General features: G+C 38.8%; 15 protein-coding genes and 1 non-coding gene across 29 annotated transcripts in view; 10 read left to right on the top strand and 6 right to left on the bottom strand.

The window, feature by feature from the left end:
* Nucleotides 1-8729, top strand: part of LOC135678065 (serine/threonine-protein kinase 1-like) — an 18831-nt gene extending 10102 nt beyond the window's left edge. Inside the window, exons 9-18 of one of the 3 annotated variants that reach the window (XM_065190394.1) lie at nucleotides 1-19; nucleotides 2745-2800; nucleotides 3031-3112; nucleotides 3358-3480; nucleotides 3562-3688; nucleotides 4753-4906; nucleotides 7510-7744; nucleotides 7884-8084; nucleotides 8179-8264; nucleotides 8378-8729. The exon at nucleotides 1-19 is cut by the window's left edge and continues 17 nt beyond it. In XM_065190394.1, the coding sequence (XP_065046466.1) occupies nucleotides 1-19; nucleotides 2745-2800; nucleotides 3031-3112; nucleotides 3358-3480; nucleotides 3562-3688; nucleotides 4753-4906; nucleotides 7510-7744; nucleotides 7884-8084; nucleotides 8179-8264; nucleotides 8378-8477 (1183 nt within the window). In that variant the 3' untranslated portion in view covers nucleotides 8478-8729. Of the gene's footprint in view, nucleotides 20-2744; nucleotides 2801-3030; nucleotides 3113-3357; nucleotides 3481-3549; nucleotides 3689-4752; nucleotides 4907-7509; nucleotides 7745-7883; nucleotides 8085-8178; nucleotides 8265-8377 lie in introns of all 3 variants that reach the window. The other 2 variants (XM_065190393.1, XM_065190392.1) reach the window with 2 other exon arrangements.
* A 5703-nt stretch (nucleotides 8730-14432) lies between these two features.
* LOC135679801 (probable UDP-arabinopyranose mutase 1) lies at nucleotides 14433-15847 on the top strand. The gene is made up of 4 exons (XM_065193782.1): nucleotides 14433-14732; nucleotides 14807-15057; nucleotides 15136-15304; nucleotides 15533-15847. The coding sequence occupies exons 1-4, from the start codon at nucleotides 14433-14435 to the stop codon at nucleotides 15845-15847; spliced, it is 1035 nt and encodes a 344-aa protein (XP_065049854.1).
* A 3360-nt stretch (nucleotides 15848-19207) lies between these two features.
* Nucleotides 19208-31621, top strand: LOC135679800 (truncated transcription factor CAULIFLOWER A-like). Its single transcript, XM_065193781.1, has 8 exons — nucleotides 19208-19516; nucleotides 26990-27068; nucleotides 29072-29136; nucleotides 29240-29339; nucleotides 29436-29477; nucleotides 30728-30769; nucleotides 30845-30969; nucleotides 31270-31621. Exons 1-8 carry the CDS (start codon nucleotides 19332-19334, stop codon nucleotides 31382-31384), a joined length of 753 nt encoding a protein of 250 aa, XP_065049853.1. The 5' UTR covers nucleotides 19208-19331; the 3' UTR covers nucleotides 31385-31621.
* A 1390-nt stretch (nucleotides 31622-33011) lies between these two features.
* LOC135585932 (uncharacterized) lies at nucleotides 33012-37221 on the top strand. Of its 3 annotated transcripts, none has more exons than XM_065190389.1 (9): nucleotides 33012-33191; nucleotides 34167-34293; nucleotides 35120-35267; nucleotides 35376-35498; nucleotides 35582-35625; nucleotides 35700-35825; nucleotides 36511-36595; nucleotides 36698-36754; nucleotides 36847-37221. In XM_065190389.1, exons 1-9 carry the CDS (start codon nucleotides 33056-33058, stop codon nucleotides 36934-36936), a joined length of 936 nt encoding a protein of 311 aa, XP_065046461.1. In that variant the 5' UTR covers nucleotides 33012-33055; the 3' UTR covers nucleotides 36937-37221. The 3 variants fall into 3 exon arrangements, with proteins under 3 accessions (XP_065046461.1, XP_065046462.1, XP_065046463.1); XM_065190391.1 differs by having other exon boundaries at nucleotides 33137-33191; nucleotides 34167-34246; XM_065190390.1 differs by lacking the exon at nucleotides 34167-34293 and having other exon boundaries at nucleotides 33056-33191.
* A 738-nt stretch (nucleotides 37222-37959) lies between these two features.
* On the top strand, nucleotides 37960-49449 carry LOC135678064 (DNA (cytosine-5)-methyltransferase 1B-like). The gene is made up of 13 exons (XM_065190388.1): nucleotides 37960-38378; nucleotides 40045-40098; nucleotides 43059-44535; nucleotides 44793-46287; nucleotides 46490-46654; nucleotides 46747-46948; nucleotides 47050-47161; nucleotides 47270-47417; nucleotides 47536-47733; nucleotides 47888-48166; nucleotides 48360-48521; nucleotides 48667-48885; nucleotides 49036-49449. Exons 2-13 carry the CDS (start codon nucleotides 40065-40067, stop codon nucleotides 49168-49170), a joined length of 4626 nt encoding a protein of 1541 aa, XP_065046460.1. The 5' UTR covers nucleotides 37960-38378; nucleotides 40045-40064; the 3' UTR covers nucleotides 49171-49449.
* Nucleotides 49450-54894: 5445 nt separating this feature from the next.
* Nucleotides 54895-60126, top strand: LOC135679799 (transcriptional regulator STERILE APETALA-like). Its single transcript, XM_065193780.1, has 2 exons — nucleotides 54895-55238; nucleotides 58824-60126. The coding sequence occupies exons 1-2, from the start codon at nucleotides 54984-54986 to the stop codon at nucleotides 59961-59963; spliced, it is 1395 nt and encodes a 464-aa protein (XP_065049852.1). The 5' UTR covers nucleotides 54895-54983; the 3' UTR covers nucleotides 59964-60126.
* A 1818-nt stretch (nucleotides 60127-61944) lies between these two features.
* On the bottom strand, nucleotides 61945-62046 carry LOC135680175 (U6 spliceosomal RNA). Its single transcript, XR_010515419.1, has one exon. It is a non-coding gene; the product is annotated as a U6 spliceosomal RNA (small nuclear RNA).
* Nucleotides 62047-62892: 846 nt separating this feature from the next.
* Nucleotides 62893-69567, top strand: LOC103991014 (WAT1-related protein At5g07050). 3 transcript variants are annotated; one of them, XM_009410365.3, is made up of 7 exons: nucleotides 62893-63163; nucleotides 63270-63335; nucleotides 63444-63560; nucleotides 63645-63900; nucleotides 64787-64942; nucleotides 65097-65248; nucleotides 69198-69567. In XM_009410365.3, the coding sequence occupies exons 1-7, from the start codon at nucleotides 62982-62984 to the stop codon at nucleotides 69370-69372; spliced, it is 1104 nt and encodes a 367-aa protein (XP_009408640.2). In that variant the 5' UTR covers nucleotides 62893-62981; the 3' UTR covers nucleotides 69373-69567. The 3 variants fall into 3 exon arrangements, with proteins under 3 accessions (XP_009408640.2, XP_065046458.1, XP_065046459.1); XM_065190386.1 differs by lacking the exon at nucleotides 69198-69567 and adding an exon at nucleotides 66060-66391; XM_065190387.1 differs by lacking the exon at nucleotides 64787-64942.
* Nucleotides 69568-73142: 3575 nt separating this feature from the next.
* On the top strand, nucleotides 73143-79067 carry LOC103991015 (protein trichome birefringence-like 13). Its single transcript, XM_009410366.3, has 6 exons — nucleotides 73143-73564; nucleotides 73661-73838; nucleotides 75264-75404; nucleotides 76262-76382; nucleotides 77941-78075; nucleotides 78632-79067. The coding sequence occupies exons 1-6, from the start codon at nucleotides 73144-73146 to the stop codon at nucleotides 78887-78889; spliced, it is 1254 nt and encodes a 417-aa protein (XP_009408641.3). The 5' UTR covers nucleotide 73143; the 3' UTR covers nucleotides 78890-79067.
* Nucleotides 79068-79306: 239 nt separating this feature from the next.
* Nucleotides 79307-83849, bottom strand: LOC103991016 (uncharacterized). The gene is made up of 7 exons (XM_065193779.1): nucleotides 82260-83849; nucleotides 81893-82011; nucleotides 81186-81710; nucleotides 80592-80868; nucleotides 80353-80506; nucleotides 80114-80213; nucleotides 79307-79709 (listed from the first exon to the last, which is right to left on the bottom strand). The coding sequence occupies exons 1-7, from the start codon at nucleotides 83289-83291 to the stop codon at nucleotides 79589-79591; spliced, it is 2328 nt and encodes a 775-aa protein (XP_065049851.1). The 5' UTR covers nucleotides 83292-83849; the 3' UTR covers nucleotides 79307-79588.
* A 773-nt stretch (nucleotides 83850-84622) lies between these two features.
* Nucleotides 84623-86349, top strand: LOC135678063 (metacaspase-5-like). Its single transcript, XM_065190385.1, has 2 exons — nucleotides 84623-85074; nucleotides 85302-86349. Exons 1-2 carry the CDS (start codon nucleotides 84726-84728, stop codon nucleotides 86195-86197), a joined length of 1245 nt encoding a protein of 414 aa, XP_065046457.1. The 5' UTR covers nucleotides 84623-84725; the 3' UTR covers nucleotides 86198-86349.
* Nucleotides 86350-88685: 2336 nt separating this feature from the next.
* On the bottom strand, nucleotides 88686-100965 carry LOC103991018 (uncharacterized). Of its 7 annotated transcripts, none has more exons than XM_018829485.2 (14): nucleotides 100598-100965; nucleotides 99438-99586; nucleotides 99209-99309; nucleotides 95699-95737; nucleotides 95509-95601; nucleotides 95293-95409; nucleotides 93776-93871; nucleotides 93387-93500; nucleotides 92895-92948; nucleotides 92422-92469; nucleotides 91553-91703; nucleotides 89444-89609; nucleotides 89286-89355; nucleotides 88686-89218 (listed from the first exon to the last, which is right to left on the bottom strand). In XM_018829485.2, the coding sequence occupies exons 2-14, from the start codon at nucleotides 99514-99516 to the stop codon at nucleotides 88958-88960; spliced, it is 1389 nt and encodes a 462-aa protein (XP_018685030.2). In that variant the 5' UTR covers nucleotides 99517-99586; nucleotides 100598-100965; the 3' UTR covers nucleotides 88686-88957. The 7 variants fall into 7 exon arrangements, with proteins under 7 accessions (XP_018685030.2, XP_018685031.2, XP_009408644.2 ...); XM_018829486.2 differs by having other exon boundaries at nucleotides 99438-99524; XM_009410369.3 differs by having other exon boundaries at nucleotides 99438-99570; nucleotides 100598-100964.
* A 2111-nt stretch (nucleotides 100966-103076) lies between these two features.
* On the bottom strand, nucleotides 103077-104234 carry LOC135679798 (ethylene-responsive transcription factor 4-like). The gene has a single exon (XM_065193778.1). It carries the CDS (start codon nucleotides 104155-104157, stop codon nucleotides 103462-103464), a length of 696 nt encoding a protein of 231 aa, XP_065049850.1. The 5' UTR covers nucleotides 104158-104234; the 3' UTR covers nucleotides 103077-103461.
* A 2851-nt stretch (nucleotides 104235-107085) lies between these two features.
* Nucleotides 107086-120068, bottom strand: LOC135678062 (transmembrane E3 ubiquitin-protein ligase FLY2-like). Its single transcript, XM_065190382.1, has 14 exons — nucleotides 119506-120068; nucleotides 118683-118755; nucleotides 118341-118468; nucleotides 117253-117368; nucleotides 115771-115831; nucleotides 114335-114398; nucleotides 114180-114254; nucleotides 112830-112990; nucleotides 112685-112744; nucleotides 112466-112559; nucleotides 110512-110679; nucleotides 108092-108420; nucleotides 107618-107740; nucleotides 107086-107534 (listed from the first exon to the last, which is right to left on the bottom strand). Exons 1-14 carry the CDS (start codon nucleotides 119656-119658, stop codon nucleotides 107433-107435), a joined length of 1707 nt encoding a protein of 568 aa, XP_065046454.1. The 5' UTR covers nucleotides 119659-120068; the 3' UTR covers nucleotides 107086-107432.
* Nucleotides 120069-121600: 1532 nt separating this feature from the next.
* On the bottom strand, nucleotides 121601-130158 carry LOC103991021 (switch 2). The gene is made up of 8 exons (XM_009410373.3): nucleotides 129701-130158; nucleotides 128211-128317; nucleotides 126577-127495; nucleotides 126252-126499; nucleotides 123852-123978; nucleotides 123504-123779; nucleotides 123156-123405; nucleotides 121601-122160 (listed from the first exon to the last, which is right to left on the bottom strand). The coding sequence occupies exons 1-8, from the start codon at nucleotides 130103-130105 to the stop codon at nucleotides 121823-121825; spliced, it is 2670 nt and encodes an 889-aa protein (XP_009408648.2). The 5' UTR covers nucleotides 130106-130158; the 3' UTR covers nucleotides 121601-121822.
* Nucleotides 130159-132099: 1941 nt separating this feature from the next.
* Nucleotides 132100-139286, top strand: LOC103991022 (putative E3 ubiquitin-protein ligase RING1b). Of its 2 annotated transcripts, none has more exons than XM_009410376.3 (10): nucleotides 132100-132582; nucleotides 132692-132767; nucleotides 135249-135307; nucleotides 137098-137179; nucleotides 137316-137436; nucleotides 137555-137596; nucleotides 137684-138226; nucleotides 138322-138429; nucleotides 138529-138729; nucleotides 138824-139286. In XM_009410376.3, exons 1-10 carry the CDS (start codon nucleotides 132360-132362, stop codon nucleotides 138881-138883), a joined length of 1515 nt encoding a protein of 504 aa, XP_009408651.2. In that variant the 5' UTR covers nucleotides 132100-132359; the 3' UTR covers nucleotides 138884-139286. The 2 variants fall into 2 exon arrangements, with proteins under 2 accessions (XP_009408651.2, XP_009408650.2); XM_009410375.3 differs by having other exon boundaries at nucleotides 132689-132767.
* The last annotated feature ends 735 nt before the right edge of the window (nucleotides 139287-140021 follow it).

Raw genomic sequence — 140021 nt, 5'->3', positions numbered from 1 at the left:
TGCGGTGCATCCAATGAGAGTTAGTACATATCTGTGATACATTTTGAAGAATTAGTTCTTGTATTTTTGTCATAATTTGTTGCATTCCATTTTTTTCTTCCATGTCCTTGCATAAGTTCTACTCTCACTGAGTTTAGTGGATATGCCTTTTCTCTAGTTGAAACTTGCGATTTCTGTTGATACATGATTTTTTTACCTTTCATGCACCCATAAATATGCATCTATATAACTGGAGAGAACAAATGCACGTAAAACTTTTGCTTATAATGTGTGTATATAGTAGTTCTCATCCCTAAATATATGGTAGTGAAGAGATTGAAATAGATATCGTGCTTAGTTAACCAAATGAGTTGCTTTTCATGTGTATCAAGGATGAATTTTTGGATCCTACCTCTTAGCCAGACTCTTAGTTTGGTTAGTATTCTGGTATTGTAGTTTTTCATGTTGGCTGTTTGTTTGGCTTTAATACATTATAATGTCATGAAATGTCTTAATACACAAGAAGCACATAGAAAAACAAGAAATAGCCTGAGATGTTCTTTTGACATGCTAACATCTTTTTTATTTGGACTATTAATTATTTATTTCTCTGATAAGGAAAATGCCATTATTCAATAAAGACTTTTGATTCACATGATAGTTGCTTGTTCAGAGCCACAAATATCATTGCCCTCTCCAATTTTCTTCGTGTTGACAACAACAAAAATGATGACATGATAACTTCATATGTATTGAGTATAGGCCAGGGAGTCTCAGATGCGATGGCTAAGGAATCATCAATCTTTCCACAAAATCAGCCTCATGCTTAAACAATATATCGTTTATCTGCTATCATCACGATGAGAAGAAAGTTTGTGTAGATATTGGTGTTCTAAGAATGGATAAATTTTTTTTATGTATCCCTTATCTCACTTATAATATCATAGAAATCCTTATGAAGTTAAAAATACATTAACATTACTCTAAATTTAATAAATTTCATAACTATCGTACTTCCAGAGTACCCTTCTAGCCGATAGATGTTTTAATGTTAGATTAAGCTGCTATAATGAAAATTTTGTCCCTTACGCATCACATATATTCCTGTGGATTGGAGGCTCTTGCTGGGAAGAGAGTGGACCTCAGGATATGGGAAGTTGAGGTATGAGAGGAGACTAAGATTGCATTTGGTGATAAGATCAGGGATACTTTTATGCTCCCATGTGGAATTATGGATATATCTGTAGAACAGTGACCAGTGTTGGCTGTTAGGATAGATATGTCGATTTGCATGAGGACATGTTAAACTCTAACCTCAACCAAACCTTACCTTAGTAATAGGACATCTATGGACAAGCATCGACTATTGTGCACTTATGAAAGAATATGATATTTATAGGGATGTGTTGGATATTTGCAAGTTTTGAAGCATTATACAGGATATATTAAACATTCATAAGGGCTCGGATGTGATTGCCCCATTGGAACAATACTTTTTCCTTTGAGTGGAAGCATGAAACTTTAACCAAAAATACTCGAGGTGGCTTTATACAATGGCAAATTGGTTTCTAGTGAGTAGATCTAAATAATAAATACAAATCACCAATTTCCTGTAAATCATTGAGTTGGCTCAACTGTGTTTAGATTCAGCTAATCAACGGAATAGATTGATCAGCCATAGCATTTTGGAAGGTCATTTCAAGCTATGTCCATATTAGTAAAAGTAGACATGAAATCTAATCGAAATGAAAATGCCAGTAGGGACCAAGAAAACACCTAGAAAGCCAACAAGGGAGTATCATGTTGCTACAGAGAAACATAAACAAGTTTGTTGGATGGATGAGCCATAAGTGATGGAGGGCTAGCCTCTTATACGATCAAAGGAAAACTTGGAAATTGTTGTCCCACCTTTTAGCAAGAAAAAGCTCCTTTTCTTTTTGCTATAGTATAAAAAAAGGGCTAAGGACCTCTACCCAAGAGATCTAAGTGAAAAGTCACAACCAAGGTCCTACTCTATTGCTCATGTTGTGTGTTTTTTTTTTAAATCAGAAACTTGAAATTTGACCAAATAATTATATTTTAGTTGCTTTATTCTTCTTTTAATATTACAATATATAATACTTAATGTTTCTATAAATTTGTGGAAGTGGAGGAACAACTTTCTAAGTTGATCTGCCTTCTCACCATCTGAATGGCTTTGCCAAACTCATGATCCTTCAACAGTCCCACTTTCTTTTTTATCTTCTGTTGAGTTCCCCCTTTAATAGTTGAACGTGACAATATTCTGATCAGCAAATGTTTTTCGGAAAGGAAAATAACAATATTATAGGGCATCCCCATAAAAAGAAGTAATGTCAAACATTTTTAATTATTTTAAGAAAACAAAAGAGCTATGGAAAAACGTAAAAGATAACCATCAATTTGGACTTGCTTGGAGATCATACAAAAAGATAACCTTTTTGACAGAGTTGTAATTTCAATATTTGTCTAACAGGAGAAGTTAGTAAAATAATAAATTGTATATGATATGCGAGTATCTTGCACATGCACTGGTTCTGCTTTAAATTAAATTATAGACAGCAGCAGGAATAATCTTCATCCAATTATGTAAAATGCAACTATCTGCTGTCTTTTCATAAAAAGGCATGCATAACTTTAGTAATCTTGCACTTGATCTTTACTGGGCTGTTTCATTCTAATTCTTCTTCATATTCTTCTCTTTCAAATTAATAAGTTGAGTGTTCTGATTTACCCTTTCTGGATAGGTGCTATTTATGATTTCCGGTGAACCTGCTCCAATGCTTGAGGACAAAGAAAAATGGTATGTTTTTTTAATAGAAATAACTTCTATTTATGTACCTGTCCATTTAAAAGAACATTTGCAAGTAGTTTGCTGCATGCATACAAACAGTAGGTAGTTTGAATTGATTGGCAAAGTAGGAACTGATGGTATTCACAATAAAGGGTTACATCCTGCTTATTACGGTTGATTCTGTAGCTAGTAGTTTTATTAATATGAGAGTTCTTTATGTGACCGTTCTTTTCTTGTAGGTCACTTCTTTTCCATGATTTTATTGCCAAGTGCTTGACAAAAGATCCCCGGTTACGCCCTACTGCAACTGAGATGTTGAAGGTATCCAATATTATCAAGACAAACAAGAAAGTATATTTATTTTCATGATAAATGCCTGGCGCATATAAACTTAAGTAGTTTTCTGATCTGGAGAATATGGGTTAACTGGCACACCATGCTTAACCATGTTCTTTGAGATTTGGCTTCTTGTTTTACAATAAACGGGATTTGATCTAAGAATTTATTGTTCAGTTCATATGATTAATTTGAGGTCCCACTATATTTTTTATTATTGTTATCTACAGCACAAGTTCATTGAAAAATGTAATTGGGGAGCTTCAAAGATGTTGCCTAAGATAAAAAAATCAAGGCAAATTAGGGCAGCAATGGCTGCACAGACACAGAATCAGCAATCCGGAAGTGAAAGTGTATGATCACTTAACCTGAAATTGGTTTCAATTTCTTTTCTTGCTTTTGTTCAAACTTCATGATTATAGCAGGTAGCGCAGGGAATAACTACACAGATTAATGAAAACTATGGAGATACTGTTCCTTCAAGGCCTAAGAGTTACCCACTTAATGAGGATGGTGTTTTAGGGAAGTCTGAAATAGGCCGTAGCACCGAACCTGATACAGGTAATTAATCATTTCGTTGCCAGAGAAATTTTTTGGTCATATTAAAGAACAAATTTCCATATGCCATCTATTTGCAACTTGTGGCGGCTTAAATTCTTCCCATGCAACAATGGTGACATCTGTCTTCTAAGTACTGTGCAGTTTTTTTTGTTTTTGTGGCAACTGAACCTGCAGTTAGAGTTGAAACCAAAACGCACGATTGTTTTAACAGGGTTTACTCAGGTAATTTAAGAAAATGGTCCTGAAATATTAAGGTTTTACTAATAGTAAGTATTCAGCTTTGGCTATATGATACACACTGTCATTAGGTACTCCTGAATCCTGATCATTATATGCCAAAGTTAATCTTGTCGGTCAAATTGGATAAAATTATAGTTCTCCCATATGATTGTGTCAAATCTTAGATTTTTCCCTAGAAGAAAATAAGGTTAAGATTGGTTAAGGTTTGGGTGGGAGGGACTCTTCCAGATCTCACATTAAAATCCAATGCCAGTGATGCACCCTCATTTATTCGACTGCCTATCGTTATATCTTTCTTGTGTATGACTAATCAATCACATCTGATGATTTGTTGAGCAAGCAATCTCCTAAACCTCCTAAACCTAATCACGTTCAGTCAACAACCTCATATCTTCTAAAGCTCATCAACTGTGTACCATGATTTTTTCTTTTTTCAACTTTATTATCCGAAAAATAAACATGCAATACTAGTTAATGTTCTTTTTCATGGTATGGTTTGAATAGTATTGTTTAATCTCAGCATTTACTTCTCTTGATTAACCAATCATTGAACAGTTTGCACCCAAGTGGATACTTGATCTATGTTGGCAGGTTATGCTTCAAAGGCTAATTCTGATTAAGATGTACTTAAACTACAGTGTTATTTCAGTAATCTTTGAAGTTAGTTTAAAATTTCAAGTTCTGGTGTTTTATCTTTGATCTAATCTGCACCGTTAGGCATACATTAGACATGTCCTTCAAACTTTTGGAATTTTCTTTCTTCAAGATAAACATGTTCATATGAGACTCTTATTCTTCTGCACTGACATCTCTTCTCTATGTAGGTGAATTTGGTACCATCATAGTCCATCATGAAGTTGGAGTCAGTGATGAAATTATTGAATCCCCTATCTCTACGAAACCAGAATTCATTTCTGGACTTGGTGACATCAGTTCTTTTACTCATGATCCAAGGAGAGACAGACCCATAGATTTCTGGTATGTTGCAGATATGTAAATTTAACTATTCACTTATTTCTTTTACTGTATAAGTTGCAGAGACATACCAAGTTTTATGTTTTTCATGCACGTGAGGCTGTTATGTTATGTTCCTTCACTTTTGCTCCAATTGTACACTTATGACATCATACTCAACGGTGAATGTGAATGCTCACATGTTAACAAATAAATGATGAATTGGTGTGATGTTAATTAGATAAATGCACTGATATAAGGATAGTTTTGTCAAAGAACTTTGTTGGGTATGATTACAGATCATGAACAACGGGCAAGGATAATAGAGCAGTGAAGAAATAAGCCTGCAAAATGTTACATGTCCATTGTTCATGGGAAGAGTTAATTGCGTTTCTACATTATTGAACAAAAATTAAACTTGAAATCAATGTGACAACTTAATAAACACAATATGATGGATACATATTTTAGTTCTTGCTGGGGCAAGAGATCAGGGAAAATTACGAGAAATTTTACATATAATAATGTAAGGATTTTTAAGCATAAGTTGAAAAATGAGACGGTTTCAAAATCAGATGTGATAATATTAATATTATTTGGACTATGATGACCAAAAGATTAGGGGCTTAACAAAGTAGATTCTTAGAGAAACTAAAGTAGAATTTGTAGCCTTGAAGAGAGAGTTGGTGGTATGAGGAAGATCAAAAAGCAATTACTATTGAAGGATCATGCTTTAGAGATTAGCAAAATTATAAAAAAAGCAAAAATGTGAAAGTATATACAATCCAAAAACAAGGCTAAAGTACGACAAGATATAAGGCTTATGATAATTTCATAACAAGGTAGGTACGAAGGATGGGGAAGAAGATATACATCAAATTGTTAAAACCAGGGAAAGAAAGTACAAAGAGTTAGGTAATATTAGATGTATTAAAGATGAAGATCAACAAATCCTTATTAATGATAATGAATTTAGATAATGAAACTAAGGAAAGATGTGGAACTTATGCTTATTAATTATTTAATGAACATTCTAAAAATGAATTAGTTTTAAAGATAGATCATGGTGCTTGGTTTAGTAATCATAGATTTTTTCATAAAATAAGCCTTAAAAAATAAAAATATGTAAGAGTGTGGGACCTGATAGTATCATTATTGTGGTTTGGAAGAGTTTAGGAGCAAAAAAAAAAAAATTTTGGTTAACTAGTTTATTCAATAAAATTCTAAGATTTAAAATGATGCCTGATAATGGAGTAATTTTTTTAATACTAATTAACAAGAATAAGAGTGATATTCAAAACTATTCTAATTATAGGGGAATTAAAATTATGAGCCACACTGTGAAACCTTAGGAAAAACTTTGGGAAACGATAAATGAAAGTAGGATAAAATATAAATTAAATATCTTTAAAATAAATTTGGTTTTATGCTTGGTAGATCAATAATAGAAGTTATTTATTTATTAAGATGATTAATTGAAAAAATATAGCAAGAAAAAAATTTATGTATGATTTATATTGATTTAGAGAATTCTATGGTACAGTTTGTAAAGTTTATTATGGTGGTTCTAGAAAAGAAAGTTGTATCCACTAATTATATTGATATTATGTGTATGATAGCGTAGCCACTAGCATAGAAATACAGGAGATTTTTAGTGGGTTTCCAATTAGTATATGACTAGATCAATGCTTAACCCTTACATTTTTAAATATTGATATTAGATGAACTTATTAGTTATTTATAAAATAGACCAAGGTTCGCTGTACCGTGGTGTACCGCCTAGCATACACGTTACATATCGGTCTGATGGGGGATTGGTATAGGTGGTACATACCGATTTGTCGGTATGTCTCACCATACCGTGTCAATGCATGTGTGTGTGTGTGTATGTGTGTGTGTGTGTGTGTGTGTGTGTTCCATGTCCATGCTATGTGTTGTCCTACGACTCTAAGATTAGCCATGTCACCATACTTGTATTTGTTGCTTCAGAGGTAGGTTTTTGACTGTTGTCAATCCATTTATGTGCATTTAGTGTAGTTCGCAGTTTGCTTAGTGTATATGTATTTTGAGCATTTAATGTATTTTGGCTCCAGCGGTTCTGAATGTTTCATGGAAAACAAGTTTCTGCTTGAGACAAGTCTAAAGTTCTCCCTTTGGTTGGCATTTGTTCTTGTCTCCTTGACAAATGTGCAAGATCCATGACCATCTTCTTTCTTTCAAGGAAATAATTTACATATACCATTGCCAATCTAAAAAAATTGCCTACAATTCTCTGTTCATTATGATGCGGCGTTTGTGTTCTTTTCTTAATGGTGAAGTTGCAATTTCGTGGTTGAATTTGGAAATTGAAATCATGATACTGTCTCAGTAATTATCAGAGGTAAGAATTAAGAGTGTTCTTCAGTGTACCTGCTTCAACTGCTGCAGGCTGCATTTAATTGAGAGCTGCATTTTTCGTATTCCTTTTGTTTTTGGTCAAATTGTGATCAAGTCCTATTACCTTTTATATGCACTTTATGTTATACTACTTTGAAAGCTTCTTTTGTCATTTATATTTTTTAGAATATTCTGGATTATGGATATTGCTGATACCATCAGAAATCAAAATATCTTGGGTCATCCCTCAGGGTGGAAAACTTGAGTGGGACGCTTGTTGCCAAAAAGACTGATACGGAGGAGAAGCCTGATTCCCAGGCAATACAGGAACAGTTGGCGCCGTCATTTGGCTTTCCTGAGGAGATAGCACATTCAGATGAGCAACACAGCTTAGTCAACAATGCTGCAATTCCTGCCAGTAAAGCTAAGCGCAGCACCTTGAAAAGTGCAAGTATTAGCCGTAAAGCCTTTTCAGTACAAGATAAGGTACTTTAGCTCGAGTGATAGTTTGTACTCTTCCTAATACTGTTTTTTGTTCTCAAGTAAACATGCATTAAAGTATCTCTGTCTTTTCACTACTAATGGAGCAATTCCTTCACCACTTATTTGTTTGCTCACTTCCCAGATCCGGTCTATCTATGCTGCTGGCAACACAGTACCCATTCCTTTTCTTAAGGCAACCGACATATCTCCTCTTGCACTTGTTTCGGAGAATGTAGTGGGGGATAGCGTGCAGGAATCAAGTGGCCATGCTGCCTTGGAGGCAGTGAAAGAACTTTTCAGTGGTGATGGACAATCTAAAAAAGGACGCAAAGGGCAAAATGAGGTAACACCAGCATATTTTGTACTATGTTGTATTAAACTATTAGTCTACCTTTGTGATGTTTGGGAATTCACAATCGGCTGCTCTGTTGGTGTAGATCCAGCTTCCTCCAGGGGTACATCAGAGATTGACTACAAGTCCAACATTGATGAATCTAGCTCAGGCTTTAGCTTATCATAAAAGGTAAGACTATATTTAATTTTGAAAAACTATTTCTTTTGTTGTCCACAATTTTGCCATCGTTGACATTCTTTATCCTTTTTTTGTGCCTCATGTTATTAATACATTGTTTCCAGGTGCTATGAGGATATGCCTCTCCAAGAGCTTCAAGCAGCACAAGAAAAGCAGACTATTCAAAACCTTTGTGAGACGCTCCGTACAATTCTGAGGCTATAGACAGTGACCTCAGGATCGAGTCAGCAAAGAGGAGGAAAAAGCAAGTTAAAAAGCAGGAAGGGGTGAGTGCAGTGGTCGATAGTCGTTACTGGTAAATAACTGCTTATGTTAGGAAAGGTGCATTCTTTGGAAGTAACTTTTGGAAATGAGCTGCACCTTAACGAGAATAGTATAAATTATGTCAACATGTCATGTTTGCCCATCCATTTTTCCCTCCGAATTGTCTTTGTTAATCATATTTATTGCTAAAAATCATCTCCCCTCATCTCTTATTTCTTTTTTGTTATAGTGACAACATGTCATGTGTCAAGGTGCTCGATCAAAAAATGAGCATGCAAATCTTGACAGCTAAAGCAATGCTGTCAAGATTTCTTTTATTCTGCTTGTACACTATAACCCTTTTGTCATTTAACTTCAACTACCTGATCAGTTATGTAAAGGATGGATGTGCACACAGTAACAGTGTGATCAAAAGTACTTGTCATCTTTATTTGCCATTTCATCTTGGTTTTACTTGCCATTTTTGTTGGTTTTCTTGCTCGTTTCTAGAGGCGCCCCATAGATATTTTAAGCTTTCTTCAGGACCCAAGTCTTGATGGCCTTATTATTTAATGATGATTTAATAAATAATTTAAATTTTATTGATCAATCAAAAAGATCAATCTGATTTGAATTGTTATATCCATTAATGATAAATGATATGTTTCTTGGATGGTTGTGTTTTGGTGTATAGATTTTGAGATTGAGTTGAGCACTAAAACGAATCGTCCTCTGAAGCAATCCGTCGAACAGATTCCAGGCGACGCTCAATATTCTTCTCCTCCTACTTACCTACTACGTACAGGGTATTCTTCTGCACCGGAGTTCATGCCGCTGCTCTTCCCCTCCGCTTCGCCTTTCGATCGAGAGGGAGGTCACGTGAAGTGCGATGAAATCATTAGGCGACCCAACTCACGTGCACGACACGCGACAAGAAGAAGATCTAGATCACGTGCAAGACACGTGATAATTACACGATGGTTAGCCTCGATAGTATTATCGAACAAAAACAAAATGCTATAAAATCTAATTAAGTCAACAGTTTGAGCTGATAATGCTTTAGACCGCTGGCAAATCAAAGATTTTGCATATGTTCTGCATGCTATGTATTTCAAATATAGATTTTTTTTTTCAAAAAAGATCTAAATGAATTCGTGTCTAACATCTAAAAAGCAAGTCAGCATGCCATTTGTATAGTTAACCAATTTGCAATCCAATTCCCCGAGGTGCCCCGAGGTCGGGCTAGAGAGGTCGCCCAGAGGTGCTGACGGTAAGCAATAGCATATGAGTAAGTGTAATAAGTAATTAAATTAAATAATAAAATGAATGAGCATAAAATGAAATGCACAAAGGATTTATAAAGGTTCGCAACTTACGTTCACTCCTAATTCTTCCTTCGTCGAGTTCATCGACTTTCACTAACGATTTTCTTTTCAACGGATGAATATCGATTATCATTGTTACAACTCTTTTCTCATTTTTCTAGGCTAAGGAGAGAACCTTTTTAACTCTCTTTTACAAGTAATTCTCACACCTCTCTTAGAATGACTTAGAAGTCAAAGGAGGAAGAAACTCAATACTTTCAATAGAGTTTACAAACTTAGAATCACAAGTTTTTTATGTTCTTTTCTTACTATCTCAACCAACAACGAATGAGATATTTATAAGCCTCAAATAACTTTAAAAATAAAGCCAAAAAATTTCATCTCCGGGTTTTTGGGATACTGACGGTACTATCACTAGTGTTGGGCGGTACCACTGCCAACCAAACTGAGCATTGGTGGTACCACTAGCTACCTTAGCAGTACTATCGTTAGTCTGGGTGGTATTATCACTTGATCCAACTTTAGGTTACTGAATTCGCCTTCTAATAAGTTCAATTCAGCCCTAATTCAAACCTAATGAGCCTCTAATTAAGTTAGCGGTTACACCAAAAACTAACTCAATTAGACTTCTAAACTACTTCAATCAAAATGCAAATAATTATAAATATGAATCATATATTGTCCGACATATCATTAGTTCATCTGATACTTCATTCAAACTCCCAGCGTATTGTGATTTCCTTTGGCGTATTACCTTATTCATCGACATGTTGACCTCCCGCAACATCCGACCTTAGCACAAATCCCGATACTTCCGGCTCGATGCCAGATCTTTGACTTGATCCACTCCGGCCCAACATATGATTCTCCTACTTCAGTCGATTTGCCTTTCTATGATCGAAGTTAGTCTTGTATCACTTTTCTTAAATATTCATTAGTTTATAACATTGTCAATTGATTTCATCATCAAAATCTAGGATTCAATAAGATATCCAGTTAGCTAATGAATTATTGAATCTTTTAGATAAGACCCAATAATAATAAATAAAGATTATTGGATGGAGATTTATTAATCTAAGAGACTTAGGTAATTGGATAGAGATGTAGTGCCCAATATGGTAGGATCTATTATGGTTAAATGACAGGAAACTCTATAAATAGGAGGGGCCAAAAGATGACATAGGCTAATCTCCTCTTAGCTGCCCCTCATATTCTCCTCCCTCTCCTCTCTCTCTCTCTCTCTCTCTCTCTCTCTCTCTCAATTGATAGCCCCAATTTGGACCATGTGGACAGTAAGAAGGGTCGGCCTCTTCTTGGACATGGTGCAGCCTTTACGGTATGCTTGAAGAGGAAGATTATGTTGTGATTTGAGGAGCGTCAACGCCATCTGCCATGTGGATCGCTACTAGAGAAGAGGACAATTGACATTTTTTATCCCTTTTCTACATATCTAAGATTTATCAGGGATATATGATCTCCTTAGGTAACACATTTCACATAATATATATAGTTTTTCGGTTTTATATTTTTTGTGCATCAATCGTTGCACGACGATAAAATATTTTTCTTTGAGAAATTTAGATTTTTATTTTCTATTTTTTCGTTGTGCATCTGATGCTCTAATCAGATTTTCCAACACAAACTAAGAATCTCAATCGAAGGAGCGGCTCACGGTGACATGTAAAGGAAACGAAGATTCCTCTTCCTCCCCCCCCCCCCCCCCCCCGGCCCGAAGAGGGACCATGACAGGAGAACCCATGCACCTAGTGGGATTACTGGCCCAACCAGAGAAAGTGTCCAGCCGTGCCTCAAGCACCTCCATGAGGAACCCGACACATGCCCCTTTCGGAGGGGAAAGAATGATAAGACATATTTTGGTATCATCCCCACAACTACAATCAACCGCCATGTCGGAGCCAACATGGTGCTTCGGTGCTGACGTGATGCACCGCTTTGATGAAACACCTCAGACCCGTATGAGATAGTCACCTGCATCTGCATTGCCTATCGATTGGGCCCATACCACCCGAGGTTGTATAAGATGACATCGAACGGTACAGAGTAGCTCGGGAAGCGTGAAGTGATGCCACACGATATAAGATCGGGCAAGTCAATCAGTGCCTACGCTGGGCGTATGAGCCAACCGCTTGAGACGTCGGTAGCCATTAACCAACGCGTACGACGACCTCCGATTGTGGGTATAAAAGCCGACCTATGTGCTAGTGCTAGAGGTCGAACTTTGAACACCCAATATTGTCATCACTTCTCCCTATTGACTTCCTTCGGATGGATTGAGTCAGGAAATCCACTCCTAACCTCGACTTGTGTGCAGGAGGCTGGAACTCGATGCAGAAGGAAAGAGCGTTGCAAAATGCACCGCGACCCAACCTCCCACGGATCGAACTGATCTCCCTCGGACCGACCCGATCAGGTACCAACTCGCTCCGGCCAGGAAGCCACGTTTGACGATCTCACATATCCGCTCTAGACCAAATCATACAGACTCCACTTCCACGACATGAAGTTTCGCTACAGATCTCAACATAAGATTCAACGATAATGTTATGGATCCCCTCTCGTAAAGTGGAGTTTCGGTCCATCTTTGATCGCAAGCATTTCAACTCTTAGACAATTGACATCAGGAAGGAACACCCAGCCAAGCCCCTAAATGCTACTCAGCTTTATTATGAAATGTGACATCAAGCTTCCTTTCAATGCACTCTCAAATTCTGATAGCAAAAGGATAGCCAAAAATAAATAAAAAAAAGGGTCTAACTCATCCGAGAACTCTCCACACAGGTAGCAGACATGGGTTTTACAAATGCTAAATCTTGCAAGTCTCTCCGTATAAGATGGTTTCCTAGGAAGGAGATTCCAACAGAATACATACACCCTGGGAATCAATGGAAGTCACCAGAGGTTAGTCCATGACTTCTGCTGTTGGATTCAGAGCTCAACAAAAACCTATGGGCTGTGTTAGTTGATGATTGCCCCTTGAGGTCGGTTGTCCATACAAGTCTATCGTCATCACAAGGAGTAGTATAATGGGAGATCAATCCTGATTACCTAATTACAGTTCACTTGGTCTAAGATTTGTGCTAAAGCTATAGTATCCCGATGACCATTAATAAAATAAGAAATAAAAGTATCACTGTAATTCATTGAGATACCTGGTGGTGTTGAGAGGATTTACCATCGATGATTGAGTTAGTCCGATTCGGTTTGGACTCGAAAATATAGAGGAGGAACCCTCGTGAGAGCCTTAATACGGGTGAGGTGGTCTTCATGTAATCCCGACCTACCCGAGGTGGTTTTGAGATCTGGTTGAGCTGGTGTTCAATCTCTTTAGTGGGTTTCCATAAGAAGGTCAACGTCGAGGGGAGTTTCCCGACTCGATCACTCTAACGTTCAAGTTAGTTTTTGGAGATTGTCAAGAGTATGAGAGGTTTTAGAAAAGAGGTCTGACCCTTAGACTAACATCGGGGGTCAGCTTTTATACTTGACCAGTTGAGGGAATCATCGGTAATAGCATCAATGCCCTACCCTTTGATGTTTTATCCATGGGGGCGACAAGCCTAAACGATCTCCTGTGAACTGTTGTCTACGGAGGCCGACAAATGGAGGATAGGCCCGAATGATCTCTCATGAATTGCAGTCCATAGGATAGGATCGGTCCGAATAACCTCTCATGGACTATTGTCCATGAGAGCCAATAGATCATAACCTCCCCCACATCATCGCCTAGTGGGAGGGGATGACTTGGCCCTTTTATTCATGTCATCACCCTTGTGGTGTTCAATTGACAGACGAGGATTGATTGTCAAAATATTTTATATCATCTAAATTTTAATTTATTAATATATTATTTCGTGAATACGTCGCATGCAAAGCATTTTATTTCTTTTATGTCTAGATAGAAACTCGATCAAGAAAAATTTAAATTAAATTTTTAAGAATATATTGGATTCTGAACTCACTGGGATTTCTGATGGTAAACAATATATCTTATAAATATGGCAACACCGAACTCAGAATTAATAGGCAATGAGTCTGAAAATTTTGATTGATTGGAAAATTAAGAGATTAATGTGATTATTTTGAATTCCTTTGACTCAAGGCGTTTGGACACGTTTGCGTCAAATCATTTCCATTCATATGGTAATCTAGACATTTGGGGTTATGGGATCCGATCCGCATGTCATAATTGTGGAATGCAAATCCATATTTGGATCCTGTGTTTGTATATTGGATTTAGGTTCAGCCTCCTGAGTGGATGTGATCCGAAAACACCCGTCGCCTCATGCATCGATTCAGAAGATGAGGTAAAAGATTTGTTCCCTTGGGTTCCTACTACCTGATGTATGTATGTATGTTAAATTGGAAGTTGGGAACGTCGAGGAATCCGAAAGGGGGATGATAGAATATCTCACGTACTCCACAATCAAAAGTCTTCCTGAAATCAACTTCCTCCTGAATCGAGAGAAGTTGTTGTTGTTTGGGGGGGCGGTATTCAAATCTGCATGACTAAATTACAAAGTCTGTCTATTTATAGACAACGGATGGCGGTGGCGAGGGAAGAAGAGTGGGAGAAATGGCATTGATGAAGGATGAGGTGGACATCGTGATCCCGACGATACGGACCTTGGATTTCCTGGAGTCATGGCGGCCCTTCTTCCAGCCGTACCACCTCATCATCGTTCAGGACGGGGACCCGAGCAAGACGATCAAGGTGCCGGAGGGGTTCGACTACGATCTCTACAACCGGGACGACATCAACCGCATCCTCGGCCCCAAGGCCTCCTGCATCTCCTACAAGGAGTCCGCCTGCCGCTGCTTCGGCTTCTTGATCTCCAAGAAGAAGTACATCTACACCATCGACGACGACTGCTTCGTGAGCCCCTTCTCCCCCACCCTCTCGTGGGGTCGCAATGGTTCTAAGCAGGAGTCTTGGATGTTCTCAAACAGGTTGCTAAGGATCCCTCCGGGAAGGAGATCGACGCGGTGGAACAGCACATCCAGAATCTCATCACCCCATCCACTCCCTTCTTCTTCAACACCCTATACGACCCCTACCGCGAAGGAGCAGACTTCGTTCGTGGGTACCCTTTCAGCATGCGCAGTGGTGTTCCGACGGCGGTTTCGCATGGCCTGTGGCTCAACATTCCCGACTACGACGCTCCCACGCAGCTCGTCAAGCCTCGTGAGAGGAGCACCAGGTAAACTCGCTCGCCGGGCGGGGGCGGTCTCAGAGGAGGAGTACCGGAGTGGCTAAATCCTCTGGCTTTTCATGTCAGGTACGTGGATGCGGTGATCACGATTCCCAAGGGGACGTTGTACCCCATGTGCGGCATGAACCTGGCGTTCGACCGTGAACTCATCGGCGCTGCGATGTACTTTGGACTTTTGGGTGACGGCCAGCCCTTCAAGCGTTACGACGACATGTTGGCTGGATGGTTGAGCAAGGTCGGCATTTCTATTCAATATATATATGTATATATGATCAATCTTTAATTTTTGTTTAAACAATAAGTTTACATACAACAAAGATTTTTGAATTAAAAAAATATTAAAAGCATTACATGAATCTCTATTTATCCAGAGATAAATTCGACTAGTTTGATGTTTTGTTATTCCGATCACATCGATCGGTCCCGTCTAAGTGGAATGACTTGCACCGACTTTGACGTGCAGGTAGTGTGCGATCACTTGGGATTGGGGGTCAAGACGGGACTGCCCTACATCTGGCACAGTAAGGCCAGCGACCCATTCGTGAACCTGAAAAAGGAGTTCAACGGCCTCTTCTGGCAAGAGGAGCTCATTCCCTTCTTCCAGTCGGTGGTCCTTCCCAAGGAGTGCACCACAGCACAGCAGTGCTACCTTGAACTGGCCAAGCTCGTCAAGGAAAACCTCGCCAGCATCGACCCTTACTTCATCAGGCTTGCAGACGCGATGGTCACATGGATCGAGGCTTGGGACGAGTTCAACCCCCCGAAACCAGCTGCCTAAGTGCCCAATGGCCCCGCCAAGAACAACCGATCGATGTCCGCAATTATATCTACCATTTGTTTTCTTGAATCTCATTACCTTAATCTTTACAATAATAATAATAATAATGAGTTCATCGTCTTCGTGGCACCCTGGTTTTGTGTCCTGCATTTGTTGATCCTGGGCATGGTGTCTGTGTTCTTCCATCATCGTGAAGACCCATCTGCTAAACTATTTTACTGATCAAAAGGAACCGTTTCGAGTCAAGACGTGCATCGTTGTGTGGCGTCTGAAGCTGCACGCATGCTGATGGGTGACAGAAAAAAATGACCGATGATCTTCTCGGTCCTCCGAGGGATCTAACGAGGGAGTTGTTTCGTCCTGAACCGACAGGATGGATTGTCTGTCGGGGGGAATCAACTCACGACGACCGCACAACGTGCATGGCATCAGTACTTTTGCATGAGCATATTGGTGTCTTATCTAAGTTATCCAATCTCAGACAGAACCATGAAATTATCAACTTGCTCCATCGACCATGGTGTCTGCATATTGTAGGGAGAAGAGTCCTTTTTTTTTTTGTTTTGGTTTCTTTCTTGAAGTTGACATGTGGCTTTCCAAGTCATCCTCCTATCCTACGACTTGATCCTGACTCATCATGAACTTATCTTAATATTCACTGTCTTTTTGTCTTATCAAAAGTAGAAAAAAGGAGAACACCCGAAGCTGGAACTGTCATTGAAGTTCTCAACCATTAGACCTTCTTTATCCAATGGTTCACAAACCTTGAGGCCATGATGCAAGATGAGATCGAAAGGGTCCAAGATGAATGAAAGGTAAGTCACCTACCTTCCCATGGATTCAGTACTACTCCCCGGCTCCTGTCTTCGAGAACTTCATCGACGCCCGCCAACTCCACTAACATTGCTGGAGAAGGCCAGAAGCCCTCCATCTGCATGCGTGCCATAGCACGGATTCGAAAGATGCAATGAACTTCTAGCACGCATCTCAAGAGGGCCTGAATGATTAAAGGGGTGACAAGTGTCGAGTGCCAACTTGGAATAGGGCGGCCTCCAGCGGTCAGCAGAGCATCGTCGAGCTCTTTCTGCATCGCTCCCTATTATCACAGACACAATTAGTTGGTCATGCAGTGCATAAGTCCTACTTCCCACTGCTGGGGGGTGGGGTCATGAGAATCTGACATGTAAATGTGTCTTGTTTGGTGTGGCCAAGTTACTCCAATGATTCACACACCTCCGATACAATAATGTTGAAGGTACACTCCAAAGAAGATGTTGCAGGTTTTTTGCTAACATGTTGCAGTTTTCTATATTATCCTAAGCAGCAACACTAACTCTTAGGGTACTGACTGAGCCTTGGGTTTCCTTCACCCACATGCAAGGTTTAGAAATCAGTATTTGGGAATATACTTATCCACAAATAAAAATTGTTGTGGGTTCTGTTTCTGCTAACATGTTGCAGTTTTCAATATTATCCTACGAAGCAACACTAAAAAATCACAAGGCACTTAAAACTTTCCATTTGTTTACTTACCATCCGCCTGGCCATATGGATCAACTGTTATTAACTTAGGTCGTAAGTGTGTGTAACTTTGGCACTCGAGTTTAGAGCTGAATTTATATATAAGATCAAAGGAATCAATTATTATTATTATTATTATTAACTTAGGTTCAAGCATTTTGGATTATGTAATAAAAGAACTTTGAGCTCTAAAACGTTTAATTCTCTTTCTTATGATGAGAGACAAGATTATGCATCGAATTTGTTTCATCTCATCTTAATCAAAATCTAGCTGCACAACTTTGCTTTTAGGTTGCTACTCACACAAACTTACCTTCATGAATAATGTTTAGAATATATCTTCATGCACACGTCCCTCCATCTCTAAGATATTTCATGGTCAGACCTATCCACCAATCCAACAATATTAAAGTGCTCTCTTTCTTCTTCTTCTTCTTCTTCTTCTTCTTCTCTACGTCTTTATTCTTGAATTAAATGGATTTGAGAATGAATTTATCTTTCTTTTTATTGGCAAGAAATATTCAAAATTTCACTTGCTTTAATCTGGAGGTATGAATTATTGTCCTTTACCACTAAAGACAAGTATAAATTGTCCATTGGTGCTTAGGACCACAACAATAACATTTTATAATATTCTAAATATTGGGATTTGTTGTCCTTTTTTCTATTGTTACCGGTCTATTTAGAAGGCAATGCCTTTGATTGATTGATTTTTTTTTAATGAAATGAACAGTATTTAAATCTACCTTCATTGTTTCTAATAACAAAGTTGTCTTTGATTTTCCTATCTGGTCTCTCTCCTCCCTCCTTTGACAAATCAATTCACCTCATCTAATAATTTTTTTTATGCCCTTAACTTACAAAATAGTTAAACTGGTAATGTCAGTTCGAGCATTGTTTATAGTAATAATTTTGCATGATCATCTACTAAACCTCTATTTCTTCGACACAGGGTTGGTTTGCAACAAACAAGAATATGAAAAGCACAGACAATCAAAATCTAAGATAGCAAAACTATTTAAGAGATCTGTTTTTCTCTTGTTGAGCTCCGTAAGAGATAATATCTCTAATTAAACCAAAATTACATTTATAATTTATAGCTACTAACCCCAGTCATCTCCTCATAACATGTTAATATTGATTTTTTTTTCTCATTATATTTTTTGATGGGAGCTATGTTTAGGTTGAGGCTGTGGTCTGAGTCATCTCCCGAAGAGAGAATGGCGACACCCGAGAGAGTCATAACCACAAGAAGAAGATTCCCGTGTGTTTGGTATGCATGTGTTTTGTTCACATTCATCATTTTATAGGTCTCCATCCATCTCGTCCTTTATAGAAAATTAAGTGGCACTTGTGATTTCTCTGTGGGTTGACGACGACTATATAACACTCTTCTTATGGGGGTATGCAGCAGCATATATGCAGTTCGACTGTACGTGTTTGAGGAGTTAGTCTTAATATATAAACTGCTGTTTCAGTTAACAGTTATATAAGTTATTATATCTTTGGAGAAATAGTATATATTTATTTAAATTTAAAAAAGACAAATACAAAAATCTCACTACGTTGGGATAGGAGTAAAAAAGAACAGGTAACGAAAAATAAAACAAAAACAAAGAGGGAGAGGATTATTATTATTATTATTATTATTATTATTATTATTTGGAATGTATCAAAAACGATGGCTTCGATCCGTACGATGATAGGCGGGCTGCCACTTGACAAACACCCTCGCTAGCCAATTACTGACCAATCACCGCTCGACAACGTGTTTGCCAGGATACCACCCTGGTTTCTACAAAACTGCTCTTGACTCCCCCGCCCCGCCCCGCCCCGCCCCACCCAAACCAACCGCCTTCTCTCTCCCTCTCTCCCTTCTCTTAAATTGCTACTGCTCCCGTGTTTTTTGTTTCACTACCCAGAATCCTTCTTCGAATAGGTCCTGAGAAGGAGATCGATCGAGATGGGGAGGGGGAGGGTGCAGCTCAAACGGATCGAGAACAAGATCAATCGGCAGGTGACCTTCTCCAAGCGCCGATCGGGGCTGCTCAAGAAAGCCCACGAGATCTCCGTCCTCTGTGACGCCGACGTCGCCCTCATCATCTTCTCCACCAAGGGCAAGCTCTACGAGTACTCCACCGACGCCAGGTGCGTCCGCGCTTCCCTCGTTTTCTGCTTTTTAATCTCGAACCCTAGGGTAGATCTTCAGTTCGTAGTCTTTTCGAATGTAACTTCATGCTTGATGGACTGTGATTTAAATCATGCTTTCGTTACATCGTTTGATAAAGTTCCTTGTCTCGAATGTAACATCCATCGGATTTCATTTCGTTGCTTTGTGTTCTTTTTTGTACTCCCGACAAGAGATTAGGGTTTTTGTTTTTTTGGCCTCCTATACGGCTTTCTCAGATTTGAGTCTCGACCTGTTTGAGTCGAGTGGAATGTCTCTCCCGATCGAACAAGTTTGTCTCTTAGCTTAAAGGAGCCGCTACATTTCGGGTTATCTTAAAGAAGGGAGCCATCGCTATCGTGCACTGGGCGTGCACGTTTGAGAGGAAACCGTTCTTTCCTCTTTACTATTTCCGCCACGAAATGCCATTTCTTATTCTTTTCGATCTCCATCCTCTCATATTTGTAGCTTGGAGTAGATCTAGAGTTTTCTTTTCTCGGGTTTCCCTTCTGTACCTTCTCCGCTCCGTGATATGACCGCTGAGCATTTCCGAGGGCAGTCAACCGTGACTGTTGATGTTTTTCTAAGTTTTGAGATTAATTCTTTTTATGACGGATTTAGTCTTCCGTGCGATTCTTCTCAATGCTCTCATCGTGTTCAGCGGTTCATGTTCTCCAGAGGGAGTGCGTTGCTAGAAGCAATTCTATGGTTTGATTATTTACTGTTCCAAGCACCTATTCGTTTATCAATCACTTGGTAGCGATTCAAAACTTCTTCGTGTTCTCTCTCCACTCAACCTATATTCAAATTACATCTACTTTTCTGATGATCAGCCACTTGTTTCGATCTGTTTCTTTGTTGTTCTTTGCTTTAGCATAACCTCAGTTTCAAAAACAATTAGTTGCTAGGTTTAAGTTCGAGATCCTAATGATGCTGCAAGATTTAGTTCCGGTTCCAGCCATTCCATCCTTTTGTTGAAATGGATATCAAAGGCTTCGACTAGCAAAAACTCACGTCAATTACATGCTTTATCTCAATCATATTTATGGCACTTCGTTTGTAAATCTACTCCAAAAGAATGGACTTCTCTGCACCATTTCGATCCTGTAGTTCCTATTCGTTATCTATCATGATGGATGTAGATCTAGCCTTCTTCTTTTAGCATCTTCTATCCTTGTGATCGACCATTTAGAATATTAAGTTTGATATTTTCGTTTTCATTCACATGTCTACGTTGGTGTCTTTATTTCCCTGAACATAATTCTGGAAAATGTTGTCTTTACCTTCTGCATGTTCTCCTATAACTTCTAATCATTGGTTTTGAACCCAGACTTGCATTCTTCTTGAAGAAATTTTATTCGTCATTTAATTACTAGGCTCCAATAAATCTGTACATAGGGACATATAAAGTGAGTAAATTTTTACATGAGGAGCTGCTAGGATCTCAACTAATAGGTGTGTTATTTTGTCCATGAGATCCTAATGGGAAAAATGCAACATTGTGATTTTTCTATTGACCTATATTTTTTTGAAGAATTTGTTCACATGCTGACCTTTATGTGGGAGAATTTACGATATTCTGAACATGCATTATCTGTATATTAGGTTAAAGGACTACACTAAAAAGGAAAGATGTCACTAATAGATGACAGCTTATCACTTGTTTTCTCGTCATGACTTGTACCAACACTGCAATTAAATATTATATTAGCGAAGTAGGAAGTGCGTACAGGAAGAAGAATAAGAGAAACACAGAGTTATGCTAGTTCTTTAACAAAACAAGAATCGTCCCTCAAAAGATGCCAAGGAAGGGCAATTCTGGCGTTCTTCTTAAGAACCTGAGAATTCATGGGATGTGAGACGGGTAACGAAATTTCTTTTACCAAAATGATCATGCTCACAACGAAGCAACTGATACAAAATACAGTGGACCTTTTGTTACAATTTATATTTGTCCATTAGCTGCAGATTCAGTGGTGAAGCTATTGAGGTACGAAATAAACACTTTGAAGGAGCTAAAAGCAGAACTTAGTTTCTTGGTTATAGACGTGAATTAGAACTCCACTTTTGGGCTTAGCCTTGAAACTAATATAGGGGCTACGCTCAAGACTGCACATAAACCCAGAAAGTTGGCTGGGCATTAGATATATCCAGTCTATATTAATCAAACCCTAAAACATGCTGCAAGAATTTGTTAGATTGCGACTGCAGTAAATTGAGGTATCTATGCAATGGTATGTGGTGGTTTAAGTTAATTGAAAATATTGAAAAATTTCATGACACTGACGGCTGAATGTCTACGATCTCGTAGGTATCTAGAGAACTACAATATTTAGATATATTTTCTAGAATTTAATAGCTAATTCATATTAGACTATTTTTGCCTGGTCTAATTCTTATTATCCATATTGCTATGATTGTTTAAACAAAGTGTTATTAAGATAAATGAGGTTGATCGAAATCTCACAAGAAGGAAAAAGTTATCTGTGGGAGTCCTCATGTTTGGACTTGGAGCATATATGCTTGTACGACTCTCACAGCGAAAATGAGAGTGAAGTCTTGCTATTCTGGCTTCCACATTTAACGACATTGTATGGCTGTGATTAGGAGATTGCTTAACTTCACTATCTCAGCATTGATTGCAATAGTATATTAATTTACTTATGTCCCTGCTAGAATCTTGGTCTTCACTATCACAGCATTGATTACACTGGTGAATTATTTTCCTCTTTTCCTCTGATCTGGTCTTCATTAGTATATTCTTTAGTGGCATAAGATGGCTTAAAAGACTATTCAATGAGAGATAGAAGAAAATACATAAGACATATTTGGTGTTTGTCACATCTTTTTGAACCTCACATCAAATAATAACATTCATAATATTCTCAGATGTTTGAAGTTCTATAGCGATTTTGATATATATTTCTTCTTTCAATAGTTGCTACTATATAAGTGCATGATGATAAACTAAAGGTTACGATCATAATTGGCCCACAACAATTACAACTTTGTTTGATTGGCATAAGCAACCTAGTAATCTTATTGAAGATGACAAGCAGAAAGCTAAAGGAGCCAATCAAATATACCGCTAAAAAAGATTGAGATAATAAATGCAATATAGATTTATTTTTTTATTTTTCTAATCATCTTTCCTTTAAGAATGTAATTTGTTGACCCACAATTGTGCCCACGTAAAAGAACTGATTGTCTGTTATTTCCTAATTTTATTATGATCCCTAGATGGACTAGTTGGGGACAGATATTAGTAAAAAAAAAAAGAAAGAAGGGTCTTGTGGTCAATTCTTAAGAATAGATAACTCACTGTTCATGTTATTAAATATAACTTATATAATTAAGTTACGTGGTTAGATATGGTGGCATTAACAACATTGCAGACCCAGAACGTTTTCATTTATGGCAACAGAGATGTACGTTCCAATGAGGTTAGTCATAATTAGGACTAAATTACATGCATGATTTTGTTCGACATGGTTTAGCTGAGGAAGGGAACAAAATGATACATAAAACTCTCCTGAATCAGTGTTCTTTTGTTTCTCTCTCCATTAAGTCATATCCAATAGGAAAGAAACATACCCATTTCCTTAAATAAACTACGAACTTTATTTGTTGATCGTCGTCTTGAGTAGAATACTCTGACTTCTAACTCCTTTAATCCGTCCCTCTCAATGTTCTAGAGCTTGGTGCCCTATAAACCTTAGTGACATTCACTTGGTGTCCTTTCTTTCTCCTAAAGCGTAGATTATTAGAGCATGATCTCTCTGCAAATTTAATTGGAAATTCTCTTTTTGTTTTTGCTTCGTAGTTAGACAACTACCGATTTGAAAATTTTAATCGTAAATACATTTAACTTCAAATGTGTGCAAGAATGAGCAATTAAATTATTTAGTAAGAACTAGAAAAATTATTTAGTAAGATTTATACTGGTTCGATTGTTCTGACCTATATCTACTCCCGATTCCTTTTTTCATGAGGTTATCAGTTTTCACTACCAATCTTCTCAAATAGATGAAGATTAACTATTTTTGTTATAACTCTTTTTCTTTTTCATTCGCTTAGAACAAAACCTTCACACATCTCTTTTATAAGAAAATCTTATACCTTCCTTGGAAAGACTTCTAAACTCAAGGAGGAAGAGACTCAACACTTTACTAGAGAGTTTGCATACTTTCGATTATAAGTTTTCATTCTTTTTTCTTCTACATCAAGCAAGCATGAGTGAGATATTTATATGCCCCAAATGACTTCAAAAATATTGTCAAAAATTTAAATTCTCAGATTTTCAGGATATTGGCGATACCACCGCCTGATAGAGCCTAAGAACCAGGGCACTAGCAATATCATTGCCTGACACAACTTGGGAGACTGTGTTCTGACAATACCACCGCTTGATTGGGTGGTATTATCACTAACTCTGGTGGTACTATAGTCGGGTTTCTTAAAAAAGTACAATCCGTATTTTTCAGCTTATAGGCGATATCACTGTCTGGCCTGACGGTGCCACTGCTTGGCCCAACCTTAGGTCACTGAATTAATCTTCTACCAGGCCAAATTCAATCATAATTCAGGCCTAATGAGCTCTTAATCAAGTTGAAATGATTATACCCAAAACCAACTCAATTAGACTCTAAACTACTTCGATCAAAACTCAACAACTACAATCATGAAGCCTACGTTGTCCGATATGTCATCAGTTCATTCGGCATTTCATCCAAACTTCCAACGCATCATCCTTTTTTTCGGTATATTGCGCGATCCATTGACATATTGACCTCCCGCAATATCTGATCTTCTTGACGTAATGCTCGAACCTTCTGGCCCGATGCCCGATCTCTAACATGATACTCCGACCTAATGTCTAATTCTCCTGCTTCAATGATTTACCTTTTCATGATCGAAGTTTCTCCTACGTCACTTATATTAAACACTTATTTATTCATAAATTCATCGTCAAAATCCGATATTCAACGACCCCAAATACTAATACTCAAAAAGATATCGTGAATTGCATCATAGATTCTTCACTAAATTTTAATGCATAGTCAAACGCTAGTCCAATTAGAAGGTGACCAACATTGATTGCACATCTAACGCGTCATTTGGAATCCTCTGTTTTGATTCGCAGATCTTTGTACCGTTGGAATCAATACAATCGATTCAGGAGATATATTGAAGATGCCATATGAAGATTAACTTGAATCTCCTGTTCGCATAAGATATTGGTGGAATATTATAATACCACAATAATGATCAATCATGTTGGGCCAGTGTCCATTTTTCTATTTTATATTCAATGTCGGGTCTTTGTTACACTTTTTATTATAATTAATCTGATTGCATGCGATACATTGAGGAACTTTTTTCTGATTAGGTTTCCTAACCATTTTTTCTGGTTATAAAGGGTCTACAAGAATTCAGCTTGATAAAGGAGCTTCTTTGTACTGACCCAAAATAATCCCAGTACAATTGAAACTCTTTTCTTTTAGAGGAGTATGATTTCTTGCCCTTATTTAACTATACCTGAGCAACCCAATTATTAAAGAAATGGAAAGAAATATCACTTGTGATTTAAAATATCCTTAAAGGCCTCTCGCATATTTGTTCTAGAGAAATATACATAAAACATGTTTAATTTCCATTTAAATAGTAGAAGGACTTCACAATCCATAATGTTCTGCATTTTGGGATCAGCTTGCATTCATCATTTTCTTCTATTGAATTTTGTGCAGGAGACATCCTTATTTAGTATTTTTTTTTTTGTCTCTATCCCTTCTTATTCTAATTCATATATCTCATCTAATCACCATATCTATAAGTCACATCTGAACATATTTATATTTTCTATAAAATTCTGCTTTATCTGATCTTCTACTAGGGGGTTATAATTAATTGTTTTTATATGAATATACCTCTTATTCTATCTTCTACAGTAATCTCACATCTAGTTTAATATAATCATTTCATCTGTACTAACTTTTCCTATATGTTATTTTTCAATTGTCTAACACTTTAGTTGATAAGCATGAGTGATATTTATACATTGTATTCTTGTCATATAAAAGAATAATACGATCACATCTCACATTGATGCCACTATTAAATTTAATCATATGACTTATTGTCCGAATAATATTTGTTACCAATTTGTAATTCCTTTTCGATGGTAAATGAAAGCAATCTAAAGCTTCAACTCTCATCAAGAAATCTGATATTATTCATAAAGAACATATACCATAGGATTTCCATTGAGTATGAATAAATTTGTCCATCATCAATGTTTAATGATAAGAAATTCAAATTTATCTTTGGAATAAACTTATGGCTATAAAGAATTCATTAAATGCATTTTTCTATATCCTTAACACTAACTATTGTATCATAGTCATATTGTAATACAGTAGTATAATTATTAAATGTTATTTATCATTTCCAGATTGGTCATTATAAATCTCTAAGAACTTAGTCATATTTTTTTCTAAATTAACAAAAAATCATATGAGAATCTTAATTTTCTTTTTATACAATTACACTAACTTAATGAATAAATAGCTTATATGGTAGTTCTTCCAACTATGCACTAAAGTAATTCTTCAAAGTTCTCATCTTATAGCTTGTCTTCCTTAAGATGTCATTAAGTTCATAGAACAAGTAGCAATAAGTTTATATTACATTTAAATTCAATTTCATAATGATACATTTAATCATTTTTATGTTTAATCCACCATGCATAAATAAATATCTCCTGTTCCCATTCATATGCCATGTTAAGGTAATTCAATTTCAAATTACTGAGTTCTCAAGGAACCTGATGCTTGGAGAATTGCGACAATTGTCACGATTTGGTTGCACATTTTGATATTTCAATTAGGTCCTGTTGTTTATCTGACTTAAAGATTTGAAACTACAAAAAATAGATACTTCAAATACTTATTTGCTTATACCATGTATGTGCCGGAACATGTTCTTTCTGGATATCTTCCAGTATTATTGGGATTTTTCGGAAAAAAATGTTTGAATACATATGTATCATAAATTTTGTTTATGATAGAGGATGTTATATGCACGAATGGTACCTATGTCAATTGCCAAATGCTGTTTGTTTATTAAGACTGCTAGAATGGATACGCTTTTGACTTATTATGGATATGAGAAATCACCTTAACTTATTTTATATATGTGAATACCTTTAGTGCATGGTTTTTATGCAGTTTAAAAATGTTGTATATATGCAATAACACAATATCTAAGTGTGTGCGTTTGTGTGTACAAATGATGATCCTAAATTGTTTAAACTATGCAAGATCTTACTATAAATTTGTGATAATATCAAATATATTGATTAATTTTGAAAAGTGACTGATGTATATTGGACATCATTCTCTTTCATAAGTTGTAATTAATCATGACTATTTGCTAAGAAAGTTATATTTCTGCAGTATGGAAAAAATTCTTGAACGATATGAACAGTACTCTTATGCTGAAAAAGCACTCGTCTCATCAGATCTTGAATCTCAGGTCAGTGAAGTCATTGCTCATTTATGCATCATATGTAACTCATGCACCTCTAAACCATTTATTGTTACGTGTTCCTATCTGTGTTTCATTACCTCTTTCACATATTTGTAGGGATATCTAATTGTGTTTTAACAGTAATGGGGGTCCACTAATAATGTGAAAGAGGTCATGTTTGGTATTATTCCAACGAGTTCAAATGATGCTATACTAAAATTCTTTATCATTTCTTGCTACTACCACCTTTGAAAAAACAGTTGAATTCAGTCATCCCACAGGTCTAGATAACTTAGGCTTTGGTGCATACTTGGCAAACTTAGTTATCTTGACAAGGAAATGAAATTAATAATTAAAGAAAATTAAATCCCTGAGTTTGGTTTGCATTCAGCTATTTGGTCAATCTAGACAATAAAAGGTATTGATGTTGACTGTGGGAGATTCAATAATAATATTCTAGGGAGTAATTATGCTAAGCTCGATGAAGCCTGCCCATGCTCAAACTTAGCTTGAAAGTAATTATGAGTCCAAAATAAGACAGTTTGGATGATTGAACCTCGTTAGAGTCAATTTAAACAAATTAGGGTACGTTAATATCAAGAGGCCGGAAGAGTCAAATCAATTATGTCTATTTCATGCCTAATTGAGACTCATTGTAACTATCAACTGAACTCACTATTCGAAGCTTCTATATACATAAATACATTGTTGGAAAGTATACAAGATAGATTGTTTTCCAAGACTAGAAAAACATTTGTTGAAACCAGTATAGTGATGCTGTTCAAACTCAGATTTTTTAAATTTCAACTGAGCTTAATCGAGCTTGAAACTGCATCCGGCTAGAGACATGAATAGCCTGGTACAATCACCATCCTTATAGCATACTGATGATTCATCATATAGAAGCAAGTCCTATTAGAGGGAAAGGACTGTCCAAATCAGTCCAGTCTATTAAAATTGGATTGACTGACTTTATTGGATTAGAAGATGAGGCAGAAACATGGATGTAGAAATGAAGAACTAGATTCATCAAATTGAAGGCCTCCATCAAAATCAGTAAACAGCAAAGCATTCAGGCTCCAATGTACTTACCATGTAAAAGGCACACAAAATTATATTGCCTAAGATGTTCAAAATGACAGCATCAACAGCTCATGGAGAGATGAGTATAATATGGTATGGTTTTATGTAAAGAATGAAGATGTTGTATTCTTAAACAAAATGAGCTCACAAAATGTCTACCTAGAAAACTTTCAAGATACATTATCAGGTATAATATGTTGAGAAAAAAATTGAATTGGAGGAGACATGATACGATTTAATCCTTTTGTTTAATATGTGGAGCAAAACAAGATAATGGAAGGGAACAATGGACAGACAAAATGAATGTGAACTCTCTAGTGGAGTCCTTGATATCTTATTATTGAGAAGAATCCTTTCATGAGTATGCGATTTGCATTCTTGTTCACTTGATCAACTGTAGTGTGTTTTTTGTGCCTGGAGTGCTGCTCCAATCAAAGACTTTTTTTTTTCTCAGGACACCAAAACATTTTTGTAGTTAACCTGTATTATCTAGAAAGCATTCTTCCTTTTATCCTTTAGAGTATATGCAAGAGTGTAAATTGCATTTTATTTTTCTTACACATTTGCATCATCAACTTGCATAATCATTTGTTTCTGATACAGCTAAGGACTTAGATGTCTTCTGATATTAGTGTGAATACAAAAGGCTTTTAGACTAGTTATATGAAGTATTTCGGTGCCTAGGACTTGATACACAATTCCGTTAAATTGCTGCATCATTCTGTGGTATCTACTCTGTGAGTGTCTTGGTAGAACAGTTATATGAAGTATTTGGGTGAATAGGACTTGATACACAATTCGGTTAAATTGCTGCATCATTTTGTGGTATCTACTCTGTGAGTGTCTTGGTAGAACAGATTAAGAACAATAAATCTCAAGCAACAAGCAAATTGTAAACCACTAACATTTTGTTGGACACTGCACAGGGCAACTGGTGTCAAGAGTACAGCAAGCTTAAGGCTAAGGTTGAGGTTTTAAGCAAAAGTCAAAGGTGATTGATAATGATTAAAAACAAGAGTTCTAATCAGAAAATGATCACAATTAAAGAGCTGCATACCATGTGATATACCAATGACTTATTACAATTCCTTCAGGTATCTAATGGGAGAACAACTGGACTCCTTGAATCTTAAAGAATTGCAACAACTGGAGAATCAGCTTGAAAATTCTCTGAAGCTTATTAGGTCAAGAAAGGTAAAACCTCATAATTTTTGCTAATCTCAGGTATATTTATTAGATAAGATATATGCTCTACGAATGATGTATTAATGCCTTTTATTCATGGTACAGAACCAAGTGTTATCTGACTCCATTGCTGAGCTTGAAAGAAAGGTAAAAGAACTGCAACCATGCTTGATTTTGTCCATAATTATTACCTTGTTGTCGTCCTTATGCATATAAGCTTATCTAGTGGCCTAAAAGCTAATCATATTTGATACATTGTGGTCTGATTCTGGTGATGAGCATCATTAGCATTGTTTCTGACCAAATAGTTATCCTGCTTGTAGTTTCAATTTATCGCCAATAATTACCGTGTTTAAGAAGATGAAGCACAGGGCAACAACTAAACATGTAAATCTGAGTATTCAGTTGTTAAAATTAGATATATGGTAAAGTATAAAACATTTAGCTTTTAGTCCATAATGCATGTCTAATATGGATTGATGTGACATGATACGAATGATCCAATACAGTAAGTTCTTTCAGCAAACCTTGACATTCATTTAAAGGGTAACATATATAGTCATAAACAATAACAAATATTTACAGCCTAGATTACCTAGAATTTCTTGTTTTTTCAATTTGATGAAATGATTAAGCATGACGTGAGGCTCTATAATCTATACGAACGATAATAAGTTATTGGCCAAATCAAGCTCTTCTTCATCTGCATTAAGGGTGACATCTTCTGGTAGCCTTGCAGGAGCTACTTGATAACTAGCTTAGGATATCTTCAGAGAACAAATTGATCTTGTCCAGTAAAAATCGACAGAGGCACCTATTTCCATCTTTCTAAAACAGAATGATTGCAGAGTAAGTTCAAACGATCTCATAGGTGGTCCAGCTTACATGCACAAATAAATATACTTCATTCTAAATTATATACTCGTATCCTTTCTTTTAAGAAAGGGATCTATAGTTCTATTACCCAATTTTCCTTTTGAAGTTTTACAGACAAGTGATTAATAATTACAGCATATGGTCACCGGAAGCATATTATTTCTGTGCTCAATTTACCTGTTAGAATATTAGCATGCTAGAGTTGCATTTGGCTATGAATTGTCAACTTAATTTGTTAATCCTACGAATCAAAGCTTCTTTTTACTAAACATGATGAGACCATTTGTCTCATAGTCTAGTGAAGCAAACTAAAGAACCTTGCCTGAATGCAAACAGATAAAAGTTGGTTTTGCCTATAGATGATACCAACATTTGAAGTTCTCTTTGGTGCTTTCATTTACCGTGCATGATGATTTAGTATATTCCTTTTTTTTTTTTTCTTTTTCCCCTCTTTTTCAAGCTAACTCCCATAGAATTTCCATGCTTTAAATCCATGACATCATTCCTTTTCTTACGTATAGGAGAAGACACTGCAAGAGGAAAACAAGAATTTGGAGAAGCAGGTAAGTGTATTGTCTGTTGCCCAAGTAAATTCATCTCCTCTACACTGTAATCACCTATATCGTGATCCGAAACAGATAATGGAGAAGCAGAAGGCCAAGGTTCTCACGCAAAATGCACTCTGGGAACAAGCCCAAACAAAGTCCTTGTCACCGCTCTTGTTAATAACCGATGCTCCTCCTCCTCCTCCTCCAAATATCGGGTATTGACTGACAACTACACAAGCTTGCCATCCTATATATATCGGAAATAGTGGTTTAGGCATTGCTGCCAATGGTTTACCATATTCATCAGATTCGTCCAAGTAAAACAAAGACATGCATAATTTGTGTAATTGATTTTACACTTGTGATATCATTATATTTATTAATCATTTGAAATCACGTCGATTGGCATGTCAGCTATAGCTGTCTTCTGCTAAAATGAGTAAATTATGATGAAGTCATCTGGTATTGAGATCATCACCCCCATATTTCTAAGACAGTTTGATCCTGTGACGCAGATGTTACCAAGGAAGGGCAGCCGTGGGCGCCGAAGAAGCTGCTGCACAACAACCTCAGGTACGGATCAGCAACAGCTTGTTGCCGCCATGGATGCTCAGCCATTTGAACGGCTAAGTGTGGCATGTCGTCCGCCCACGCATCCGCCGATTAAGACAATGCTGCTATGATGCGAGACGCGGTGTTCCAGCAGTGCGAGTCTCGTCCTGGTATGTCTGTCGAGGTACTTTTGCGTCGGCATCCGTTAGTATCTCCAATTAAGTCATTGGGACCTTAAAAAACCTACCTACCTACCATCATCTGTAAATTATTCTTTGTGCCAGTCTATTTATGATACAACAACAAGCTCTTTAATTTATTGCCACTCAACAACAAGCTCTAGTTAAATTTATTTGTTTTAACATAGTAAAGCAATTCATCATACACAACTGGCTTTCACCAATATAAACCTCATTACATCACATGCCTGGTTCAACAATTCTAACAAATCTGAAGGCAGCAGCAAGTCTCTATAATACTATTTTAGACTACTATGCAAACAGCAAACCTTGTTACTTGCCGTCTCCGTTTTGATTCCAGTAGGATCGATGGTGTTGTGGCATCAGCAGCTTCTATCTTAATTTAAAGTTTTCGATTCTTTTAGGAGGGAAAAAAAGAAGAAGGGAAAACTAAGTGAAGAAAATAAACGACAAATAACATTTTATTATAAGGCTAATATAATTATAGATATTATCTTACAGTCATCAATGCTAAATAAGATACAGGAGCCACTTTGAAGGGATTTATAAGAGAAGGAGAAATAGGTCCTACTGGAAGCATATTCGAGAAGATATTTTCTTGTAAATTTACCTTACCAGTAAATTGACAAGAAGAAAAAGAGCTTCATATTATGTATGCAGTTTCATGGAAACATAATATGGATTTGCCCTCGATATTATGCGGAAAGAAGGCATAATATAATAGAGAGCAAATCCAAGCGCTTGGATTTCAGTTTGATGGAAGCAGCAACTCATGACAAGCGCTACCACCAGTTTCGTTTCATGTGCCATGCGAGGCTGCGTGACCCTACCAGTATACCTCTTTGGTGATCTGTGTCGTGCAACCCACAGCTAAACTAAACTAGCCGTATTCTAAGTTAAATCGATATTAATAAAATGATTAATTATAATATTTATTTTAAAAATTCAACATAATTTTTTTCATAGGTCTACTAGTTTGGATACTCTAAGAAATGAATTCGATCAATATCTTTACTAACTAACTAAACTAACATTATTAAATAAAAATATTAAACTATGGATCTTTGATAAGTGAGGGAGATTGGTACACCATCTTACTAATATTTTACATGTAAAATGTTTAACTCTTGATAAATGAGTTTAATATATATATATATATATATATATATATATATATATATATATTATTTTTTAAGATTTAAATTTTTATTTGATAAAATTTTTGAGGATGTCTAAAGGATTTCGATGTTTATTAAGTAAGATGTCGAGTTTCCATCTTATCTACATCACTTATCATTTATGAAAAAAAAAATACTATCCCTAAATTATTGATCCGGTAATCCCAAGATTGGTGGTACTCAAAATCAACCTTCACAGATTAATTTATGGTCAACCGCTTGAAGATTCCTGTTGTCACGTGCTCCTCATGATTCGCGTTGCTTCCACCACGCGTCTCAGTCTCGGAACCCTTATTTCCGAGATCATCTCAGACGAGCAGTGGAGATCGCACGCGAGCGGTTGTCGAGTCGGCGGCTACGTTGACCGATTCATGGCGACCGCAACATCCGCCACCTACCGCCGTTTACCGCTTTCCGACACCGCGTGGCTTCAAGTAGAGACGACGACACGACCAAACACCATCGTCGACCCTCTCTCTTTTGTTGCAGGCATATTTCCAACCACAGGTTCATTTCTTCCCCCTCTTTTTTCTATTGAATTTATTAGTAGGATTTCGGGAGACCTTTTTTTTTTCTTTTTGAATCTATCTGCGCTGGTATTAGTTTCCACTGGGCAATCTGTTCGATAAAAAAATTAATAGCCAAACAGCCATATCTGTTGATGCAATCTCAGTGAAAACAGGGCGATCGTGTTTTCCCTTTCCTTGTTAGGGTTTCTTAATTAGCCTTGGTGCAAATTGTTCTTTGATATGCAAAATCATATATCACAGGAGAGAAAACATTATACTTCGTTATCTATAAAAGAGAATTTAGGTTGTAGTTGGGATACTTGGTTAAAAATTGAAATCTGTATAAAATAGGAATTTGCTCTGATCCAAGTGTTAAACTGTTCGGTTTACCCTTTTAAGGGGAATAAAAAAAAATCGATTTTTTTTTTAAATTTATGTGCGTAATTTGTTAGATAAAATCGATTCACTAGAGTTCCTCCTTTTGGCGTAAGCTCTGAGGAAACAGGGATCTTGTATTCCTTTACCTACTTAGGATTTCCAAACAGATCTTTCTAAAGAATTCTTCTTTGAAATGCAAACTTTAATTTCAGAGGACTGAATTTATTGACGATATTGGTTAATTTTATTTTCTATTGTTTCAACGTTTTTCTTGTTTCTGATTAAAAGAAAAACAAGGTTAAAGACCTATGGTTCATAGAAGAATAGGAAAGAGAAGAAATTATAGGAACATATAAAAATAGAACTATTCACTTCAATCGAATTTGGACTTGTCTAGTTTATTTTTCCTAAACTCAGTCGAGAAAGCATATAAACTAGAGTACTCTTTGTCTAGGTAGCAACACATCTAGTATGAATCAACCCACTCGGATCATGTTGGACACAAAAGCATGTCTCCAATTTAAACATTTATCACCATCCTTGATTATAGTGTTTGAATATCAAGTGACAATACTGGACTTTTTTTGGTTCTCAGGAATCTTGTGGGTTTGCTGCAAGCACCTTACAAACTGTGACCTTAAGGAGTCAGATTTATCAGCCCTGTTTAAGGATCAGGTTCTGGTTTTGAGATTTGATTTCTTAATATGGAGCATAATTAACATGTAAGATAGGTTAAAATCTCTTGTCAACTTTCTCCTTGCGTCCCTTAATGTCTCCTTGTTGCATCTGACACTTCAACATGTGTTGATATCTGATTCCTATGACCATAACCATATGGTAAGACACTAGGTACAAATGGGAAACACCTAATTTTTTTTTATGAAATAGAGATTTTACTAAATGATATAATATTGAAATATGGAGATCTGTTAGAGCTATAGTAGTTTGTGGATAATTTGCTAATCCATTATTGACCTCTGATACCTCTTGCCCATTCCTATTGGGAAATGAAATATTTTTCCAATTAAGTGCAAGGACCACTATTAGAGAGAAAAGAGAGAACACTGTTGTCTGACATCTATTGCAGATTTCAAATAGTTTCTTCACTAGCGTAATTGGTTGAGTTAGTGCTAGAAACCTACTTTGAGAACTAATTTTGATAATTCAGACGTTGTTTTGTTTTATAAAATTTGACATTTATTGTATTTAAAAGTTGCTAGGCTGACTTGCTTGAAAGAGCAAAAAAATTCCTTCCCTTAATTTTAACTGGAAGAGCAAGTTGATCTGGTTTTGCCATGTAAGCTGCTGTTATTTATAGGACTTAGATTAGATCAATGTTCAAGTAGAAGATGTTGCTTTTGAATGGGTTGTTTTAACACTGTTAGTCAGGAATTAGACTCAGTTGAGGGGGCATCTTGCAATTTTTTCAGTTTAACTTTCAATAATAAAAAATTAGGTTGTTTTATACTATGTTGGTTATAGCGATATGATTGTTTTATCTAATCTTAGGTGAAGATGAAAATTGATATTTCTTTGTCAAACATGCAGCTATATCGGATCCATGACAAACTCAATAGGTGAAAAGAAGGTAATCAAGATTGATGTTAGTTCAGACACAGTGTGCCCTTGGTGTTTTGTGGGTAAGCAGAACCTTCAAAAGGCTATGGATTCAGCAAAGGATCAATTTGATTTTGAGGTTTTTTTTATCCTTCCAAGTTGAATCCATGTATCCTTTCTTCAGTTACCTACTTTTGATTATTTTTGATGTTTCCTTTCAATGTTTCATGTTTTTTCTCACCATCAGGTAAGGTGGCATCCATTCTTTCTCAACCCCAATGCACCAAAAGAAGGAGTGAGAAAGACTGACTTTTATAAACAGAAGTTTGGGCCTGCACAATATGAGGGAATCATCTCACGGATGACAAAGGTTATATTGCAGTTGTTGTGTTTGGATTTTAGTTGCTTATATGACCAGTCAATATGTATGGCCTTAGAGTTTTTGTGTTGCAGGTATTTCAAAGCCTTGGATTTCAGTATGATACTTCTGGGTTGACGTAAGTGGATCAGACAGTTTTGAACTTGCTAAGTATAAGCATTAAGATGGTTATATTAACACAAGTTGATTCAGGGGAAATACAATGGATAGCCACAGGCTTATAACATATGCTTCAACTCAAGGCTATGACAAACAAAATGCTCTTGTAGAGGAGCTGTTTCTCAATTACTTCTGTCAGGGAAAGTATATCGGAGATAGGTATGAAAATATCTAAACAATGAGAAAGGAATTATGCAATGGGCCATTTGGAGTTCTTTTTATTGGTTGCAATGTAAATAGTTTGTTCGAGCTTTTTAATTTTCCTTTTGCAAAAAAAAAAGTTTATTCTTATATAAGAGTTTAATATGTTTTTCCTTGATATGTAATTTAATGTAAATAATAGCCGTTATTTAAACAACCACCTATATGCTTTCTTATTGTTTGGTGCATGCTTGTGCCAAGCTGAGTGTTTATTTGAAGGTGATCATGTTACTGTTGGAAAAAGCATCTTGCTTGCAAGGTGGGGTCAATGATGACTTCTTTGAAACCTTGATTTCCATCAACTAAAAAATAAATTGTTATTGTATTTATGATAAAATTTGATGGTTTTCTATTGATTTCTCCCCTAATATGTACTCTGAAAGAAGTTGCCTTATTCATGTTAAATAGAAAAAAATTTATTGCCTTTGTTTTTTGCCCTAATATTACAGTGACACCAACAAACAAATTATTTAGTGCTCTTTCCTTGGAAAAAGAAAGAGAAGGGGGTGCTTGATGCTTCCCATACTCTTTTCTTGGATCTCATGACAAACAGTTATTGTAGAGTACTTGGTGTTTATGAACAGTAATGATTAGATGTTCTTTTTTTTTTGTGAATATGGTTATCTTAAGCAATAACATACAGGCAAGTTCTTTTGGATGCTGCACAAAAAGTCGGCATAGGAGGAGCAGCAGAACTGCTTGAAGATCCTACAAAGGGGATCGAGGAGGTGTGATGCTAATAACAATTTGTTCTCAATTTCTTTTAAACTTCTGACTTCATTTTTGTGGTTAAACTATTTGTCAAAATTATTTGCTTTGCTATTCAAAAGGTCCAGGAAGAATTTGAAAAGTATTCCTCAGGTATCAACGGAGTCCCGCACTATGTGGTAAGAGATTCTCACTGAACATTTCATTTGTCCTATTTCTGGATCTTTTGTGACTCCTTTATACTTACCCCATGATCTGTTTCTTCCATCAGATAAATGGGAAGTACAAGCTCAGTGGTGGCCAACCTCCTGAGGTGTTCCTGAAAGCATTCGAAGCAGCCGCAAATGATGCGTCTTTCTAATTCTACAACAGCCCGCTCAATGTCGCTACAAGCAACTTGTTTGCTATACAAATTTCCAGCAATGATTGAAGTATAATAAGCTGATGAACTCTATTAAACACTACTGTCAGTTCCCTTTGTAGATCTGTGAATGCTTAGGGATACATGTTGTACCTACAGGTCTCAATGCCTCTTGAATGTTGGGTTTCTCTTCTAATGATGTATGGTTGGGAATTTCTTTTTGCTTTACTCTGGTCGTCTTATGTATACAGTCTTGATGATACTAATAAGTTCCAAACTTGGTCACGAACTTATCGCTTGCCATGATTCAGAGCATCGGCTTTTACAGCATAAACGAAATCCTATAGCACAAAATTTATTTCAACTCAATTTTCGATTCGCTATCTCATGCTTCAAAATTTTATTGGATAAAATTTGAAAGATGTTAATTGATGTAAAAGTGTTGATCGTTGTTATTGATGTCTTGGTATTTATTTCATCTTCATCACTTTATATATATATATCAATCAATCAATCAAAAAACATTCAGTCAGCTTTATATCTTTGTTTTTGTGTATACTGATAAGCCTATGACAATAATAATTCACAAAAATAACAAATTTTTTTATGACATATAATTCGTTCAAGTGGGAGAATATGTAAAATACCAAAACTGTTTTGAATAATATATCCATTTTTTTTAAATGTGGAGAATCTTAAAAAAAGAATCATTTCGATTGATAGCAACTTCTGATAATAATGGAGCATAAATTAATCTAAATGTCATATATATATATATATATATATATATATATATATATATATATATATATATATATATATATATAAAGTTTTTAGGTTTCGGATCAGAGGGATGTGTACAAAAAATCATTAGTTTTCTGATTACATGTATAACCTTTCTAAGGTATATTTATTTATAGTTGAATAATACTTTGGAAGGTTTCATATGCAAAGATCCCACTATTTGATTCCTTGCGTCAGGTAATGCCGCCGCGGGAGGTTTTCCCGCTCTTAACACTCGCAAGTGAAGGAGGACGCGAAGCCAATCCCGCCTCTACACCTGTAATGAGGCAACGGGAATAATTAGCAGCCGCCGTCCCAATCTCCATTCACACCCCTTTCGCTCCGCTCCGATACAGCTCCCCCGCCCTCTCCCGACCGTCTCCTCTGCCCAACCATCGCTTCCTCGCCAACCCCCCATCTACTTCTTGAGGTACCTCTTCGATTCTTCCTCACATCGATTACTTGCTGTGGATCACATCACCGGACAAGCACCAGACGCTCCGCTGTCGATCTACGGTTCAATTCCTCTGTCTAGGGGGGCAATTGCTGTACCTTTCGCATCACCGTTTTTCGATTCGCGGTTATCATATCCACATCTTCTCGCTCGATTCTTCATCCAGAAGACAGAAGCATATCTTTTACAGTCTGAGGCTTTGAAGGTACATCAATTTTCCCTTGATTTATGTATCCGATGTTCGGTCTTCCGATTACTGTTCCATCTAGCTGCTCTCTCATGATTTTGCTACAAGTTGCATCTTGAATCCATAGTCGACAGGAATGCATCAGATATGCATGTGATAAATGCGAAAATTGTAGCCTTTTCTCGCTTTTACAGAAAGATATGGTTCAAGGATTTGTAAATGAAAAATCTGGAATCCATTCATCTTTTTCTTCTTTCACCATGTTTTGTAAACAGAAACCTTATCGTGTTAGACATCCCTGTTGAATGCTACATAAAAGGTCGTGCTAGGATAACTTTATCTCTTTGTCTTGGATCTGGATTTGCAAGATATGTGCGAGGCCCATTATGCAGTAATATGTTCGGATATATGAAAGTACTTGGAAATTGTTTGTTTGTTTGGAATGATTTTGTGATGTCAATAGCTTGCACAGTTCTTCTTTTTCGGAGTTTAACTCTCTGCTGAAGTTTTCAAAGGATAACAAGCTTATTTCTGGCTGGTTTCCTTATAAGAGTATATTCATCTTCATTTTTGTTATATGATAATTAAATTATGTAACTTTTGCACCAATTCATAGGATTTTTGCATATAGTGAATTTGCATGTACAGCATAACATATTCCTCCTATGTCTAATGTACCAGGTTCAAAAACTTCAAGTTTGAAGTTTGAAGTCAGCAAGATTCTTTTTGCCAATAAGGTCATCATGTTGCCTGTTTTACTGATTAATGACTGTGGAACAGTTCTGCTACCGAAAACATATGCCAAGGAGCAATGCTTTGAATTCTTCATTTGTGAAACCTTGCAAATGCTCTGAACTTTTCAAAATTTTGATAAATACATAATGCACAAATTTGGAAGGAAGTAGACATCATTTAGCTAGATATAAGTTCTGATATGTTAGATGTAAGGTAGATCTTAAACTAGTATATGCTTAGAGCATTTATTTAATCTAACAAGACTTCTAAATATATTGATATACAATATGTATGAATTTGGAGTTTCTGCTTAATATTTCGCATGTGTGTTCAAAAAGAAATTGTGACCTATTATAAATTATATTTCTGATCATGAGCCATATTAATTAAATTATACATGCTCATTATGTAAAGATTACAGCAATAAACACAAAGCATGTACTTATTAATTGTGTGTTCATGCTGTTTAGTGCCATGCTTTCTGAAAAATTGCCATGTTAGATTGTTAATACTCTGGTGTGTACATGTCCATGCTTCAGTCAATGTCAAATTCATTGACAAGCCTAACATGAATTTAAAGACAAGTACTGATATAGGGTGTGCTTTAAGGTCACAATGAACTTGTCTCACTTATCTCAGAAGACAGTTCTATCCACCTATCTCATATTTTAATATCAGTGCTCTTTTTGGTTTTATGAGATAAATTTTCGTTTTTTAATTGACATAACCAGCCAAGCAGTCACTTGAAATTAAAGTTGAAAGCTATAGTGCAATTTTTTTCACCTTTTGTTGCAACATGATCCTTTCAAGATAAGTCATCTTTTGCAGCTTATTGATACATTTCATACAAACAAATGGAACTGTAGTGTCCTATTTTTTCACATGTAAAGCCTTTTCTTGTTAATGATCATTTTGAATTTTTCTTGACATGTGCTATTTTTATGTACAGGCTTAGAGAACAAGGATATTATGGCTAGAAATGCTGATGGTGTTGATTCTACAGGTTGACTCTAAATCATTTGTTGAGTTAACGATGTTCAATGCTAACTTTACTAGACCTTTGTGTTCACAAGAGAATGCTCAAAATATTATAATTTTCACATTCATATGAAATGGAGCTCATCCTTGATCTCTGTAGGATGGACCGTTTCTAATTTGGTGAAGTTTTTTCATTTCAGTCCCATTGGTTGTTCAATGATGATGGTTCTGCATATTGATGCATAAATAAAATAGGCATGTGGCCTCTTATTTATGTTATTATAACATTATACTAAGAATACTACATAAGGTATCCCAAATTTAATCAAGATTTATGCATCTGTTTCAATTAGTTAATTATATTAATTGAGTGTAAGTTGAGAGCTTGCTAAATATGTTGAGCAATATCTTCATTTTTTGCTAACTTTAAAGGAATCTAGTAAAACTGATGTAAGGTGCTTAAGATTTATAATTTGGCAGCACTTCCATAATTTAACATACCAATACAAGCCATCATGGACTTTCTGTTTGTCTGTGAGTGCATAGGATTAACTCCTTGATTTTTTGGCATGCTGTTTGATGAAATTATGCAGTGGCATTGCTTATGTTGCCTGATAGGAGCTGGTACAGTTAACATGCCCAACTTTTGTGTGGAAGATTAATTTGCATATGTTAAATCATCAAAGGTTGCAACATTGCAGTAAGTTTGTTAGAGAAAGATACCCTTAATTATAAGCCATCCTAGAAATGGATTGAATTGTGCTGTCATTTGAAAATCAGCTTTTTGTGTCTCCACATCCTCCAGTGACTCTGACCACATGACTTTTGGTATCAAGCATTACCCTAGTCAAATTTATAAATGGTGTGTGATGGTCATCTAACAAATTAGCAATTAAGGGTATTTGTGATTATTTGAAGAGTGAAGACTGCAGGCACCATTGCGGGTGCAACAAGCTCAAAGCGCACCACTGACATAAAATTACATTATAAAAAAAAATTGATTTCTTAATGAGATTTCAAATACTAAATATACATATATAGAATTAAGTTAGCACATAAGTTCCATGTGAAATGATGACTTGCAATTTCAAATATAAAAAAGAAATTTAGTCATGCTTGACCTATACAATATAAAAATATTTAAAATAACAAAAACTGACAGGATCATCCATCATCAACAATATTATTAATAAAAAGTTGGGATACTAAGGATATTCACAGAAAAAAATTGGGTCAAAAAGTTTTATTAAGATTGATTTAAGTTAATTTGATTCATTAACTTGGGTGTTAAATTATGTCAATTGCTAAAAAAGACTCTTTATTGTAAATCAACCACTCAAGACCTTTGCTAAGCAACTGCAGTAGCGGCCAAAAGCTTACCGCAATTGCCACGGGCCAAAAAGGCAATTAGCATCCGCTATGCTTGTAGGCCACCACCTTTTGTCATTACGATGGTTATTGTTAGCCATTCAACCATCTCTTAACTATTAACAAAACATTCGCTTCACATTCCTGATTTAACTATTTACACCAAAATTTAAGTGAAATTGAGAAATCACAATATAAAAACGTTTTTAGCAGTTTTTATGACCAATTTATTTCTATGTTCATGATTTTGCAATTTTTTAATAGTTCCCATTATGAAATCTTTCTGCATCCATCACTTCTATGGGTGTCTATTTATGGTAATAATTACTTTGTCCCATAGACTGAATTTTGGAGCCTTGGGTCGTAATCTCTGGATTCATTATATCAAAGCTCTCTTCGTAGTAGTCTCTAGTTAAACTCTTCCTCACCCTTTGGTTATGCAATCATCAAACTCTCTTGCCTCGTTTTGTCATAATTTCCTCCACATGGATTATGTCGTTGCTAATCAACATATGCCACACACTGTATGAAATCCTAATGATCTATGCAATAGTTTCTTATGTAAGGCTCAAGCACCACTCTGTCAACTTTAATATTCCTTTGTCCCACAGACTGCCTTATCACCTTGTTGTACCTGAAATCCAATTATGATTGATTATTTGACTGCCATTGTTCACCTAATGTCTTTCATGGCCTCCATCAGAATGCTTTTCTCTTTCATTTTGACATACTCATTTCCAGTGGCCGATCAATTTTTTCCATCTTCTTAGCCACCCTCGAGACATTTTATTTTGATCTTGTCAAGCTGTTGATTCCAAGTTTCTCAAGTTTAATCATGGATGTGATTCATTTTCACGTTCAGGTCTCATCCACTTATTCACATGAATGGCGATGGCATCTTCTTCGTTGTTTGTTTGATGGTATACATAGAAGGCTTGACCAAACTTGTGTTTAAAGCTTTTATAATTCCCTTTAGAGCTTGTGTTGGAGGAAAAATTATAATAGTTAAATTAGGTCAAATATAGTCTGTACTTCTGTAACTAGACCTAGTCAATGAGCTTTCCTTGTCTAGTGCATACAATCATTGTGCTAAGCAAATTCCATTTATCTGCCCACATCAGTATTAGGGAACTTTGGATTTTGCTTATTAATAGGCAATATAGCTTTAAAGGTACTTGTTTATGGGTTTGTATGAGGCCCTAGCTGGGCATGCACTAAAGACAATGAGGTAAGATCATGTACTAATAAATAGAACATTAGTAGTCATCTTCTTTGAGTGATCACAATGGGTCTTTCGTTGTGATTTTTTTGGAAATTATTTTGCTCTTGTATGTGGAAGTTGTTTTCTCCAAGCTATAGATGAGAATATCCATGTTTTAGTTGTGATTCTTATTTTGTTTTCACATACTTTCTTTTTAAGAATATTCACCTAAACATTTTCTTCTATTTGTTTGTTACTCTTTCTGTATGCTTCTGTTTTTCTTTTCCTTTGACGAAACTTCAACTAAACATTTCCTTAGCAACTAAACTTCAACAAATTATTCTAATTTAGGAATATTTGTTCTGCTTCTAGTCCTTGGCATATTGTCATGACTAAAGATTTAACTGGCTTTTCAGGTATAAAGAGGAAGGTCAGAGGGAGACCTTCCAAAAAGAAAGAGAAAATAACAAATGACTCATCTACGGAACAAGAAGCAGTGGCAAGTTTTATTGAGGATCTTGGTAACAACCTTGAGAATGGTGAAGAGGTTGTCACTCGCAAGAGGCCAAAGCGAGCAGCTGCCTGTTCAAATTTCAAAGAGAAACACATAAAGTTATCTGATGGATCTTTGTTAGTTGAGATAAAGAAAAATCAAGTAGAGAAAGATGAGATTGTTGCAGTTCAGATGACCAAACTTGGACCAGATGATATCCCACCATGTAGAAAGCTTGTGGATTTTATCTTGCATGATGCTGATGGAAACATGCAACCATTTGAAATGTCTGAAATAGATGATATTTTCATAACTGCTGTTGTTATGCCCTTGGATGATAATTTGGAAAAAGTGAAAGAAAGAGGAATAAAATGTGAAGGATTTGGGCGGATAGAATCTTGGTCAATTTCTGGTTATGATGATGGATCACCAGTAATTTGGCTCTCAACTAACTCTGCTGACTATGAATGTGTGAAGCCTGCAAGCATTTATAGGAAATTTTATGATCTTTTTCATGAGAAGGCCAGCATATGTGTGGAAATTTACAGAAAACTCGCCAGATCGGTTGGTGGAAATCCAGACTTGAGTCTGGAAGAGTTGATTGCTGCAGTACTCCGTTCAGTTGGTGGAACCAAGAGCTTTTCTAGTGGATTAACTAGTAGAGATTTTGTTATCTCTCTTGGTGATTTTGTATACAACCAACTAGTTGGATTAGATGAGACTTCAGGAAACAATGATGTCCAGTTGGCTACACTACCAACTCTTGTTGCTTTGAGAGATAAATGCAGAAGAAGAACAGCATTTAACAAATCATCAAATATCCCTAATGGGAGTTTGAAGATCAAGGAAGGAGACAAAATGGAGGTCATTGAAGATGAGGATGTGAAATTAGCACGCCTTTTGCAGGAAGAAGAGGATTGGAAATCAATGAGGCAGCGAAGGGGTCGTCATGCTATGACTTCTCAAAAGAACATCTACATAAAGATCAGTGAGGCAGAAATAGCTAATGATTATCCCTTGCCTTCATATTACATACCTTCTGTCCAAGAAACGGATGAATATATCTTTTTTGACAGTGATAGTGTGTCCTATCTTGATCTTCCGAAAAGAGTTCTTAACAATTGGGCTTTGTATAACTCTGACTCGAGACTCATTTCTTTGGAACTTCTCCCAATGAAACCTTGTGCAGAGGTCGATGTGATGATTTTTGGATCTGGGATAATGAGAGAAGATGATGGTAGTGGGTACTTTTTCGAGACTGGCTCAGGCCAGTCTTCTTTGAGTGTATCTGAATGTGTGGATAATGAAGGGATTCCAGTCTATCTGAGTGCAATAAAGGAATGGATGATTGAGTTTGGCTCTTCAATGATTTTCATCTCAATTCGGACAGATATGGCCTGGTATTACTTATCAATGATTCAATGATCTTTCTTGATCCCATAATACATGCTATTTTCCTTATTCTTGAACAAAGTAGAATTGATTTACTCTTATGAGCTGTCTAATGTTCCATACCGCGTACACTATAAGTAATATAATATAAGCAAGGTCTTGAGCATTACAGGGTCATGTTTATCCTACCTTGCAGTACCATTTTAGTTGAATATATTCTTAGTTTAATGACATTCTTGGTACTATGTATGTCTTTTGATCACAGGTACAGGCTAGGGAAACCATCCAAGAAATATGCTCCGTGGTATGAACCAGTCCTTAAAACTGCAAGACTTGCCATTAGTATAATCACTTTGTTGAAAGAACAAAGCAGGGCTTCAAAGCTTTCTTTCATCGATGTGATCAAGAAAGTGGCGGAGTTTGACAAAAGCCATCCTGCTTATGTATCATCGAATATGGCACTGGTTGAGAGATATGTTGTTGTACATGGGCAGATTATTCTTCAACAATTTGCTGAATACCCAGATGAGACAATTCGGAAGTGTGCTTTTGTAATGCGCCTTTCAGAGAAGATGGAAGAGAGACATCATACCAAACTTGTCATGAAGAAAAGAGTTACAATGCAGAAAGAAGCAAACTTAAACCCAAATGCGGTAGTAAAACCTCTTTTGTCTAAGAGAAAGGTGATGAGAGCTACTACAACAAGGCTCATCAATAAGATTTGGGGAGATTACTATTCTATTCATTTTCCTGAGGATTCAAAGGATAGCGAAGCTCATGATTCTAAAGAAGTTGAGGAGCAGCAAGATACCGAAGAGGAAGAAGCAGACGATGACAGCATATTGGTTGATGAGGAAAAGGCTTCAACATCATGCTCATTTATGCACTCTGGTAAGTTTAAACCTGCATCTAAGGAAACAAAGTGGGAAGGGGAGCCAACTGGCAAAATGGACTCTGGGGAAGCTCTTTACAAATGTGCATTTGTTCATGGGCATTGGGTTGCTGTTGGTAGAGCAGCAATTGTTGAAGCTAATGAATTATCAGAAGTGCCAGCTATATTGTTTCTGGAGTATATGTTTGAAAAGCATGATGGTACAAAAATGTTACATGGAAGGGTGATGCAGAAGGGGTTAGAGACTATTCTTGGAAATGCAGCAGATGAGAGGGAGGTCTTCCTTACCAATAACTGTATGGAAATTGAATTAGGATATATTAGGGAACCTGTAAGTGTGGAAATCCAGTCACGACAATGGGGACACAAGTTCAGGAAGGAGTATGCAAATGCTGATAAGATCGATAGGGGAAAGGCAGAAGAGAGAAAAAAGAAAGGACTACCAGTGGAATTCTACTGTAAAAGCTTATATTGGCCAGAGAGGGGTGGGTTCTTTACTCTTCCTTATAAAAGTTTGGGCCTTGGAACCGGTGTTTGTGACTCATGTGAACAAAAGGTTTCCCAGCAAGATGAATTTCTAATAAGCTCCAAGACTTGTTTTATCTATAAAAAGTCTGAGTACAATGTGCATGACTTTCTGTACATCAGACCTCAATTTTTTGCCAAGGAAAAGGAGGAGGATGGTGGAACACACAAGGCTGGTAGAAATGTGGGACTAAAAGCATTTGTAGTGTGCCATTTGTTGGAAATTCAGACATCTCTAGGATGTAAGGAACCTACCCCAAAATCAACCCAGGTTAGAGTAGGGAGATTTTACAGGCCAGAAGATGTTTCTACAACAAAAGGCTATAGTTCTGATATTAGAGAAGTAAGCCTCTCTCTCTCTCTCTCTCTCTCTCTCTCTCTCTCTCATAATTTTCACTTTCTTATTCTATTGGATTATAGATGTAACGTTATGTAGAAGTACATTGTTGGACAGTAGAAAATAATCAAGCGTCTTAGTTAACCATTCTTTGCAATTTGGTTCCACCAAAACTCATTGTAGAACTCTTTGAATGAATGAAATCCAGGTCTATTACAGTGAAGAGGTTCTGATGGTACCTGTAGAAATGATAGAAGGTAAATGTGTCGTCCGAAGGAAAATTGATTTTCCAAATATGGAGCCTCCTTTTATAATGGATCATGTATTCTTCTGTGAGTATGCTTATGATCCTGTTAAAGGATCCCTTAAGCAGGTATTCCATTTAATCTTAAGTTGATTAGCCTCACTCTGAAACTTTTCTGGCCATCGTTTATTTGACTGGATAACATCATGCTTGACATGCAGTTGTCTGCGAATGTAAAGCTTATCTCATTGAGAAAGCACACAGCTTCTTCTGCTTCAAAAAGGTTAAAGGGTAAGGAGAAGTGTAAAGAAAATATGCAAGATGACTCTGATCAACAGAAAGGTCTGCACAAAGAAAATTGCTTGGCTACTTTAGATATTTTTGCTGGTTGCGGAGGCTTGTCAGAGGGATTGCAGAAATCCGGTAAGCCCTTAATTCTATATACTTATTTAAGTTTGAAGATTAAGGAGGTGGTATTTTGACATTCATGGAAGAGATAAATCATTCAAGTTTCAAAACCTCAGGTGTTTCATTTACAAAATGGGCAATCGAATATGAACAACCAGCTGGTGAAGCGTTTAGTGTTAATCATCCGGAAGCATTGGTGTTTATAGACAATTGCAATGTTATCTTGAGGTGAGTTGTTTTGTAAATAATCTGTGTATTCACCTCCTCGGCAACTACCAAATTGGATCCACATATTTGTTTACTTGTTATCAATAACTTGCATGGATTTAAATGCAGGGCGATAATGGAAAGGTGTGGGGATGCAGACGATTGCAACTCGACACCTGAGGCTGCAGAGTTGGCAGCTGCATTCGACGATGAGAAGATTAAGAATCTGCCAGTGCCTGGTGAAGTAGATTTTATAAACGGAGGCCCTCCATGTCAGGTCAGCTTTTTATGTATCTGCCAAATGCCATCTTATCGGCTGTTAGAAGTTGTTAAAAGTCTTCTTGAAGTCTAGAACGTAAAGTTGCCTTTACACTCGTGTCTTTTTCGTTTGTCAGGGATTTTCTGGCATGAATAGATTTAATCAGAGCACTTGGAGTAAAGTTCAGTGTGAGATGATTTTGGCATTTCTTTCTTTTGCCGAATATTTTCGGCCAAGGTACTTCCTTTTGGAGAATGTCAGGAACTTTGTATCTTTCAACAAAGGACAAACATTCAGATTGACTCTAGCTTCACTTCTAGCTATGGGTTATCAGGTATGGATCACCTTCTATTTTCTTGGTAAAATGCCAAATCATACTATCATATCGATTCTTGGATGTCTTGATCTGTTTAGTCAAGCCTGAACTTTGGTTTGGAATTCTACTACCGACTTGTGTCCATTCTCTGGACAATTTCATGGCTTTTTAGGTGCGCTTTGGTATTCTAGAAGCCGGAGCCTATGGTGTTTCACAGTCGAGGAAAAGGGCACTTATTTGGGCCGCTTCTCCAGATGAGACTCTTCCAGAGTGGCCAGAACCCATGCACGTCTTTGCTGGCTCTGAGCTTAGGATATCCATGCCTTGTGGTGTGCATTATGCTGCTGTCAAGAGCACTGCTGGAGGAGCACCATTCCGATCGATAACTGTTCGTGATACAATTGGGGATCTCCCACCGGTGCAGAATGGAGCTTCCAAATCTCCTATTGACGTAATCATTCTCCCTCCCTTTTAATTCGTATAACTGATGCCCAAAATTGCTTTGCATCTCTCTATTATTATTATTATTTTTTGTCAGTTCGTGAAAATTTAGTCAAGTCTAGTTTCACTCATGGAATGTGCTTAAGTAGCCCGCTGTAGTTCCTTGATGCATCTCAATTTGCTCTCGTCTATTTTCATTGTAGTATGGAAGTGAGCCTACTTCTTGGTTCCAAAAGCAAATAAGAGGGAACACGATGGTTCTAAATGATCACATATCAAAAGAGATGAATGAGTTAAATCTCGTAAGATGTCAGCATATCCCAAAGCGTGCAGGTGCTGACTGGCATGATCTCCCAGATGAAAAGGTGATCCCTTCTTTTATGTCCATGTCTCCATAAAGTTCACTCTATGATTTTACTGCAACTATTTCTAGCACAACTGGACTGTTACTTCATCATGATCAATGTCAACTCGATGATTGATAATTCAGCTATTCTTGGCCCACATCAGGTTAAATTATCAAGTGGTCAGACAGTTGATCTGATACCTTGGTGCCTACCAAACACAGCAAAAAGGCATAACCAGTGGAAAGGTCTGTTTGGAAGGTTGGATTGGGAAGGGAACTTTCCTACTTCAATCACAGATCCCCAACCGATGGGTAAGGTGGGAATGTGCTTTCATCCTGAACAAGATAGGATTATTACGGTCCGTGAGTGTGCACGATCTCAGGTACGCTCTTCCTCATATTTGGTTGCATATAATTTGATCGATATGACACTCAAATGACATATGATTTGGGTCATATGGTGGTGTTAACATTGGAGGGCATACTGGATCCTTTCTTGTTCTCTCTGACAGCAGCCATGGTAATGGTTGCAGGGTTTTCCCGATGGCTATCGGTTTTCTGGGAGCATACAGAACAAGCACAGACAAATTGGGAATGCTGTGCCGCCGCCACTCGCGTACGCACTCGGGAGAAAGCTCAAGGAAGCTGTGGAATCAAAGCGACCGTGAGCGTCTATCGAGCATTGCCATTGCACCAAATTTTGGTTCTGACTGCTCCCTGCAAGTATACAGTATACGCAGCCCGAATCTTGGTGTCTTCGCTACAGGTTCTACAGCTGATGATGTTAGCTTCTATTCATCTGATGCCTCACCTTATTAGGGTCGGCTTTCTACAAGTTCTATATGTGAGGAACTATGCTGATCATTATTATTCAAGTGTGGCATAAGGGATTCTTTTCCATGTCATGCAGATAGTTTGTCATAAACAAAAAATAAATAAGATTTATATGTGAGGAACTTGGATTGGTGTTTTATGCAGGTTATATGGACACCAAAAAAATGCAAATATCTTAATTATTTTAATGAATTATGTATTAGAAAAAATTATGATAAAATTATCATGATATATTATTATGATTTTAAATTATAAAAATTATGATAATATATTATCATGATTCTATCAATAATAAAGATCATCATCTCAATGTCATTTTTAAATTATGAAATAATTTAGTGAATATTTTATATTTATTATTGATTAAAAAATTATGTAATTATTATATTTTGTAATATCTCTTTTGTGTATATAAATTCATATTTATTATCAATTAAAATTCAACTAGTCATTTTTTCTCATAGTATCAAAGCTATCGTTACTTTAAGAAGTTTTTTCTTTCTCTTTGATCCACTCTTTGCTATGGTTGAAAATAGCATTACAACTTCTATTGAGCTTTATGCTCTTACAAGTCTCTCTTTCTTATAAGTTATTTCATATCTTTTTCTTCTTCGCTTAATATCTCTTCAACTAGTTATTCATCTTATATTACCCTAACTTCTTTATTCTTAAAAATACTATTGTCTCCGTTGTCGTCTAAGATTTTCTTAAACTCATATCCACAAACTATATCTTTTGGTATACTTAATTTTATTTTTTTTTAATTAATTATGATTTTATGGGTTATGTAGATGACATCATCACTTGCCCTCTACAAATGATTAAAGCGAATAATTTTAAAATTATTAATCCAAAAGATACTTTTTGATCCATCAAGATCATCTTCTTAGAAGTGTTATCATTGTCTTTCTCTATTTTTAAATCATTCTCTATGTAGTCTCTACAAAATCCTCTTATGAAGTGTGGTCCAAGTTTGCAATAATACCTGCTAACCAATCTCGTGGTCGCCTCATGTAACTTCGAGAAACTCTTTTCAAACTTTTTAAAGGTACAAAATATATTTCTAACTATATGTGGGCTATAGTCGATGCACTTGTTATGGTTGATGCACCTCTTGATGATTAAGAGATCATTTTTTATACATTAAATAGTCTTAGTTCATATTATAAGGAGATATCAATTGCAATTCGTACTTGTGATAGTCCTATATCTTTTGAAAAACTTCATAATAAGCTTTTTGACTATGAAGCTTATCTTAAGTGAGAGTCACTACCTTTTGCTTTTATTATTGTTAATTTTGCTAGTAAAACTTATTCTAACAACAAAGGTAAGATTCACAACCAGTAAAACAATCGTTCAAACAATTATTCTGGAGGCAACATGTAACAATGTCACAACAAAAGTGATAACAAATCTAATCAACAATTCAACAACAAAGTCACATGTCAAATATGTGACTTGCAAGGCCATGTTGCTAAGAAACGTCGTCGCTTGCAAGCTACTATGTCATAGATGTTTCAGCCTTCATACCTATCTTATTTTTCATATTCTACTACACCACATACTTGGTTTTTATTACCACTACCACGTGCTCACTTTGTTGCTTAATCTTTTCAACATTCATCAAATTAACTTATTGATTCTAGGGCTTCTCATCATGTCATGTCTGACTTTAATAATTTATCTCTTCATTCAAATTATCATGGTTCAAATGATATTACAATGGGTGATGGTAAATGTCTCAAAAGAACTTATACCGGTTCTACAAACCTTCACTATTCTTCAAAATTCTTTTTACTTTCTGATGTTCTACGCGTTCCTGATATGAAGAAGAATATAATATCTATCTCTAAAATATGTTCTTCTAATAATATTTCTATTGAATTCTAACCCTCTTCATTTATTATGAAGGATCTTAATAGGGGAGCACATCTCATGGAGGGGCTCAATATAGATGAAGTTTGTGAGTGGCTAATTGTTGCACTATCCAAATCGATCTTTGTTTTAGTCACCATCGAGGCTCCATTTCAAAAATGGCATAACCGCTTAGGGTATTTTTTTTTAAGGTTCTAAATCATATTATTCATTCTTACAATTTATCTTTATCATCATCATCTTACCATTCATTTTCGTGTAACTCGTGCAAATTACAATAAAATGCATAAGCTTCCATCTTCTAAATCCTCTCTCATAAATAATTCACCTCTTGAACTTATATATTCTGATATTTGGGGTTTTTCATCAATATAATCTCATAATGGATTTAACTACTGTCTTATTTTTGTTAACAATTTCATAAAATACATATGGTTATTTCTCATGAAGTAAAAATATGAAGTATTCATCATTTTTCCAAAGTTAAAATTTACTGTTGAAAAGTTCTTTGAATGACCTATTATTTCATTTTACTCTTATAATAATAGTGAATTTCAAAAGCTTGGTAACTTTTTTAAAACTAATGAAATCTCTCACCCCTCCATATACTCTGAACATAATGGGACCATGGATTATCGTCATTAGCATATCGTCCAAACTAGCCTCACACTCTTTACTCAAACTTTCTTATTTCCTCAATTTTAGTCTAATGTATTTTTCATATTAACTTATCTTATTAATTGCATGCCCACTCCTAAACATAATTTCTAAACATTTAAAAAACTATTCGAATTGACTCTTAACTATAGTAAATTATGCGTTATTAGGTGTCTATGTTATCCATGTTTAAAACTTTATATGCATAATAAACTAGAAGCTTGATCAAAACCATATATTTTTTTTATATTCCACTAATCAAAGTGCCTTTAAATGTTTTGATCTATCAATCAAAAAAAAAAATTATTTCTCATCATGTTGATTATGTGGAATATGGTTTTTCTTATAAATGACTTGACTCTATTTCATTTAGGCTAACTTCCAACAACTTTGTTAATTGGGTTCTCTAAATTCATGAGTCATCTTATATTATCATTTCCGTTCAAGTTGAAACATCAATCTTACCCATCAATCCAAATACTTTATCCACTCAGATCCCACCAAGTCCTTCCTCAATGGTGTATAATGAATAATATATTTTCTTATCCATCTAACTGCTCATAAGAGTGTTACACAATAAGAGAATATACAGTAAGGTTTAGTTTCAGTATCTCCTACTTTAAATTTTACTCGTTCAATACATCGTAGAGATGTTATTGACTCTATGCCAATTCATTTGATGGTTACTAGATTAAAAAAATCAAGTCTTTAAACTAAATATTTTTTTTTTATTTTTGTAAAACAATCTCAAAATTTTATTTTAAGTCTTCCACTATTAACCAAGCCTTAAATATTCTCGAATAACGAGCAACAATATACGAAGAATATAATGCTTTGTTATGGAATGATACATAAGACTTAGTCTTATCACATCTAGTCTTAGTTGGATTTCATAATTTTCAATCTAATAATTTATTATTTATTTATTCTCATGAAGGCATAATCATGTTTTTACTAGTTTATGCAGATAACTTAATTATTACTATTAATAAATCAATAATAATTGATTAGTTTATTCGGTAGTATTTTCTTAGTGTTCAAGTAGTCCACACGATAAATGATATATTTATTTCTTAACAGAAGTATATTCATAATCTTCGTACAAAAATACTGAAAGTCAATATTATTACTATGCCAATCTTCGTAAGTGTTTCTCTTTACCCTATTTGATAATGATAATCTAAACGATGCTTTCCATAAAGACGAAGGGATGAAACACTGCACCGTCGTTCGAGCGTACCAAAAGAGTTGGAAAACTCGAATGAAAAAGGATATATCGAAATGGGCCACAGATCGAGACGAGAAGGAAAATAAGCGATGGGGAAACTGGACTTCTCAATCATTCATTACCTTCAAGGGATTGGAGTGATCGAATCCGAAGCTCAGAAGGCGAAAAGTCGACCAACGATTTCCCCGTCTGTTCCCCTTTTTCTTCCATGCTTCCGATGAGACGGACTTCGCGTAGGGTAGGGAGGAGGCGGACGGTGGGTTTTTGTAACATCATGATTCGAATTTAAAGATGCAGATAGCGAATCAGTTCATAAATCAGAAAAGTCCGAGGAGCTAATTGCAAATTTTGATTTTTCTTTCGGCTTCAGCTAAACCCGAACCCCTGGAGAGCTCAGTCTCGTTGGGCCAAGTTGGCTTCGGCCTTTCTACTTCGGCCCAACCCAAACTGAACCCGAGTCGAACTCACGATTGCGGTTGGCAATAAAAAATTGAGTCTTCGTTATCTTTTATTCTCCTTTTCGTCGTCATCCCGCTGCACGTTTGAGTGGCTTAATTGAGTCATAGTATCCATATACTAACAATCGAAATTGGAAAAATATTCCTCAAATAAGGTAATATTTCTTTAAATATAAGGGTTAGGATGCAATAGCATTTCAGATTTTCTAACTTGAATGTTGCAGAAACCTTATTCTTTCACCGATGTTAAGAAGAAGTTCGTTCGGAAGGAAGAAGAGTCGGAAGGGTGCTATATATCAAGAGACGAGCTGCATTGGTTTTGCATGTGCAGTTTGCACGCATGCATGAAAACCACACGTAAGGCAGAATCATCAAAGATGCGATTCGCAATTGCCGTATGAGCATCGGGTTTCATCGCACCATTTCTCAGATGGGTGATCGAGTTACGTGCTCGTGACATAGGGTGGGCGTTGACTTGTTGCTGCAACTTCGACGGCCATCAAAACCTACGTCCTCCCTCTCTTATATACACATCTCTCATGATCGGGGACCAACCACATAGACATAGTGAGAGTAAACAGGACCTGAGACCTGAGAGAAGACGAGGGCACAGTGCTTCCGGCGACCAAGACCTAAGCCAAAGAGAAGGACTAAACAGAGACAGAAGCCAGCAATACGGCGCTTCTGGCAATTATCTCAGAGAGAGAGAGAGAGAGAGAGAGAGAGGGGGGTCAAACTCGATTGGAAGGCGATCTAATGTGTCGCTTCCTGGTACGTACATCACCTTCTCCCCTGGCTGCGAAATGCTCACCCTCACCGGATTCACGTTCCATGGCTGTCTCCCACGATGAACTCGTGAAAACAGCCTCACCAATTTCACTCTGTGCTGATCCGGTTCTGTATGCATACAGAACCATACTGTTACTGTTACTGCTCCGAAGCGCAGAGAGAGAGAGAGAGATGTCGTCCTTAGCTCCAGTCTCCAGACTTCAGTGACATTATACTACCAAATAAGCTACTCACGTTGCTAATCTCTTGAGAGAAGCCCTTTTATGGATCTCAGGATCAAGTTTTTATAAATTAATCGTAATTTAATATATATTTATGAAAGAACAACAATTGAAGAAAAGGACAGCAGTATCCTTTCAATGATATGGGAAACAAAATTTTAATACGAGGCAGACATGCAATTCCATTTTATTGGTTATATCGAATTATATATATATATATATATAATAAGGTACAAGCAGTAGCACTGGAATAAATAAATAAAACCGAAACCAATCCATAAATAACGGAAGCTGAGAAAACGATGCAACGACGCCTATAAAACACCGGGTTTTGTAAACTACACGTCCGGCAAATCTCCGCCTTCTCCTTCTCCTTCTCCCTCTCCCTCAATTCTCCCTTTCCGTCTGCTCGTGTGCTGATGTCGAGGTCGCCGCAGGAACGTCGCGAACGCGACAGCGAGGGAGAGGGCGAAGAGGAGGCCGTCGCCTCCGTAAGACACGCCGTGGGCCTCGGCCGCGGCACCGGTGGTCCCTCGTCGTCGCGGCCGAGGCTGTCCGCGGAGGCGGTCTGGCCGGAGCACTTCGTCGAGGCGGTCGCTGCGCGGGTCGCCATCGACGCCGCGCGCAACGGCGGGCGGCTCGCTGCCGCTCCTGCCATCGTCGCCGTGTTCCAGGTTCTCTCTTCTCCTGCTATATATCTCCACCGTGACATCCAAGTAGAAGAATGCATCGGTTTCTATCTTTCTCATCTCGCCTTGCTAGATAGATCAGTTCCTGTTTGTTATCGGGATATCAGGAACGCAAACTAGGTTTTTGTTCTTGTTGCATTAAATATGGTTTGGAACAACGAAACCACGAAGAACACACTAACCGCTATGATTTTGGAATGACGGAACATGGAAGAATCGGCTACGAAAAATGACAATGTTGGAATAATAGATAGCACTGAGAGCAGAGCCGCTATTCCATAACGAAAGCTCCAGTAGCTTATTTCCACATATAGATTATCTCCGTAGAAGGGTTTTCTTTGGGTTATATTTGTTGTTGTCTACAGGAACACCCTTTGGAATTAGAATGGTTCCTTCTGCTGCTACTCTCTGACCGCCACTATTCTCCATATCCATGCTTCGCCTTTGCCTTCCATTTTCTTCGCTCTCGATAATGGGTGGCTGGCTTTAGCTGTACCCTTTGCTCTTTGCAGTGAAAATCTATTGCGACTCAACGTGCTCCTGCTGCCTCTCCTCACCCTGTCAGCGTTCATTATTTCTCTCTGCCCTTTTTTCTTGCACTCTGCCGTCCGATTCTGACCAGAGGTCTGCGCATAGAGCCAGTCGTGGGTGGTGGCGTGTGGTACTCTGTTCTTTTGACCCTCGCGTCGGCACCGCTTCCCGTTCGATTAACTCTACTCGACCCATCCCTGTCTCTGCTTTATTTACATTAGCGGAAAGGAACGAAATGAAAGAGAAAGCTCGGGGTTGGCGTCATGCGGCTGAGACGGTGGAAAGCAAAGGGGGGCGGGGAAAAGAAGCCAGCCAGCCAGCCACCATTTCCCTCGCGCATCCCTTTCGTTTCCGTTTTGGGTTTTCTTTTATCGGGGTGGGAGAAGGATACAACCGCACAGCCTCTTTTCTTCCTGCTTTCAGTTCACACTATAATGGGGGTTGTGCTAATAAGTTAATATACCACAGGGAAGAAAGAGAGGAGAGTTATTAGGGACCGTCCCAGAATTGTCACATGGGTTGACTGACTTCAAAAGAACGGCCTCTTGCTGTTTTCTTTTGTTTTGTTTATTCGTGGGTGGGTTGTTCTTTTATGACGTTCCTTGGAAATGAAAGTGCGGGGGAAAACAAGCTGCACGGTCTAATGTTTTTTGTTGTATGGGCGGACGAAAGCTTCGCTGCTTCCGACGATTTGGTTTGGCTCCTTCACGCCGCACCATGCATTGACCCGTCTGCCTCTCTCTCTCTCTCTCTCTCTCTCTCTCTCTCTCTCTCTCTCATTGTCCTTGAGATAAGAGGGACGCATTGGCCCCAGCTGCTGGGGCCCTCTGTGGAATTCCTAATTTTTGTCCTCGACAATAAACAATCTCGCAAGGGACGTCTAACACAGTCCCTATATATCCAAATCCATCCATCCGCTGCTTTCTGCCGCTGACACATCTTTTCCATCACATGTGCACCTCATTCTTAGAACCCATATCATATTATCTCCTGCGTGATTGATATGTATGATCTATATAAATCTGAAGAATAGGTGGACATTGTTCCAACTTATGGTGAGTCCTTGTGTGCCCATTTTATGTTTGTGTTTTTGATGAAAAGCCTCGAGTCGTATGATGTTTTATGTTGAGGTCAAATGTCTGGGAACAATCTCGGAGTTCCATACTGCCAAAGCTTGTTCTAAGTCCCACCACCTTCCGACGCACATGGTCTCCCTGCAGAGTCCAACGCCGAGGAGACTTGTCGTTTAGTCGCCTTTGCTTTTTGATGATGGGATGTGAGGACCAAGCATTGGACGGAATCAGACTCGGGACTCTTTCACGGAGAAAGGAGGGTTTAGAGAGAGAGAGAGAGAGAGAGAGAGAGAGAGAGACACACACACACACACACACGCATGGGTGGCTCGTGAGTGGTTATAGGGCTTAGGCATGCATGCGAAGGGACGTCGACGTCTAGCAGAGGATGGACTTGAGCAAACATCAAACGTCATATGTCATGGTCGCTTTACACCACCGTCACGGTTCACATCTCTCTCATCAGGCGCTGATATCAGCCGCCTCGATCGGACTGGATTTTACGACGTACGAAAAAGTACGTCGTCGAGATCGCGGTTCGGATTAGGGGGAACAGCGAGCCTGGCAGCAGTACCTGTGATGTTTTGAGGTAACGCAAGGAACCGCGAAGGCTGCTCCCTTCGTTTAGGGTTCATGGGACCACCCCATAATCTAGTGGGATCGTTGGGATTAAGATGATTCTTCTCCAAATTGAATCCCTATACTTATCTTTCTTTATCCTCTCGTGTCGTTTTGCAGCTCCCCCTCCTGTTTTAGTGGCCGTCGGTCCTTGAAACACGCGAGGAGACCATCCGCTGGTTCAATGGGTGTGAAGGTGTTTCGTAATCGAAAAGCCATGATATTATATTGGAAATAATAGTCATTAAAAGAAAAAATACATACAAGATAAACAATAGAGGAGACATTATGAAATTAAAAACTTACTTGTCTATATCTTCAATCCCAGGGGAATATGTTATATCTAATGAGATTTCTTTTTTTTATTATTATTATGAGAAATCTTCACTTTCTTTTAGTGTTTATGTGATGAATTTTTTTTTATTTATCTTCTAACAATCAAAATAAGTGAAAACATTGTACCTTTTCTACTTGGAGTAAGTGGAAACAAACATTGATGAAAGGGAATGTATAACTCAAAGGAGTGATCGGATTTATCGAATTAAATTTGAGGAGAGTTAGAATCGAGTGAACGAACTGTGAGAGGTCATCATATGCACCTCGTACAGAGAAACGTACTATTGGATGCATAATAAGGTTAAGATAAAATAAAAAAAAAATCATAAATAATCCATCGCGCGAGCAGCACGACAATAACGATCGAGTTGAGATGATCGAGCTCATCGTGTGGCTCCACATGATCAACCTAATGTAGCATAGCACTATGTTAATGTGAGCACTTTACAAGGGAAAATTAAGCTCGAGGGAAATGTTAGAAAATAAACTTAATTTACTATCTTATATAATCATATTAGGAATAGATATTGAAATGAAAGATTATATGGAACAAGGTCACCATGAAAAAGGTGCAAGCATTCTGAATGAATAGGTATATGACCTCTGATTCCGATATATGGATGTAGATAGAAGGGTTTATGGCATAAATTGTATAGATTGTAAATAAAAAGATATAATCGTGTGAGGATCACTAAAATCCTGCCGTCATTGCTTGTGTTGAGAGCTTTTCGTTGCATGATTGGTTTCACAGCACCTCTTGCAGGTTCACCACAAGTCCAGTGTTTCCAACTTCTGCAGTCCCCCATGTATGCAATATTATGTAGCGATTCATGCATGTTTGCTATGAAATTGTACATAAAATGTTAATCCTGCTGCATGTTTCTTTTCACGTTCTGCATAATCTTTGCACATAAAATGTCAAGGATACTTAATCGTCTACATTCTTATTCAGTGATCATTTCTAAGTTATGCTTATAGATATTATGAGACTCAATTTCATGGGAAATAGCAGGTGTGCGCCACGTGGAGGGCTGTTTCCCGTTCTGAGCTCCTGTGGAAGGACCTGGCCGGCCGCATCTGGTCCCGTCCACTCTCCTCGCTCCCGTCGTGGCGCGATGAGTTCGTCCGTCTCCACCGCACTGCCGCCAACTTCCGGGTTCGCCGCTCTGCTTACTCTCGTCTGCTGCCTCCCTCCGCTGCGCTCTCTTGCCGCCGTCTTACCCTGTCGGACCGCCACCTCGCCGCTGGCTACCGCGACGGCTCGGTCTGCTTGTTTGATCTCCCCGCCGGTCGGCCGGTCGCCACTTATCGGGCCGATCCGCACCGCGACCGACTCGGACGCTTCTCTCAGGCTGTCTCGGGCGTCGTCTTTCTCGCTGAGCCCGATGAACGGCTTGCGTTCGCTTCCCAGGACGGAGATATCCACGTGGTGAGCCTCGACGTGTCCGGAACCGTCCGGCGGGCTCACGCCGGCAACCTCGTGGAGGACGGAACGCTGGTCGACTTCACCGGAGACGATCGCCGGTGGGTGGGCTTGTTCGCGGGGGTTCCCGGCCGGTCATGGCACGTCTGGGACGCCGCCACGGAGCAGCTGGTTTATGTTGGTGGAACCTTGACGGATCCCGACGCCGTATTGGGTTGGCACATGCTCACCGACTTGTCCGGGCCGGTGGTCGGCCGCGTGAGGGTTGCCGAGCCAGGAGTTGCGGTAGGGTGCACTACTTCGAGCATGGAGGTGGTAGACCTTGATGATACCGTGACGACGCTAAACCGGCTCGATCTCCAACACGGAGCCGCCGTGGACTCGGTGGACGCGTGCGAGGGCCGGGTGATGGTGGTGGACGCGCGAGGTCTGTCGAAGGTGCACGACGTGCTGACGCTGCAGGAGATTTGCAGGTTTAGCACGTTGAGGAGGGCGGAGGAGCAGCAGCAGCAGCAGAGAGCCGTGGGCGTGGTAGGGTGCATGAACTGGGGTTACGCGTTAGTGTTCGCTGCTCGCGGGTTTCGGGTGTGGGACGCGACGACAGGTGAGTACTTGTACAGCTTTAGAGAGACGATAGGCGAGGCCGCCGCCGTGGCCGCCAGTGACCGATACGTCGTTGCTTGGGCAGACGACACGGGATTGCACCTGTGGGATTTTGGAGCCATGTAAATGGAGAAACGCAAGCACGATCGGGTTCGAAAACTAGACAGAAGTTGCCGTCGCTGTTCCTTGCATCGTAAAACATATATGAGTTGGGTTGGTAAATCAAGATCTAGAATTTGTATCCTTGTGTTTGACTTTGACCAATCCAGTCAATGATGAAAGCCACGATTCCAACAAGATCTAGAATCTGTATTCTTGTGTTTGACTTTGACCAATCCAGTCAATGATGAAAGCCACCGTTCCAACAAGATCTCCCCGAGGTTTCTTGAGATTGGCATATAATGGAATGGAGACCGCATGCGTTGGTGGAAAAGCGTAGCTGTTTTGGGTCTCCCAACTCCACCAAGCCGACATAGAAGTTCTGCAGATTAAGCATGCCACTTCCTTCCAATCGCTCGAGACAAAATGAAGCAGGAGAAAAGGCGTGCGTAGATTTAGAAGAGCAGCAGTCCGATTCCTTTTCACCAGAATCAAGATACTTCCCTGGCAATTTTCACCTATCAAAGAAGGGTATGACGCCGGCCTAGGGATGAGAAACAACCTGAAACGATCGCAGGATCGACCGGTTTGCGTTTGCTGCATCGGAGCCACTCGAATTCAAACGCGTGGAAGCCGGAGGGCATAAATAACTATTTCTGGATCTCGGTGTTCGCCTTTTTGGTGCTTGCGAAAGCACGCCTAGAAAGCCACAAATCTCCTCCGTGGATGTTCGCTGTAAGTACGGAGCGAGCCCTTCAAACACCCGTTGAACCCCAAAAATACACCCCACCATAAGTTTTGGGAGATCCATGGTAAGCCAGAATGCTGATGCCATAGTCGTATGCTCATCTGCTGCAGCGAATCAAAGAGATGAGGGAGGAGACTGCTTGCTGAAGCTGAACGTCCACCCACATGGTTCTTCCACCATGACTTGATGCATTGTTCCAGCCCTCTACGTGGCTCTTCATCCCCTCGGATTGAATGCCATGTCCACTGCGTCGACTGCAGCTCGTTTGAGACCTCGTTATCGTTAGGCTTCTGGTCCAATGACGTGCAATTCGCTTGACTCTAGGACCCTATGACGTTCTATTGGAACAGATGTTGACGCTTCTCTGCATCTGTATAGTTCTACTAGCTGCGTTCCTCTCTCTTTTGGATGCTTCTTCCTTCTTTCAAGAACAGGAAGCATTGGAGACGCAGTGTAATCATGGTTAGCTGCTTTCTCCCTCAAGTTGTGGTTTTGTCTCGTGAGAAGATGCACCATTTTCTAATCTATCTTCAGCCTACTTGTCACACTTGGCTGGTTCACTGACAGTCTGCTGCTTCTGCTTAACCAGCACTTCTTTGAGACCACTCATTTCATACCTTTGTTATCTAATGTGTTTTTTTTTTTGTCACGTTCGTCGTCGTGTATACAGAAATCGATCCCCACCAATTTTTTCTTTCATTAGCTTCAAGCATCTGCATGGAGAGAGAGAGAGAGAGAGAGAGAGAGAGAGAAAGCATAAGATGCAGCAAAAGTTTTAAGGAATCAGCTTCTTAAAGAACTTTTCCTCCGATGATCCATACATCAGATTCCATCCTTCGTAAAGAATCCGGTTTGCAAGGACTCTCTTCATATTTGAATTCTCAATCCTCCAAATAATTTAAATCTGAGTAGAAACTCAAAAATATATATGAATAGTAAAATATAAGGGACCATTTGGTCGGGCGACTATTGCTGTAGCCTGTAGGTTCACGAAGAATTCTCCGCTTTAGGTGATGGGTATACTCGTACGGTTTTATCATTTTGGAGCATGTGAACTCCAAAAGGTACCTATGAGGGTAAGAAAGACCTGGTGGACTTATGAGCCCTTAGTTCTCATACTCTTCAACCTATGTGGGCCTAAATAGTTTTATTAATGCTCCCTCCTATAGGGGAGACAAAGGCTCATAGTCAAGGTGCACAGCTCAGGAGCAAGTTTGCTCAGTCGAGGTGTAGGCCTTAGGCCCTCCTTCTAGCACCAATATAATAAGGGATCATTTCTCGATTTGTGCGTGTCATCCTTACGCAGGAGCATACTAATCTTCTTTATATCGTTTTAATTTTATCGGATGTCTCCGAAGAGAGGGAGAGAGCACTGATAAGGCCATGAGTCGTGCACTTTGGCTATGAGCTTTTGGCTCCCCTATGGGAGGGAGCATTGATAAGGTCATTTAATCCCATATTAGTTGAGGAGTATGGGAACCAAGGGCTCATAAGTCCGTTAGATCTCCTTTACCTTTAGAGGTATTTTTTGGAGCTCACATGCTTCGCAAAACACCAATGGTCGACCGACTAAATAGATTGGACTAATGGGCCGCACATAATTGCGATGGTTGTGCGTGAGGGGGGAAAGAAAAAAAAAAGAGAAAATTAGACGAATCGAGGGATGAAACAAAAGATAAAATTAAAATTTTTATTTCTTACATATAAGTCTTTATATATATATATTTTCTCGTGATAAAACTCATCTATTTATAGGGCCATAGATGAGAAAACTCAATTATTTACATGAGATTACTCACATGGCAATTTGTTTATTTTATTTGATCAAGTTGAATAGGGTGGGGAATGGACTCTCCAAAGAAAAGAAATATATTTTGAAGACATCAGTTTGTGCTTCTAAATTTGACTCTGTTGAGAAAAAAAAAAGATAATTTCGTTAGTCCTAACTCATATATGCTTATAGTCACTTATTGGAAATTAATAAGTCGATTATGACCCCAGTGTGATATGACCCCAAAAAGACGCAAAAAAAAAAAAGAAAAGGACATGGGTTGTTCTAGCGTTCGGTGTAACATTGACATTTCTAAGCTGGTGACAATTCTGTATTTATGTGATGACAACGACCGTCTACCGAAACATAACAAGGGCTTATGAAGCTTGTAGAAGTAGACTCAAATATGAGTTGACATTTCATCATGGCTAAAATACTTTTCTTAAAGTGCCAGTCACACACACAAACACACACACACACACAGGCGGAGGAGACGCAGAAAGGGGAGATCTGATCATCAGCAGGCATGGCGTTCATGGGAAAGCGCGGCCCGCTGCTCGGCATGATCTACGTGCAAGTGGCCTACGCCGCCATGTTCCTCATCACCCGCCTCGCCTTCACCCGCGGCATGAGCCACTACGGCTTCGTATTGTATCGCCAGATCATTGCGGCAGTGGCGATCTGCCCCCTCGCTTGCTTCCTTGACAGGTACGTCCACACCGACAAAGTCTTCTACTGCATGCATAGTAACGTAGCGTCTTCTTTCTTTCTCTGGTTTTCATCACTTCCTGCTGCATGCCCTCGTTGACTGCAGGGAGATTGGGAGGCTTACAGTTAGATGGAAGAACGCGGGACAGATATTTCTCTTGGCACTGATGGGGTAAGCGAACACGCAAGAACCAATCTGTCGCTGCTGATGAATCAATCTTGTTTACGACATAGAATTCGGGGTAGATGACTAGTATGCTGCCGTAAATGCGTCGTGTAGGATAAGCATAAGTCAGAACTTCTACTATGCTGGTCTGGCTTACACTTCCTCCACCTTCGTCAGCACCATGACCAATCTCCAACCCGCGATTACTTTTTTGCTGGCGTATCTCCTCAGGTACGGTAAGGTGGTAAAAATTCCCTCGGTCTGGTCTTTCTTTACTGCTGTACGCTTGTTGGTGCTGATCACTTGGGTAATCAGACTGGAGGAAGTGAGCATAAAGAACAGGACGGGACAGGCTAAGATTCTCGGCACGTTTCTGTGCGTGGGAGGTGCCATGGTGATGACCTTGTTCAAGGATCATAACGGAGGCGAGGGGCTACAAGCGCAGATGGATCCAATTTTCTCACCTCACGTCCGACGACTCCATGGCCTCGGCGGCGGCACCTCCTTCGTCCTCGGGGCCTTGTTCACAATCGTGGGAACTACGGCGTGGTCAGCTTTCCTACTCTACCAGGTCATATCTCTCTCTCTCTCTCTCTCTCTCTCTCTCCTCATTTTGGACCCACAAGTTCAACTGAAAGAAATCAATTATTTTAGTGTCATGGAATATACTTGTTAGCAGCTTAATTCATTTTTTATATGAGACTAAATAGGCACAAAAATTAATCTTATGCACCGACCTTTCATTGAATTGGAGATGAATAATTTTGCAATGTTAAATAAGCCTCGCCATTAACTTCAACCATGTTGTTTCTTTTGCATAGGGAAGAGGTGACAACACTTGGTATTAGGTCGGTACGAATCATAAACCCTTAGAGGATATTATTGGCTACAGGTAATTAACTCACACGATGCACGCATGAATTAAAAATTATGGAAATTAGATACCAGAAAGCAGCATTCTATTTGTAAATAAAGAATAAAAAACAAATCTGTTTATTGATTAAGGACAGCACCTGCATGATTCATCCTCACCTCCACCCTTACTCCTTGGTGGATACGATATGACCGAGAGAGAGAGAGAGAGAGAGATTCGACGTTGCTTGTCTTGTTCTTTGTCTTCAAACCCAACTCCAAATGTCTATTAACTAATAGCATTTCATGGGAACTATTCCGCATGCAACTATTGCATGTTTGGACGGTGATACATCTAACACGTTGGTAATCGTGGAGCCCATCGTATTGCATGCAGCAAGGAAGCAGAAAGGACGATAAGCTCTGATTTGGTCTCTGCGAAAAGTCTTCTTCCTCGGATGCATGCGTACATTTACTTGTATTAAGAAGCCGTATTTATACGTATAATTAAAGGTTATGTTAGAACCTGCACGTGCACCCTTTCGGTTTGCTTTCGGTAACAACTCGAAGCTTGACTTGATGTTTACTATCACTCCCGATCACAGGCATGTGTCGTGGCCCAATACCCTTCTCAGCTCACCCTTTCGGGGCTTGTCAACTTGGTGGGCGGCCTCCAATGCGTTGTTATCTCACTCATTTTTGAAAAGCCTGCAGCTCTGAAGCTCGGGTGGGACTTGCAGCTACTGGCCATAGCTTACAGTGTATCTCTCTCTCTCTCTCTCTCTCTCTTCTTTCCTTCTTCTTCTTCTTCTTCTTCTTCCTTCTCCATGCTAAATCAATCCGTCAATGTATATGGTGGCGTTAGGTGGACGTGATCTAGGTACTGAGAATGCCATGTTCCTCATCACATTGCAGGGAATATTCTGTGCAGGGTTTGGGGTGTTCGCCATGATGTGGTGTGTGAAGGAAACGGGCCCAGTTTACGTTACCGCTTTCAGTCCCGTGTCGACGGTCATGGTGGCCATACTGGAGCCATTGCTGCTTCGTGTGCAACTCACTTGGAGCAGGTAACCACTTGGATCCTCCCTCCCTGCCTGCCTTCTTAGAAGTAGTACCTACTGTTGGACTAACTTGGCTCCTCTTCGTAGCTCAAACATCTATTTCCAAATCCAAATTGAGAGAAGACTTAATAAACTTATAATGATTGTATCGACATACTATCATTATTCCAGTCTTGAACATTTTAGACCATGCTATTCTAAATTCATCAAGTATTATAATGATCAATCATCCTTGCATTAATTGTTCTATGTTCCATCCTTGCCATTTTTTTAACTGAAAAAAGAAAATATATTTCAGATTAAGGTTAAAATTTTAATAAGATCAAAATTGACTAACTTATACTTGTCATCCCTATAGGCACATGACTAAACATAAAAGAGCTAACACCCGCCTTCCAAAATTAATACCTTTCAACGCATCATTGTAACTTCATGTATCATTCTAATTGTTTAGATTTACATACATATATTTTGGATTCTTGGAGTCAATTTCTTAGGTGGACAAGAAATCCTAGTGCAAAAAAATATATATATATATATTGTGAAAGAAGAAAACCCTAAAAATTAGGGTTTGATTCTTCTATCAACACTCTATATATTTCTAGGTTGTGAGAAATATTTTGTGTGCTCGTGGGTTATTTTCTAAGACTTCTAGAGAGAGTTACTTTAGAGCTTCCAGAGAAGATTATCCATTAAGATTTGGAGAGAGAAAGAAAAAAATATAATTTATAGAGAAGGTGTGTTAAAATAAAGAGATAAATGAGTTGTAGAAGAAGAAGTTGAATGTTATTGACATATCCTCCGTCTTTATATACAGGTTAGAAGGAGAAGTTTCCTCAACGGGTTAGAGGATTTCCCTCAACAGAGTAGAGAGATTTCCTCAACAGTTAGGGAAATCTCATCTACTTATCATGCCCCCGCAAGATGGTGCTCCTATCAAGGAGGCCAATCTTGGACTGATGTAATGCAAACAGCTTACGAGCTATAGGCTTCGTAAGTGAGTCGGCCAATTGATCAGCTGTATGAACATGAGAAACACGGAGTTGACGGCGGACAACTTGATCACGTACAAAGTGGAAGTCAATAGCAATATGTTTCATGCGGGAGTGGAATACCGGATTAGCGCATAGATAGGTAGCTCCAATATTATCACAATATATTGTAGGAGTGGAATCGATGTTGAGTTCCTGGAGAAGATTCGTGATCCAATTGAGTTCTGCAGTGGTAGCGACAATGGCACGGTATTCAGCTTCAGTTGTAGACCGGGCGACTGTCTTTTGCTTCTTAGAACTCCAACTGATTGGATGAGCACCAAGGAAGATAATATACCCCGATGTGGATGTTCTATCATCAAGGTTGCCCGCCCAATCAGCATCGGCAAATGCATGAAGACGAAGTGGAGAGTGTTTACGAAAAAAGAGTCCATGATTTAGAGTCCCTTTAAGATATCGTAGAAGTCTCTTAACCGCAGACCAGTGTAGAGTAGATGGTTGCTGCATAAACTGTGATAATTTGTTCACAGCAAATGAGATGTCTGGACGCGTGAGAGCTAAGTATTGTAAAGAGCCAACAACTTGGCGGTATTGAGTGGGTTCCGTAGCAGGACTTCCATCTGATAATTTGAGAGAACCGCTAGTAGAGATGGGGGTTGTAACTGCATTTGCATCCTGCATGTTTGTCTTTAATAACAAATCTTGAATGTACTTGCGTTGTGATAAAAGGAGACCGGAAGATGTGAAGGTAGCTTCGACGCCCAAAAAGTAGCTCAAGGGTCCGAGATCCTTAAGCGAGAATCGAGCTGCCAGCTGTTTGACGAACGCTTGGATGCTGGCGGGATTGTTGCCTGTGACAATAATATCATCCACATATACCAGAATATACACTGTGTTTCCATGATGATGTCGCAGAAACAACGAAGTGTCAGATTTGGAGTTAAGAAAGCCGACAGAAGTCAAAAATGAGCTAAGTTGAGTGTACCAAGCTCTCGGAGCCTGACGAAGTCCATAAATGGCTTTTCGAAGTTTGCAAACATGCTGTGGATACTGAGGATGAGTAAAACCGGGGGGTTGTTGCATAGAACTCACAGAATCAAGAGGCGTAGTAGCCAAACCTTGGGTGATGTTCGGTGAGTACCGAGCGTTCTTCCGTTTAGACTTGTGACTGACTTGAGCTGTGACAGTTGATCCAGGCAGTTTGTCCGCACGCTTCAAAGACATCTCGTAGTCAGTCAACTTATCATAGAGATCTTCAAAAGAGATTGGCGAGTCGCGTGCCCGAATTGCAGCAGCCAATTCTTTGTAGTCGGTGTCGAGACCATTGAGGGTATGAATGACAACCTCTTCATCACATAGGGAATGACCTATCAAGGCCAAGTCATCGATGATAACCTTGATAAGTTGTAAATAATCAGAGATAGTACTTCCCTCTTGTTTTGTCTCCATAAGCTTGGATAGAAGACTGAGCTTGCGAGTACGCGAATGATTTGCCAGGGTGGTTTGCAGTTTAGACCATGCATCGGCAGCTGTCACACATGAAGATATCAAGGGAGCAACGGATCCAGCAACTGAAGCTTGAATGGCTTGGAGAATGAGACGATCTTGACGTAGCCATAGTTTGTGAGCTGGATTGGGTACTGGATTAGGATCACCGGGGATGTTGAGCATGGCCGGAGGACAACTGAAAGAACCATCAACGTAACCTAACAAATCATATCCAAATAAAAGATTAGAGAATTGAGCTCGCCAGGACGCATAGTTGCCACCCTTTGATAACTTAAAGGGGATTAGCGTGGCGGCATTGATGGAGATAAGCCCTGTAGAAGAACAAGAAGTGGGAGTCCCTACAGGAACTGAAACATCAGAAGAAGTGAACGAAGACATTTTCCTTCTTTTTTTTTTTTTTTTTTTTTTTTGTAGAAGAAGGCAGCGAACCTTGTGTGATACTCAGGTCACACAAGGTGGAGAATGAGGGAGGGGGCTGCTGCTATAGATTGCTTGCTGTGGATTGCTGCTTGCTGCAGCAGATTGTAGAGGCTGCAGTTCGCCGGAAAATGACCGCAAAAATCTGCAGCAGTACTCAAGGAAACTGCAGTGAGAGAAATCTGTAGCAATTAGGTGTATAGAGAAAAGCGGCAATGAAAGCTGCTGCGATAGAGGAAGGAAGATGCAGCGGTTGCGGCTGCTGCTGGCCGGGAAGTGGCTGCGACAGCGAAGGAGGAAGACGCGAGAAAGACACCGTCGTTCGCCGTTGTCGCTATGGAGGAGGAAGACACCGCCGTTGAGGAGGCGCCGTTGTGTAGAGGGAAACGGCAACGAAAGCTGCTGTGGTAGAGGAAGATGCAGCAGTTGCGACAGCTACTGGCCGGAGAAGTGCAGGAGGCGGCTGCTGCGATAGAGGAAGATGCAGCAGTTGCGACTGCTACTGGCCGGAGAAGTGCAGGAGGCGGCTGATGTCTTCTCTGGTGCTGCTCAACGTGGGGCTGAAGGACCACGTTGTCCTTCCGGCGAAGAAGAAGGAAGAGGAAGGTGCAGCAAATAGGAGAGGGAGCAAGGCCGGCGAAGAAAGGCAAGACCGGTTAGCACTGGCTCTGAATCCGTGTCTTGGTGCTTCTTCAATGACTCCGCTTGAGGCAGCGTGTTTCTTCAATGACTCCGCTTGAGGCAGCGTGCTACTGTGGCCGCTTGGCTAACACATGGCGATGCTGCTGTCGCCAAGAGGAGCTGCTCTGATACCATGTTAAAATAAAGAGATAAATGAGTTGTAGAAAAAGAAGTTGAATGTTATTGACATATCCTCCGTCTTTATATACAGGTTAGAAGGAGAAGTTTCCTCAACGGGTTAGAGGATTTCCCTCAACAGAGTAGAGAGATTTCCTCAACAGTTAGGGAAATCTCATCTACTTATCAAGGTGATCATCGGAATTCATCCTTTTTCTCATTTACTTCCGTCCACGTAGCTTGATAGCCATGGTCATGGTCATCGGAGGCCTCTTCTTGTTTCTGTGGGGCAAAGCTCAAGATAGCAGCAAAACTGGGGAGTCTTTTGCTGCAACTCACGGAGTGGGAGAGTGGGACAGAAATGAAACGAGCGTCTACGAAGAACCAAGCAACCAGGAACCGCTGTTAGCCTAATTGTCTGATCTACTTAGACTGTCATGCCAGTTTAAGAATATATAATCCTTGTTTTAGCGTTTGTATTACTTGGTAAACGAGCGGAGTTACTTGTCTTTTCTCTTCTAAAAATAAATATGGGATTTTGAGTTGCCTTATTCTTTTTTTCTATCCCCTTTTGATGATCGAATGAGGATGATAAAGCTATTATAAAAATATCGCCAGTAATTTCCGATGCTAAACTACAATCACAAATCTCCACCTTATAAACTACAATCACAAATGAAGATGATATTGCTAGTGATGACAGTATGTCACCTTATAAACTACAATCACAAATCTCGACGTGACATTATTCGGATATTAGACATCCTTCATAAGATGTTGAATTCGTGACCAGTAAAAAGCCCGATCGTATAATCTCTTCTCACGCACAAATCAAATTAGGTTTGACGCGTAAGATGAATCCGAGCGTCAGGTAAAAGCAATTTAAGTGTATTGTAATCAATATCAATTAAATGCCACGTGAGACAAAATTAAATAGATATAAGGCTCTAATTGAATAAATAGTAATCACCAAAGCTCAATCTTATATTAAATTCTAATAAACCTTGTCGATGCTTAAGATATATTAGTATGCAGACAAATTTCATGCCGCACCATCACGAGAAAATATCATTTGATAGGAGAAATATTCTCGAACATGTGGTAATAATTTGATTGACATAGATGAGATATTGCCCCTTTCGTCTCGACATAAGTCCAAAAGGCATGGTTATGAGTTGTTTCCTAAAAAAATATTTCATCGGATATTTTCATCCTTTTTTACTTGGTATAAAAAAAATATTTTTTAAATAATCAAAATTATTTATTTTTTTTTATTATTTTCATTTATTAACATTGGGACTAACTTAAGTGTCGGAAGACTAGATTAAAAAACTCATACTCGATCTTGGTCTTCGTGTAGATCATTCCCAAAACACATGAGCTTATCTATCTCGCTCCTTGAAAAAATATTCGTTCATATTTTTCCTCTAACACCATTATTAAAGTTATACACAATTAGATATTCTACTATTAGTAACTAAGTGATTTTGGGCCTCATGTATATCTATTTTACTAGACTAGAGTTACCAGACTAATGATGAGATTCTAGTGAGTGGATTCCCATCATTAGAGCATATGATAATTACATATTACCCCATATAATTAACTATGATTAGTATTTCGATCCATATACTTTAAAATGTAGCATCAGAGTCCTACACTTATGAAAGTGAAATATTTAACCCTAATTCTTCTTATGTCATCAACTTCATCAATAGAAAAAATCGTACTTGTTGTCACGTGAAAAAAAAACACACTAATACAAAGAATAAAAACATAATTTTACTATTTTTAAATTATTAAATTTATATCTATTTCTCGCCCTAATCGATTTCTCTTCCTCTCCTCCTTTCCACTTATTTACCCTCCACTCGCCCATTGCACTCGCTCGACCTATATCTCTCTGCTCGCTGTCATTGCACCAGACCCAGATCACTCATCGCACCCACTCGACCGTCGCACATGCTCACCCATCGCACAATTGAGTGCATTTGTTGTGGTGCCGAAGCATATGAACTATTGCCAACAAATATGGAAGAGGACCTTGCTGCATATTTTCTACCAGCAAATGTCACCATGAATCCTCCATTATTGATACGATAAGGAAAGAAGTAATAGTTTGGTTGATGATGTATTTGTCTAACAATACAAGAACACATTTAATGTAATATTCGAAGTGAAATTAAATATATTTATCAGGGTGAAATATTCGATTCATATGTATATCAAAATAGAGGAGATAAAAAGGGGGATGAATTGTATGAAAGGGGTTGGAGGTGGTGTTGACGATGATGACGGAGATCTCATCGACCTTGGGGTGGAAGACGATGAGCTGAGCACCATGGGAGGAGAGGGAGAGGTAGTTGTTGCATAGGCAGTAAGCTTCTCTACAATGATGAAACCATCGTCAATCAGGGTGGGGATGATGGGGCGACGGGCATGCTGGGTTTGGTGCGGTGGTGGTGAGTGGTGTAGGTGTGGCGGCAACGAGCAGTACATGAGAGAAGGTGGTTGAGCAATACAGGAGCGACGATGGTCGAGCATACAATAGACTTTTAACATTACATACATAAGGAATATTCATATTGATTTTGATTGAATCTTTCGCTTTTGGTAATAGTTGTATCATTAGCTAAACAATATTGTATACTGAATCTCTCTAATACTAGGTCAATATATCTTTTCTAAGATAGTCATAGTGATCATTAAGATCTATCTCTCAACATCTCAATGTAAATAACATAGGCTACCTCGTTTATATCAAGTATATTAAAATTCTAAGTGAGAAAAAGCTTGATTTTGTGTAATAAATCGAGATCACTACTAGCAAATAAAATATCATCCATATATAAGACTAATATAATAAACTTGCTTCTATTGACCCTCAGATATATACACTGATCAATAATAGACGACCATCATGGAAGAGGTGGGGCGACCGCGGTGAGCTCCAATGATGAGGTGGCGAGCCGCAAGAGCAACATCGCATAAGAGAATAAGCAAAGAGAAGTCAGGAAGAGGAGGAAGAGAGCCATCGATCGAGGTCTCAATGTTGAACCAACCATATGCAACGAGTGAATGGAGGAGGAGGATGTGAGCACTGCATATACTAAAGGTGGTGCGGGCGAAGATAGGGAATGGAACGCTATAGCAAGTGTTTGTTAGGATCGAGTCGACACTAAGAGGAGGGGTGAATTAGTGCAGCGGATAAAATTATGTCAGTACCACCACCTGACACAGTTTCGGAGACTGTGTCTTGATGGTTTCACCTGTTTGGTCATTATTTGGGCCTTTCACTTGGCCCAACACATCCCAAACTTAGGTAACTGAATGGGCATTTCTCTTGGCCCAAAATAATCATATTTTGGGCCCAATTGGCCCCTAATTGAATTGGTCTAATTACATTCTAAACTAACTCAATTATATTCTAAACTAACTTAATCTAGACATAATTGATTACAAGAGAATCATATGTTGTCCGGCATGTCATTAGTTCTTCCGGCACTTCATCCGATCATTCGACGCAGGCAATGTCCGATCTTCTTGGCTCGATAACCAAATTCACGGCCTGAAGCCTAATGCCGATACATCGATCATTGAGCATCCCAGTGGCGATCATTCTCACTGCACTGTCGAGATGCTCAAGGTGTAGTCGTTGTCCTGCCTAGCTCTTAAAGGTCATCCCTCAGCCTTCGTTAGCCTCGTTATCACCTCCTCGATTGAGGTCATCTTCGATTACATGATCTCCAATCCCATCTAACTCCTCTCCACAACCGACGACATACTTACAAAGCTGCTCACTATTAGAAATGAAAGAGATGTTAAAATTATTTTTTTATCTATCACTTTCACATCGATCCAGCACGTGGTGTCACATTCACATTGGTCCAACACATGATGTCACGTTCATGTTGATCTAGTACTTGGTTTCACGTGTTATATTTTTCGTCAATGTACCTAATAGTGTTATGATAGATAGTGTTATTTATTTAAGTAATGGTGCCAACATAAATTTTTTAAGTATGGGATCACAATGCTAGTATGGTTAAGGAGATAATATTTAATTTGTTCCTAAAAAAGCGAGAAAACACTAATAGGGCTACTGATTACCCTAAAAAGTCCTTCAATATTTTCAAAATACCCAGAAAGTCCTCACTTGGTTTCCTTTTGTTGATCCACCTGGGAATGCTTCCGGCACTGTCAATGGCGGCCAAACCCACCACAAGGAGACCACTCTCCACCTCGTCTTCCTTCTCCTGCTTCGTCCCTTTCCTCTGCCTCGTCTTCCTCCTCCTACTCGCCCTCTTCTTCTCCGCCGCAAGGCCCTCCGTCGTTTCCCGGTACGATGACCTCCTTGGGGAGCCAACGAGGGATAAGAATCGCTGGCCCTGCAACTACTCCGATGGGGCCTGGGTCCTCGATCCGGATCCCGTCGCCCTCCGTTATGACCACACCTGCAAGGAGATCTTCAAGGGCTGGAACTGCATCGCCAGCGGGAAGCACAACGGCCGCGATCTCCTCCGGTGGCGGTGGCAGCCCTCTCGCTGCGGCCTCCCTCGCCTCGAGCCCCTCCGCTTCCTCCGACGCTTCAGGAACACCAACATAGGTTGGTTGCTGATGGCTATAGGACATATGATCTCTGTTTTATCTTTTGCAAAAGTCAATTCTTTGGGTCGTCCTTTGGTTGGATTCATTAGTGCAGGGTTTGTGGGGGATTCGTTGAACAGGAACATGTACGTGTCGCTTGTTTGTATGCTGAGATCGGTGAGCAGAGGGGTGAGGAAGTGGCGTCCCGCCGGGGCCGATAGGGGTTTCACCTTTCTTGATTATAATCTCACTGTTGCGTATCACCGGACTAATCTCTTGGTGCGGTATGGCAGGTGAGTAATGGTTGATTACCTGCAATTTTTTTATTTAAAAAAAATCATATATTACGTACAAAATCGAGCACAAATGATCCCCCCCAAAAGATGGGAGTTTGTAGCAGATTATGCCCCGATGGCCAAGATCCTCTCGAACAATAGTGGCATAATTATCTGGCAAAAATAAAATATTTTTAGTTACAGTGAGTGATTAGACCAATGAGGGGTATAATTTTGTTCAAAATGCCTACTACTGGGACTTTAGAATCAGAATCAACCAAAATTACGGCATCCTCACAATAAAGAGTATGCTTGTTCATCATATTCCTGCACAAGAAAGTAGATAATTGCCATTAGTCACCATGAATTGTAAAACCAATTCCTCCATCTTGATTTTGATCCCTAGATCCATCACGATTAACCTTGTTCCGACCAGATAAAGGTCTTGTGCAACATATAAATAATTGACGTATCTCTTGGAAGCCTTCAGAAGAAGATTTCTGGGTCAGCATTTAGACATAAGAACTGTAGGCACAACAAAATAAGGAGTATGCTCAGTCCCATCAAAAGTTCTATTGTTTCAGACTTTCGTAAAAAGATTACCAGCAAATTAAAACTGTTAATCTGTTCTATCTTGTGAAGTTCTTGAACATATTTGATACTGGAGTTGACTCTGTATGACATATTACTTCTTTTTTTTTAGGTATAGATCTTTGATTCCTAGGTGCCTTTGATTTGTTGTGAAGGCCAAGATTTAGTTATTTACTATTACAACTTTTTTGTTAAAATATGAAGTATAACTTCAATTGAGAATTCATGTTCAGAAGTTTGTGCCTCAAACCATCAAATTTTTGCATGATCAATTTCATATTTGACCTGACATGGACTGGGGATGATATAATAATAGTCCTTATTGGCTGTAGTGTGTGTGTGCGGTTTATATATATGTGTATATTTGGGAGTGATTGGGTTTCAGAGGATTGTGTCTGAGAGATTGGGCCTGCAAAGATTGTGTTAGATTAGGTGGTCTCCAATTAGATTGGGTTGTCTAAGTGATGGGCTGACCAAGCTTAAGGTTAGGGTTAGATTGACTTGCACTGGGATCAAGTAATCATTTATTAAGTTGGACAAAGTGATTGATTGACTAAGCTTTTAAAGTTAGGGTTAGATTGACTTACACTGGGATAAATTTATCTTCCGTTAACTTGGACATGTCATTCTCTTTAATTAGAGGCTAACCTGGCATATTTATCTTTGTTCCTAACAGTCCATTGCTAGGTAAATTTCACAGAAATTCACTTATAGGGGCATATACATTATATTTGCATGTTATGGGATAAATTTGATTTCTCTGTGTTTTTTATGGATTTACATAAGAAATTTCCCCTTAAAGAAATATGACTCTTTTTTTTTAATCTTTTTCTTGTTTCATATGACTTTCAGGTGGTCAGCAAGCGACAATGGAGGTGCCTTAGAATCCCTTGGTATCAAACAAGGTTACAGGGTGGATGTTGATGTTCCAGAACACACCTGGGCAGAGGCACCTAGCTTCCATCATATTCTGATCTTTAATACAGGTCACTGGTAATTGTAATTTCTCATGATCAAGTGTTTAGTTCTGGAATTGAAGGCTGTTGCTCAGACTCTTATGAATTTCTGTTGGTGAATGTATATCATGTGAATCCATGTGTGTATCTCTCATTTGATATTGAGATCCATAAGAAAATAGATGCAGAACATATACTGTTGTCTGTTAGATAATGGCTGTACATAAACCATTATCAGCTGAAGACTAAGTGATTTTTGTTATAGGAGGGACCCTTTATATATTCATTGATTTGCATGCCTGCTAGAGGACACAGTTTTAGAAAAGGATGTTGCTTGTACAGTACTAGGGCAGAAGAAAGTAGGAAAGAAGGTTTAGATTCGAAGAAATACTGTCTGATTTATATTTCTTAAGATCAACTAATCGTACAGCTTTGGAGTTCTTTAGTAAAAGAAAAATCTTTGGCATTATAAATGTAACACAAACATGAAAAGTTATAAGAAACATACACTATACAATACAATCATATCGCCCTTTGAACTTGTTGAATCTATCTTTTTTACTTTTATATTTGTTGCGAGTTTCATTCATGTACCGCTTTCTTCTCAAGTTTCTGAATCAATGATTATGCTATTCTTCTAGTTTGTTTTTAAGTCTTGAGACATGGAGGTATGCTTTACATCATAATAGGCATAGGTTGACTTAGAGAAACGTTAAACAGGTCGTATTATATGGTTTTAAGGACTTCGCTTGAACTGTAGTTATTTATGTAAATGGATTTAATCATGTTCTGCATAGGGTTATATGTATATGATGTATTAATTGAAAGCCATAAGATATATAGTCTATAAAGTTATATAAATGAACCTTTTACATTAATTTTGTTAATTTTCAGGTGGTGGGCTCCCTCAAAATTTGATCCAGAGCAGTCACCAATGCTCTTTTTTGAAAAGGGATTGCCAGTGTTACCTCCAGTAACTCCAGAAATTGGCATAGATTTAGCTTTAAAACATATGGTATGACAATGAATTATTTGACATATTGATATTTGTGTCACTAAATGACTGAAAAACCAATTATGACATGCTAATTATTTATTAGTGGCTTGATTTGCTTATATTTGTTGAAAACTTAAGATAGCATTTAATGATATTTTTGAAGCATTTCATCAAGCAGTTTTGTTGTATTCCTTGCTAAATCATTGTTAGATGTGTATCAGTTAGATATACATCAGATGTGTTGAACCTCAGAATTTTATTGTAGTGACAAGTACAATAATGATTTAGGCTAATGATAAATCCAATTACCAAAAACAAACTATGTATATACTAGTCAAGTTAAAATTCATGTCATCAGTATTATTCATTGCCTCCAATAACTCTATAATGTCAGTGATCTCCTCCAAATTTAGAAATATAGCTCTCGCAAACCTGCTAGCCTTTCATTTCCCACAATTGGATATGAGGTGCTTTGTTTTTTCAGATCCTTCTTTCTTAACTGCTTGTGATATTTTTGCCTTATAACCAGTGGGTGGTCCCTAAGTCCTTGTTTCTCCCTTCTTTAGCACTTGAGGTAGCAAATATGAGTTTTGTGTAGTGGACCCTTCTTTTTCATCTAAATTGAGCATTTCAATTTGGTAAGATAGGCAAAAGCTGGCCCTTCTTTTTCTGTTCACCTATGTATATATTGCAAGAGCGGGTTATTGCACCACTTCACACATGGATGGCTCCCATATCATCTTGCCTGCCAATGTGCATCTTGCTTGTGCTTCCTTTTCTTTCTGAAGAGACTGCATGCTTTAACTGCGATACATCACATGAATTGCATGCAAGGAACTATGCTCACTCCACTTGACTCTACCAAGCCTGAGAAAGTAGGCCAACAAGCAGTCAGGGAAGATTATAGTGCCATATTAGGTGAAGAGGGAGCCAGGGCATATTATAAAAAAATGTTAGATGGATATAAGGGTTGCATGACAGATGTAATGAAGTCCGTAACATTGTTGGAATAATATGTTGAGATAGAATTATAGATGTCCATATTCTTAGATGATCATATTTTTTCCATGATCTTGATCAGTAATGGTATACATTTCCTATGTAGAACAAAAAAAGAAGATTGCGTTAGTTTGTTTGTAGTGATGAAAGATAGGATAGGTTAGGTCTTCCCCCATGAGGGTTGTGGCCTTCATCTTTTTCTTTTTCCCTATTTTATTGTTAGTTAAGGTGTAAAGATTTTCTTTTAGAAAATTATGATCTGACATTCCCACTAAAATATTGAAGGAAATATTTGGATGGCATTTCAGTTCGCTTTTTTCTCCTTGATTTGAACTTTTAACCTTAGAGAAGGTTTTGGCATCCTTTTAGTAGTTGTATTCCAGATAAGGAGAGCTCTTGTACCTGATATCCAATTTTTTGCCTTTGTGATGAATATTGGAGCAGCATTTTGCAGAAGAGATCCTTTATTTGTTATATAGTGTAATGTGTCATGGAACCCATATCTTGATTTATCTTGTTCATTTGTTGTATTCCTTCTCATAATCTCCCTTGTGGTAACCTTCTTATCATGGAAAAGATATCATATGTGGAGAGAAGAGCAGCTAAGGGTGCAAGAACATTCTTCCGGACACAATCACCAAGGCATTTTGAAGGTGGTGACTGGAACCAAGGTGGATCATGTCGACGAAGAGAACCTTTATTGTCACATGAGGTGAGTTCTTTTGTACTTATCATAACTGGCACAGAATCCCTCATTAATGTCTCTTTAAGAGATTATTTAGCTTAGCGTAGCATTAGCTTATGGTTATGCCACAGAATCCCACATCAATGAGGAGTTCATGAGCCAAGAACATTGTAAGAGCTGGCAATTCATCTCCTTGAGGTCCCTCATGGACTGGACCCAAAGGACTAGACTATGCAGGCCGTAGCCTAAAGTTGATAATATAAAAAACCTCGGACCAAGCTGTTGCATATTGTATCCTGATATCATTTTATGCATTTTTAGCCACACCAAGTGGTCTTCAATATGGCCCATATTTGCTGTCGTGATAACTTGTTATTCTGGCTTGTTAGAATTTGCAGTCTCTTTCTTGGATCCATTTGAATTTCCATATATGACATTCTTGATAGAGAAAGGAGAGGCTACAACAAGAAAACCATCCTGTAGCCATGCATCTCATAGAATGCAGATGCTTACACATGAAGTAAACTAACATGATTAGAGTATCACTTTATTCACCTTTCAAAGGATAATGTAACTGGTTCAGGTTGAAGAGCTCTTTTCTGTGGAGAGGAATGCAACAAATGCAGAGGTACGTGTCATAAATCAGCATCTTTACAAGGCCCTTCAGAGATCAAGCTTCCAGGTATTGGACATTACTCGCATGAGCGAGTTCCGAGCGGATGCTCATCCTTCAACCATGGGCAGAAAGAAGCACGAAGATTGCATGCACTGGTGCTTGCCCGGGTTGACAGACACTTGGAATGATGTGCTCATGGCTGCTCTGGAAGACTCCACCAGCTAATTCTTTTAATTTGTTGGTTACTTGTTGATTTTTCATGTATCGGTTGATCTGTAACCCTAGAATTGAATCCAGTCATACAAAGGGTGGTTGGGTCAGGTGTGATTGAACCCGGCAATCAAGGAATTATGTGTTTCGATCGAAGGATCGATGATTCAAATTTATCGACTTAATGTGGTTATATTGAACTTGTGTCAAAAATTGTGGTGTTCCTTCAGTCTCATTTATGGATATGGTTTTGTTATTTGGAGTTTCTTATTCGTGTGTACATTTCATCTGATTCATTGCAAGAATTTGTCAGACGAGTTGGCTTTTTATGATCATAGCATCTTTGTCAGACTCGATCAAACACAAAACTATGCACCACAAAGTCTTTATGCAAACAAACCATTCTAGAGAAGTGGTAAATCCTTTTCAAACAATTCCTCATATAAAGACAATATACATCCTGTCTCCAATGATCACAATGCATACTGAAAACAAAGAAATTACGTCATTATGAAAGAATGATGAACACACTATCAATCTTGAGCTAGAACTATGATGTGAAGTCGAAGAGTCATCATGGTTTTAGCCTCCGAAGAAGGTTTTGCAAGCTCTGGTAACAAAAAAGCTGAGTGTTTCCTTTGGGTGTTAGTCAGTGCCTTGCCTTACAGACTGCAGCAATACTTTGGCCATCATCATCATCATCATCTTTCACCATTAGTAATTAGGAAAGGTGGTCCGCACGACATCCACAATTGGGGATCGACAGATCGGACACAATCCACTGTTCCACTGCAATTGGCAGGCACACTTGAAACAGGTACACATATGCCCACACCTGCAAGTATTCCAATTAGATTCCTGTACAGATTAGATTCTGAGAAGAGCCATCCAACTATTTGCATCAGTTATGTAAATTATTTATGATTACAACTCTTTGGATCAGTTATATAAATTATTTCCATCGTTGAATTCTATGCATAATAATAATTATTAATTAAATAAGAATATCTAAATCTTTATTTGTAGTTTCTTGCAGAGTTGTCTTAAATCTTATCTATCTCTTCTCGTATTATTAATAATTGTCTCATCCGTTCTAACTATAATATCCATATCGCATTAATAATTGTCTCATCTAGTATTATTAATATATATATTTTTTCTCTAATCAGATTGTGTTCTAGAGTAATATAAAATGGACATGATACACAAAAGTCGTACACAGAGAGCATATATACCTACCTGTAAAGCAGAGAGTCAACTTGCATCTCACAGCATATACAGCAACTTCCTCTCCCTCCTGGTTTAGCTTTGGAACCCTGTGAAACACTTGCTGTTCCACCTGTAAAGCAACCAATTTTGCAATTCAGATTAGTCATAACATAATAATGTTGCAGATTAAGTATATGACCAACCGTAAATGATAACACTATAATATGACTACTCCAAATGATTTTTGGGAAAAAAAGGCACATGCAAACCTGATTGATGTATCGCATCCATTATGTCATGCTTGATAGATTGTCTAAGTTTGGCCTGCCAGTCCATGCAACTCTCGATCAATGCCCGCAGTTCGCTGATTTCTTCATGGATTTGAGCCATATCACTCCGCAAGTCACGCATAGCTTCCATGTCCTACCATGATGGCAGCAAATGGTGGTCATATAGAAGCACATACTTCTTACTGGAGAACCGGCGAAAAGATGGAGACAGAACTCACTAGCAGATTGTGAGAAGACTGGTGAGTGAATGAAGTATGTTGCCAGTTCTCTGGGTGGTGCAAGGTGTGATATTGTAGAGGTACCAGCGATGATGAGACGGATGCATCTTGCTCAGCGTTACAGTACTCGTCACTTGGTTGCCAGAACGGATAATCCACATGTGTTTCTTCTGAATTCTCATGAAAACTTTGCTGTGTTTGTCGGTGTAAGAACGACAAGATCAGTTGATTCATCTTATTGCAAAAATCGCTTGCAAGAGAAGTTGAGACTCTTCTTCTGCAGCACAGAAAATTGAAGGAGATGGCACATAAGGGTGCAGAGCTCTGAACACAAAAAGTCTGGCAGCTCTAAACTCAACACAAGCAGACGAGATTGTTGTTCCAAGAAATAAACTGGATATATAGTAATCATGACATAAAATTTCCAGATTGCAATGTATCAACCAACAATTACTTCACAGGAAAATCCAGAACAAGCTTTCCAAGTGAGATGCAACACAGGTATTCTCTATCATCATCACTAGTTTGAGACCACATGAAAAGATGAAATCATGCTTTGTCTACTGATATGAGCAGAGAGGAAGAAGAATATACCTCTCAAGAAGCTCCCGGATCTCGACATTATCAGAGAAATTCTGGAACAAGTCATGATACGCATCAGGTTTCCTGTTCGCCCCCCATCCTGTCCATGGATCGGAAGGCCTGCTGATCCAATTACTCGTGTTTTGCTGTGGGTATGATTCAAGCTCCTCTGCAACAGCCTCACCGTGCCAACCATTTGACGGTCTTTGCCAGTCAAGGTTGGTCACCCATAGGTTCCTTTCGTCCCAAGAACCATCAACACTTTGGCTTCCTTCCTGTAGGTAATCACTCCTGGAATATGATGAGTTGGTCTCAGGTGGAGCGATTTGGGGATGAATCACAATTTCCTGATACTGATTGTTGTCGCTGGAATATGTATGGGCTGAACCTTCAGCATCCATGGGGAACTGGACTTGTGCACTGCTCTTGTAGACGGTGTCTTCAGCATCCATGGGGAACTGGACATGGGCACTGCTCGAGCTCTCCAGAGCTCGCTTTCTGCCTCCACAATGCTGTCCTATGTGGTTAAATCTCTCCCTGGTGTTTGTCGATCGAGCAGAACGTTAGGGTGCAATTCGAGCTTGCCAAATTCAAGGATGACGAGTGCAGACTCAAACAGAGTGAGTTCCTATATGGACTTAGCCTTTCTAAATAGTGACGGTAAGCTTCTAATCACATTTATTCTGCAATGTCTGTTCTACAAATAGACTGGGATGTACCTCAGATAAGAGATTGTGGATCCATTGTGCAATTGATCCAATTCCGAAGCTGTCGAAGGGCCCTGCATTTGATCGTGCACTTCCACTTGTCGTCGAAGAGATTTGAGCCTCAGCATCGACTACGGAGAATATGCAAAGAAAATGTTGTACAGATTGTGTGAATATATTGTATCTCTTTGTCCATGAAGATGAAATTGTATTAGCCCTGTAGAACTCTGTTCTATCACTGCAATTGTGAGGCTCCAAACTTGTTTGTGCACCAAAATTATGTTGCCAAACAAAGAACCGAGTCTTAAATTCTCATGTCTGCGTTATTTCCACGAAGAGAATAGCGATTAGGTAGAAGAAACGATGTCTCAGTTTTTACCTGGAGACGGCCGCGATATGGGAATCGTGAGACGTGTTGATGCTCGGCCAATGCCGCGAGCTCCCTCCGCCGCTCCTTCTCCATCCTTGCGACCAGGTTCTCCATCTCTCCTCGCCCTCTCAGCCGCCTTGGACTCAGAACGGAGGACGACCCCGTGCTGCGGAGCCTCTCCGTCTTGTTCGTCGCCACTGGATTCTCTCGCCCCGATGGCTCGTTCTCGCTGTTCAACGTCGCCATGAACCTACGCGCGCCATGGCCTGAGCTCAGCATCTTCACGATGCTCCCCACCCGGCTTTTCTCGTTGTCGTTCAATGAACATGAAGAAGAAGAATTCGCCGTAGTCGTCATGTCAGAATTCCAGTCCACGAACGCGTCTGACTCATCGGAAAAGTCGGAGTTGCAACCAGAAGGTTCGTCGGCCGAGAACGAAGCAGCACTGGCGTTCTCCATGGTGCCACCGCCGCACACCGTGCGGTGCTTCGGGGTGAGCCCCGCCTCTGCCTCGAGCTCGCGCCACATCTGTATCAGCGAGGAGGCCCGGACGTTGGGCGGCAGATCTCCGGCGCCTGCGCCAGCGCCGGAAGAAGAGACGGCGGCGCTTCCAGCGGAGCACTCCGAGGCCGAAGGGGACGCCTCGCGGAGCAGCGAGGCGGCGCGGACAGAGACGGGCTGGGAGGTGGTGGTCAACGTGGAGATCTCCGCCTGTTGGGCGTGCCGGTCGATGGTGGTGACCATCTCCCGCGCCTGCTGCACCGCCCACCGATGGTGGATCTGCGACTGCCGCCTGCGCGCGGTCGCCGGCGACCCACCGTCCTCCTCACCGGCGACAGAATCACCGGCAGCAGTCAAAGCTGAGGAAGAAGAAGAGGAGGAAGGAACATCCTTGCTCTGCTGCTGGCGAACGAGGACTTTCTTGAGGTTGGCAGGGGTGAACGAGGTACGACCGCGGGCCGCGCCGAAGACGGCGGCGGCGAGGCGGCCGGGGTCATGCCACTCATCGGCGGAGGGTATGCGGGCCACCGAGGAGGCCATGCCGAGCGGTGAAGGTACGGTGAGGAGTACAACGAAGACAACAACTATCACTATGGTACGTATGGAACGGTGGTAGACGAGTGCTCAAAAGCTACACGTCCAAATCTTAGTCCGACGTAATAAGATGGCGTGCTATGCTAAAGCATAGAGTAGGACAAGAGAGGGATTGCCGCGTGTGCAAGCAAGAGAAAGAGAAGCGCAGCCTTCGGTGTTGCTGCCCTTGTTTTGCTTCTTTGCAGCTTCGTCGAGAAGGTGGAGGCCAACTGCAGCGTCATGGAGCACAACAGGAGCAGGAGGAGCTTTTAAATGGTGATGGCAATCGAACTGATTCATCCTTCGGATGCGATACTGTGATCGTCCTTCCATCCAAAAGAGAAAAGGCAGTAGTAATTGGTGTTTTCACTGTGAGGTTTTAAAGGAGGAGGAGACGGGAGTCCGAAGCCTGTGGAGGAGGAAGAAGAGGCATGGATGGGGGATGGGGCGGGTGTTGCGGTGCCTGTTTTGACGCCTCTCACCGAGATGGGCGCACGGCCGGCCATAGAAATGGAAATGAAGGGGCGTAAGATCGTTGACAGCGAAGACTTGAAAGGTTACATGACACCGGTTGCTTTGACCGATCATCCCATCACTTAATTGTCATAAGGATTAAAACTAATATATATATATATATACATATACATATACATATACATATACATATACATATATATATATGTATATATATATACATATATATATATGTATATATATATATACATATATATATATATGTATATATATATATATGTCAGCTTTAAGTCTCTTATCCTCTTCTAAAATTTGATATAATCCTTAAAACCAATATACAATAGAAAAGGCCCAAAAAAGTAATATTTAAAATATTTGTTTTTCCTGGGAAGATGGAAGCATGTCATGGAATGGAAGAAGGAAAAAGAAAACTAAAAAATAATAATCAGCACAAATAAGAAGAGAATTTTAGATATTTAATTTGTTTATATTTAGGAGATATATATGGTAAATTAATATTTATATAGACACAAATATGTTATTTTCAAACTTAAATGATAGAAATGAAAAAATAGAAATAAAATGAAAATCATGATGAAAACCTTATTACTTGTTGACAATGACATTATTATTATTTAGGGGAAGAAAAAAAGAGGAAATAGGGAAAGAGATGTTTCATCTACCGCCATACACTTTGTTAATTGGAAATACTCGTGGCTTTTCTCTATTGGTTAGGTGGGTCCTAACAACACATCGGAAACGCCAATTGCTTGCCACCACGGATCATTGAGGTCCAAAACAAGCATTCCCTACAACCCATCTTTCCCATCATCACAATCGACCGCACTATAACCAAGCTGTCCCACCCCAAGCAAGAAGACTTCACCTGCACCGTCTCAGATCAGATCACACAGCAAGGAGGAGGAGATGGCGACGAAGAGGGCAGTGCTGGTTGGCTGCAACTACCCGGGCACCAAGGCGGAACTCAAGGGTTGCATCAACGACGTGAACCGGATGCGCCAGTCCCTTGTGGAGCGGTTCGGCTTCGCGGAGGAGGACATCACCGTCCTCATCGACACCGACCGCTCCTACACCCAACCCACCGGCGCCAACATCCGCCGGGCCATCTCCGACCTCGTTGCCTCCGCCCATCCCGGCGACTACCTCTTCTTCCACTACAGCGGCCACGGCACCCGCCTCCCTGCCGAGACCGGCGAGGACGACGACACCGGCTACGACGAGTGCATCGTCCCCTGCGACATGAATCTCATCACCGGTCAGCCTTCACTCATCATCTTGTTCTTGAGTTGGTTGACTTGATATACCACCAACATATGCTCGATTTCGATTTCCATCTACGTTCCTTTTCCCTGAATCAAAGTCGTCTTGGATCCGGGAATTTGCCCAACAGTAGATTCTTGGAGAGATTGTGATGGGGATGCAGCCCGTTGATTGTTTGTTGCATTCCTGGGGAATGATTTGGTCCATTTGCTGCTCTCGCAGACGACGACTTCAGAGAGTTTGTGAACAAGGTGCCTCAGGGCTGCCGGCTCACCATCGTCTCTGATTCCTGCCACAGCGGTGGCCTCATCGACAAGGCCAAGGAACAGATCGGCGAGAGCACCAAGAGCTCCGACCAGGTTGGATCTGAGTCGGGCTTCGGCTTCCGATCCTTCCTGAAGCAGACCGTTCACGAGGCATTCGAGTCCCGGGGGATCCACCTGCCCCACGAAGGCCACCGCCGCCGCCACGAAGACGCGCACGATGCCGAACGAGAGTACCGGGAACGAGGCGGCCAGGGCTACTTCAAGAACCGCTCCCTCCCGCTCTCCACCCTCATCGAGCTCCTGAAGCAGAAGACGGGGAAAGAGGACATCGACGTGGGGAAGATCCGGCCCACCCTGTTCGAGGTCTTCGGTGAGGACGCCAGCCCCAAGGTGAAGAAGTTCATGAAGTTCATCCTGCACAAGCTGCATCGGCACGGGGAGGGCGGCGACGGCGGAGAGGGCGGCAGCCTCATGAGCATCGTCGGCGGCCTGGCGCATGAGTTCCTGATGCAGAAGCTGGATGACGAGGAGGAGGAGGAGGAGGAAGTGAGGCCGGAGGAGGTGTACGCGAGCGCGGGCAGGAAGGGCCGGGAAGACAATGGCATCCTCATCAGCGGCTGCCAGTCCGACCAGACGTCGGCGGACGCCAACCCGGCGGGTGGCCAGGGCGGAGCTTACGGCGCTCTCAGCAATGCGATCCAGACCATCCTCAGGGAAGCCGACGGCGAGGTCTCGAACCGGAAGGTGGTGCTCCGGGCTCGGAAGATGCTGGAGAAGCAAGGATTCACGCAGCGCCCGGGTCTCTACTGCAGCGATGACCATGTGGATGCTGCTTTCATATGCGAAGCATGAGCTGTGTCGTTGATGACTGTGGAATGGTGTTGTGTTGTGCTCTCTTCTCTCTTTCTTTCCGCCGGTTTATTGTCTGAATTGAGTTCCGCAGCTTTTTCTTTGAAGGTGAACTGAAATGTGGATTGATCATAATGGATTGATTTCCTTCCTCAGCTTTAGTGATGTTTTCTTCAACGGGAGTAGTAATGCCGACGGACTAAAGGCTGTACTAAACCAGAAACAATAAACTCTTCTTCCAGTGGCTAAGATGGTTAAAGGAAAATAAAAAGAACTGATTTGATTTTGATGTCTCTTTTTAACTCTTGCAAAAATTTAAAAAATAAAGGATGAATTCTCGAAAAATATTTCTAGTTTTCAAAAATTCTCTCAAAACGTTTTAATTTAAAAAAAAAATCTCAAATGATTTTTTGAGGATTAAGATTATTTTATCATAATATTCACGGGAACAAAAACATCATTTTATCGTTATCTTTATTAGACCCATTATTGATTTCGTCTTGTATCAATCGCCCTACCTCCCATTCCCCTCTATTAAGGATGTCAAGGAAGTGGGGAGTTGCAAGCGGAGGTGAGCTCCTAGCTACGCTTATACCCCCCTTCGCCTCGAATAATGGTCAATTGCTCGCGGTGCGCTCTTAGTTGTGCTTCTACCCCCCTTCGCCTCGAACAATGGTCCATTGCTCGTGGTGCCCTTGATCGCCTCCACATGTGGGCTCACCACTTTCGTTCCTTGCTTATGGCTAACGATGAGGGCGCACGGGTCATGCCCTCTCATTCCTTGCTCATAAGCAATGACGAGAGCATGCGAGTTGCATCCCCTTTATCTTCGCTAGTGATCGACAGTAAGGGAGGCCTATGGGTAACGATAGCGACGAAGTCAACCAACAGGGGAGGTAGCTAGGGTTAGTGTCACCAGCTCATTAGCTAGCACACGAAGTTAGCATAGTCAACGACAAAGACACAAGTGTGTTCGATGCACAAGGACGACACGAAGGTGACTAAGGGTAAACTCATCATTTATGAAAAAGATTCTCTGTAATAATTTTTTAAAGTTGAAGCATTCTAAAAAAAATTATAAAAATTAAAGATTTTTTTTTCGAGAATTTACCCCAAAAAAATTCTTCTATCATTAATTTAGACTTTAATTAAATGAATGGACAAAACAAAAGGATCTAGAGGTAAAATTCCTAATACTAAATTAAAATAAATCATTGATTTCTCCTTAACTAGGTTGGCCTTTTCAAATTTCATAAAAGGATATAATAACATTTAAAAAATGAATTTTAATCAGTTTGGCTACCAATTATGGGTTTTAAAAATGTAGAAACAATTATATTTGTTAGTTTTTGCATATTTTTCATATATATATATATATATAAAACTATATATAAAAACAAATGATATATCTATTATTTTCTAAAGATGCAATTTGCAAAACCTGTGTTTCTTTTAATGAGATTCTATGTTTTTTTACCCGGCTCGTGTCTTATGCTGGTAAATAACTTGATGAAAAGTATTTCTAGCGGTGAAGAGAAAAAAACATACATTTGGCAAGAGCTAATTTCCCCTATTTACAGTATTACATGGATAAACAAACCTGAAGAAGATGATCAGTTTGCTTGCAGGTATAGAGACCAGCAATTCATTCTATATTTTGTGCAGAAATCAATTGATGGTTGCGGGAAAGATGGACACAAGACTGGTCTTCAATACCTGCAAATTTATTTAGAAGAAATTAAGTTCATCACCATCTATAATTCCTACTCTATTATTTGATCTCCAAGTCTTCTGCCAAGTTAGGGTGATGGATGGGTTTCAATTTGAAGTGACAAAACAAAAAGGGCTACCAAACTCTCGGAGGAGTCGAGAAGCTTAGTTGTGAATGCGAGCACCTGCTACAACTGTGGTCAGATATTCTCTCCACTGGTTGGGAATAATATGAAAAGCTGAACCTGACAACACTGATGTAATTGCCTGTCAACCCACATAAGCCTTGTCTCTTCTCTCTCTCTCTCTCTCCCTTCATCACATGTCCTTCCTCATTTTTCACGATCACATTCCTGTCATTCAGACACATCTCACATCAGCGCTACTTGATCTCAGCTTACAAACTTTTCTGCGAAGAGGTCACAGTAGAAGCGGGTCGGAGAGGAGGAAAGGGAGGTGACGACGACTTCTTACATCGTCGTACCTATGCAATTTAGAAAGAAAGAATATTCTAGATTTGATTCAAAGGATGGACATTCCCATTAGAATTTGGTTAGCTTATATTGATGACTAAGATCCCCATATCATATTGGGTTTCAATGTCAAGTCAATAACATGGCTAATTTAAAAACCCTCATAACATATATAAAAGATCAATTCAGAAGTATCGTCACAAACTTATCCGCTAACTCGGATGTTTCTCCTTTCGACAGGCTTATCCAATTTCCCAGCATATCCACAACAGTAATAGTGATAGCCAACAAGGTAGAAATCAAAGACATTTGGTTCGGAATCTGAACAAGTCCCCATAATTTGGAAAAAGAAACCAACGAATTTATGCTTTGATTACAATATTATGCTGTTGGAAAATAATTTTGTAAGAATTATATATATGGCCTGCTAAGGTTTGATGCCCTTACTGTTGCGTGCAGGCCCTCTAGATTCTCCAAAGAATTTTTGGTGAGACCATAAAATAGCAACCAAAGAAATAGAGAACCGCAAATGGCTACAAAATTTTCTCAAGCTGGATCGATCAATTTAAACCACAATCATTTACACGTTGTGGGTGGCAGATCCAAGTAGCCTATCTTCCTCCTTTGGGATTTCGTTGCCGGAGAGTTCCAAACTTGGCTTGCTTGACGTTATCTTGTTCCATTCATTTTCAACGCGAAAGAAAATCCACTGGAACCGCCGCATGATCTCCAAAGCTGTTATCGTAAAAACAGTCAAATAGTTGTGCCGAAGATGTGCCGAGAGCTTGTAGGTCCATGTGCATCGAAAAATTAAGTTGCTTCCGATCACCCAATAATAGACCTGCAATTCCACACAGGTTTAGCAAAAATAATATCCCACTCGAAAATTGTTGGATTTAGGAACATACCCATTTTCGTCCATAAAGAAGGTTTGTGCAAATATGTGGATTTTTAAACTTGAAGATACGAGTGAACACACTGCAGATGCAAGACCAATAGATTAATACAACAAAAATGAATTTAACACTCAAAACACTCATGAAGAAACCGAAAAACTGGTGCATACCTCAAATCCCAATCCCGAGTCACATCCCAATAAAATGAATATAATGAGTTTATGACACTAGAAATAAGCCAAAGAGGGCGGTAAAATTTGGTCCAACTGTCTGGGAAGACATGATACTTGAGAGCCGAAAGAAAAATCACAGGGATTGCAGTTGAATATTTTAAAGCTGGAAAGACAACAAAAGACCATGTTAATAAAATAAGAAAAGGATAAAAAAGGGATAGATAATCCAGTACATTAGGACAACATTCAAGGATTAAATGCAATTGTTCATCAAAAAGAAGAGGAAGAAAAAGATCTAAATTATATGCAGCTGACGATAAAAGGAAATCCAAGATATCTATTGTCTTTAATGCTAAGAATATTGAGACACAATATTGAATTAAGCTGGGATTGGCTCATAAGTACAGCTCTTATGGGCCTAATACTTGGTCAAAATAGTATTTAATAATGACTAAGTTGTAGACTGATCTTGGTCTGAATGTTCAAGCACTAGATCACAAGGTTTTGAGAATAATTATCATATAGAATATGCAATACAGCTTGGATAAGGTAGCATATAGCTTTGCTTCCTCATAGGTCAGAATACAAAGAACGGTTTGAAATTTTAAAATACGTGCCCAAGTTAGTACTTGAACCAAAGCTGCAACACCACATTGAGATGGTTAGCATCAACTATTCAAGAGAACAAATTTTGTTGATCTCTTCTATTACGTATCTCAATGAAGGCAAAAGATCTATGTAGCCGACCCCAAATAGTTGGACTTATGGCCTTTTTGTTATCAACGTCATCCTATATGCAAAAGAATTCACTCGTTGGAACTTATTCTAGAATTAGAAATGAAAGGAGAACTAGATTGGTTTTTAAGGATAGATGAGCCTCTTATCATTAATTTGGAATTAAATATCTTTAGACTAACTAATAAGGATATGAAAAGAAATATTTTTATTTGTAAACAATTAAGTATAGCATTGTGAACATATGCAAGGGAGATGTTCAGATAATATAGCTATAGGATGTGAAACAATTAATGATACAAGGTGAGATAGAGGGAGATCTAAGAAAATTTTACTAGAAATTATGAATAAAAATTTAACTGATCTTAATTTAACTAATAATATATTTTTTTATAGAGTTCAATAGTGGCAAAAAATCCATATAGCCAATCCCAAATAGTTGGGACATTGCGACATCTTATTGTTGTTTACAAATAAAAGAAATATTTTTATTTGTAAACAATTAAGTATAGCCTTGTGAACATATGCAAGGAAGATGTTCAGATAATATAGCTATAGGATGTGAAATAATTAATGATACAAGGTGAGATAGAGGGAGATCTAAGAAAATTTTACTACAAATTATGAATAAAAATTTAACTGATATTAATTTAACTAATAATATATTTTTTTATAGAGTTCAATAGTGACAAAAAATCCATATAGCCAATCCCAAATAGTTGGGACATTGCGACATCTTATTGTTGTATAGTCACCTAAAAAATTAATAGTTCGATTACCCCATACCCCATCTTGAGTGCAGTCGTGATAATTAGTACAAAAGCATATCTAATATTAGACATCACAAGGTATTTAAGTTGGAAATGACTATCCATGGATGAAGTTACTAACACATCATGATGTGGAATCACAATGGGGCTAGGCCTGACATCCACAGTTGGACTTGATTTTCAACTCCAAGTTGGGCCAAGGGCATTAAGTAAGAAAAATTGACACTCCTAGATGGCTATATTGATATCAAATTGGATTTAAGCATCTTTGCCTATCAAATTAATGAGTCAATTCATTTCTCAAGCAAGGTAATGACATATCAGATCTACATATACCATAACAAAAGTATATAAAAAGGAACAAAAAAATATGGAATCAACCAAGAAAAGAGAGAACATGGTCCAATAAGTGGTCCTTTGTTCCTAGACTTGAATACCTAAACATTGTTCTATAATTATATATAAAAAATCATTTAATTATACAAAGACATTGAAACCCCTTGAACAAACAGATAACACATCATGCAACAGAATTTACATCATAAATAGGGACAATAAAGTTTAATAAAAGTATGATAAAGCATAAAATGAATATATTTACCATTAAAAAGGCATGTCCTTTCTCTGGTATCCTTATATTGACGTAAGCACTGGAAAAAACGGCATAAATAGGGAAAGACAAGCACCACAGGGATTACAACAGAGTGACTGCCACATACAGAATCAGCCTCAAACCAAGCTATTGTTGCAACCTGAATATGAATGAATCCACATAAAAGATGTTATTCATGAAATGAGAGAGACTGCAAGACTATAGAAAGATTGTGACTGTAGACACCAGCAAAGGATCACTATGACAGCAATAAGAGGAGAAATTAACATTGCTTACTAAGTACATCCCAAAGATTGTGGCTGCAGACACCAGAAAAGAATGACAGCAATAAGACAAGAAATTAGCATTGCTTGCTAAGTGCATAGTTCCCTTTTATCATCCTTGTGGTTCTGGAATAATTTAATGTGACAGTAAACTTAGCTTGCAAAAAGTCAACCAAACAAACAGCATTAACTAATACATGATTAATTCATTTGTCATACTGGCCCAGTTATACATGCTATTATATTAACTTGTCAGATGCAGCAAATTGTGTATAATTTCCATGGCAATGTATAAAACTGTGCAAACTGCAACACAAAATACGCAAGCCACTATGCACTAAAGGACACAAATGAATACTCAATCAGCCAAATTCCTACAAATGTTACAGAAGAATGTCTATCAACAGATTAAAAGAGAGGGCCATAGAGATAAGCCATAAATCTGGTTACAGAAAGTGAAAGTCAGCATAATCTGAAAGCCAAAATTGTGAAGCATGTTTAGAACTTTGACAATCATCTAAGAAAAGAAAATAGTATATACTTGCACCAGAGATTGTGTGAGCAGAGAGATGGATTTAACACTTCTATACTAACCTGTTTGTTAACCATCCGACAAACTGAACGCTCTAAATCAGAGAATACCTAGAAATAATTTGAACAATAACAAAAATTCAGTATAACAGGAAAATTCATGTTTAGCAAAGCAGGAAAGCAGGCATGTCTCATTAGCTCTCTGAACCATCACAGGATAAGGACGATTCAGTAGATGATATATGCTTGACATTTTATTGATAGGTTTGATCTAATGCAGGGAGAAGCCCTGTGGTCAAAACATAAAACAATAGAAGTTTGAGACCTAAGACACAACAACAATCGTAGATTAGATGATAGTAACAATCATCCAATCAAACAAATTAAGAGGCCATGTTGGTTGCCTCTAGCGGTTCCAAATAAGTGATACAGTACCAACTCATAGTATAAAGAAGCACCATACACAATCTCCTAATTGGAAGATTATTTACCAGCTGTATGACAATAACTAAATGGAGAATATTATTTAAGTTTACCTTTGACATTGATGTCATGATATCCGCCAAGAAGAAATCAGAAAATGTGATTGCCTGCATTTGCAAGGAAAAAAAAGCTGATTATCACAGAAAAAGATATTTAAACATCCTAGGAGAACCATCTAAGCAAATTGCAAACAAAAGTCGAGTTTCCCCCAACATGCAGCCATAATCTTGAAAAGTAAAATATCTCCAGTTACTGTTCAATGACAACTTGAACACATTAGTCCTATTTATGAAGTTCAATATATCAAGGGAGAAGGGATAAGTTAAGGAGACTGGAAAGGGAAGCAGACAGCAAGAGTCATGCTACAAAATATGTTAACTAATGTGCTTATACCTTTCATCCCTTCCTAACAATGAGACATTGATCATGGTAAAAGTTATCTCATAGATAGCAGATGAAGCCTAATTGTCTTCTAAGTTTTGAGCTAGCAATGTTTATCTCAACTCTTCTATAAAAGTTTCTTCAGAGTAAAAACTAACACTTGCCTGTAATGGAAGCATTATACGCCATACAGTCCTTAACAAGTAGTAGCGGGATGGCAAGTAAAAGATCTCAAAGGGGAATATGAGAACCATTAGAATGGCTGCGTATAGAATAACCTGCAGTTCAAGCTAAAAGCTTAGGACGATTCAACAACAAAACAGCCAAAGAAGAAAAATTAAAATGTAAAACAAATAATTTGGCGCCAGATACAATCGAAAGCATAACATAAGGTTATGTCAAATTGAACTCATGAGATGCTTGTAAGATGCATAAAAGACATAAATGAGAAGCACATATAATTGCTATATGTTCCAAGAGGGACTGATATATATTATACAACAGAAAAGACATAAGCATTAGATTCAATTTAGAGAGGGACTGATATTAATACTGGTTGTGATGCAGCTAGTGATACTTCGCCATGTGAATACAAATAAAGATAAGCTGCCATACTCGTAGGAACAATGATGGTCATCCAGGTTGCACACTGCAAATATCATAAGGAACTAGTTAGCACAAACTACTTACATATTCTAATAACTCAAAATCTAATGAAATAAGCAAACAAACAAACCACTTAATAAATCAATATTATTTTTGTTACAACCCAGATAGCGCCACATCAGAGGTGAGAGGATAATTATGATAGTATATAGAGATTAGATGAGTTTGCTATCATTAGCTTAGGCTCAAACATCTTAGATCATGTGGTCACAGGCCAAACAAGATATGAAACAGTTTCTCTGTTGGACCTGGCCATAATAATTAATATCAGAGCAGATCTAGTATTAGGCATAATGTAGGAGCAAGTATTAGGCAGTGGATACGTTTCAGCTTATCCTTCTATGGCTTTTAAATTCTTCATGAGTAGTGCTATAATATTGATTATTATTGACATATGACAAAGCCCTGGTTTTTAGACAGAATGGAGTTGGATAAGCAGATAGGTTCACAAAATTAAAAAGGCACATGAATTTCAAGTCCTCGATCAGACTGAGTGACCTGACCCTAGCCAAACTTGATGGCTTAGATGGGTAGAGTCCAGGTAGTGATGATCAGACCTGATTATTCAGATTCATATAAAAGATTTTTTTTTCAACAAGAGATTCATACAAAAGATATATCACAGTAACAACATATCTGACATTAGTAGAGATGCAAACCTCACTGCTCACAACCTTGCCAGTAGGGATTTTACATGGCACACTAGGATCATCAAGGGAGATGATTTTGACTGACAAGATTCTACTGTCAACTCTTTCTTTTTTAATATCAATAGTTAAAAGTCTTTACATTTAAAAAGAAAACAACATATTTGGACTATGAAGAAAATGTGATTTCCAAATATTTTCTTGAACCCACAGAAGTGGCTGACACCTATGAATTTCACTTTCATCTTTCCTCACAACTTATCTTCAAAGAATATATGGTCAGAGGCAATGGATATTAAAATTGGAAATCAATACCTAGAACTTCAGAAACTAAAATTACCTTGAGGTTTCAGAAATGGAAAATGAAATCACATGTATGAATGTAAAACACTAAATTAAAGCCTCCAACACCTTAACATGATTAAAAAATAGGGAAATATTGCATCCTTAGGTAAGCTACACTTTAGAATGGTTGAACATGTTCTCTCCATATCAACACAATCACAAACAACCTCCCCATAAGTTGACCCCATTTGAATGATATTAGTAGATGATCAAAAGGAACTAGCTCAGGATGCATATTATATATATATATATATATATATATATATATATATATATATATATATATATATATATTAAAGTAAAGACACCAATAGAGATGTTACATTAGTACTTTAAAAGATGATATCCCTTTTGGAGGGGCACTAATACATGACAAGAGACATAACATGAAGGAATGCACATCAACATATACCTTCCATATCTCCCGATGTGTGAGATGAGTGTGGTCAAGATCAAATACTTTTGCATAGTTAACAGATGAATGAGAAAAAATCCATAGATTCACTCCCCAAAGCCAAACCATCAACGTCTGCAATATCAAATCAAAAGAAATCAAGAATGAGAGAACAATCAATCAGAATGCATCCGCCTTGAAATGATTGAGCCACTTAAATATGAGAATACACACCACAAGAAGAAGTGGATTAAAATACAAAAAGGCCTCGTAAAGAAACAAATCTCGTTTATCTGCATTCATTCGCATTACAGAGTCCCAGCCTATCTGCAAGCAACAAATGTGAATCACAAGTCTGAAATTTATTTTGGCCACTTATGCATACCTGTTCAACACATATATTCAGCAAATATTAAGAACTGACCTTACAACAACTGATGCCCCACAAGAGAAACAATACAACCTGAAAGATGTTCCTAAGTTAGTATACAACATCCAATGGATGAACTTCACTTTTATGAGTTGTGAACACAAAACTTGCAAAAAAAAAAAAAACTCTGCACCATAGGTACATCCCTAATATATTCTTTGAATATATTAACACAATCAAGAAACTACATAAATTTAGGAGGAAATTTATCTAACTCTGCACAAAATCAGGAAACTACAAAAATTTAGCAGATACTAAAACAGAAAAATTAATCGAAAGAAATCAGGAAACTCGTATTAGAATAGCTAGAACAATGAAAGATCAGAAAAGCAAGACATAATTAGGAGGAAAAGTTCTACACACACACTACAAAAATTAGGTTGCTCCAGTTTCTGCACTGACAACCCTTCATTACTTGTGGCTACTAAAAGAAATGTGGTAAAAAAGTTCAACTCTTGACAAACAGATTGATAAAGATCGATTTAAGCCAAAATTCAAAACTAAGTTCAATTAAGGTCAAGTCCAGAAGCATCAGAGTTAAGTTTTCCATTTTTTTTGTTTGAGGTATAGGTTTTCTTTTTTCTATTTTCTAGGTATTCAGATTACTTCATTAGAGTATTAGGAAGAAAATTTTAACACATTTTTATAAATTTTAGGTAGGTTAGTATTTGTAAAGGTATTAGTAGTTCAAGTTACCAATTGGTTGTTGTCCAAAATTAACAGATTCAGATGAGACAAATCTGATAACAACTCAACAAAATTAGTTAAACATAATTACAAGTCTAGCGACAAATCTTGGATAATGTATCGAGTTTTGCAAGTTTTTAACGGGTCTTGTGAGTTTCTTCATGGAAATGCCATAGTTATCTTCATCCCTCATGTCTTGTGAGTCACTCTACTAGTACTACGGTACTACCAATCAAGGATCATGATTTTGTATTGTACCAGAGTTTCGAGCATAGCTCGGTATGGTACGATACAAAGTACCGCTATATATATATATATATATATATATATATATATATATATATATATATATATATATATATATATATATGTTAAAAAAAAGGCGACGTTGCCTCCTTTTTCTGCCTGCGTGGGGAGAAGAAACCGAGGTTTCGTTCTCCCCACACAAAAGGCGTCGCCTTGTCGCCTCATTTCGTCGCGACGTCGCCGATGCTTCTCCCCGCGTGGATGAGGAGAAGTCGCCGACGACGTTGAGGCCTCATCGCCTCAGACGAGGAGGCAACATCTTATCTGCGGCGTCCGCACGAGGGAGGGCGGCGACAGATCGGGATCGTCGAGGGAGAGCAGCGCCGGATCTCTAGGTTCTCCCTTTTCTTTCTTCTCCCTCGGCTAATGCCACTCGGTAGCGGGTGGCGACGGTCGAAATCGACCGTCACCGACCGATTTAGGGTGGTAACGGGGCAGAAGCAGCCCCAATCGACGGTACCGCCCGATTGTAGACGGTCCGCGTACCGATCTGTTGGCGGACTAGTACGTGCTGCCCGATACAGGCGATATTATTCGAAACTAAAATCATTGCTACCAATCTTTATTTTCTCTACCATGATCTTTCTGTCTTTCTCACCCTTCGCTACTTTTATTCTACCTATTTTACCAATGTTTGCATCAATTTGGTATCAGAGTTATTGTGTTTGCAAGGGTACCCAATCTGTTTTCTATTTCAGATAATTTTCAGTTGAAGCTTCATCATTATTCTTCAGCTAATTCTGGTAGGATCATTTCAGTTAAACTTAGATATTATATCATTTCTATGGAAAATTCTATTAAAAAAAACACTATGGAGTTTTCAGTTGATCATGATCCCATAAGCCAATGGTGTTCAATAAAGTACTAGTTTTACACTAGCCAATTGAGAGGAGATTTCAAGATTAAAATCAAGGTTCAAGGGTCATTTGTTTCTTTGGGGTTTCCTGCATATAACCCTACATAATGCATTTATGATACAAAATAAAGCCACTACATTATGGTTATTGCATCTCAACCCATAAAATGCTCAGATAACCAACATGCACCCTCTCCCATCGATGTCCATCATATAGATAATCGTTAACACCATTGTTTTAGGCAATTGAAATTAGAAGCACAATGTACCTTCCTTGACTCAAATTTCCAATATCACATCCAAATCCGAAGCTACCAACTCCATCCTAAGATCTGAAAGCTCCAAATTTGCCCACAAAACCTTATCATGACAAGCTAAACTATTGATCTTTGCGACATTCCCTACTCCCTATTGTCATGAACTCTGAATACTTTACACTTATTCCTAATCTTTCTCCAACATTATCATCATCATCATCTCTGCCAGAAAAGTTGCTGGTTTGCTTCTTACTATAATCGTTGAAAAAGAAAAAAGTTGTTTAGATCCTTTTGCAATTGAAGATCGAGTATGATCAAATTAAGACTAAATACTAGGTCTTTCCTAGAGAGTTGATTTTATAATCAGTAATAATCTTTGTAAAATAACATAAATTTTCAATTGTTCATATTTTTGTTGATACCTTCTGTTGAGGAGTTCATTATTTTATAAGCTTGAGTTTATTGCAAATAGGACTCAAGTGCCTCATGTTCCAAATTTCTATGTTTTTGCTCCATTGAAGCTTAGTACATTTGTAATTTCAGATTGTCAATACTGGCTTACTGTTAATATATTTCATTCATGAATTTGTGTTCTGTATAAATTGTTGCTTGTAATCTTATTAAGGTGTTTGTTTACAAGATATCCATGGAAGTTGCACGCATTTGTTACAAGGCAATCTTGCTTTCGAGGTGCAGTCACTTAGAGAGGAGCATACCTGAGAGTCACACGTATTGCTGGATATAAGATAGCTACCTCAGAATGGGTGGATAATAAGATAACTGACTAGACAAGGCTTGAATCTATATTAGGTGTCAAAGTTATTGCTGGAAACTTAGGTTGCCCATAACGTTAAGCATATATCATGATTCATATGTTATCAAGAGGAATGGAAAGGAAAAAGTCGTTCAAGATGATATATGTCAGCACAGAGGAATCATATAAGAAGTTTCTCATTATGAAAAGATAGGCAATTTAAAGAAACCCTACAGGTATTATTAGAAATTATCATCAGGTTGATGTTGGCATTCCAAAAGATGTAAAAAACATTTAAGTATGGACATCTCCACGAAGCTTATAGGAAGTTGACAATCAGCCACACAAATAACAGATTCTTTCTAACTTCAATCTATGCTTGCAAACAAAATTATCTAGACAAATCATGATGACATGTTATGTCTGACAGATAACACAACTTTATTCTGCAATTTTTATATAATTTAAGCAATATCAACAGGATTAAGCTAAATCAAAATTAATTATAATTATTCCTTGAAATTATAGAAAATGACAATATAAATATGTTGTCTAAATCAGATGACCATTTAGAAAGACTTCTTATCTTCATTCTATGATTAGAATAAATTGGAAAAAGGAGTAAGGACATAAAAAAAAATGACCTTAAATCTCCACAAGAAAACTGGTGATGGCATCATTGCAACACCAGATGCTGCCATGCTTGGACTCTTCATCTCATTTACCTCTGTCAGGAAAACTAAGCCTGTGTCATTGGCAATTCCAGGTTCAATGAAATCTAAAAATGAAAGTTAAATATGTGACATGCATAAGAAATAACATCTAAAAAGTTGAGTAAATAAAGTAGTCGTGAGCAAACTAATTTTCTTTTACCCTGATCAGTGAAAATAGGTCTGCTACCAGCTCGACGAAGATGAGGACTTTTAGCTGATGGCAAAGGAACTTCAAACATATGTGAAGCTAGTGAAGGTCAGAGAGAATGAGTGTCATCAATACTTATGAATACCTGAAAGCAAGTAAACCTACTGTCATTTAGTCAGTCAGTGCAACCAATTTGAAGGTTGCTAGGTTCATATCCAATGATCAGGAACCAAAGTTGTGCTTGATATGACAGTATACATGGTGCAATCATGCAAATTCAGTTAGTCATACCAAAACAGTACCACCATTTTGAAGTAACTTAAAGGATGCAACTTGTGGAAAAAATAATAGTTAATAACTTGATATGATAGAATTGCACATTGCAGACTAGATTTATTAGCTATATGATAAGACAAAAAAACATTGAGCAACCATTTGAGCTTTTATAAATGGACATATTCATGCTACTCTAGCGCTAGCAAGGGCCACGTTTCTCTTGGATAGGGGTCCTCTGTCAGAAATATTTGGTGAAATGTTTTAATTATATAAAAGACCAAACCACTGTTCCATAAATATTTCACGTCTTTATATATTTTAATAATCGAGTATCTAACATTCACATGCAGCAGTTCCTCTCTCTCTCTCTCTCTCTCTCTCTCTCTCTCTCTCTTAAAAACACTAAAAAAGGAAAATTAAATAAAAATACAATGCAAGAGAACGTGCCATAAACAACCCTGTGGGCTAATCTAGATCTATGCATAGGACTGCTAAAAGAATCAAAGTTATACTGGATCGACCCCAGTCCATCCCTAGTTCAATTGTTGACCAGATCGTGAGTCAGATCAGGCAAATCAAGAAAAGAAAAACTAGATCCATATCCAATTTTCCAAGATCCACACTTCAAACACACAACTTTTTGCGCAAGAAAAGGGAGGAGTATCAAGTAAGGATGTCACGTCCAAACGTCCTTCAGATTCAGAACAGAATTGAACGAAACGGACGACTTATTCACATCCTAATTCAAGAAAAAGCGAGCGATAGCAGAGGTCCATGACATTTTTGAGCAAATTCTACCAAATCTATCCAAGGGATTGGAGCGAGGCGCAGAGATCTGTTGGTCAAAACAAGGAGACGAAACAAGCATGTAGGGTTTATTGGAGAAGAGATTCTACCACGGAGGAGTGGCAAGATCTGAGGCTGGAACTGCAAGCCAGCGGCGTGAGGCGGATCGAATGGCGATGCAGCCTCCGGGACGAGGCGGAGAGGTCCGAGGGCAGGCGACGCGGCCTACGGCTTCCGGCGGACAGGATTGCGGCTCGGCCTGCGGTGAAGAGGATTGCGACTTGGCCTGCAGCGTGAGGCGAAGCGACGGGCGAAACAGATGAGATCATGAAGAGGAGGCGAGGAGGAACGCAAGATCAGGCACAACAGGGCGGGGAGATGGGCGAGGCTGCCATCGTTGTCTTAGTAGGTCTTAAAGTTGCCATAAATTCCGCTCTTCTAAGGTCTAAGATGGAATTGGGAATTGGGCATTGCAGGTTAGATAGATAATAAATACATCACTCATCTTCTATTGTTATATCACGTTTAAGTACACTATAACGTTCCATATGGTAGTGTATTTTGTTTCCTTCGAGGAGGTCACTTGCGTAAATTGGGGGTCAATTGGTGTATGATAATGGAAATTGCACGCTGATGTGGTCAACCATAATCCATGTACGACTAAAAGTCGACACGGCTATCGTTGACAAACCGGGTCGGAAACAAAGACCTTCGATTGAGAACCTCACACTCCTGTAGCCCTTCCATCGTTATGCCTGCTCTCTTGAGCTAACTTGCGAGACATCTCACTCTTGAATCCAAACTTGTAGCCAGCCTAGGGGATTCTACTCCTATAGAGATTAGGACTCTAGTTAGTACACCGTACATTTTTTATTATTATTATTATTATTATTATTATTATTATTATTATCTTAATATTTATTTAGCTCGTAAAATTAGTGGTTCGATTCAGCACCCGTGCGCAGCGTGAGGACTGTCGATCCACTGACACTCATCTTTCATTCTCCATATGTATAGCCACTCAAACCCTCGAATCTTTTGTTCCTCGCTTAAGTATTTGAGACTTTGCATATCCTTACGCACGTCTCCTTTATCGACTTAATAACCACTAGATGCAAGACGGATTTGATCGATTTTAAGGTATCTCAACTTTCTTACCATTGATCTAAGGAAGCTCAATTGGTTCGCTTGTACTTGATCATCTTCTTCTCCCTCGACTCTAGTTATTTCTTTTTGAGGTTGAGGGATCTAATGTTATTACTCCTCCGGATGTTGAGGACTATGCTATGCTGATAAGGTACTCAATTATTATGATGTCTTTTATATGTTTCTTTCCGTTTTCTTATCTTTTAGATCAAATAAATTATTCGTGACCCTTTTAATCCAAAAGTTACACTTAAATGTCTGAAAATAAGTTTAGACTGAAAAAAAAAAAAAAAAACAAAGAACATGAGAAGTGATCTGTGTTTCTGCAAATAGAACAGAAAGAGTATGATACAGACCGAACAAACTTGATGAAAAACTTTGAAGCAAATTGCCTAAGCGAGAATATTATCAAAAACAAAGAGGAGAGGATTAGCATCATGTCATCTGTGGTACTAAAACTTCGCTGCTAGTTGAGCTCCCAACTTGACGGGGACAGATAATGAGCAATCCGGTTAACGGATCGATTTCCCTTCCAGTTTGAACCTCGACAGGTTTACATTCTTCAAACGAATGATGAAGGTCTTGCTTGCTTAGCACAATATCTCTGACTCATTCTATGCACAGTAAGGATTTACTCCCCTTCTTTACTATGCTTATATTTCTTTCAAGCCGTAAGAACACTATATTTGATCCAAGCAGCAATTAGAAAAGATTGCCGGAAGGTCCTAAAGTGAGAAAAAAATTCACTGAAGAATCAACTCAATCAAATTTGAAGATGAGTAAAAAATAATCTTTAGACCAATTTACTCCAATTCACTGAAGGATTATAACGAGAACATTCCAATTTACTCAATACATTGAAGATGAGTAAAAAATAATAATAATACAAATTGGCTTATAAGAATGTACCATAATGAATTTTATTGAGTTAAATGCTTTAGACCAAATAATCATGAGCCAATGGGATAGGTAGTGGCGACGTCCTTGACCAAACCGAAGTGGTGAGTAAGTACTCTCTTCCTCTCCGCCTCTGGGAGGGAGGCGTCGTGTGGCCATCCTGTTCCCCGCGCCACGACGCGGCGCCGCTTCGTGCACCACGAGCTGCACCAGAGGCGACGACGGTACATGCTGCGCCCCCCGAGCTAACTTGTCTTTCGTCGCCCGTCTCTTTCTCTCCCCTCCTGGCTTTGCTCCTTTGGCTTTTGTGTGCTCAGAGATCACTGTACCGTCGTGGGACAGCGAGGAGAAAATGAGGGCACGGCCGTCGGTGGTCCGTACCCAACGTGGCGAAGGGACTGCAGAATTGTAGGGTTCGTTCGAATTGGTGAGCCACGTCTTCAACCGGGAGCGCTTTTCGAGCCGAGTCACGTTGGGACCCACCGATACAGCTCATCGACAGAAACGACACTACTCTTTCGCTTTTAAATCAACACAATACTAATAATCAAGAAATCGAGGGAATCACCAATCGACAATAATAATAATCAACAAAGTAGAGGGACAAAACAAATATAATCTCTCTACGTTATATTATGATAATATAATCTCTCAAAATTGTGTTATTAATAATAATAATAATAATCAACAAAGGAGAGAAGGGATGACACCGAGGATTTCCGTTGTAGTGGAAAGAATGAATGAATAAATAAATATATATATATATATATATATATATATATATATATAGTTTTTTTCTCTTTCTCTCACCGTTGGTGGTGTTACCATTTTACTTGCCCTGGTAAAAGGGATGGGATGGAAAGGAGAGATGAGAAAGAAAGTGCTCGGACTGGGATGGTCGATGTGATAAAGTAGCGGGGTAGGAGATGGATCACGCGATCTCGGGTGAAGGGGGAAGGTTGAGGTCGAGATCGAAGGGGAGCATCTTGTGCGAAGCCGGAGAGCGGTGGCTAGGGTGGAGATCCACGATGGAGGAGTCCGAGTCGCTATCAACGCTGCAGGCCATCGCGGCCCGCGGATCGGCGAGGATCGTGGGCGGACACAGAGTGAGGAGGTGGTGGCGACTGATCGCAGCCGCTTTTTCCGATCTGACCGTCATGTCGAAGAGGAGGCGCGGGTATCCCGCCGGCACTGTGGTGGCGGCGACGGTCGGGTATGGGTGGAAGGGAAACCGCTTGCAGCCGCCGACGCCGCCACGGTGATGAATATTGAGGTCGAGCGGGGGCGGGAGCGGGATCTTGAGCGGCGGTTCGGTGGCTTCCCTGCCGTAGGACCCCACCGTGATGCTCTGGCTCCTGGGGCTGCCGGGGTACGGGTAGGAATCAGGGCGGGGGAAGTTGGTCTTGGCCTTGGAGCCGCGGAACTGGCGGGCGGCGTCGTCGTACGCCCGAGCCGCCTCCTCGGCGGTGTCGAAGGTCCCGAGCCAGACCCGGCTCTTCTTCCCCGGGTCCCGTATCTCCGCCGCGTACCTCCCCCATGGCCGCTTCCTAACCCCCCGGAAGTGCGTCTCCTTCCCCCCTCTTCCTCCTACTCTGCCGGCGGTGGCCGACTTCTCGGTGGACGCCATGGGTAAAGATCTGTCACCGTGTTATTTGCACTCTTTTTATTTCCTTTGCCCAGCTAGATGACGACTCTAATCCGAGAAGCGAGGGTGGGTTAAAGGGTGGGGGTGGGGCGTTTATATATCGATCGATCGCAATTTACATTTGGATGGTGGAGCGGCGAAATGGAGGACACTTGGGCGCCGGCGGCCTTTGCCCACCATCTGTCCGCATCGACCGCTTGTGCGCCGTCTAACTCGGATCACGCAGTGGGTCCCGCCTGCCACAGACAGCCCATGATGTGTCATCTGGACCCGCGGCTGCTGAGCAATGGGCTGCGCTGCGGTCCTATCCGAGGCGAAGCGGCACGGAGAGGTGATCTCGGTGAATGGAGGGCCGAGATGAGCCGGTTGGGTAACAATGACCTATCGGATATGGGCTACAGGGACGGGCTTCCTGTTAATTACAGTGGGCGGTGGTACGTGGCGATATGGTCCCATCGTTGGTGGTCTACTAGACTCGCTTCTGTTGGCCATCGTCTCCTGGTAGAAGAGTTAGGGGATAACTGTTGATATTATGATTGGAATCAATGAGATAATCGATCCATTAAAATTTAAAATAATTAAATTGGATAATAATTGCGATAAGACTCACGTGACGTCAGTTGTCCCAAATAACGCCTCAAAGCACTTGGTCAACACAGATCGGAACGCCGATCGAGGCACATTAATACTCTGATCAAGCTCAATCGCTCACGCCACGTCAACGTCGGTGTCAGACGCTACCAGAAGTACGATCCTGCCCCCTGCGGGCAGGCACATCAAACAATGATAATCCTCGCGCTCCGAGAGGAAGGAGAGAGAAAAAGAGAGAGGCACACAAGAAGACACAACTTAGCTAAAGAATTCTCCTGCCACTATCCGCTAATTTGATCGTCGGAGGGGTAGGGTCGAGCTTCCCGACCCGACCTGTGTGCAGGTGCGAAGACGGTGGCCTCCCACTAAACGCCCAAGCGAGGAGCCCCCTTCTAGAGGGAACAACGACCCCTTTTCCGATCGGACCATCGCAGCCGACCACCTCAGCGGACTCAAAGGTCATCCCGGGAAGATCCCCCATCATCCGAACCCGAGGCCACGGCTTAAAGTTGGTTACACCACCATTTTGGCGCTAGAAGGAGGGCCCTGATGTCGAGGGATCACCCGATTGGCTCAGACGAGCCCACGGCTGAGGTCGCACCCGATTGGAGCTTCGGGGGAACATCCCCCGCACGGAGATCATCGTGACGAACACCCCGCCATGACCTCAGAGCGATATTGGCGGATATTCAACGACCCGAGCTTGTCGCTGCCCGACGGTGCCCCCGCCGACCCGTCGCTTGTGTCGTTTGAGGCCTTTCACGACCTCACCCACCAAGTCCGAACTCTGACCGCTATGGTGCAATCCATTATTCCACTTGTTTCTCGTCCGTCGCACTTGCCGGCCGTCCAACCACTGCGGCAACAGGAGCCACCTGTTCAAGCTCGCACGCCACCTCGGGAGCTCCCTGCTTCGCTTTGGGTCCCATCGGCCCCACTCGAGGATCGAGTGACGGCAAACTCGAGAGGCCACCCGGAACCCGAGGCGTTGTCTTCGGATTCTACGGACTCCCTGCGAGCCCACTTGCGCTTCGTCAGCCAGCGACTCGACGAGGTGCAGAATGAGCTTCGCAGGTCCAAGGGAGAGCTCGGGGAGGACGCACACCAAGGATCTCTATTCACATCCGAGATACAGGTTCATATGCCCCCCCGAACTTCCGACTCCCCTCCCTGGACGCTTACGATGGCTCCACTGACCCGGCGGACCATGTAGTTGCTTTTAGCGCCCAAATGGCACTGTATGGAACTTCTGATGCTTTGATGTGCAAGGCGTTTCCCACCACCCTAAGGGGGCCAGCTCGCACGTGGTACAGCGACCTGAAGACCGGGACTATCGCCTCCTTCGACCAGCTAGTCAAGGACTTCGAGCTTAACTTCTTGGCCTACACCCGGTCGAAACTGTCCGTGGCACTACTCATCAGACTCAACCAAAGGGAGTACGAGCCCCTCTCACATTTTGTGGATAGCTTTGCCACGCAAATCCGGGGTTTGCCGGACGCTCATCCCTCTCTGTTAATGCAGGTGTTTATGATAGGCTTGCGACCCTCCAGATTTTCCTGGTCCCTCGCGGAGCGACCCCCCACCACGGTGCCAGAGATGCTCCAGTGGACTAACTAGTCCATCGCGGTGGAGGCCTGGGTGGCCGTGAGGAGAAGGGACGACCTTTAGCAGCGGACTCCATAGAAGAGGTCAAGCACCCGTGGTGGCTATCCGATGTAGTCCTCGTGAAAAGAAATCTTGGCCCTGCCTCAGTCTCTTCCGGGCGAAGACTGCCCGAGTCCACGCCTGCGCGACCTACCCGCCTGAGCCATACTCCTCGGCCGCAGCCCGCCTGCGTCGTGCTCCTCGACCGCATGTTGCCTGAGACCATGGCTACGCGATCTGCCCGCCTGAGCTATACCGCTCGGTCGCATGTTGCCCGAGACCACACCTGCGCGGCCTGCCCACCTGAGCCATACCCCTCGGCCGCAGCCCGCCTGCGTCGTGCTCCTCGGTCGCATGTTGCCTGAGAGCATGCCTGCGCAGCCTGCCCGCCTGAGCCATACTTCTCGGTTGCAGCCCGCCTACGCTGTGCTCCTCGGTCGCATGTTGCCCGAGACCACACCTGTGTGGCCTGCCCGCCTGAGCCATACCCCTCGACCGCAGCTCACTTGCGTCGTGCTCCTCGACCGCATGTTGCCCGAGACCACGCCGCGGCGGCTTGCTATCATTTGAATCTCGAGATAAAAATTTTGATGGATTTCTTGATCGGATCCGCGACCAAACACACAATAGCACCATTGATTAATTCCTTATATCCAGAAAAAAAAAATGCTGCCATTTCAAACACTATGTACTAACTTTAACATCGTGGTAAAAGAAAATAATCGTTCCCATTAAACCCCGCCTTGACACTTTTTTTACATGCTGTGCTTCTATATTGACTTCCCTTTCATAATCACAGGCAACTCTGCCGGCAGCCTAAGATGATACAACATTATAATATACAATGCATGGAAAATACAAGTCTCTCATGTGTTGCTATCAATTTCTATCTTCATTTTCTTTCCTTTGAAAGCTATCCTACGATCGTTCCTGATGCCATAAGGACAAGTAATTAAGAAATGCCAAAGCCCATCATGCTTACATATCGAGCCAAGTGCTATTATCCTGCACGTAGTTAGTCGCTATGCTGGTGGCAGGGAACGCCGGCAAGTTGGGCATTCCATTTTAATATCCATCCATCTCTGTAAGCATCCAGTATGGAAGAAATGATCACATGGTGTCACCTGTGCGATTAAAGCCAAACGATTAGGTTTCTAACCAGCAATTCAGTTCACAAGGGAAATGAAATGCAGAAGCTCCTCGATACCATGTAGTCATTGGATCGTTGTTGTGTGAGGAGGTCAATACCAGTCATGCAAATAACACAATCAGCAATCTGATTAGTATCGTTCTCGAGCTTCCGGTAGTAGCAATATTTCTCTGGTAGGATCTGAAAAATCAATGACCAACAGTCAGATCACTAATAGTTAAACCAAACACGGACTACAGATTATGAGCTCTGGTGGCAAGACTCTAGACAAGTTAGTTTTCTCACTGCTACATAAAACTTAAACATGGTGATCATTATATCCAATAATTAACTAACCAACTATATAACTCAACTATCTAATGGTGCTAAAGAAGAAATACACGACAATATTGGTATCAAACTCAAAACATTAACTTCATGACTGATATGAAGGGGTGACTAGGGGCATGAATTAGCAGTCATCCAAATAGAAGAACAACAAAGTTCTACATCTTTTCTCTTCAAAAGAGGAGGTTTCAGATAAAGACCTACCTGACGAGGAATAAACCACCGAGATCCAAGAAAATACTGAAGCAGAAGAATCAATGCTTGCAATCCCATAAATAATCCCAAAAATATGCACCAACTTCTATCAACCTGTATGCGCAAAAAGTTGCTTGGGCAACCGAATACATATAACGGAATTGCAGCCCGAGTGAGAGTCATGCCTATTATATAATGAGGGTGCAGGGGTTTCCTTGTATCCCGAATGACATTAGTGATTATTTGGGGTATCCAAAAAGAATACATAGCAAAAAGAATGGGGCGTAGTAAATTGTGCAGCTCATACATCAATAGAATGCCTCCCAAAAGAATGCCATCTGCAAAGTAGCACAACTTGGTGAAGCATTGATAATATAAAGTAGCACAACTTGTTTAAGAATGATAGTAACCAACAAAAACATTAAAATTTAAGTTAATTATGAAATATCCGATAATTCAAAGATCTCATTGTTCTATAAATCTAGTTCATTCTGCTCATGAGATGACAAATCACAGCTAAATTTATTGATGTTCATTAGCAATAAGAAACAAAACCAAGCAATCAATTACTCCACAAGAAAAGGGCATCCAATCTGGCAAGAGCACATTGTCATGAGAGACGTTCGTAGTATTACAATGCATCACATTCATATTAATATGAAACACATATCACATTCAGATCATTATGACAGACATCATGTTTTTGCAACATATCAGGTATACTGCATGGTATGAACCAGCCCATAGTAGCATAGCAGTAGTGACACATGAACCAACTAACCCTAAAATTTAATTTGTTTTTACCAGCTTGTCCATGAAGTTTCTGTGAGCTTCTTCTTCAGTTTTTCCCTTCCTTTTCTCCTGGCATCCCTTGTATCTTTAAAGTAGATACTTCCCCTTGTCACTACTCTATCCCCCTTCCAACCCTCCATATCCTATTGGCTAATGGCCTACCTCCCCTCATTAACACCTTCCCCTTCTCTTATGATGCTGACTGGCTGTCTGGCAGCCTCCATTCTCTGGAAAAGCATATTTGCAATGAACTTGATCCATTCAGGCAATCTATGCCTCTTGTTGCGCATTGGCTGCTCACAGCAGTCCATAGCAGAGACCTCCCAGAAGTGATCAGCAGCGAGTGTTGCACTATTATGTCACAGTGAATGGATGAAATAATTGTCCTTTTTTTATTTTGTTATTATTTTCTAGCCAGTGTTTGTGAATTTTTATTGTACTTGTGCCAGCCATGCCATCAAGACATCAGAGCATGCCATGTGTCAGCATATGATTGTACTGGTTAGTAGCAGTTTCCCAGGAACCAAAATAGTACCAGAATTTGAAACTGAAATCATAACAAAAAAATCATTTTTTGCCTATTTCTATCCTAAATATATTTTCACCTTGAGTCCATGGAGGATTGATAAATAATCAGCAACGTCTAGCTTACCCACCACTGAGAATTTGGGACTTCCTCTTGAGGAGATTTTCATAGAAAAGAATAACTAAGATTCATCAAACTATGAAAGAACTAGCATTAAATTCTTCTCTAAAAATCAAATGAACAAAAGGTGGTTTTAGAAAAGGAATTTCCCAATACTTATTGTGACCAAAAGCAACAATAGGTTTCAGCATGATAAGAAAGGCTGGAGAACATCTCTAGTCTGCAACATGTGAAGCTTGTCGTTTACTATTGTCATAGAGCTAACCCAATCAGTTTCAAGGATGCCAGCCTCAGTGATCATGTGCCTTTACTCCCTTGAATACAGATTATCTTATGACTGATCTCAAGATCTCATGATTCGCAAAGTTGCATTTAATTATTATCTGCCTAATATCTATCAGGTTGAGCCAGTCATATAACATAAAACTGAAAACAATGTGCTGCTCCATGGTGCCACAGTGCCGTCCTTAATGGGATAAGTATCTTTGATAGTCTAGGTTCCTGGTATAGCATTTGGATAACCTAGAAGTTAAGTGAAGTTGGACATAAAATGGAAGTCGAATCACTATTGTTCCTTAACCTAGAAGTCAAGTGAAGTTGGACATAAAATGGAAGTCAAATCACTATTGTTCCTTTAAACATGAGCAGAAATAATATGAGTGCACATACTACAACATATTTCAGAAAGTGGTCGTCAGATCATATCAACTGTCACATTGGGAAGTCCACATTAGATACTATGACAAAAGGACTAATTCCAACTATTTGTGCAAATTCTGAATTTTCCATGCGAATTTTTTGTATTATTCACATTAACTAATGTAGATGCCACTTTGTATAAAATCTGCATATATCTTCTACAAGGACCTTAATGTGAGACTGGTCATTCAAGTATCCATTGAACATTAATGAAAGAAACTGAAACATTTCCTTATTTTATGTAAACCATGAAAAATGTTTGGACAGTTAATAATTCAATTTAAGAACTTACAAAAGCGGCTATATAGAACTGACAGTTCACGCCTCATAGTCTCCCAACCTTCTCCATTATTCATAGGTCTACTTGCCTTCCAAATGGCAAGAAGATATCTCATCTCAAAAATGGAGAAAACAACAAATTTGAAGAATGCTGCTGTTGCAAAAGCATTGAAAAGGGACTCTGCAACCAGAAACAAGCAAAATTATATCCACCGAATGTTTAATTCAGTAACAGAAATAGCTTGAAATTGGCCATATTGAACGATTACTATCAGTGGATATGCACATGTTAAAGTTCAAGACAATAGAAGAGTACAAGAAAGAATTAAATTCTTCTTCTTGTTCTCTGCCATTTATCCTTCTCATTCCCTGGTAGCTTCCCTAAGAAAGATTAGTGATGGATGCTGTGTAACCTCCAGTGGGTCTAGTGAGAGAACAGACTTCTGTTTCTCAGTTTACTCTCCCTCTTCTTTTCCTTGTCCTCATCTCCTCTTCTTCCCCTTGCAGACACCTTCCAAATGTAGATCATAATCGGTGAGCTTTCTCGTGTCACTATTGGTGTTGAGGTTTCCATAGGGATGGGGTTGGACCGTTGGAGGAGGAAATCTACAAGTTACCTCCGTGAGATCATGGAGTTAAAAAAGGAAACATCTCCTCAGTAAAAAAATTCTCAGATTGGTTGAGTCAGCTAGTCAGGACAGGCAGATCTTTGTCAATCCCGGCTAATATTTCACCTAGCCAACCCACCCCCAAATAATTTCACATACATATGTGTGTGTGTGTGTGTGTGTGTGTGTGTGTGTGTGTGTGTGTGTGTGTATATATATATATATATATATTCTTATCAGTCACTTCTTAGCTAACATGGCACCTCGGTCATAAAAGTTATATATTTTTATCAGCTACTTCTTAGCTATTCATGGGAGAATCCAACCTTAAGATTGTAGCTTTATGAAGAAAAGGTCCAAAAATATCAAGTGGCTTGATAAATTCATCAATTATCAGATAGGCTAATACTAAAACCCAAGGTTCACCATACCGTAACATACCGCATAGTATGGGCAGTATGTACCGACCCAACAGGAGATTGGTGCGGGCGGTACATATCGATTTGTTGGTGTGCTCCACTGTACCATGTCTTGGTACATTAATATGGTTCAATATATATTGTATCGATGGTCGATATGGATCAATAAGGCAAACCGTGCTAAAAACCAACATGAACTCTTTTTGGTAATGTCTCCTTAACTGCTAGTTTTTAAATGATAATTTCTAACATATGATCATCACTAAATAACAATAACTTGAAAACAAAGTGATTGTTTTCTTGAATGTTTCCATGAAAAGTTAATCTAAGGAGGCTACAATATTATCCTGGCAGTGTTTACGTGAAGAGGATGAATATTGGGTTAGACAAAATGTAGTAGAACTAGAAACTATCACAGACAAAACAATTTGACGCAGAGTAAACATTTTGAAAGTTGGTCAGGAAAACAAATAAAGATTTATGGTCATGCAGATACCTTTGATAATGCCTAACATCAAATAATAGGCAACTATTTTTGTATACAAAGTAAATGATTACTTGGGTGTTACAAGTCACACGGGGAATTCAACTTCAAAATGTTTCTTTAAACTTAACAACAGCACAGGTTCAAGTATCGCAGTTTATTGACCACACCAGTCTTATCAAACCGTTAACAATACATAATATAATGTATTAAGTACCAACACCAACTTATATATTTTTTCAGTGATATCTGTGGCAGAATATAATGTACCAACATATCAAACTGGTCTGAGTGGAGGCTGATATGGAATTACAACCTGAGGTTTATTTCCTAGCACAACATAGTATGTACAAAATTTCCCTCTAGTATACAGCAAAAGAATTTTTCAAATTGCACATTTTACTAGCTCTAAACTTATTAAAATACTCACACAACATCAACAGATTTAGAACTTACCAACTAAGATTCCTGCTGTCAAATGTAAAAGACAGAAATACGCATCCATGATAGCTTGTTGTCCAATCATTATGACAGAAACCTTGGCAGCACCCTGTAAATAGAATGAAACCCACAGTGGCATACAAGTTTAAAAAATATTTGATCATAGAAACAAATGGACATATGGTGTGCACTTGCTGGAAATGTTTTTTATTGGATGCTAAAGTAGAGACTCACAGACTGGGTATTGCTATGCTCCATTTGTCTAATTAGCAGCAGAACTTGAAGGAAAGAGACCTAGAGCATTAGCATGTCAAGGCTTCCAAAAAGGAAAGCGAATAAATATTTAATAAATGCATGATCGCTTGATCATGAAGGATACAAAGGTGACCATCAGTGTATAATTAACGGCTTTATTGTAGTAGACCTCAGTGTTCAATGAGGTAGCATTCAACAAAATGGGGGAAAAGCACTCCCCATCATCATCGACCTTTGGACTCTCCAATAAGCCCTCCAGATGATAACGTTCATGATCTCCATGTACTAAAAAGAGACATAATTAGCAAAGGGAATCTTCTAGACTACTTAGCATATATATTTAAAGTAATGGACTCATATCAATGAATACAGTAAAAATATAACATATTCAGCTAAGCATATGATCATGTTAATAAGCATGAAAATGACTGAAAACCCAATTGTTTAAAATTTATATATTGATTAAGAAAACCCAGCATGCCTACATATTGTTACCATCAAAGGCAGCAAATGAACATTAAAACTTCATCAGCACTCAACATGAAAATATTCCAACAACTGACATATATATAAAACTTGTTGATAATTAAAATAATTGCTTATAAATCCTCAGAGTTCAGAGTACTAAACTATGATGTTTAAACCACATAAAATCAACATAAATTGCAAATGCAAAATATACAGGATGGACCAAGATAGAACTACCATATGCTACCTTTGATGCATTTGTGCATATCTGACAAGTGAATTAAAATAATTCCTTATAAATCCTTGGATACTCAACTATGATGTTTAGAAAACATAAAATCAACATAAATTGCAAATGCAAAACATACAGGATGGATCAAGACAGAACAATCATGTGCTACCTTTGATGCTTTTGTCAATATGTGACAAGCACATTATGCAGCAATTGATATAGTGCTATGCTCGTGAAGAATGTGCATTTCTAATCTTTTGGTCGAATCAAACTTATCATTCAAGCATATATTCCGCAGAATCATATTATCTGAAATCACATATTATTTTCATTTAGATTTTCATGATTCTCAGTAATTATTTCTTTACCGATAATCATATACTTATAGTTCGATGAAAGCAAAGATTAATAAATGGAGAATCTGGTCTTTGACTTACTGAATAAGCCTTGTCTTTTCTACTCCTAGTGTTACATCAAATAATTCTATGCATATGATCAAACTTGATAGCATTCTGCAATAAAATTATGGTGGTAACAAGATTTTGCATACAGAGTTATGATTCAAGCAGTGTTTATATGATTTTATGCTCTATTAAAGACTAAGGATGATACTCTTTCCAAAACTAATAAAAAGAATAATGCTAAGTGATCTTCCAAGACTGTCAATAACACCAGCATAACATTATTTTCATCACTAATTAAACATACAAGAAACCACCACAAAACAATAAAATATGAATAAATGGAAACAGGTGAGATCTAAGAAATCAGTACCATGTTGGCCAGATGTGCGGGAAACTTGAGCAGCTATTTCTATATTACAATGTTTCTCCACATCATAATTTAAAGCTGATAAAGCAAGTGATACAGTTAAAATGTTAGGTAACGTAAAAGAGAAACAATTTAAAAGGTAAAGGATAAAGATTTACATTTTCTCCTCCAGATTTTATCTTGGTGAGATTCTTGAAGTACTTGAGAAGAAAACACACCAAGCTGTCAGGAAAAACACAGAAAATAACTATTCTATGGCCTTTTACTCGAAAAGAAAGCAAATGCAGTAAAAATCCTAATAGACCATAGCTACCTTGAACTAAGGTTTTAAATCTCAATTTGATACTCGACTGGTATGGCACCAGTGTACCGGGTGGTATACTGATCCGTACAATCCAGTATCACCCAAAATAATAATAAAACATAAAGATATCGAACCACATAGTCCAATACCAGTTATTTGTCAGAACAGTATTTGAAACCATGTTTTGGACAATGCTGAGAAATAAGTTAGATCATAAAAATGTTGACAAAGCCATCACATTTCTGAAATTTTAGAAGAGGAGTCATATTCCATATACCATTGCATTGATAATGTGTCCTTATCAGCACAAAACAATCCAATTCAATGTCACATTCTATGCAAACAAAAGAAAAGAGAGTTTATTGCACATTTTGACCTCAGACATAAACTATGGTGATTAAGATTTAACTTCAAGAAAATTGCAATGTCATGCCTAGGCTGTAAAGTAAAATACTGTTCCATGTTGCACAATCACATAATTATGAACATTAATGTAAGATAAGTAATAAGTAAACAAGACAAAGATAGTGTTCCAGCATACAAGGCTACAACTTATTGCCATAGCTAAAATTCAGTAGCTTAATTTCCCCATGCTAAATAAGCTCAGTGGGCCATGTCATGGCCTCAGGAAGCTAATGCACTTTCAAACACAGTAAGTGATCATAGTTGACATGGGCTTCCAACTTTATCCATTAGATTTATAATAACCCTCCAGCAAGTCCATCGGTATAATCAACTTTGAACTGAGTAAATATGCAACAGAAATAAAATCACTAACTGTTGGACAAAATTATTAAATGAAAATCACTGGAAAGTTCTCTAACACCGAACTACACCATGCCATCATTCAGCCTGCAGAATGTAACAAGTATCAAAGTAAAACAACTCATGCCGGGGGCACTGTAGCATAACGTGATAACCTAATCTCATATGAAAAAGGTTTTCACTTAGTTAGGTGAGTGGCTTATGCTCTCTTCCATTAAATTTAGATTATCTTCTACGAGTTTAAAATCATTCTCTTTAGAAAGTTCTCACAAATTTAGCATGCTAAAATGATAACCATATCATTTAGTTTTGATAATGGATGTAGCAAAGAATTAACTGCTTCTTGCCAATTTTGTATCATTTAGCTATATAGCTCTGGTTTTCTGGAAAGAAATAAATAACAGCTGCAATTTGCCAGAAAATAGAACACCAAAAAACAAATGTTCAAATATCTTCCATCAGTGTATTTCAATGAGAATATGGTGAAAAAGAAAGGTTGAACTTTAATGAACTAAGAACTCATACCAAGTGATATGGATTGGACAAAAAGTAATCTTCTTCTTGAAGTGCCTTGCCATCTCCTCCACTATATATAACAAACTTATATTACAATAGTTTCAAAATACTACTAGTCATAATCTAGTACTTAATCCAGGATTCAGAAATACAATTGAGGTGCACATATGGAAAGTAAGTAAAATTAAAAAATAATAATAATTCCAAAGTTGCACAAAAGCAGACATTGAGAAACTAGATTCAGCATGAACATAACATCTAAAACCAAAGTAACCAGCATGAAGCCAAATCTATGTGTATCACGTGTTTATGCTCCCTTCTTTCTTTCCCTACACTGAAAAAGCCATCATAGGACTAATATAGCTCAAGAGTTCAAAAGGAAAGGGAAGGTGAATTTCTATAGAGTCAAAGTATAGTACAATGAAAAAGAAAACTTCACAGAGAAAAGAAAGATTTGGTCCCCTAGAAGTAGTGAAGTCACCCTTGGAATGCATTGACACCAAGTCATTGTAAACTTCTCTTCATGCACACCCTAGAGAAAGTAATGATATCCCTACTGACCACAAGTTTTTCATTGCATTTAGTGAAAAACACATTGGAACCAAGGTTCACAATTCCGTGAACTATTCTGATCAGGGCTTGGACCAATATGGTACCGGTCCATACCGAGTACAAATGTTGGTAGGCCAATACATATCGAGTTTCGAAAAAAAGCTAAAAAAGACTAAAGAACAGAAAAACACAAACTGCTTGGTACAGAGCTTGCAGTGTCCTATACTGAGCTTGTACTGTCCTATGATGGATGGTACCATCCTAGGCCATCACAAGGAAAACTATAACCAAAATTATTATTTTTTAGTAGTAACCTAGAACCACATGCAACTAAATCACCTTTTACTAAAATCAGTGAAGCTGTATACAAACCTAAAGCAATGGCATGATGAACCAAGATGTCTCTCGGACCCGTAGCCTCCTATCTAAGTGTATATATCAAGTGAATATGATTATCAACTAACCCATCGACACTTAAAAACTAATGCTAGTAAATATATTGCGTCATAACAAATTTATGAAATCATCAGAATAAACAAGCAACTAAAACAACAGACAATATGCCAAGGATACAAGTGGCCCCAATGGGACAATGCAATACAAGATACATGTAATTTTCAAAAACAACTATCACAATATGAATTTTCAAAAATAAAAAATAAAAAAATTAGAAGAATCCTTTAATGTCTTCATATTTAAAAAAATAATAATCACAAGCAGCAAATAGTGATTGTGTGTCATACACTTCAACATCTAGAGGAATTTGTAGCTGCCAGAATCTTCAGTAATCATAATTATCTAAACACACAAGAAAATGACCATGATTTTGAAACCGATGGTGAAAGATGAATAATACAACAAATAAAAACCAACACTTGTACTGAATTACAAACATCTCATGGTAACAAAGGTAAAAAAAAAGAAAATGATAGATCTTACCTACTGGCTACCATTCGAAGCTGCCTGAAGGGCCAAATATATACTCCTTCTAATCTCAGTTTGGAAAATACATGATCATGCATGCTGTCAAACACGTCATGAAAAGTGACTGCTCCCTGCCATGACAAAATAAGATTTGAGGTGTTGATCCAAGATTATGAAGCGTACAATAGATCCTTTAATCCTTGATTGGGTTGACAGTGCAACAGGATTGTGAAACTAATAAGACTGGTTTCCATGTCGAAAGCTGTTCAAATTCTTGTGATAAAGATAAACATGGGTGTCCAAGTTCTTGCAAAGATAGTTCCCATTTTAAAGGAACAGGCTTACACCTCTTTCAAGCACAAAAATAAAATCAAAGTTGAGGAATCTCAATAAGTGATCATTGTGAAGGATAAAATGGTAACACCAAAAGATATCTTGCTTGAAGAGCTAATGCAGACAAATTTGCAAATCGAGAAACAATTTAAAGCCAAGGTTAAGATGAAAGCCAAAGCATGTGCAACCTGCCATCCAAAAGCCATCTCAACTATTTAAGGATTCTACCAAATCAATAAAAAAAAAATTTCAGGTTCCATGCCTGCCAAAATCACAACAATCAACAACAAGCATGTTTCTTTTTTCAGGTTTTAATTTTGTCCTACAAGAATGCCAGTGATGCATCATTGCAAGCTGAGCATGGTTTCATGCTGATTGGCACTATCTGTTTGCCAAGATAACAAACTATTTGAATGCCACCAGCAAGACATGAAATCAGATCCCAAAAAATATGATGTTTTTTGAAGCAAAAAAAGCTTTTATATATATATATATATATATATATATATATATATATATATATATATATATAGTCAAATATTACTATAAAGAAGCAAAAGTTCAGAAAGATTATTTCACTATATATCATAAAATATCAGATACTTAGTAACTAAATTCTTATATACGTTCAAAATAAAGGAAGAAAATATGAATGAAAACCTCTTACACAATCAGAAGGGATATAACATACTATGATGATAAATAATAAGCAATATCATACTAAAATGATGATAATACTAATGAGCAAACAGAGTTAACATCATTTTTACCTGAACATAGTGTACACCACTTATCTTTGTCGAAGTACTCACCAACTCCAAAACTGATTCACCATTAGAATTCCCAAAATCAAAAAGCCTAGAGGATCCATTTGTGGTCTCTACAAAGTTCCATCTTCCTGTGTATCACTATAAGAGTAATCAAGATTCATAAAGAGATATGGAAAGTAAAGTTAATATGACTAGCTACCTCATTTTGTTGGGTATAGCACATTCTTTCAACATTTCACTTGCAAATCATCAAATTTACCGAAGTTCGTAACCAAAAAAATCAATTATGTGCATTTTTTTATGTTCAGATTAAGTCCTAGAAAACAAGAAGAGGATACAAACCTTTATATGTTCCTGTTATGTTCCATGCAGAATAAGGACTCAAGTCACTTTCGTAGCTTCTAAGAAAAAGTCGCTGTATGAATGAAAGTAAATTGGACATAAACAAACCAAATAGCAAATGCACATGAGTTTCTATCATAAAATAGAATACAAAAATTAATATTCTAATTTCCTTCAGATATTACATCAGTAAGAAAATTTAATAAAACTACACAAAGCGAAAGAGCACATCGTTCATATCATGACATAGGGTCGTGCTACAGTTAAAGAAGTATAGCATTTTCAAAAGCATCAATCAGCATATCATACAAAAGATGAAGGCATGTTCTTAATTAAGTGACCTATAATGCACGCAGTAGTGAAGACAAAACCTCTCAACATTTTCTAAATGGGTATCATAAGAAATTCAAAAAGCAGGAAATTGCATTAACAACTCCACAGAGAAAACATCAAATGTTTGCCTTTAAAATTACATTAACCATTAGATGCAAGGTGTAACCATTCCATGATCCACTCAGTACAAGAATTAGCATCACTAACATCATAAAATGGCTAAGGCTTCTTCCAGTGAACCCCACCCTATAATAACAGAAATGTCTAGTATCTACTTCTTGCAACGTTCGTTGAGGTAGCTTCTCCGAGTTACTACGAGTCCCAAATTCTCAGCCTAAAACCTAATGATTCAAAATGTAACCAATCGTCCTGTGATCCAGAAAAGGATAGTTTAAGGCTCTTTATACTCGAGAATCCCAAGGAAACCATCATTGCAATCAAGAACTCGAAAATCATCAAATTGGGAAGCAAGAAAGGGCAAGAAGCAGACCTCATCACCCCAAGAACCCCCACCAGCTGCAGAGTCCCTCTCCCTGAGGGGCCTTAGAGCCACCAAAGGTGGAACCAGACCAAAAAGCACCACCACCACAGCCGCCGCCGCCGTACTCCCAAGAAACCACTTGTCTCTCCGACTCCCACCCATTGCCTCAGAACGCAACCCTGAAGGCAAGACGGAACGACCCAAAGCCCAAAGCTTGCAAGTTACGCCCGAACCTCGCGATTAAAATCGGCAAGAAAGGGGCGGATTGCTTCGGACGGAGTCAACCATCACCAACCGCGAGGAGTAGGAGGGGGGAGAAAGGAGAAAGGGAGGCCGCAACGAACTGATGCGGAAACCCCACCAACGACTCCGCCCATGGACGAGGCACCGTCGAGCCAGATACCGCCAGCGATCCTAGTTTAATTCGAGAAAGCGACGGAAAGAGAGATTAAAGAAGCTGAAGGAGGAGGAGAAGAAGCGTGGAGAAAATTCTCGCTTCGCGTCAGCAGGGATTCGCCGTCGGAGAGGACCCCCCGTCGTTTTGGGAATGGGGGGATTCGGATCAAATGCGAAGAGGTACAGTAACGACGAAAACAACGAAAAGGGTTCATATCGGCCGTTGACGTTAGGATATGATCCATCTCGGGGACACGCGGTCTGATGTTATCGGGTGCTGAAAGTTGCAATGCGATGGACCAAACACACGAATCCAACAGAAGGTGGGTAAGATGGGAACAACAGTGTTTGTGGTTGTGAGTTAGGAGGGGATGTTAGGAGCAGCCGGTAAAGTTGCTGCATATTTCCGAAGAGCCCTCAGCCCTAAAGTAAGATTTCCATGTACCAAACAAAATCCCCAACTTGGAATCATCAAAAACGTTTTGTGAGTAGTGTTTTGAGGGGTGGGTGGTGTTTGTGGCTGACAAAGCAAACCACATCCAGCCGATCTAATCCTCCCTAGGAATCTGTTTTGGGTGATTCCCATCCGTCTAATTAGTGGCGGCATCTTTGACGGAAGAACATTAGAAATTTATTTTGGTGATTCGGCCAAACCCCAACAACGACTCGGCCTTTCTTAATGACGGAGTTGGTGGTGGAGAGAGGAGATTTTGATTCCGGAGTGGTTGGTGCATCATGCGTGCTTTTGGGAGATGGCTGGCTGGCTGGCTGGCTGGCTGCTGCTCCGTCGAGGCACTAAATGATGATGATGAACTCCATTGCAACATCAATGACTAGGAAAAGCTATGTATGTGTTTTTTGTCTCCGTGTTGGTTTAATCGAAGAATAGTTGATGTTGAGTATGTATCTTAATGCGTACGAATGAGATGTGTAAGGCTACAGAGAAGAAAGTAAATCGATAATAAGAGGAGGAAGGAAAAGAAAAAACAAAGACGAAAGCAAAGCGACAGTAGAAAAAGAAAAAAAAAAAAGGAAGCGTGAGAGAGCGAGAGATGATAGCGTAAGAAGGGAATCTGACAGCCACGATAGAGAAGAGGAGGAATAAAGATGACAACTGTGGGATTGAAGTGTTATCGCACAGGAAACAATGGCTCAGGTTGGGTCACTGAAAGCTAACACATCAAAACAAAAGAAAGCAAGCACATCCCATCTTATCCGAGCACGGGAGACGTCACCCTCTCAAACGCCACAATACTGTATGAGTTACACATCTCTAAATAATATTCTTCAAGAAACTAATTTATGCTTTGGCCTATCTCTAATTTAGTTTAGACAGTCACATTCTACCTGTTCTATTTGGCCTAAACAATAGATGGGGATGATGTTGTTTTACTTAGAATTAAATGTAGGTTTGTCAGTTGACTAGTGGAGTTTTGAACACTTGTATTATTACTAATTAAAGTCCATAAGTGCACGGTCGTCGACGGACTAGAAATAAATGAAAATACGATCATGCCAAAGAACCTGAAGAAATCTAATGATGTAGAATTAGACAAACAATGCAAGAACCTAACCAGCTTATAAAAAGGAATCCTGATCCTTTTTGTGTACAATAAGGGAGGATGGGCAAATGTTGTGATCATCAAAGATTAAAGAAAAATCGGAATACTAGCACAAAGAAAATGATAAGAAAACAATACCAAAGGGGGAATTAAGAACCTAAACCAACAAATAAAACATATTTTATTTATGTACAGGCAGGAGCAGAAGCATGTTTATTTAATTACAGCTCATAACCATACAGTATATGGTTTATCGAATATCTTCTCTTGTCCATCACGCTTTTGCTGTTTTCCTTCCAGTTCCCTAGGATTCTCAGTTTCTAGGAGGGCAATACAAAGAATAGGTACAAGACACGGATCTAAATTCTCTATTTGTCTTTGGGTAGCCTCATAGGTCCTATCATCTGCTTCTTTTTCTCCTTGTAATTCTGTAGCACTTCAATCCTCTGTGAAGGTGATGCCGAGAGTAACCACTTGCTAAATTCTAGCTCTGCCATGCCCATGTTGTGGGCAATGCTTCTGAATTCATTCCTCTTCCGCTGTTCAGAAGAAAGTCTACCCATATTATAGATTCTTTCCAAGCTATTGCCTCGTGTCTTTGATAAAGTCTTCCCGGTAAAGTTTTCATGTGTACCTGCTTCTTTCTGTCCTAAATTTCCAGGCCCCATGTTGACAACATTCTCGTTACGGTGAGCATATACGATACCTGAAAAGAGGGGAGTGAAGTTCACTCGACATTCATTTCTAACACTAGTCATACACTGAAGTTGAATTTGATAAAGAAACAGTGAATGCCAATAGGTCCCAACAAGCTTTTGCATAAGAACAGAAGTGATCGATAGTGTGGAATAGACAGTACGATAACTTGTGACTAGAATATGCAAGTTTTCAAGATTCACTTCTAACTGTACTTCAAAATATTTTCACAATAAATCAACTTCAACAACCATGAAACTATAAATCATTTAGATGACACAATGGCTTGCTTTCCTAAAGAAAGCCAGAGAAATCTACAATGCATGATGATAGTAATATGTACTCACATTTTTTCTTCCTAAATTAGTCTAGCTCATTGCAAGGGAAACCGAATAGACAAGAAAATGACTCTCATTTTTAGTCCTACAAAACACAAGACATACACTGAGTTCTCATACATAAAAGCAAATGGACATGAAGCCCATAGGGGTCTTGGAAAAAGTTGTATATGATCAACCATTGAGCACAAATATGACAGGCTAGAGGGGTAGCTTGTGCACTGAGCAAATGCTCAAAAGTGACAAGTCTAGAGAAGTATGGGATTTAGGATTCTATGTTTCCTCTTGAACTCCTAAGGGACTCGCCACCAATGTCAACTGCCAAGTCTTAAGGTGCTCATGTCCCTCAGACAGGTAACTGACTCGAGAACCTCATTTAACCTCAAAAGACACATAATGGCAAGCCTAATATTATCTTACTATATCTGCATAGAGAACTGTTGGACTTTCATAATGTAAATAACAATAGATGTGCCTCAGAAACATGGCCAATATATATAAAGAAGAAATTATTTACAAGGTGCATGTGCATAAATCATGGCACAATAGCATGTGCATAATTAGGTAGTGAAGAGTTCAATGGAAGAAATTGAAAATATGCTATAAGTTTTCTTTTTCTTTTCAGGCTGCATGATCAGGAATAATTGGTAATTGTATATAACCTTACCTAGCTCCTGAAGCTTCTTTTCATCTTCAAAAATTGCTGCCTCATTAGATTTACCATGAAATGATATTTCACTTGCTTCCATAGGAGTAATATAATTTTCACTTTCTGGATTAAGTGGATTCATCTGAGTAGCTAAATACTTTCCTTTCTTCTCGTGCATTTCAATTATCTCACTTGTGAAAAGCTTGTCAGATAGGTCACGGAAAAGGTTGCAGATTCCAAATAGCTCACCCTGAAATTCCTTGCAATCCTGTAAGATGGAGGACATATGGCGATAAACCAAATTTTGATCAAATATTAATACTGAATCTGCAAAGAAAAAAAGTGAGATCATCTCAAAATCAATACCTGGACACCTTGGAAATAACGTTTTTCCATTTTTCCAGAAACAGCAATATTCGAAAGCTGCTGTTTATAAATTTGCCGAGAATAAACAAGTTCCTCAAGAGAACCAGCAGCAAGAAGACGAAAAACTATAACATGTCGTTTCTGCCCATAACGAAATGATCTGTCCTGGGCCTGCAAGTCTTGTGCAGGATTCCAGTTTGGATCAAAAATTACAACCCGATTAGCACTGACCAGATTCAGACCCAAACCGCCAGCACGAGTGGATATCAGGAATACCTATGTGAGGAAGGAAATATAAATATAAGTTGAAAGTGCACGTTTACTTGAACTATTTTATTTAAGAATTACCTGTTTACTTGGACTTTTGTTGAAGTCATCAACAAGTGATTGACGTATGCTCATTGGAGTTGAACCATCAAGCCTGGAAAAGCAGTAGCCTTTCCTTATAAGAAACTTCTCCAGTATGTCCAGCATCCTGCTTTCAGTATAAACATCAGGTGCAGAGTATCCCAGAATCACAACAGAAAATCCAGAATGCTGATGATATGGAATCCAAGAAAAGAACAAAGTTTACAAACATAAAATATGAAAATTACAAATATAAAACTGTGAATGATTTTATTCAGTATCGATGTAGACCAGTTGTTGAATTAACTAGAGAGCCTGAGATTGTGACAAATGTATGCAGCCACTCAACGATATTGAAAGCTAAAATGCCTGAGCAGGTTAGTCTTTAAAGTGTTCTGTTTTTCCCACCTTAATCACAACCCCTTTAACTCTCCAAAAGTTAAGTACGATAACACCAGATAGTTCTGATCGTGGCAACCGTGAATTTGTTTATGGGGTGAAGAACTTGGAGCATTAGATAAATGTAACAGTTAGTCAAAAAATTGTCAACCATCCTTTAGTTCCCTTGATGGTTTTAAACAATGGATTTGGATAAGAGTTGTCTGAACCATGAGACTCCTGCCAATGAGGATTACCGAAAATTAATATATGTAATTTTACTCCTCTGAGCAGAGAGGCTAGCTATTTCCATAACTAGAATCCTTGTTATATAGGTCATAAAGGACAGTGTTGCCATTTAGTTTCAACTCTTTTTTCCAGTTTGCAAATTGACCAATTAATCAAATTGACATGTCACCACCATATATTACTGTACCAATTGCCAAATAAACAAAGAGGATGATTGGTGCATGTCAAACGAAAAGGCCATATCATTGGATTCAGCATGAATTTGCATTCAAATACAAAGATAAAAAAATTATGGACTGTTGGAAATTGCAAAAATATGACTATCATAATTAACAAAAATTTAGTTTAAACATTTTATGTCAAGCATTTTATACTAACATCCAATTAAGGATCTCTCAGCTGCCAATGCTTCTGAGCATTCGTGTTTTGCTTTTTAATGTGACTCAACAATGAAGAAAAATCAATTAAACCAATATCTACCATTCTTTTTGGAGAACATAGCATATTTTGTGTTTCCAGGTAAGTGTGGCTACCAGATTCTTGAATTTAAAGTAATTTCTATATTTTCCTAGGTCATGATATTATGAAGCTAAAAAAGAAATATGAGTGAACATGTCAATTTGGTATCTGCATACTACAAATGCTAAAAATAAAGTCTTCAATAAAAAAAAAGATTTATGATGGTTATCTTCACCAAATCATGACTATAAGTTTCTTCCAGACTTATTAGATTGTGATTATTGTATTTTTTTCCCCCTTGGGTCCTGAATCAATCAGAAAGTTTATCTGTTGGATTTAGGGAAAACCAGAACTCTATTTGACATGGAGCGTGCTATTCGAACTATTTTTTAAAATCCCTTTTGCATATATTTCAGTTTCAGGAAACAATTCTCTCAAAATAGAACTTAATTTTGCAAGTTTGAGAAGATCTAAATATACAATGATGTGCATATTTAAGAAATGTTGAGGAAAAGTAGTAGTAAAAATGTCTTTGTTTTACTTGAGCTCAAAATTCTTAAAGCTGTTGATAAGTTGATACCATACATTAATTGTCACTGAACAGCACAAATGGTTTATCACACTTAAAAAAAAATCTATTATCTATTCATAACACAAGGAACCAAATGGTTCATCCACAAATCCAAACAAGGCATGTCAATACCTTTTTGGTACAGTGTTGTGTGTTGTATTGACATGGCATAGTACAGTTTGGCATGTCATGTGACAACTCATACCAACTAGCACAACTGAAATGTTGTCCAATTTTATCCTAGTGACATTTCACCATTTTTCAACTTTTAGTTAATATGATTAGATATTTTCTATCTACTTGAAAAATTGCCCAAATTTCCACAACAATTGAAAATAAATATGTAAGAAAGAATTTTCACTCATAGCTTCACATATATCTGCAAAAATATTCATCTAAAAAGAATTTTGGTAATCTTTTTAATCCTACAACTACAAGTGCCTAATTTTTACCACTCTCCACACAAAAATGTTATAATGATGAAAAGAACACATTTGTGATGCCAAGGAACCTCTATCGGCCTGTATCAGATACAGGAGAATTGGATTCTCACCCTACATGTCCTTAGTCTTAATCTTGCATTAATGCTCAAGAAAAAATATCAAATTTGTACCACACACACTCTTGCATTTTCTTTCATCGCTACACTATGTCTGTTCACTGAGCAAAATGGGCAAGCAGTAAGAACTTAAAATGTCAAGGATCATATTAAATGACCAAACCATTTTTTATTGGAATGTCACCTGACAGAGTAGCTGAAAAGAAGAATCTTGTCACCGCCTGTAGTCCATGACAATAATAGCTTCTCCAATGCCCGCATTTTTCCACAATGTTCAACGTCACTAAGCCCCATGAAACTTTCAGTTTGAGCATTGCCACCGATCAAGTCAACATCGGCACCAAGAACAGCAGATACTAGCTCAGCATCCTTCTTTTGCTTCTCGAGATCATCCTTTGGATTGGGCTTTATCAGCTCCAAATGATTGCTTATCTGTAAGACTCACATTTAACATTCTAACACACATTAAGAAGAACATTTAGCATGAAAATATTGTATGCTCAAAGTACCTGCTGAAGCTTGATAAGGCAAGGAAGAACTAGGCAGAAGGGGCATGATTCACAGCCTTCAGGATTGTCCCTGTGCAAATACGTCCATATGATACCATTTGGAACTATCTTCTTGCAACACTCAACCTGAGCTAAAGGGCTGCCACAGCTACAAAGAAGATCCTTATTTATTAGACATTGGACATCAGGCTGTTCCAACATCCTCTTGTAAACTCGCTTTTGCAACTCACTCATTCCACAAAAGACAACATTATCTTCTTTCCCTAACATAAGATGTCCTATAGTCTCTTCCTTGGTCCTTCTTAACAAGTACTTCTGCAAAACTGCAACAAGATGTTGTTTCCGCTCATCGGCAATTTGGACATATCTTTCTGGCGCACTTAACCTCTGACCATGTTTCAAAGGTTCATCATAGAAATCCCGAAAATGTTCCCAAGTCCCTAAGGACCCAGGGGCAACCCAATCAAACAGATTAAAAAGCTCCAATATCCTGTTCTGCATAATAGTTCCAGTGAGACCAAATCTTTTTCTGGTTTTTATTCCTAAACATGCTTTATATAACCGTGATTTTTCATTCTTCAAGCGATGTGCTTCATCAACAATTACAATTTCCCATGGAATTTCACATAAAATTTTATCGTGAACCCTGAAAGTGTCAAAGCTAGTAATAAGTATCTCTATACCATGAGATTCGAGTTTCTCAATAATCAAAGCACGATTTGGTCCATGATAAACAACAACCCTAAAGTCTCCCCATTCAGAAAACTCATTTTCCCAGTTGTGAATAACTGAAGTTGGACAGATGATCAGCGTGGGGCCCTTCTTAATGACATGTTCCATCTCATGAACTCCATGTTCACCATCTTTTCCAATAACAGCAGCAAGAAAAGCTATGGTCTGGATGGTTTTCCCAAGCCCCCTAGTTTAAGATGAAATAGAATGTTCAGCACAGACATGAGAAAAAGCACATATGATAGTAATTTGGAAGACTATTTAAGAACCATGATAAGTTGGGAAGGAGTAAAAGAGGAGATATATGAAATAAAACAGACTTAAAAAATATTTATATGAGATATAATCAATTCAATCTAATAATAATTCAGCTAAGGTATATATAAAAGCACAAATGAAAGTGAATTTTGTTCCATTCTACATCTCTAGATTCAAGAGGCTAACTACTTGGTTGCATTTTACAATCCAGCTAAAAACGTTTTGATGACCACTTCAAAATTTCAAGAGGGCTGTGATTTAGAAAATTATGGGGAAAAATAGATAATTAGTTACTACAATTGCTAATCATTTTTCCTACATTTTTACAAGTACCATCATATTGGTCATTCTTTAAAGCACATGCCAAAATTTTTGCATAATATGGAACGGTATTCAACCGTTACTGATGCCTAGCATGTCTTTTATATGTTTCCTTCATAAATCTATCAAGACCAATTGTCAATAGCATGTAGCAATGTACTACCCAATACAATATAATCAACATGATAGTGGTAATGATATGCAAGAAATTGCAAATTTATTAAAACAAAATAGGGTATTACAATAACTTCTCAAAGAAACTCTACCTATGCAGAAGGAAATAACAAAAACAAGATTTCTAGAAACCAAAGAAGAATGATTACATGTCATCTCCAAGTACACCACCATGGTTGTTGTTGTACAAATTGTATAAAAATCTAACACCATCTCTTTGATGCTCAAGAAGCCTTGAATTAATCGATGCAGGAACCTGCAACAATGCAACAATGTGTTAGGACTTGTAACAAATGGTCCTGCCTAAATGTATATAATTTTTCTTATGAAATTGCATCTACAAGTTACAGTCAATAAAGATTAAGACTCTCAAATCGACTTGAGAAACATGTCACGGTTACAAACAAGGCATCTACTGTGGAGTTAAAGGCAGGTTTAGAGGCTCCTTATCAAGTACATGAATATTTTCCACAAAACCATGCAACATAAATGTTAAGGTAAAGAAAGGGAATATACCAACTTGTCTTGGCTGATAAGCAAAACAACATCATATAATTCAGTTAAGTGGGTAGAGTGTTCCGATTTTTTTCTTTTTGTAACAACACACAAACATGGAGAAGTTTAGTTTTTAAATTCAAGAATCACATATTGAATTATTGAATAATTCAACATTCATAAAAAAAATCCAGCTAAAGCACCAACCAAGAAGGATCGCTAAGAATTTGAAAATTACCAGAAAGTTCACTAAGTATGAAAGGCAGACAGTTTAAAAAATATTACAAAGTGTATTGGAGGATGCGTGCATTTATATGTGTTGGATTGGAAGGAAAACCATGCGAAGTGAATGTCATCAAAGTTGCAGTTGTACTTGAACATCCCTCTATGAGTGACAGGTAAGATACACACACGTAGTTATTGTGGATCTAATGATGAGTAAGAGAGATAAACTTTAACATGTACATATATAGTGCAAACAACAAAGCAACTTACGGAAGCAACAAAATTTCATGCCTTCCTCAAGAGAGTAGCAAGAGTTCCCACTGATGGTTCATAAAAGTGGAACAAATCTATGAACAGAACTAGAAATGTCCAAACAAAGAGCTTATGATAGTCAGCTTAACAAAAAGGCTAACCATTTGTGACTATGTTATACATGTTCAAAAGTATTTTTTTTTTACTAAAATGTCGCCCTTTTCCAGACTCCACCAATCAGAATCATCAATCTCTTCTGCCTCAAATGGGAATGACATGAAGCTCGCACAGCTGTTCACCAAGAATATTAGCAATGAGGACTAAGCATCCAAAAGCAGTTATTAACCAACGCCTACATGAAAACCTACAGGAAATAGAGACTTCAAACAAACATGGAAAGAGTTATAATGGACTCCAGGATGATGCACGATGCAGTCTAAGAAAAATCTTCCTGCAAAGTTGCTTGCATTGATCTGAAAAATGAGGTTTCTATCGAGCTAAAATTAGTTCAAACGACAAGAAAGCATTAAATTAAAACGAAATCCTCCAGAAATCAAAGACAATGTCGAAAGGCACCACACGCTGCCGCTTGTCTGTATATTCAACATTCAGAATTCATTGCAAAACCGATCCATTCCACCTCTTAAAGAAGCAAAGAGAAAAATACCTGAACAACAGGCGTTTCTCCGGGAGAAGAAAGAACCAAGGGCTCGTAGGGCCCTCGAGCCTCAAAAGCGACCGACTGGGGAAGGAACGCGTCACTGTTGAAGCGAGCAGTAGCTGCGACACCTCTACCCTCCTCCTCCTCCTCCTCCTCATCCACATCTTTGTCCTTTTCTACTCGTCGTATTCTTGCGAGGTCGGGCTCACGGAATAGGAGGCCATCGGAGAGGGACTGGGGGTCGAGGCGTTGGAGCTGCTGCGACAGGGACGATTTGGGCGGCTTCCTCGAAAGAGGGAATTGTGTATAGGAGGACGAGGCGTGGGAGGCGCCAGCGGCGGTAGTGGTGGAGGAAGAGGCGGAGAAGTTGGAGCAGGGGCGGAGGGTTTCCTTCAAGCGATTAAACGACATGGTAGTCTTGCAAGGGCGGTTTCTTCTGCCATTTATCGTGCGTGTACACACAGAAACACACTCGTTGCATACCGCCCTTTTCTTATTTATATATAATGTCAAATAAAATATATCGTGGCATTTTCGGATGAGTGATTTATCTTAATTTTTATCTTTATTAGGAAAAATACCATCTTATCATAAATCCGAATAATATCTACTCGCGAAGATTGATCCAACATCATGTAAATGTGTTACAGACTTTGCATACAAAACTATTGTTTCCTTAGTGTGACCCGTCTAAGAAGGTTAAGCGGATCGCTTAGGTTTTCTTGAGTGTGATTCGTCTGGTAAAAAAAGTTTAGAATTGTTTGGTGATGCTTCGCGTTGCCTCGAGGTATTCTTTAGACTTATCGGGGGGTACTGTAGAAAATAAAAAAGATTTAGCACAGCCAATGAGAGTTTTGGTTGAGTCCTCCCTTCCATTTGGTTTCGGGAGCTAGTTTTTATACCTGATTTCGATGGAGGGTGATCGGTTGCTCATCCCCCTCTTTAGCTTCTTGTACTTGTCAATGATTTATTTGTGTCGATGATTTAATGAACATGTTTTCCTGTTACATTCTAGAAGGATGATCGGAGGCACACCGCCTGTCAAAGTAGAGTCATATTTGAAACGCATAGGTTATGAGGATTGACGTCAGGTGTACGAAGAATTGGACTATGTCGTTAAGAATTAATGTTTCATACGATTAAACATACAATCTCTTCTGAAATTATGGTTGTGAACGATAGATCTCTGATGATCGAGAAAACATTAAGAGGACGAGTTTGGTTGTCGTGTAGTGATGGTCGACTTATGCAGCTTCTTCGGAGTTTGTGTTTCGATTGGACGACCACGTGAGCTCTTATAAAAAATTAATATTATAATATTGTTTTTTTATGTTACTGATTAAAAAACATTATAATTTGATCGATTCGATCGATTCATAAGAGGTTAAAGAAAAAAGAATGTTGTTCGAGACTACTAAAAATGGGAGGCGTTGATTATATTAAAAACAATATTTTTTAATATAATCGACATCCAAGACTTAGAAAATGGTACGCATAGATTATTCAACGTTTGAGAGGTTGTTTCAACGTCACTCACTTAATTACCAAAGATCAAATTAACGATAACATTTTACAAAATTTATTGACTGTACCATATATGTCTCATCCTTCCAAATTTATTTGGAGTTATAAAACTATCTCTTTAATTTTGGTAAATTTTTTTACTTGATTGAAAAATGCTGTTCGTATACTACGAAATAGGTCATATATATATATATATATAATTAATTAATTATAATAACATGAGAAATGTATATTTGAATGCCTAAATAGTTAGTGAGTCCAACGTTTTTACTTTGAGATTCGGGCGGGATTGGTGATTCTTGTATTTATATTTATTGTTTTGTTAGGATATAAAAAATGTGCATGGCTAATCAGAAGACCAATAGATTTAATACAGTATTATTCTTAAGAGTATTATTCAAACTCAATTGGCAGAACCAAACGAAGACGGAAGACGAAAGACGAATTAATTTGGTCAAACAAAAGCAATATAGAATCCAAAAAGCAATATCTCACACAATTATAAAGTATTTATTATATGCAATACTAGAGTAGAAAATTAAGAAGATGTGTGTGATCATTTTCATACGCTTTTGTTATATTTGTAGGTAGAAAAAAAATCATTTAATTAAATTATCAAAATATTAAATTGGTCAAATTTGACCGGATTAGATCAAATCACCAGTCATTATTTTAATTTCGATGAGAACCTCATCAAAACTTGCAACCCATCGTTCGATTAAAATTAAATATGCCTAGTGGTAATAGCAAGTCTTCGTGGGCCCATGTTATATCCCAATCACAGAGAAGGTATTGACGGGGTGAGATGTTTGCGGGTAAAAAGATGTTTCTCCCACTGATAAAAAGAAAAGAAAACGAAAAAGAGGGTGTGGAGATGATCGATCGATCGATCAGCCCCGGTCGGTCGGACCGCGAGCAAACGCTGCGTCTCGCTCTCTCTCTCCCTTTTCCTCCTCTTCCTCCTCCTCCTCCTCCTCTAAAGAAAGAAGAGCCACAGCTCGCCCTCTCCTCCTCCTCCTACCTCTCTCTCTCTCTCTCTCTCTCTCTCTCTCTCTCTCTCTCTCTCTCTCTTCGTCTTACACCTCAAGCCTCTCGTCTCTTCTCCGGGGACAAGCGAAAAAGGAAAATAAAAAAAGAGTAAATGCCTGCCCAAAAGCGCCCGCTTCCTCCTCCTACTCCTCCACCGGATCACCAACTCCCCCCCTCCGATGAGTCTCCGCCTGCTGACCCACCCCCGCCTCCCTCGTCTCTGCCGACACCGGCCGCTCAGCATGAGCAGGAGCAGGGGCGGGAGGAGGATGGTGGCGATGGCGGCGAAGGGGACGCGGAGAAAGAGCCGCCAGAGGTCCCACAAGAACAGGATGGTATGGCCTCCCGGCGAGGCTCTCTCTATCTCTCTCTCGTTCCTCCTACTGAGTCTCGATCTCACTGCCATCTGCCGCTGGTTGTGCTTGATCTTTTTGTTCACAGCAGATTCTGATGGCCGAAATGCTGGCGGCCAATCGTCCGATGAAGAAGACGAGGACGACGATGAAGCCGTGAAACTAGAGTACGTCGCCCTTCCCACCTTCTTTCCTTCTCTGTCTCTCTATCCCTGTCTCTCGCCCACCACGACAGAGTCTCTCAGTTTTGTGTCTGGATTTGCGACTGCCTCTGCACGGCGTTGGATTTCTTGTTTGCTACGATGCTCTGTCAGATGCAGGGAGTCGTCTTTCGTGTCTCATGCACGCGGGTAATATGTGCATTTGGCAGATCGGGTGTCTTGCGTACCCTCGTCCGTCCTCCTGATGGGTGGGTCTTCTTGGTGGTGAGTTGGATGAGCATGTCCGCCGCCGCCTTCCTTCACGCATGCATGACTGCTTATGTTTGCGATCAGGTTGAGGTGGCGGCAGACGCTACTAATAAGTCATAGGCCATGGAAGAAGCTTATTGAGAAGATGAAATGATAAAATCAACCTTCGAACAGCAACTTTATACATGCCATGTTTGTCATGATTACTATTGCTTGCATGCTTGTTGCTTCTGTGCCGGTGATCCTGATCCTTTTAAGTCTTGTTGTGCTTCCACTAAGGTTTTGGAGGTCATGTTTGGCTTCATTTTCCCATGTGGCCAATTTCTAATCTAGTCATCTGTTAAATCTTCTGGCTACTTGATTATTTTTTAATGTTTTCTTTTAAGTATATATTACCAACCTTTGTTGTTGCCCAGTGGTTTTTTCTATAAATTTTCTTAAAGGTGGTACCTTAATAGGTTAGACCTTCTAGTATAATTTTTTTATTTTCCAATCCAGGGATTTTCTCTGCTCTCTTGTTCCCTGTAGTTTCAGTGATAACACTCAACATCATTTATGGTGCTATGATCTAGCTCAAGTGTCTTAGATTAAGTTTTATAAAACAATTCTGGGAGTTCTGATTCGTTTCCATCGATGTCTTGTATGGTAGGGCTTTGAATGTCAGCAAATTGCTCTCATCCTTACATTCAAAACTAAAGGATTCCAGTTAATCGCACTCTAGCCTGTTCCTTCTAAGCATATCTTGTACTTTTTCCACCTATGCATTTGCAGCATGCCAAAATCTTGCCACAAATACTTTCTCAAATGTGCTGCATTGTCTTTTTAGGTGCCACATGTTGTTTTCTTGGTGTTGACAAACCTCTCATGTATTCTGCTATTATAGCTGGAAGATGATTAAAAAGTTTGTTATGTTCTAAAACTAAAAAACCTGTTGTGTTCTTAAAAGCTAAAAAATGGGTACTATTCCCAGCAGTTAAGGATAATGTAAAATAAACATGTGTGGAATGGGTTATTACCTACTAAATATGATATTTTAGGACTCAAAATAGTGGTATCTCAAGTTCTTAACTATACGTAGGCATTGCATACTTGCTAACATCCTTTGTTTGGGTTTTTCAAAGTATCAAGGCCCTTCTCCAATAATTCATCACTTTCTGTGCTGTTATGTATATCATGTGATTCTCCTTCAACCCTTTTCTGAAGTTCATTATTTAGATTCTATCTGATAAGAGCTAGGAAGTTCCCTGCGATAAGAGGTGCTACTTTTAGCTGATCTATGAAGTGAAACTAAGCTTTTAGTATTTGTCATAAATCATTATGCTTATGGTTGCTACTTAATGCACATCGTTTTTGCTGTGCAAATCCCTCAGTTGCTTCTTTCTTAATCCACAACCAAATTGTTACTTGCATTTGATAGTGTCAATTGTTCTCTTGAAGTTGAAGAATCATTAATGTTCTTGCCTTTTGTCTTTATGGAGAAAGAACAGCCTTGTTTTTTGTACATCTTTTTCTATTTGTTCCTCCAGTTATACTGAAAATTTTCATTAATCTGCCAAAGCCTTCTTCATGTATTCACAGTAAATTTTTGTTCTTTGTTCATGAACCATATGCAGATAAATTTCCTTTCATGAGTAGGCCTTAATTTATTTGATTTCTTTAGGCAGGTAACTTACCTTGATATTCTGTCTATGGAGCCTGCATAGGTCTTATTATACCATGTGGTTGCTCTTTGCCAGTGTGGCTTTAGTTTGGCATGAATAGTGAACGAAACCTTCACCTACTGTTTCCTTATTTGGTATGGACAGTGAATAATTATTCTATCTGTATCAAGTTTATTCATGCTTAAATCTTTTTTCATGCTCTACTTGATGAGCGACTATTGTCCTGCATAAATTGATAGAAGCTGCTGCTAGAGACTGCTAATGCATGAACAATTTAATATTCTACTCGCCTGTGCAACTGTATAATCATTGAGCAAATACTTAATGGTTGTTCTCACATGTGACCCACTATATGTTTGAGATAGCTGTGTAAATAAATTTTTCTTCACCTTAATACTTTATTGTGGTTGCAAGAACTATGCTTGTATGCAGTGGCCTTATTTTATTTACAAACTTTATGGTTCTGCACACCTAAAATCTCATCTTACTCTGGCTCATTCTTCACATTTTTTCAAATAATAAAATTTGCATAGTGCATACTACACAGAACTGATATTGATTTTTTGCTGGTTCACAGATTTGTCCCCGTGAAGCTGGCGGACATTCGAAAAGAAGTGCAATGCCCTATATGCTTGGGTACAAACATTTAAGACCTCTCCGAACACATTTGAACATACGCCCATCCCCATAAATTGATTACTGATAAACTTATTTAGATTTATTCTGGTTGCTATCTGTATTATGCCGTGTAATTTTTTGTTCATATTTATCCTAAACGATGTTAATTTAAGACCATCATATTCAGTTTAATTTATCATACTGTAGTTGGACGAGTGCATGTTTTACAATTGTACCCACAAATCTGAAACACAGGATTATTTAGGTCAATGGATCCAGGGTCCTAGGAATATCAGTATAACTTGGTTCGGTTAATTGTTGGTCGCATCAGCCACGAGTTGGTCGACCAAACCAATCCTGAAGATGCTAACCATTCTGAACTAATCCTAGCCTGTGGAGTCAAGTGTGAATCTTCGCTATACTAAGAAGACAAAAAGCATTAGTCAGGGTAAGATAAAAATTGGAAGAATTGCAAAATAAGGCAGAATAATATTAGCATTTATGTTATATTCATAGGCTGGACAAAGACATCTTCCATTCATGTTTTATTGGCTTTGTAACACTCTTTAGTCTAAAATATTTTTTGGTTTATATTATTTATTATTTTGTGGATTTCTGAATATTTTAATTTTTGTCCAAAACACAGATTACCTAATCAGATTCAAATAATCTTTATTTATAACAGAACCTGTATTCAACTATTGATCTTTAATCATCCAAACCTTGGTTTAATATGCATGTTTGACCCCTTCTAAGATGATGCATGTAAAAGTTTTCCTAGTGTGTCAATAAGGTCTACTGTCTTTCACTTTTTTTTTTTTTTTACTTAGAGTTGTTACATAATAAATGCAGTATGAGAAAGCATGACTTCTTGACTTTTGATCTCTTATATCTCTAATAATTTTCTTCACATAGTTATGCTTGTCTTTCTGCCCGTCAGCAGATCTTGTGCTTTACTGTAGCTAATTTTTTTTGTTAAATGCATAGAGCATCTGTTTTTTACTGTATGATCTATTTTTCTTTGACAAAATAAGTCAATGCTAAAATTTAAGCTAGCTACAGTTTCCGATAGGTGTAGATGATCTCTATTTTGAGTCTGTTGCTGGTTGATTCTTTTTTGTTTTGTGCTTTCAGTGGATTCACTTACCTATATCCACACTTCATGACTAATATAATTGTGAAATTTGTGGAAGTTCCATGTCCTCTCCTTTGTGTGTGTATATTATGGAGTTAATAACTACTCTTATTGCAAGCAGGTACCCAGAAATTTATGTATAAGCCCAGTCAGGATGTATACAAATTCATTTGTCTCTTCCCCAAATATTTTCTTTTACCACACTATCATATCAGATATTTTTGTTGTATATTTCAGAATCTGCTTGTAAGATATCAGAGTCAAAGTGCTTTCTTACCATTGAATGTTTCTGTGGAGCAATTAGATGTGCTTGAACTGACTGTTTCACAAGTGGGTTGATTGCCACTGAATTACTGTTTTGAGTCAGCAATAAGTGTCTGATGGTGGCAGGCAAAGAACTAGGCCATGAAATCTATTTTATATCGAAAAAGTGTGCAGAGGATCTACAGGCCAAGGGACAGTCTTATTTCAAGTTATTCTGTAGCTTGATGCTTATGATGGAACTATTCCTTTTTCAGTCTTTTTCTGGCATCATTTGTGACTAAGCAGCGATCTGTAAACTACAATGTTCTTGTCACTGTCCAGCCCATATACCTCATAGCCTTTGAAGCATTCGTATTTCTATGTGCTACCAGTTATTCTGAAACAAAATTTCATGATAACTTCATGCCAGGGATAATTCGGAAGACAAGGACAGTAATGGAATGCCTGCATCGCTTTTGCCGGGAATGTATTGACAAATCAATGAGACTTGGGTATGTTGCAGAAGTGTTGTGCATATGCAAAATATTGTGCCTTCTTTTTAATGAGATTATTGAAAAGGAATAAATAAGTTAGTTTTACTTTATCCTACTGGCAAGAAAATTCATCCTCGTTCTAATTTTCCTGCAGAAATAATGAATGTCCTGCATGCCGTACTCATTGTGCCAGTCGGCGTTCTTTGAGAGATGATCCTAACTATGATGCTCTTATAGCAGCCCTATACCCAGATATTGATAAATACGAGGAAGAGGTATATCGGATTTGGTATTCCTGATGAACTTGCTAAATCTATTAATTCAATATTTTCTACTCATTTGTTCACTATTATTGTTGAGTCATCAGTTCCTAATTTTATTGTGTGGCTGCAGGAACTGGCTTTCCATGAAGAGGACAAATTCCGCAATAAGAAGGTAGCATCATCTAACTGAACAAGTATTATTGGTAGATCAATGTGTATAATTGATTGTTATTTTACTCCAATCTCCTATCCAAAATAGATACAAGCATACATAGCTGAGACATTTCGACGACAATCGGAAGCTCTTGGTAGGAGAAGGTCTACATCTAAAGCTGCTACACCATTTGGAAGAAGATCACAAGGAAGTTACCGAAATCATCTGCGTGGGAGAGGTAGAAATATTGGTCGTGACATGGCAGTTGCAGGCTCTGATGATGATGAAGAAGAAGAAGCAAATGGTAACGATGGCACTAAAGATTCCTCTTCTGCTGATGAGCCCTCTCCTGACCGAAGACCAAAGAGATGCAAGAGATGGGGAGCACCGCGATCTTCACCAGCTAGAACAGTGGGCAGTGTTGATGTTGGATCTGAGGAGAATGATGACTTTGAAGTCAACAAAGAGCCTCTTGGGACATCACCTCTGCGAGCAGGAAACAGAGATATGCTTGCTTGGGGTAAGAACGGCACGCGTAGTCAGACTAGACATGGTAATACTAGCGGTGCAAATGGAAGGTTGGTCAAAGGTGGGCGCATGGCCAAATTGGTGGACTACCTACGCAGTTTAGATGATGCTGATGATGAGGTACAGTAAGAGGATAGGGTAACCTTTGCCTTCTACTTACCTCATAATAACTTCTGTTCATACTTAGTGCTTTGTGATTTTTTCTACTTTTTCAGTTTGATGTACATTTGACCCTGGTTCCTCTGGATGATGGAAGTATGCCAAATTTGGAACAACCATATCTTAGCTGCCGGCCAACCTTGTCAATCGGACATCTTTGCCAAGTGAATACATTTGAGCTACAACTGCTTCTGAATTATGTTGCTTAGTGTTTGAAAATCTTAAGGTTCTGTTCCTTATTCGGAGTTTGTGGATGTATGCAGTTTATTGCTCTTCAGACATCTGTACAAGCTGAAGAGTTGGAGATATATGCAAGGAAGCCTCGGAGTGGCACTCTCGGGGGCGGGTCTTCCAGCTCGATGGATGATGCCCCTACTGTACCTTGCATAGGCCTACAGATAGTGGAGGGACATGAATCTCTTGCAACACTTGTTGCTTCTTTCACTAGTGAACGAGGGGAGCTGGTGAGATTTCTCAACCAGTATATAGTTAATCACTTGATGTTCTTCTCTATAAGCTTAAGCTTTAAAGCGACAGGCATCCTTTTTTGGTCCCCAGGTGTTGGTGTACCGTCGAAAGGCACAGTACAGTGCTAGAGAAGTGCTCAACATCACTTAATATGATGTTTCCGCATGAGAACCCAACATAAACCAGACACCTTTTTTTTTTTTGTCTGTGCTCTATATGTATATGATATACATACAATACATATATATATACATAAATCCAAATAAAAGGCTGGTCGAGCGATGGAACGATAGTGATTGAAATCACAGAGCACCATGTCTGGACAAGAAGGTCGGACCAAGATGCGAAGCGGAGAGAACTTCCATGCTAACTTCATCCAGCAGTGAAATTAAATTTTAATATCTCTTTTAATTATGCCCCAACAAAGTAGGAAGTGACATGTCTTTGGTTACTTTCAGTTTATACTTGTGTGTTTACTGTTGTTCACTTGAATCTAATTTCCCTTTCAGCTGCTCGTCATATAATCTATTGAAATGCGCTACCTCTCGGTTTATGACTTGTACTATCTTTCTTTCATATGACAAAGTCTAGTTCTTTGAAACTATACAATTTATGTCCTTCGTGCTGAGGAAGTCGATAATGATGTTGGACATTGTGAGGTTGCTCCATCTCCTCCTGACTCATGCAACATTGTTCCACAGGGAGGATGCTCCTGATGATGACAGGTTAGTGTAATCTCTTGAGACAAATCTCGTACTTGTCGTCAATAGAATGCTTGTAGCCGAGTTGGCTAGTGTTTCTGGCTTCGTGACAGGAGGGAGTCTCAAATTGCCTTTCTGACGTTCTATCATCGATTGCCTTTTTGGAACCTGAGTTCGAAAATTAAACAATCCACCAAATGGCTTCATTGTGTTTTCTAACCTTGTGTGCAGGGAAGAATCGAGTGCGCAAATGCTGCTGCGGTCCACGACTTAATCTACGACTTCGTGCCTTCGATCACCCGCACCCCTATAAATACGTAACAGTTGTCCAGTCATTTGCTTGTGCCGACTTAATCATTTGCTTGTGCCTCTTGTGGCGACGGTCGACAACTTTGGAATTCGCTGCGGGCTTCGCCATCGTTATTACCTTTCCATGCCTTCGACACCGTCGAGGTTCGTCTTCGTCTCCCAGTCTTTAATCCATCGTACTAATTCTTTAGGGTTTCTTTCTTCTTTTGTTTTGGTCGGTGGCTCCGATTCTATCCTTCGAATAACTGATTGTGTTATTTGAGTTTATTGGAGTGCTT

This window comes from Musa acuminata, chromosome BXJ1-7 (assembly GCF_036884655.1).
Source record: "Musa acuminata AAA Group cultivar baxijiao chromosome BXJ1-7, Cavendish_Baxijiao_AAA, whole genome shotgun sequence".
NCBI lineage: Eukaryota > Viridiplantae > Streptophyta > Magnoliopsida > Zingiberales > Musaceae > Musa > Musa acuminata.
Note: the sequence above shows the minus strand (reverse complement) of the source record. Positions and strands in the feature narration are given on the sequence as shown.

Bases quoted from the DNA above. Each gene is read 5' to 3' on its own strand.
- LOC103991018 (XM_018829485.2), bottom strand. From the start codon at position 99,516: ATGTTTGAAGTTCCTTTGCCATCAGCTAAAAGTCCTCATCTTCGTCGA. The intron at 91,704-92,421 runs GTTAGTATAGAA...ATTCATATTCAG, and splicing joins GTCGGATGGTTAACAAACAG to GTTGCAACAATAGCTTGGTT. The intron at 89,219-89,285 runs GTATGTTCCTAA...GTGGAATTGCAG, and splicing joins TTCTTTATGGACGAAAATGG to GTCTATTATTGGGTGATCGG.
- LOC135679800 (XM_065193781.1), top strand. From the start codon at position 19,332: ATGGGGAGGGGGAGGGTGCAGCTCAAACGGATCGAGAACAAGATCAAT. The intron at 19,517-26,989 runs GTGCGTCCGCGC...ATATTTCTGCAG, and splicing joins GAGTACTCCACCGACGCCAG to TATGGAAAAAATTCTTGAAC. The intron at 30,970-31,269 runs GTATTGACTGAC...CCTGTGACGCAG, and splicing joins CCTCCTCCTCCAAATATCGG to ATGTTACCAAGGAAGGGCAG.
- LOC103991021 (XM_009410373.3), bottom strand. From the start codon at position 130,105: ATGTCGTTTAATCGCTTGAAGGAAACCCTCCGCCCCTGCTCCAACTTC. The intron at 126,500-126,576 runs GTACTTTGAGCA...TGAGTCTTACAG, and splicing joins GCCTTATCAAGCTTCAGCAG to ATAAGCAATCATTTGGAGCT. The intron at 123,780-123,851 runs GTAATTCTTAAA...TTCCTCACATAG, and splicing joins ACAAAAGTCCAAGTAAACAG to GTATTCCTGATATCCACTCG.
- LOC135678064 (XM_065190388.1), top strand. From the start codon at position 40,065: ATGGCTAGAAATGCTGATGGTGTTGATTCTACAG. The intron at 46,288-46,489 runs GTAAGCCTCTCT...AATGAAATCCAG, and splicing joins ATAGTTCTGATATTAGAGAA to GTCTATTACAGTGAAGAGGT. The intron at 48,886-49,035 runs GTACGCTCTTCC...TAATGGTTGCAG, and splicing joins GTGAGTGTGCACGATCTCAG to GGTTTTCCCGATGGCTATCG.
- LOC135678063 (XM_065190385.1), top strand. From the start codon at position 84,726: ATGGCGACGAAGAGGGCAGTGCTGGTTGGCTGCAACTACCCGGGCACC. The intron at 85,075-85,301 runs GTCAGCCTTCAC...CTGCTCTCGCAG, and splicing joins CGACATGAATCTCATCACCG to ACGACGACTTCAGAGAGTTT.
- LOC135585932 (XM_065190389.1), top strand. From the start codon at position 33,056: ATGGCGACCGCAACATCCGCCACCTACCGCCGTTTACCGCTTTCCGAC. The intron at 35,826-36,510 runs GTATGAAAATAT...AATAACATACAG, and splicing joins GGAAAGTATATCGGAGATAG to GCAAGTTCTTTTGGATGCTG. The intron at 36,596-36,697 runs GTGTGATGCTAA...GCTATTCAAAAG, and splicing joins CTACAAAGGGGATCGAGGAG to GTCCAGGAAGAATTTGAAAA.
- LOC135678062 (XM_065190382.1), bottom strand. From the start codon at position 119,658: ATGGGTGGGAGTCGGAGAGACAAGTGGTTTCTTGGGAGTACGGCGGCG. The intron at 114,399-115,770 runs GTATGAGTTCTT...TTTTCCTGACAG, and splicing joins TGTCCAATCCATATCACTTG to CTTGGTGTGTTTTCTTCTCA. The intron at 112,745-112,829 runs GTATCCTTCATG...CTAATGCTCTAG, and splicing joins ATACACTGATGGTCACCTTT to GTCTCTTTCCTTCAAGTTCT.
- LOC135679799 (XM_065193780.1), top strand. From the start codon at position 54,984: ATGTCGAGGTCGCCGCAGGAACGTCGCGAACGCGACAGCGAGGGAGAG. The intron at 55,239-58,823 runs GTTCTCTCTTCT...GGGAAATAGCAG, and splicing joins CCATCGTCGCCGTGTTCCAG to GTGTGCGCCACGTGGAGGGC.
- LOC103991014 (XM_009410365.3), top strand. From the start codon at position 62,982: ATGGCGTTCATGGGAAAGCGCGGCCCGCTGCTCGGCATGATCTACGTG. The intron at 63,561-63,644 runs GTACGGTAAGGT...TTGGGTAATCAG, and splicing joins TTGCTGGCGTATCTCCTCAG to ACTGGAGGAAGTGAGCATAA. The intron at 64,943-65,096 runs GTATCTCTCTCT...ATCACATTGCAG, and splicing joins TACTGGCCATAGCTTACAGT to GGAATATTCTGTGCAGGGTT.
- LOC135679798 (XM_065193778.1), bottom strand. From the start codon at position 104,157: ATGGCGTCCACCGAGAAGTCGGCCACCGCCGGCAGAGTAGGAGGAAGA.
- LOC135679801 (XM_065193782.1), top strand. From the start codon at position 14,433: ATGGCATTGATGAAGGATGAGGTGGACATCGTGATCCCGACGATACGG. The intron at 15,058-15,135 runs GTAAACTCGCTC...TTTTCATGTCAG, and splicing joins CCTCGTGAGAGGAGCACCAG to GTACGTGGATGCGGTGATCA. The intron at 15,305-15,532 runs GTCGGCATTTCT...TTTGACGTGCAG, and splicing joins TGGCTGGATGGTTGAGCAAG to GTAGTGTGCGATCACTTGGG.
- LOC103991015 (XM_009410366.3), top strand. From the start codon at position 73,144: ATGCTTCCGGCACTGTCAATGGCGGCCAAACCCACCACAAGGAGACCA. The intron at 75,405-76,261 runs GTAATTGTAATT...GTTAATTTTCAG, and splicing joins ATCTTTAATACAGGTCACTG to GTGGTGGGCTCCCTCAAAAT. The intron at 78,076-78,631 runs GTGAGTTCTTTT...TAACTGGTTCAG, and splicing joins AACCTTTATTGTCACATGAG to GTTGAAGAGCTCTTTTCTGT.
- LOC103991016 (XM_065193779.1), bottom strand. From the start codon at position 83,291: ATGGCCTCCTCGGTGGCCCGCATACCCTCCGCCGATGAGTGGCATGAC. The intron at 80,507-80,591 runs GTGAGTTCTGTC...CCATCATGGTAG, and splicing joins AGTCTTCTCACAATCTGCTA to GACATGGAAGCTATGCGTGA. The intron at 79,710-80,113 runs GTAGGTATATAT...GAATACTTGCAG, and splicing joins GTTGACTCTCTGCTTTACAG to GTGTGGGCATATGTGTACCT.
- LOC103991022 (XM_009410375.3), top strand. From the start codon at position 132,360: ATGCCTGCCCAAAAGCGCCCGCTTCCTCCTCCTACTCCTCCACCGGAT. The intron at 132,768-135,248 runs GTACGTCGCCCT...GCTGGTTCACAG, and splicing joins GATGAAGCCGTGAAACTAGA to ATTTGTCCCCGTGAAGCTGG. The intron at 138,730-138,823 runs GTGAGATTTCTC...TTTGGTCCCCAG, and splicing joins CTAGTGAACGAGGGGAGCTG to GTGTTGGTGTACCGTCGAAA.